Below are 144,179 nucleotides of genomic sequence, written 5' to 3' on the forward strand. Positions count from 1 at the left end.
GAAGCAATTGCTCTCTTTGCGAACCACTAGTTTCATCGAACCACACATCTACAGTTTCAACAACCTTGTTGTGATAGTTGTTGAAGACTCTGTAGGTGTGCGAGTCTTTTCCGTAACCGAGCATAAAACCCTCATGTGCTTTAGGTGCAAATTTTGAGCTATGGTGAGCATCTCTAATCTAGCATTTTGCACAGAAGACTTTGAAATAACTTACATTGGGTTTCTTGTCGGTGAGGAGTTCATATGAAGTTTTCTTGAGGAATTTGTGAAGATATACCCTGTTGATGATATCGAAAGCAGTGTTGATTGCTTCAGGCCAGAAACGACGAGGAGTCTGATATTCTTCAAGCATGGTTCGTGCCATCTCAACCAGAGTCCTATTCTTTCTTTCGGCGATGCCATTCTGTTGAGGAGTATAAGGAGCACACAATTCGTGAGTAATACCAAGTTCATCAAGATAATCATCAAGACTAGTGTTTTTGAATTTTGTCCCATTATCACTCCTGATGTGTTTGATCTCGATGTTGAAGTTCGTCGAGGCCCTTGAGGAAAATCATTTGAAGACTTCATGCACTTCAGTTTTATACAAGATGATATGCACCCAAGTGTATCTAGAATAGTCATCAACTATGACAAAGCCGTATAAAGATGTTGCATTTGTTAGAGTGGCATAATGAGTAGGTCCAAATAGATCCATGTGAAGCAATTCAAACGGTCGATTAGTAGTTATGATGGTCTTCGAGGGGTGTTTGGATCTGGTCATTTTTCCAGACTCACAAGCACGGCAGAGGTGGTCCTTGAGAAATTTGACTGATTCGATGCCAATGACATGTTTCTTCCTCACCAGTGTGTGAAAATTCCTCATACCTGCATGACCATGTCTTCGATTCCATAGCCATACTTCTGAGGTTTTTGCTAGTAGGCATGTGGCTGGTTGAGGACCTGTGAAAAAAATCAACAATGTACAAATCCCCTGTCCTAACACCTTCGAAGACTTTGGATCTGTCAGATTCCATGATGACAACACATCTATATTTTGCAAAGATAAGAACCATATCAAGATCACAAAGCATTGAGACTGACATGAGGTTAAACCCAAGGGATTCAACAAGCATCACTTTGTCCATGTGCCTGTCCTTGGAAATAGCCACTTTGCCTGCTTTTACCTTTGTCAGCATAGGTAATTTGCTTCAGTGGTGATGGAGTCACTGGCATATTCATCAGCAAGATTTTGTCACCAGTCATGTGGTGTGTGCAACCACTATCAAGAACCCACTTAGTACTCTTGGGTTTGTCATCCTGCAAATGAATTAGTACAACTTACCATCTCATATGCTTCAGACTTGAAGAATATGATATCAATTTCATTAGATAGGAATTTCATCATAAACATTAGATTTGAGGACGTGTGAAATGTTATCATTTCATCAATGTTTAGCTTGCGTCCAATCAATCATTATCCTCAGGTCTCCAGCAAATTCTTCAGATGATGATTTTCATCTGGAGACCTGACCTACAGAAGTGATTAGTTCAATTTCTTCACCACCCACATATGAAGGGGTGGTAAAGAGTTCATCATCCCGCGAGCCCCATATGAGAAAGGGGGAATTGAAGCTAATGCACTTCTCTTCACAGTAGGGGGGTTAGAGTACTCAAATTAATAGGCAAAGTAGTTCTTTGATGATTTATGAACATAGTGATTTGAGGAGTAATGCTCATATTCACATCCCTTGTAATTTCCCTGCATATCAGAAGCATTAGCACGAGTACGAGCATAGTTTTGACCAGTTGAAGATTTTGACCCTCTTGAAGACTTTGGTCCACTTGAGGAATTTGATCTCGGGTTCAGATTCTTCATGGGTGGTGTCATGAGGACATTCACCTGAAGATTTTCCAAATAGCTTTGGGGACCCATATTTTCCTCAGGGGTGGTCCATTCCTGCAGTTAGTTCCAACATATCGAGCAAATACTTCGCCAGATTGATTTTCGAATAGTTTATAGTTGGAGTTAAATGACTCATCTGAGGAATAGGATAATTCACAAGCAAAGCCTGTTAGATTGGATGGATCAACATGAGGTCCTTTAGCAGCAACCCATGAGGTTTTGGGATACTGCTCAAGTTTCCAGTATGATCCATCAGCAACTGTTTCCTTTCAAAAGCAATTCCTTCTTTCCTCGGGTTCGTGTTCAATATCTGCTTTTTGAGCACATCGCAAAGGGTTTGATGCCCTTTGAGACTTTTGTACATGCCTTTCACATACAATTCCTTTAGCCCTGCATTTTCGTCAGTAACGTTTGTGTTTCCTCAAGTGAGGAATTTGATACCACATGAGTAGTTGAAGAATTTGTAGAAATAGAAGCATTTGATGATTCTGGTGAAGAATTGGCAGTTTCACGTTCGATGCATTTAAGACATGGTGGAATGAATTCAACCTGAGCGACGCTGATCTGTTGAGCAAGTAATGAATCATTTTCCATTCGAAGATCATCATGAGACATCCTCAACTTCTCAAGATCAAGTTTCCTTTGCAGAAATTCATAGGAAAGTTTCTCATGATCAGCCAAGAGCGTGCCATGACGATCTTGAAGATTATCAAATATGGACTGGAGACTTTTCATATCTTCAGTGAGGATTTGGGTAAGATTCATTTCATCATTCAACATGTCATCACTTCTGTCTAGCTGTTTCTGAAGATTTTCAAGGGCAGTTTTATGTTTAGTTGCAATGTTGGCAAGTTTACTCTAACTAAGTTTTTTTTATAATCATCAGGTTCACAATCACTTGAATAAGAGGATGAAGTATCATTAGGTACCTTTGAACCTTTTGCCATGAAGCAATAGGTTGGAGCGAAGTCATCAACATAGTCATCAGTGTAGATGGCGTTGCCGTTTTCTTCAAGGTTGAAGATTGAATTTCTCACGTTTGTGGTAGCCACTGCAAGACTAGCCACACCAGACTCTGAGTCTTCTTCAGAACCTTCCTCTTCATCACATTCCTCATATTCTTCCTTAGAATCCATTTCCTTGCCAATAAGTGCCCGAGCCTTTGTGAAACTAGTGTTCTTGTGCGATGAATACTTTGAGGATGAGGATTTTGAAGATTTCTTCTTTTTCTTCGAGTCATCAGAACTTTCATCCTTGTATATCTTCTTCTTAGATTCCTTCACCCAACGAGGACAATCAACAATATAGTGACCTATTTCTTGCATTTGTGGTAGGTTCTTTTCTTGTAGTCCTCAGATGAAGATTCTGGTTTTCTTATATCTCTTCTTGAAGATTTACCAAAGTGGCCACGTCTTGTAAACTTCTGGAATTTCCTCACGAGCATTGCAAGCTCCTGTCCAAGTTCTTCAAGATCACCAATGCTGCAATCTGAGTCTTCTTCTTCGGATGAGGAAATTGCTTTGGCCTTCAGTGCACAAGGTCTAGAGAAGCTTGGTCCATACATATATCTCTTTTCTTCCTATTGGAATTTGTGAGTATTGAGTCTATCGAGTATATCAGCAGGATCAAACATCTTCTAGTCTGATCTTTCTTGAATCATCAGAACCAGTGTATCAAATGATGAATCCAAAGATCTTAGCAGTTTCTTCACAACTTCATGGTCAGTAATGTCTCGAGCTCCGAGTGCTTGCAGTTCATTTGAGATGTCAGTGAGGCGATGAAAGGTATCTTGGCAGCTTTCATAGTTAAGCCTCTTGAAGCGATTGAAGAGATTGCGAAGAACATCAACACGAGAATCACACTGAGTTGATATTCCTTCATTGACTTTGGATAGCCTATCCCAGATTTGTTTTGCTGAGCCCAAAGCACTCACTCTGCCATACTGACCTTTGCTTAGATGGCTACAGATGATATTCTTCACTTGAGAATCAAGTTGCTTGAATTTCTTCACATCAGCGGCAGAGACAGTAGCAGCGATGGATGGGACGCCATGTTCCATAGTATACTAGAGATCATTGTCAATAACTTGAAGATGCATCTGCATCTTCGTCTTCCAGTAGGGAAAGTCTTTTCCTTCGAAGGTAGGACATCATGCAGTAACCTTGATCATGCTTGCAGTCGACATAACTAAAACTCCAGGTGGTTAAACCAAAATCACACAAAACAAGGGAGTACCTTGCTCTGATACCAACTGAAAGTGCGTTATATCGACTAGAGGGGGGTGAATAGTTGATTTTTAGAATTTCATCGCTGAGGAATTACTTTTGAGGAAATTCCTCACTAATGAATAACTTGCAACGGAAACAGCAAAGGATTAGGAGTGCAAAGTATTACAACAGCAGTTTTCTCGATGAGGATTATGAAAAACAGTTTGCACATCTCACAGGCACAGAGTAAGCAGTTGAGGATTAAATAGTGTGAAGAATTTGAGGTTGAGTAAATTCAGAAAAGGTCTTCAACAGATTCTTCAAACAGAGACAATGAAAATCTTGAACATACAATATTGAGGAATTGAAAGAGTTGAAGAAACAGAACCCGTATCACAGTGAAGAAAGTTGTTGATGACCCAGTTTCAACTGTTGTGACAGTCGTACGTCTGGTTTGGAGCGACTTGGTATTGAAACCAAAAGACACATAGTCCCGGGACACACAGTCCCTACTGTATTCTCCTTGATCTAAGGACACACAGTCCTGGCCCAACACTCGTGGTAAGTCTTTAGGGAAGACTTCCAAACCCTCACAAACTTGATCACCTGGCGATCCACAATTTACTACTGGATTGCTCTAGACCATGACGCCTAATCATCTGGAGGATGCACAGTGCTCAAAGATAAAAGGCTTCAGTTCCACACAGGAACAAATTCTTTAGTGATGCTCAATCACTTGGTTTTTGGGTTGTGATTTGGTGTTTAGGGTATTTCCTCACTGATGATTTATTCTCGAAGACTCTGAGGAATTTGGGTTGCTCTAAATGACAAGTGTCAGTTTCTCACGGAGCAGCCTACCCGCTAATGGTTGTGGGGGCGGCTATTTATAGCCTGGGAGCATCCCGACATGATTTGACATAAATGCCATTAAATATCATGACCGTTGGTGTGGATAAGATCGGTGAGGTGGCACGAATCGCGGCAACGGTCGAGACTCTCAACTGTGAGAGTCCTCATGTCTCTCATGTTCCTCACTTGAGGCTTTTGTAGCATTAGGCTTGGGTTGAGCATCGTGAGGAAATTCATTCTATAGTGTTACGTTGACCCCCTTTAATAGTACGGTGTTCCTATGACTCAAGAGTGAAGAAAATGAAACAGAAAGAATAAATCTTCACGCTTCAAAGTCTTTGGATTGGTTTTCTTCAGGACACACCGAATTACTCATCTTCAATATCTTCATGAGGAATATCAATTTCATCGCAATATCTTCGTGATTAAAGTCTTCAGCATAAGACCAATTTCTTCAGCTGAAGATATACATTTTTAGGGGTCGATATTCATCGTATAACTCAAACTCCTCAGCGCCTTATAGATCATGTGTACACTTATAGACACATTAGATACTTAACCTATAAGTATTCAAACCACCAAAATCACTAAGGGCATTAGATGCACTTACAATCAGAAGGCTGGGTATGGCATCGACGTCTTGGTCATGCAGGCATGAGGAATTTTCACACACCCGCGGAGAAGAAGCATGTCATTGGCATCAAAACTGTCAAATTCCCCAAGGACCATCTCTGCGGTGCTTGTGAATCTGGAAAAATGACCAGATCCAGTCACCCCTCCAAGACTATCATGACTACTACTCGTCCGTTTTTATTGCTTCACATGGATCTCTTTGGACCTACTCATTATGCTACTCTAACCAATGCAGCATCTTTATATGGCTTTGTCATCGTTGATGACTATTCTCGTTATACTTGGATACACATCATATCTTACAAAAATGAAGTGCAGGATGTCTTCAAACAATTTTACTTAAGGGCCTCAACAAATTTTGACGTCAATATCAAACACATCAGGAGTGATAATGGGATAGAATTCAGAAATACTGATCTTGATGATTATCTTGATGAACTTGGTATTACTCATGAATTGTCTGCTCCAACAGAATGGCGTCCTTGAACGCAAGAACATGAGTCTAGTTGAAATGGCACGGACTAAGCTTGAAGAATATCAGACTCCTCGTCGCTTTTGGCCTCAAGCAATCAACATTGCTTGCCACATCATCAACACGGCATATCTTCACAAATTCCTCAAGAAAGCCTCATACGAACTCCTCACTGACAAGAAACTGAATGTAAGTTATTTCAAAGTCTTCGGTGCAAGATGCTGGATTAGAGATCCTCACCTTAGCTCAAAGTTTGCACCTAAAGCACATGAGGGTTTTATGCTTGGTTACAGAAAGGACTCGCACACCTACAAAGTCTTCAACACCTATCACAACAAGGTTGTTGAAACTGTAGATGTGTGGTTTGATAAAACTAATGGCTCGCAAAGAGAGCAACTGCCTCGTGTGCCAGATAAATTGACTCCCGAGGAAGCTATTAAGCACAAGGCTAATGAAGATATCATTCCTACTGAGTAACAACCCCTTGTTGAAGAAATCGTCCCCAACAATTATGAAATTCAAGAGGGTGCACTTGAGGAAAATGCTACACACCAAATTCCTCAGCGCAACCAAAGTCTTCAACCAGCTCATACAAGAATTGCAACTGAAGTGGAAATTTACAAAATCATCGATGACATCAATGCACAAGGTCCTCTCACTCGCCCAAAAGCTTAAAATTTAGTTAAATTTTGCGGACGTTCCTCTTTTGTATCTATCACAGAACCCTCAAAAGTTGTTGAAGCCTTCATGGAACCTGAATGGATTCGAGCCATGCAAGATGAGCTTCTTCAGTTCAAGCTATATGACGCGTGGGAACTCGTCAAAAGACCAGATCCTCGCAAGCACAATATCATCGACACCAAGTGGATCAACCCAAACAAGCAAGATGAGGATGGTGAGGTTGTGAGAAACAAGGCATGACTTGTAGCCCAAGGCTACACAAGGGTTCAAGGAATTGACTTTGATGAAACTTTTGCACGTGTTGTTAGACTTGAAGCTCTTCGAATATTGCTTGCTTATGCTAACCATCACAATATTATTCTATCTCAAATGGATGTGAAAAGTGCATTCCTCAATGGTAAGCTTGAGGAAGATGTATATGTTGCCCAGCCCCCAGGTTTTGAAGACCCGAAGCATCCACACAAAGTCTTCAGACTCAAAAAGGCACTATATGGCCTCAAGCAAGCCCCTCGGGCATGCTATGATACATTGAAGGAATTACTCATGAAGAAAGGCTTCAAACCCGGTTCACTTGACCCTACTCTTTTCACAAAATCCTGTGACAATGAACTATTCGTTTGCCAAATATATGTCGATGAAATTATTTTTGGCTATACTCACAAACATTACAGTGATGAATTTGCCTACATGATGGGTGAAGAATATCGAATGTACATGATGGGGAGCTGAATTTCTTCTTAGGTCTGCAAATTTTTCAGCAACGCAATGGCACCTTCATATCTCCACAGAAATACCTCAAGGATGCCATGAGGAAATTCGGCATGCATGAATGCAAAGGTGTCAAGATTCCTATGCCTACCAACGACACCTTATGCATGAACTCACGAAAATGGTATAGATTTCGATGAACAAGTATATCGCTCTATGATTGGCTCTTTATTGTACCTATGTGCATCTAGGCTAGCCATTATGCTTTGTGTTTGCATGTGTGCACGTTTCCAAGCAAAACCGAAGGAATCACACCATAAGGCTGTGAAACATATTCTTCGATATCTAGCTCACACACCAACGCTTGGATTATGGTACCCCAAGGCCTCAAATCTTCACCTCGTTGGATATTCTGATTCTAATTATGCTGGTGACCATGTGGATTGCAAGTCAACGCTAGACACATGTGATTTCCTTGGACGATCCTTTGTATGCTGGTCCTCAAAGAAGCAAAACTGCGTATGACTCTCCACTTCTAAAGTTGAATACATTGCTGCTGGATCTTGTTGTGCTCAACTACTATGGATGAAGAAAACCCTCAGAGATTACCGCATCAACATAAAGAATGTGCCCCTCTACTACGACAATGAGAGTGCAATCAAGATCTCCTACAACCCAGTACAACACTCGAATACCAAGCACATCCAGATTCATCATCATTTTGCTCGTGATCGTGTATTCAAGGGCAATATCATCATCGACCATGTGAAGACTGATAGCCGGCTAGCAGATATATTCACAAAGCCCTTGGATGAGAAAAGGTTTTGCAAGTTCCGGTGGGAGCTAAATATCCTAGAATCATTGAATGTTTTGTAAACATCCACACATCCTAGCACTTATGAAAATTGATGACTGCTACTGCAACAAAAGACCTTCCAACGATGCCAGAAACACGTGCTAACGGGAGACTGTTCTTGTCTTGATTCTCCTCAGCAACGGCACCAAGAATCCTTCTGCTACGGCTACGCATTTAGGGACTTCCTAGGCAAATATGCAAAGGATTTCCCCGCGGCCTTGGAGCCTTGCGTTGGTGTTCCCTCGAAGCGGAAAGGATGATGTAGCGCAGCGGTGGTAAGTATTTCCCTCAGTTTTGAGAACCAAGGTATCGATCCAGTGAAGGAGTATCACATGTGCCTGCACCAACACAAAGAACCTGCTCCCAACGCTATGAAGGGGTTGTCAATCCCTTATATATTGTTTGCAAAGTGAGAACTGAAAGCAACAAAGTAAGAAAGCAAAGTAAAATCAGAGGTGTAAACGATAGATGTGAATAGACCCAGGGGCCGTAGTGTTTACTAGTGGCTTCTCTCATGAAAGCAAGTAGACGGTGGGTGAACAAATTACTGTCGAGCAATTGTTAGAACCACGCAAAGTCGTGGCGTCATCTATGGCAATCATTATATCTATAGGCATCACGTCCAAAACAAGTAGACCGATACTTTCTGCATCTACTACTATTACTCCACATGTCGACCGCTATCCAGCATGCATCTAGTGTATTAAGTCCAAAAGAACAGAGTAACGCCTTAAGCAAGATGACATGATGTAGATGGACAATATCATATCAACGACTGAGCCCACCTTGTTACCCTTGATGGCAACCACTCAATGTGTGCCTTGCTACCCCTACTGTCACTGGGAAAGGTCACCACATGGTAAGAACCCAAAACCAAGCACTTCTCCCATTGCAAGAATCATAGATCTAGTAGGCCAAACAAAACCCAAGACTGGGAGAGACTTACAAGGATATCAAATCATGCATATAAGAAATCAGCAAAGACTCAAATATATATCATAGATAATCTGATCACAAATCCACAATTCATCGGATCTCGACAAACACATCGCCAAAGAAGATTACATCGGATAGATCTCCATGAATATCATGGAGAACTTTGTATTGAAGATCCAAGAGAGAGAAGAAGCCATCTAGTTACTAACTACGGACCCGTAGGTCTGAAGTGAACTACTCACGAGTCATTGGAGGGGCGATGATGATGATGAAGAAGCCCTCCAACTCCAAAGTCCCCTCCGGCAGGACACCGGGAAGGGTCTCCAGATGAGATCTCGCGGAAACGGAAGGTTGCGGCGGCGGAAAAGTATTTTCGAGGCTCCCTTGATTTGTTTTCTCATTTTTAAGGAATATATAGGCGCAAGATCTAGGTTATTGGGGCGCCAGGGAGGCCACAAGCCTCCCCACCGCCGCCTCTCCCTGGTAGCGGATTGGGGGCTTGTGGGCTCCGTGGAGCCCTCCTGGCTTGGCCCACAAGCCCCCTAATCTTCTTCCGTTCGGGAAAAAAATCATTTCGGAATTTTATTCCGTTTGGACTCCGTTCCAAAATCAGATCTGAAAAGAGCCAAAAATACAGAAAAAACAGGAACTCGCACTTGGCACTAAATTAATAAGTTAGTCCCAAAAAAGGTATAAAAGGTACATAAAACATCCAAAGATGACAAGATAACATCATGAAACCATCAAAAATTATAGATACGTTTGAGACGTATCAATGACTTAGATGCGCAACACACGAATTAACATTTTTCTTAAATCAATGAAGAATGACACTCTAAGTGTGAAGAAATTAATGAAGAATTTGATCCTCAGGGCCCTACGATAATTGTAAGCGGCCCCTGAAATCATCATTCTTATACGGTGGGTAACGCCACCACCAAATTTTGAAATTCTTCAAATTGGAAATTCTTCAAAGTTGAAATTCTTCAAATATGAGACTTTTCACAAATTCCTAAAAAAATTCAAAGTCTTTAAGTTTTTTCAATTTCTTCAAAATTTTCTATGATGATCTTCATTGACTATATATTATATAATGAGCTTTCAATGTTCTCGACATCATTCACTTATTGCTAAGTCTTCAAATTGGCATTTCTTCTAAGTGAATGTGATCGGACCCGTCTCCCCTCTATGCTAAGCTCAACCCAGTCTATTCTCAATTCTTCATATGCGTTCTATTTGACACTTCTTCAAAGTCCTCACTAAGTACTTGTCAGATGATGACTTTGCAACAAAATTCAAAAAATTCAGAAAACAAAATTATTGTTACTACTTTAACTGCACCCACTACTCACGATAGGATAACCACGATCTCCACTATCTCCACCGCTACGTACGTATGTGGCATGTGTCATGGAGAGACGAAAGGAACAGGGCCGTTTTGTCCGAAGAATTTGCTTCGGACCGTTTTCACCTGAGCTATAAATATCCCCTTACCACCCCCCCCCCCGTCTAGTGAAAAACTCTTCTCTCACTCCAGTATTCTCCGCTCGAGCTCAAAACCTAGCACCACCGCTAGTAATCTTCGTCGGCGATGAGAAACAACTTCACTGCCTCGACCTCGCCGTCGCCGAACTCACGTCGACTGCGGATCGTCTCCCTTCGCCGCGGTCATAGCTCTCTTGAGTCGCCAAGTTAGGGGCACTAAAGATCTGAACCAAAGAACTTCTATTTTTACTACCCCAGTTCATCGTGCTCTTCATACAGGGTAATGAAAGTCCTATTTTAGTGCCCATGTTGATCCATTTATTTTCTTTAAATTTGTGAAATCAGTTATTCCTCAGAAAATCTTTCAGTTGTGCACACCCATGTCTAAAACACTTGATGAATTTCACTAAGTCACAAAATTCTTCACGAGATTCCTCATCTGTGTTGTTAGGGCATATTTCTCCTAAGTGGTTTCAGTGGTTGATGAAAATAGCTATGCGGAATAATCATGTGCATTGAGCATTTCAGATTATTCATATCTATGCACAAGATGATTCGATGCCCCTCGGAGACTCTCGAAGACGGTCGCTTTCTACGTTTCTCTTTGGTGGGTTTGAGTCGTAGGAAAGCCGTTCTATTAAGAGGGGGTCCGTGTCGGAAAGGTTTGGCTGGAATCATCAAGTACACACTTGGTGCACCCACTTTCTTTTGGCTACAATGGAGCTCTTTACCCATATTTATTCTCTATGCAAAAGGGCTAGCGGTAGTACCTCTATCAAAGCGGTAGTAACTTTATACTACCGCTCCAAGAGCGGTACTACCGCCCTCAGTGCGGTAGTAATTTTTTTACTACCGCTCCGTTGGACTTTATCACATACTTTCCCACCCGTAGTAGTAGGCATGGTAGTATTTCAGTACTACCGTGGTCGGTGAGATGCAGAGCCGTAGTACCGCTCCCAGGAGCGGTAGTACCGCTTGTCTTTTATTGTGGTGGGTGGGTAACGGTTGGATTTGAGCCCCCCACTATATAAAGGTATCTTCTTCCTCAAGGAGCTTACCTTCGACCTCTCTAAGCTCCATTGTTGTTCCACAAGCTTACTTTCGCTCGATCTCTCTCCCTAGCCAATCAAACTTGTTGATTTTTTAGGGATTGCTTGAGAAGGCCTTGATCTACACCTCCACCAAAGGATATTTGATTCCCCCACTAATCACTTGTGGATCTTGTTACTCTTGGGTGTGTGAGAACCCTAGATGGTTGAGGTCACCTCAAACCCACATGCCATTGTGGTGAAGCTTCATGGTCTAGTTGGGAGCCTCCAAGCTTTGTGTGGAGATAGCCCCAACCTTGTATGTAAAGGTCCGGTCGCCGCCTTCAAGGGCACCAATAGTGGATTCACGACATCTCGCATTGTGTGAGGGCGTGAGGAGAATATAGTGGCCCTAGTGGCTTCTTGGGGAGCATTGTGCCTCCACACTGCTCCAAGGGAGACGTACTTTCTGTCAAAGGGAAGGAACTTCGGTAACACATCCTCGTCTCCACCGGTTCCACTTGCGGTTATCTCTTACCTTTACCTTGTACTTGTAATTGTTGTGGTGAATTCATTGCTTGCACTTGCTATCCTTGTGGTTAGCCTCATATAGGTTGCTCACCTAGTTGTTCACATAGAGAATCTTTTGTTGCTAATGCTAATTTGTTAATACAAGCTAAAAATTGGTAGTTTCCTATTCACCCCCTTTAGTCAAGCATATCGATCCTTTCAATTGGTATCAGAGCTACGTCTCTTTATTAAAGTTTTCACCACCCGAAGAGTATGGTTGACGATGGTGGGGTCAGGCCCGAAGGGCCCAAGGCCGTGGAGGTAGCTTCGACCACACGTGATGATTTGAATGAGGCCATGGCCTTACTCAAAACGTCTCTGACGATAAAAGTCAAATCCATGCTTAAATAATTACTTGATGGGATGAAGAATTCTCCCGACCCGTTGCTTGTGGTCAAACCCACCTCATCGGTGTCGGAGGCCAATTCTGACATGGAAACGGCTAAAGGTACTCGAACTTCCTCCCCTCATGATAAGAATGGGACGGGGATGTTTGCCTCGGTTCCTCCTCCCCCGGTCTATGGAGGACCGGTTCATACCCCGCATATTAATAACCTAGGACCTCCTCCTAAACTTGTTAAAGGTGATTTCGCTAATTGGGGTTTCTCCATCAAGTCTCATTTGAATCACAGCTCAACAAATATTTGAAGAATTATCAAGCAAGGTTATTACCCTCATGATCCAATGAACCTTACTCCAAGAGAAGAGGCGGACAACCAATACAATCATTCCGCATTGTTCATCCTTCAATCTTCAGTCCCACCAGAAGACCTTCCACATCTGTGTCCTTTCACTCGTACAAAGGATTGTTGGGAGCACATCATGGCTCTATACAAGGGAAGCTCAAGCATTCAACAATCTAACTTTGAAGTGGTCCTTGATCAGGCTGATGAGTTTGTAATGCTAGAAGGTGAGCATCCCCGTGATCTCTATCGAAGGGTCACTGCACTCACTGTTGCTCTCCAAGACCATGGAAGCAAAGATACGGATAACACATGGATCAAGCGCAAGTTTCTCAAGGCCATTATGCCTTTCAACAAAGCCATGTCTTCCGTCATTCGACAAAGACCAGATTTTCACTCCTTGTCCTCAGGCGAAGTGTTGGATGAATTCATTGCTATGGATATTATGAACAAGACCGCCGACAATGCACTTGCTCGTGTTCGGTCAAAAATAGCATCACCCAACCTTGCCTTGAAGACCAAGGCTATTGTTGATGAAGAAGAGGAGGAAGAAGATGGCTGCCCCGAAGACACGAAATACGCATACCATGAGCACATGGCCCTTGCTTCAAGGCAGTTTTGGGGAAACAAAAGGAACTCAAGAACCAAATTATCCAAGGACAACTCAAATGGGTCCAAGAACAAACAACGGGTACGGACATGCTACAACTACGGCAGTGTAAGTCACTTTGTTGCAGATTGTCCTTATGAGAAGAGGGAGGACAATGGGGGCAAGTTCATTCGCGAGGACAGGACCAAGTCCTTCCCTACCAAGAACACCTTCACCAAGAAGACTCATCCAAGGGGCTTGGTGGCCCATGAAGAGTTCACCTCCGATTATGATGAAGACGATAAAGGTCGTGAGGGGATGGCAACGACCACTGTTGCCATTGCAACTTCCTCCCCCAAAGTATCCCTCTACGGCGCCACCAACGAGAACCGTATCGCCAAGTGCCTCATGGCCAAAGGTATCAATAAGGTAACCCCTAGAATCAAGACCACTCTCACTACATCTCTTTCATTGTTAGACAGTGTTGATAATAGTGAGGTAGCGGTGAATTTGATAAATTCTTGTGTAAGATCAAGGGTGAAACCAAAAGACACTTTGTTGCTCTTTTGGAACAATTTGGTGAAGCCAATGATCTCATTGAGACTCATGAGATACTATCTCCATGATGCAAGAACATAGTCATGATTATGCACATGAGATAGCAGAACTATCTGTTGCCCTAGAAGAAGAGTGTGGTCTTCTTTTGGCCCTTGAGGAGTCACTCAATGTTGACCATGCTAAACTGCAAAAGGATCTTGATCATGCTAGTGTTCTTACTCGTGTGCTTAAAACTGAGAAAGTTGCACTTGGGGTTGGCCATGATAGATTCAAGAAAGATTTTGACATACTTGACGAGGCTCACAAGGCCTTAAAAAGTGCTCATTTCTCCCTTAAGGACTCTCATGATCAACTCCAAGAAAAACTAACCAAGGAGATTTCTACTTGTCCTCCTTTTGTTTTTATTGATAATGCTTGTGCCACTAACTCTTGTTGTGAGAATGTGCATCTTATGGAGGAAAACGTGAAGTTGCAATAACAACTTAAAAAGGTCCTTGTTACGTGCATCCAAGGTGAGAAAAATCTAAATGATCTTTTGAGTAATCAGAAGGAAGTTCGAGGAACGAAAGGACTTGGGTTTGCAACCAAGTCTAAGAAGAAAAAGAAAAACAATACCAAGCCATCACCCTCTCTCAAGGACATCTTTGTCCAAGAGGGTGAGAGTACTCATAAGAAGATGAAGAACAAGGAAGGGGTGACAATGTCAAGAAGGGCAAAACCACTCCCACCAACACCGCCGGCGATTTTAACATCTCCAGTATTTTATGTCGTGCTAGTGATGGGCATTTTTATGCCAAATTTGTTTGTTCTTATTATGAGTGCATTGAGTTGCTATTTGGGTTCCTAAGACCCTTGTTTCTAACATCAAAGGACCCAGTCAAAAATGGGTACCTAAATCCAAGCATTGATCTCGTGCAGGAGTTTGCTTCCGGTGGGGTGTCATGGTTGCTCGATAGTGGAGCGATAAATCATATGACCGGGAGCAAAGACTTGGTGGTGGATGTGCAACCAATTCCATCTATGACCACCCATGTCCAATTTGTTGATGCCTGGACATCCAAGGTAATGGGATTTGGTAAGGTGGTCATCTCTCAAGATTTATCTATAGAGAAGGTCATGCTTGTTGAGTCCCTTGCATACAATTTGCTTTCTGTTCGACAACTTGTAATTATGGGCTTTGCCACATTCTTTAATCTTGATACCATGGCCCTTTAGTGGAGCAAGACTCTTAAAGTAGCTTCTGTTGGATATGTCGAGAACGGTCTCTATGTAGTAAACTTTTCGGAGCGACCTACTAAGACTGCGACTTGTCTAATGGCTAAAGTTGATGTGGGTTGGCTATGGCATCGCCGACTAGCCCATGTCAATATGAGATCTTTGCAAAGTCTCCTCAATCGGGACCATGTTCGTGGACTAACAAATGTGAGTGTTGCCAGGGACCGTGCTTGCAGTGCTCGTATTGAAGGAAAGATTCATGAGACAGCTCACCGTCCCACAATTGTCATATACTCTAAAAGGCCTTTGGAGCTCCTTCACATGGATCTCTCAGGACCTCCCTCTTTTGATAGTCTTGGGGGAAGAAAGTACTGTTTGGTGATCGTGGATGACTACTCAAGATACACTTGGGTATATTTCTTCAAAAAGAAGAGTGAGACTCAGCAAACTGTCATCGACTTTGCTAATGAAGCTCAACGTCAACATGAAGCAAAGATTTTGATGATTAGAAGTGACAACGGCACCGAGTTCAAGAATTACACCCTAATTGAGTTTCTTAGTGATGAGGGGATCAAGCATCAATACTCGACACCCTATACCCTCAACAGAATGGTGTTGCGGAAAGAAAGAACCGGACTTTGATGGACACGGCAATAACCATGATGGCAGAATTCAAATCTCCATACAACTTCTGGGCTGAAGCCATTAGTACCGCGTGTCATGCATCCAATCGGCTCTACCCCCGCAAAGGGTTGAACAAGACTCCGTATGAGATCCTTACAGGGAGCAAGCCCAACCTCAAGTACTTCCTGGTGTTCGGTTTGTAAGTGTTTCATACTCAAGAAAAATGTTCGTTTTTCTAAATTTGAAGCTAGAGCTCAAGAGGGCATAATTGTTGGTTATGCTACAAACTCCCATGCTTACCGTGTTCTCAACAAGTCCACCAGACTCATTGAGGAGACGTGTAACGTGGAGTTTGATGAGAATAATGGCTCCCAAGTGGAGCAAAGTGGTCTTTGTGATGTAGGTGATAAAATTCCTCCTCAAGCCATAAGAAGAATGGGGATTGGTCTAATACTCCCCATTGAGGAACCCCTTGTGGCTGAAGGAGAAGGACAATGCTCTACTCAGGTGGAGCCATCACCCTCACTTGACCCACATGCTTTTGAAGAACAAAATGAAGACCCTCAGCCCGATGAACCTGATAAAGGACAAGATCAACCTCACGGAGATGGTGCCACACCAAATGATGTCCAAGATCATGCACCAGATTTCGAGCCAACCCAAGATCAAGTACAACCACAAGACCAAGGGCAATCTAGTGAGCAAGCTCAAAACGGTTCTCAAAGCATTCAAGAAGAATCGCCTACATTATCAGGTAGGGAAATTATGAAGCGCCGTGCTGCCAAGATAGCCAACAAACTCCGTGTTCGACAACACATCTTCAAGAATGTGCTTGGTAGCTTAATTAAGGGGGTAACCACTCGTCAACAATTATAAAACTTTTGTATGCATCACACGTTTGTTTCATGTATTTAACCCCTATAGGTAGATGATGCGCTTGATGATGAGGATTGGCTTGAAGCTATGCATGATGAACTTAACAACTTCGAGCGCAATCAAGTTCGGGAATTAGTGCCAAGACCAACAGCGGAACATAATGTCGTTGGAACCAAATGTATCTTCAAGAACAATCAGGATGCAAATGGTGTGGTCTTTCGAAACAAAGCAGGACAGGTGGCACAAGGCTACTCCCAAGTCGAGGGTATCGACTACGGTGAAACCTTTGCTCCTGTCGCTCGTCTGGAATCTATTCGCATGTTACTAGCTTTTGCTTCTCATCATGATTTTAAATTACAACAAATGGATGTGAAGAGTGCTTTTTTAAATAGTCCTTTAAATGAGTTGGTATATGTTAAACAACCCCCAGGATTCGAGGATCCCAAATTCCCCACTCATGTATACAAACTGAGAAAGGCACTCTACGGTCTTAAACAAGCCCCATGTGTGTGGTATGAGTACCTTACTGAGTTGTTGCAAGACCGTGGGTTTATTCATATGCCAAGTATATGTTGATGATATTATTTTTGGTTCTCGTAACAAATCTTTCAATGAAGAATTTGTTGCACTAATGACCAAGAAGTTTGAGATGTCAATGATGGGGAAGTTGAAGTTCTTTCTCGGTTTTGAAATCAAGCAAGGAAAAGAAGGAAATTTCATCAAACAAGCCAAGTACACACAGGACATGCTCAAGAGGTTCGAGCTCGAGGACGTCAAACCAGTCAAATTTCCCATGCCAACCAAATGCAAGCTCGACAGTGATCCCAATGGTAAAGCCGTGGATCAGAAGGTATATCGCTCCATGATTGGATCCTTGCTTTACTTTTGTGCATCTAGACCCGATATCATGCTGAGTGTAAGAATCTGTGCATGGTTTCAATCCGCACCAAAGGAAAGCCACTTTGTGGCAGTCAAACAAATCTTTCGATATTTGGCTCATACCCCAAACTTTGGCTTATGGTACTGATGGGGAACGTCGCATGGGAAACAAAAATTTTCCTACGCGCACGAAGAACTATCATGGTGATGTCCATCTACGAGAGGGGATTTCCAATCTACGTACCCTTGTAGATCGCACAGCAGAACCGTTAGTGAACGCGGTTGATGTAGTGGAACGTCCTCACGTCCCTCGATCCGCCACGTGAACAGTCCCGCGATCCGTCCCACGATCTAGTGCCGAACAGACATCACCTCCGCGTTCAGCACACGTACAGCTCGACGATGATCTCGGCCTTCTTGATCCAGCAAGAGAGACGGAGAGGTAGATGAGTTCTCCAGCAGCGTGACGGCGCTTCGGAGGTTGGTGATGATTTAATCTCGGCAGGGCTCCGCCCGAGCTCCGCAGAGACGCGATCTAGAGGTAAAACCGTGGAGGTATGTGGTCGGGCTGCCTTGAAAAAGTTGTCTCAAATCAGCCCTAATTGCTCCATATATATAGGAGGAGGAAGGGGAGGCTTGCCTTGAGGCTCAAGGAGCCCCAAGGGCTGAGCCACCAAGGGAGGAGGAGTCCTCCTCCAATCCTAGTCCAACTAGGATTGAAAGTGGAGTCCTTCTCTCCTTTCCCACCTCCTTTTTTTTCTTTCTCTTTGATTTTCTATCCTTGGCGCATAGTACCTTCTTGGGCTGTCCCACCAGCCCACCAAGGGCTGGTGCGCCACACCCAAGGCCTATGGGCTTCCCCGGGGTGGGTTGCCCCCCCCGGTGAACACCCGAAACCCATTCGTCATTCCCGGTAACTCCAAAAACCTTCCAGTAATCAAATAAGGTCATCCTATATATCAATCTTCGTTTCCAGACTATTCCGGAAACCCTCGTGACAACCGTTATCTCATCCGGGACTCCGAATAACATTCGGTAACCAACCATATAACTCAAATACGCATAAAACAACGTCGAACCTTAAGTGTGCAGACCCTGCGGGTTCGAGAACTATGTAGACATGACCCGAGTGACTCCTCGGTCAATCTCCAATAGCGGGACCTGGATGCCCATATTGGATCCCACATATTCTACGAAGATCTTATCGTTTGAACCTCAGTGCCAAGGATTCATATAATCCCGTATGTCATTCCCTTTGTCCTTCGGTATGTTACTTGCCCGAGATTCGATCGTCAGTATCCGCATACCTATTTCAATCTCGTTTACCGGCAAGTCTCTTTACTCGTTCCATAATACAAAATCCCGCAACTTACACTAAGTCACATCGCTTGCAAGGCTTGTGTGTGATGTTGTATTACCGAGTGGGCCCCGAGATACCTCTCCGTCACAAGGAGTGACAAATCCCAGTCTTGATCCATACTAACTCAACGAACACCTTCGGAGATACCTATAGAGCATCTTTATAGTCACCCAGTTACGTTGCGACGTTTGATACACACAAAGCATTCCTCCGGTGTCAGTGAGTTATATGATCTCATGGTCATAGGAAAAAATACTTGACACGCAGAAAACAGTAGCAACAAAATGACACGATCAACATGCTATGTATATTATTTTGGGTCTAGTCCATCACATGGTTCTCCTAATGATGTGATCCCGTTATCAAGTGACAACACTTGCCTATGGTCAGGAAACCTTGACCATCTTTGATCAACGAGCTAGTGAACTAGAGGCTTACTAGGGACAGTGTTTTGTCTATGTATCCACACATGCACTGTGTTTCCAATCAATACAATTATAGCATGGATAATAAACGATTATCATGAACAAAGAAATATAATAATAACTAATTTATTATTGCCTCTAGGGCATATTTCCAACAGTCTCCCACTTGCACTAGAGTCAATAATCTAGTTCACATCACCATGTGATTCGAACGAATCCAACACCCATATAGTTATGGGGTCTGATCACGTTTTGCTCGTGAGAGAGGTTTTAGTCAACGGTTCTGAAACTTTCAGATCCGTGTGTTCTTTACAAATCTTTATGTCATCTTATAGATGCTGCTACTATGTACTATTCGGAAATACTCCAAATATCTACTCTACTATACGAATCCGTTACACTACTCATAGTTATTCGGATTAGTGTCAAAGCTTGCATCGACGTAACCCTTTACGACGAACTCTTTAACCACCTCCATAATCGAGAAAAATTCCTTAGTCCATCAGTTACTAAGGATAAATTTTGACCGCTACTAGTGATTCAATCATGGATCACTCTCTGTACCTCTCAACAGACTTTGAGTCAAGGCACTCATCAGGTGCGGTACCCAGCATGGCATACTTCGGATTCTACGGCCAAGGCATAGAAGACGACCTTCGTTTATTCTCTTTATTCTGCCGGGGTCGGGTTTTGAGTCTTACTCAAATTCACACCTCACAACACAACCAAGAACTCCTTCTTTGCGGATCTATTTTGAACTCCTTCAAAACTTGTCAAGGCATGCATCTTGATGAAACTTCCATTAAGCTCTTTCGATCTATCTGCATAGATCTTTGATGCTCAACGTTCAAGTAGCGCAATCCAGGTACTCCTTTGAAAACTCCTTTCAAACAACCTTGTATGCTTTACAGAAATTCTACATTACTTCTGATCCACAATATGTCAACCACATATACTTATCAGAAATTCTATAGTGCTCCCACTCACTTCTTTGGAAATACAAGTTTCTCATAAACCTTGTACAAACCTAAAATCTTTGATCATCTCATCAAAGTGTATATTCCAACTCCGAGATGCTTGCACCAGTCCATTTAAGGATCGCTGGAGCTTGCATACTTGCTAGTATCTTTAGGATCGACAAAACCTCCTGGTTGTATCACATACAATGTTTGCTCAAGGAAACCGTCGAGGAAACAATGATTTGACATCCTATGTGCAATATTTCACAAATATTGCAGCAACTACTAACATAATTCTAACAGACTTTTAGCATCGCTATGAGTAAGGAAGTCTCATCATAGTCAACTGTTTGATCTTGTCGGAAACATCTTTGCGACAAGTCGAGCTTTTCATAATAGTGACTTATCACCATCATCGTCTGTCTTCCTTTTAAAGATCCATCTTTACTCAATAGTCCTATGACCATCAAGTAGTTCTTCCAAAGTCTACACTTTGGTTTCATACATGGATCCTCTCTCGGATTTCATGGCTTCCACCCATTTGTCGGAATCCGGGCCCACCATTGCTTTCTCCATAACTCGTAGGTTCACTGTTGCTCAACAACATGACCTCCAAGATAGGGTTACCGTACCACTCTGCAGTAGTACGCGACCTTGTCAACCTATGAGGTTTGTAGTAACTTGATCCGATGTTCGATGATCACCATCATCAGCTTCCACTTCAATTGGTGTAGGCGCCACAGGAATAACTTCCTGCGCCCTGCTACACACTGGTTGAAGTGATGGTTCAATAACCTTATTAAGTTCTACCACCCTCCCACTCAATTCTTTCGAGAGAAACCTTTCCTCGAGAAAGGATCCATTTCTAGAAACAAACACTTTGCTTTCGGATCTGAGATAGGAGATGTACCCAACTGTTTTGGATATCCTATGAAGATGCATTTATCCGCTTTGGGTTCGAGCTTATCAGAGTGAAACTTTTTCACATAAGTGTCGAAGCCCCAAACTTTGAAGAAACGACAGTTTAGATTTCTCTAAACCTCAGTCTATACTGTGTCATCTCAACGGAAATACGCGGTGCCCTATTTAAAGTGAACGCGGTTGTCTCTAATGCATAACCCATAAACGATAGTGCTAATTCGATAAGAGACATCATAGCATGCACCATACCAAATAGTGTGTGGCTATGACGTTCAGACACATCATCACACTATGATGTTCCAGGTGGCATGAACTGCGAAACAATTTCCACATTGTCTTAACTGCGTACCAAAACTCGTAACTCAGATATTCATTTCTATGATCATATCGTAGATCGTTTATCCTCTTGTTACGACGAACTTCACTCTGAAACAGAATTGAACTTTTCAATATTTCAGACTTGTGATTCATTAAGTAAATACTCTTGTATCTACTCAAATCGTCATTGAAGTAAGAACGTAATGATATCCACTGCTTGCCTCAGCACCCATTGGACTGCATACATCAAAGTGTATCACTTCCAACAAGTTACTATCTTGTTTCATCTCAATGAAAACAAGGCTTTGCTCATGTGGTATGATTTGCATGTCACTAGTGATTCAAAATCAAGTGAGTATAAAGATCCATCAGCATGGAGCCTCTTCATGCAATTTATACCAACATGACTCAAGCGGCAGTGCCACAAGTAAGTGGTACTATCATCATTACCTCGTATCTTTTGGCACCAATATCATGAACATGTGTAACACTACAATCGAGATTCAATAAACCATTGAAGGTGATTATTCAAGCAAATAGAGTAACCATTATTCTCTTTAAATGAATAATCGTATTGCAATAAACACGATCCAATCATGTTCATGCTTAACGCCAGCACCAAATAACAATTATTTAGGTTTAACACCAATCCCGATGGTTGAGGGAGCGTGCGACGTTTGATCATATCAACCATGGAAACACTTCCAACACGTATCGTCACCTCGCCTTTAGCTAGTCTCCGTTTATGCCGTAGCTTTCATTTCGTGTTACTAATCACTTAGCAACCGAACCGGTATCCAATACCCACGTGCTACTAGGAGTACTAGTAAAGTACACATCAACATCATGTATATCAAATATACTTCTTTCGACTTTTGTCAGCCTTCTTATCTACCAAGTATCTAGAGTTGCTCCACCTCAGTGACTGTTCCCCTCATTATAGAAGCACTTAGTCTCGGGTTTGGGTTTAATCTTGGGAATCTTCATTAGTGCAGCAATTGTTTTGCCGTTTCACGAAGTATCCCTTCTAGCCCTTGTCTTTCTTGAAACTTAGTGGTTTTACTAACCATCAACTATTGATGCTCCTTCTTGATTTCTACTTTCGCAGTGTCAAACATCGCGAATTTCTCAAGGATCATTGTATCTATCCTTGATATGTTATAGTTCATCACGAAGCTCTCACAACTTGGTGGCAGTGACTTTGGAGAACCATCACTATCTCATCTGGAAGATTAACTCCCACTTGATTCAAGCGATTGTCGTACTCAGATAATCTGAGCACACGCTCAACGATTGAGCTTTTCTCCCTTACTTTGTGGACAAAGAATCTTGTCAGAGGTCTCGTACCTCTTAACAAGGGCAGAAGCATGAAATCACAATTTCATCTCTTTAGAACATCTCTTATGTTCCGTGACGTTTCAAAATATATTCGGCGCCTTGCTTCTAAGCCATTAAGTATTTTGTACTGAACTATCGTGTAGTCATCAGAAACGTGTATGTCGGATGTTCACAGCATCCACAGACGACGCTCGAGGTGCAGCACACCCAGTGGTGCATTAAGGACATAAACCTTCTACGCAGCAACGAGGACAATCCTCGGTTTTACAGACTCAGTCTGCAAAGTTTGCTACTATCAACTTTCAACTAAATTTTCTCTAGGAACATATGAAAACAGTAGAGCTATAGAGCAAGCTACATCGTAATTCGCAAAGACCATTAGACTATGTTCATGACAATTAGTTCAATTAATCATATTACTTAAGAACTCCCACTCAAAAATTACATCTCTCTAGTCATTTGAGTGGTACATGATCCAAATCCACTATCTCAAGTCCGATCATCACGTGAGTCGAGAATAGTTTCAGTGGTAAGCATCTCTATGCTAATCATATCAACTATACGATTCATGCTCGACCTTTCGGTCTCATGTGTTCCGAGGCCATGTCTGCACATGCTAGGCTCGTCAAGCTTAACCCAAGTGTTCCGCGTGTGCAACTGTTTTGCACCCGTTGTATGTGAACGTTGAGTCTATCACACCCGATCATCACGTGGTGTCTCGAAACGAAGAACTGTCGCAACGGTGCACAGTCGGGGAGAACACAATTTCGTCTTGAAATTTTAGTGAGAGATCACCTCATAATGCTACCGTCATTCTAAGCAAGATAAGGTGCATAAAGGTTTAACATCACATGCAATTCATAAGTGACATGATATGGCCATCATCATGTGCTTCTTGATCTCCATCACCAAAGCACCGACACGATCTTCTTGTCACCGGCGTCACACCATGATCTCCATCATCATGATCTCCATCAACGTGTCGCCATCGGGGTTGTCGTGCTACTCATGCTATTACTACTAAAGCTACGTCCTAGCAATATAGTAAACGCATCTGCAAGCACAAATGTTAGTTTAAAGACAACCCTATGGTTCCTGCCGGTTGCCGTACCATCGACGTGCAAGTCGATATTAACTATTACAACATGATCACCTCATACATCCAATATATCACATCACATCGTTGGCCATATCACATCACAAGCATACCCTGCAAAAACAAGTTAGACGTCCTCTAATTGTTGTTGCATGTTTTACGTGGTGACCATGGGTATCTAGTAGGATCGCATCTTACTTACGCAAACACCACAACGAAGATGTATGAATTGCTATTTAACCTCATCCAAGGACCTCCTCGGTCAAATCCGATTCAACTAAAGTTGGAGAAACCGACACCCGCCAGTCATCTTTGAGCAACGGAGTTACTCGTAGCGATGAAACCAGTCTCTCGTAAGCGTACGAGTAATGTCGGTCCGAGCCGCTTCGATCCAACAATGTCGCGGAAATAAGAAAAGACTAAGGAGGGCAGCAAAACGCACATCACCGCCCACAAAAACTTTTGTGTTCTACTCGAGAAGACATCTCCGCATGAACCTAGCTCATGATGCCACTTATGGGGAACGTCGCATGGGAAACAAAAATTTTCCTACGCGCACGAAGACCTATCATGGTGATGTCCATCTACGAGAGGGGATTTCCGATCTACGTACCCTTGTAGATTGCACAGAAGAACCGTTAGTGAACGCGATTGATGTAGTGGAACGTCCTCATGTCCCATGATCCGCCCCGCGAACCGTCCCACGAACCGTCCCGCGATCCGTCCCACGATCTAGTGCCGAACGGACAGCACCTCCGCGTTCAGCACACGTACAGCTCGACGATGATCTCGGCCTTCTTGATCCAGCAAGAGAGACGGAGAGGTAGATGAGTTCTCCGGCAGCGTGACGGTGCTCCGGAGGTTGGTGATGATCTAATCTCGGCAGGGCTCCGCCCCAGCTCCGCAGAGACGCGATCTAGAGGTAAAACCGTGGAGGTATGTGGTCGGGCTGCCTTGAAAAAGTTGTCTCAAATCAGCCCTAATTGCTCCATATATATAGGAGGAGGGAGGGGAGGCTTGCTTTGAGGCTCAAGGAGCCCCAAGGGCTGCGCCACCAAGGGAGGAGAAGTCCTCCTCCAAGCCTAGTCCAACTAGGATTGGAAAGTGGAGTCCTTCTCTCCTTTCCCACCTCATTTTTTTTCTTTCTCTTTGATTTCCTATCCTTGGCGCATAGGACCTTCTTGGGCTATCCCACCAGCCCACCAAGGGCTGGTGCGCCACCCCCAAGGCCTATGGGCTTCCCCGGGGTGGGTTGCCCCCCCCCCCCCCCGGTGAACACCCGGAACCCATTCGTCATTCCCGGTACATTCTCGGTAACTCCGAAAACCTTCCGGTAATCAAATGAGGTCATCCTATATATCAATCTTCGTTTCCGGACTATTCCGGAAACCCTCATGACGTCTGTGATCTCATCCGGGACTCCGAACAACATTCTGTAACCGACCATATAACTCAAATACGCCTAAAACAACGTCGAACCTTAAGTGTGCAGACCCTGCGGGTTCGAGAACTATGTAGACATGACCCGAGTGACTCCTCGGTCAATATCCAATAGCGGGACCTGGATGCCCATATTGGATCCCACATATTCTACGAAGATCTTATCGTTTGAACCTTAGTGCCAAGGATTCATATAATCCCGTATGTCATTCCCTTTGTCCTTCGGTATGTTACTTGCCCGAGATTCGATTGTCAGTATCCGCATACCTATTTCAATCTCGTTTACCAGCAAGTCTCTTTACTCATTCCGTAATACAAAATCCTGCAACTTGCACTATGTCACATCGCTTGCAAGGCTTGTGTGTGATGTTGTATTACCGAGTGGGCCCCGAGATACCGCTCCGTCACACGGAGTGACAAATCCTAGTCTCGATCCATACTAACTCAACGAACACCTTCGGAGATACCTGTAGAGCATCTTTATAGTCACCCAGTTACGTTGCGACGTTTGATACACACAAAGCATTCCTCTGGTGTCAGTGAGTTATATGATCTCATGGTCATAGGAACAAATACTTGACACGCAGAAAACAGTAGCAACAAAATGACACGATCAACATGCTATGTATATTAGTTTGGGTCTAGTCCATCACATGATTCTCCTAATGATGTGATCCCGTTATCAAGTGACAACACTTGCCTATGGTCAGGAAACCTTGACCATCTTTGATCAACGAGCTAGTCAACTAGAGGCTTACTAGGGACAGTGTTTTGTCTATGTATCCACACATGCACTGTGTTTCCAATCAATACAATTATAGCATGGATAATAAACGATTATCATGAACAAAGAATTATAATAATAACTCATTTATTATTGCCTCTAGGGCATATTTCCAACAGGTACCCCAAAGGAGCAAGCTTCAGTTTAGTGGGTTACTGTGACTCAGATTGGGATGGATACTATGTTGGAAGGAAGTCAACCTCTAGAGGATGCCAATTCCTTGGTCGGTCCTTGGTAAGTTGGTCTTCGAAGAAGCAAAACTGTGTGTCACGTTCTTCCACTAAAGCTGAGTATGTGGCTGCTGCAAGTTGTTGTGCATAAATATTATGGATGAGGCAAACTTTAAAGGATTACGGGGTCATTTGTGACAACGTGCCTCTTCCGTGTGACAATGAGAGTGCCATCAAGATATCTCTCAATCCAATGCAACATAGCAAGACCAAGGATATTGATATACGTCATCATTTCATTCGAGATCATATCAAGCAAAGAGATATTGAGGTCCTCTTCATCAACACTCAAGGGCAACTTGCACATATTTTCACCAAACCTCTAGATGAAGCAAGGTTTCGTGAGTTAAGGCATGAGCTAAATATCATTGATTCAAGTAATGTAGATTGAAACTAGGCACACCACACCTCACTCATCATTATATTTGTCTATAGATGTAGGCATGGACATAGGGGAGTGTTGTTCTATCAATGAACCTCTCCTCCCCCTATTTATGCACAAATTGATCAAATCTTTCACATTAGTCATTGTTGATGGCACTTGTGCTTCAAAGACGAGCTATGGTCATGAACCCAAGGATAATTCTTCCCGTGTCATACCATTTTTCTCAAACATAGGTGGCTTCGGCCACCGCCCTCTCCATCAGGAGATTCGGTGTTGCTTCTTATTTATTTAGGTGTTCTTGTTCTCTTGACGGATTCACTAGCATTGTTCAAGATATTTCTATTACCATTGGGAGTAGAGCTATTTTAGGCTATTTTTATGGAAAAGTGCACAGTACTACCGCCCCCAGCACGATAGTAAAATTTTAATACCGCTGGGGGAGCGGTACTACCGCTGGCAGAGCGGTACTACCACCCCCAGCACAGTAGTAAATTTTTACTACCGCTGGGAGAGCGGTACTACCGCTTGCCAAGTGGTACTACCGCGATGACAGCGGTACTACTGCGCCGCCACGACCTCGGGGGTATTTAAAGGGCAGGGGATGCAGTTTTCTTTCCCCTCTGCCCATTCACCCCGAGTTCTTCCTCTTTTTTTGTCTCCTCTTTTTTCTGTCTCCTCTCTCCAAGAGCTGCCCAAGGGGATCGCCGGATCTCCATATCCGTCCATCTTTCTCCGATTCCGACTGGTGGGATTCTCTCCCACGTGCCGTGGACCTCGGTACTGCCCCTCCTCCCCTTTTTTTGCTTGTTTTGTGATTAAATCTAGGGTTAGGGGCATGTCATCGTTTCGTTTACTCATAGCACCGTTTCCTCGAGGGATTGGGAAGTTCTTGGTTAGTATGGTATCATGCAGTAGGAGTTCTTGTGTGTAGGGATGCTAAGGAGTTTCAGATCTGAGGTTTTATTTCATAGGATTCGAGGTTTTTGGGTTCATACACCTGTCAGATATGGGATTCTGCTTCCCGTGCGGTACTACCGCCCCTCGTGGAGCGGTTCTACCGCTGGGCAGCGGTACTACCGTTGTTACAGCGGCAGTAAAATTTTACTACCGCTACCTGAGCGGTAGTATATTTTTACTACCGTCCAACGGCCGTACTACCGCTCCCACTGTTGCACACACATTACTCTCTCTTTTTTTGGATCTTCCAGTCATTCTTGATCTTTGCCTTGACGTTTTTTGTCCTTCGTGTTGTGTTTGCTGTTTGCGTGTCATAGGTGGTGGTTCCAGGCATTCTAACCCTCCTCGACATGCCAGTTCCAAGCGTCCCTCCTCAGATCTTCCCGAAGGCTCTAATGCACTGTCACACCCAAGATGCGACCCTATCCTCAATTTGGCACGAGGGCCTCGTCAGGGATAGAAGCGCATCTCGTTGTGTCGCCAGAATGGATATCGTTACAAGTACATGTACTGAAAACATGAGATATATAAAGAGTTGGCTTACACTCGCCACAAGCTACATCAGAGTCACATCAGTACATTACATAATCATCAAGAGTAAGAGCAGGGTCCGACTACGGACGAAAACAAACGACAAAAGAAGAACGACATCCATCCTTGCTATCCCAGGCTGCCGGCCTGGAACCCACCCTAGATCGATGAAGAAGAAGAAGAAGAAGCAACTCCAAATGAACAATCAACGCGCTCGCGTCAAGTAACCTTTACCTGTACCTGCAACTGGTGTTGTGGTAATCCGTGAGCCACAGGGGACTCAGCAATCTCATTTCCAAAGGTATCAAGACTAGCAAAGCTTAATGGGTGAGGCATGGTTAAGTGGTGAGGTTGCAGCAGCGTCTAAGCATATATTTGGTGGCTAACTTACGAGTACAAGATATGAGAGGGGGAAGATCTACGCATAACGGACGTGAACTACTGATGATCAAATGAATGATCCTGAACACCTACCTACGTCAGACATAACCCCACCGTGTCCTCGATCGGAGAAGGAACTCACGAAAGAGACAGTCACGGTTACGCACACAGTTGGCATATTTTAATTAAGTTAACTTCAAGTTATCTAGAACCAGTGTTAAACAAAGCTTCCACGTTGCCACATAACCGTGGGCACGGCTTTCCGAAAGATTTAACCCTGCAGGGGTGCTCCAACTAGTCCATCACAAATTACCACAAGCCGCATAGAAATCCTCAATCACGAAGCTCGCGATCTCGTCGGATTCCCTAGTGGAAAACCTCAACTCTAAGATTACCCAAAGCATCACCAGAATCCCGATGCACAAGATATCTCGTCAAAGGTAAAACTAATCCAGCAAGGCCGCCCGACGTGTCGACAATCCCGATAAGATTCGCGTACCTCGTTCTCAGGACACGACGGATGAGCGATGGTTACCACGCCAAACGCCGAGTTGCCCCGGGTAGCGTTAATAAGCTGCTCTGTTTTGGACCAACACTCATGAGGAGCACTGGCCCGGGGTTGATTAAATTATCCTCGGGGCCCGGGAAGTCCCTGTGCAATTTTATTAGGTGATTAGGCAAATGTAGTACCAATGTTGGGCCTTGCCAGACCAGCTTTAATCTAAAACGAATTATCAAGGGGGTCCCCATAACGACCCCGATCGTGTTAGGAGCGCTCAATTATGTAACATAACACCGGTAGCCGGAAACTAAGGGGGCAAAGGTGGAACAAAACACCAGGCTAGAAAGGCCGAGCCTTCCACCTTTTACCAAGTATATAGGTGCATTAAATTAACTAGCATTTAAATATGGTGATATAACAAGGAACCCATGTTGCCACATGGAAGCAACTGCACCTGCAACTAGCAACGCTATCAACAGGGTTAAGCAAGCAGTAACATAGCCAATCAGTGGTTTGCTAGGTTGAACAAGTTGAAGGTTAACATGGCATTGTTGAGAGGCTGATATTTAACATGTGGTAGGCAACGATACATAATCGATAGAAGCGATAAAACTAGCATGGCAATGATAGTAATGGTATCTGGGGAAATGATCATCTTGCCTGAGATCCCGCTTGGAAGAAGAATGCCTCCGTGAAGCAGACGAACCGACGTAGTCGAACGGGTCCTCACATCCGACACGCTTGCGGAACTCTATCGATACGGAGGAAACGGAAACAAGCATCAACACATCAAATTCACCACACGATGCACAACACAAATGATGCATGAGCAGCTGAAAACATGCAAGTCACGGCATGACAAATCACACAATCAAACACTACACATTAAGTGAAGTTCAATATGCACGAGTTGCATATTGACGAAACTCCACGTTAATTATTTATTTCACTCCCGGTTATCTACACGACAATATTAATGTTGTCAAACATGCAATAGGTGAAGCGGAAATTAAACTACCTATCTAGGCATTTTAAATGAGGTCGGAAATGACATATAGCATCTCCGAAATGACCTCACATGTTAATTTACCATTCTGTCCAGATCTGAATTAACACATTTAATTAGTTGTTAAACAGCAAAACAAATAGTTTCACGTGATTCTACGCGTCATGGCAAGCAATCTACACATAAAAAACATCTCCAACGGAGCTACGGATCAAAAGTTACGAGCACCGCAAGATATGATGGCATGGATGCAAACTGTGTGCAACGACGTCTACGAGCACATCAAAACAACCAACCAGCAAGATAAAATGAAACTACACGAGATTCTAAGCAAGTTTCATGTAGGACACGATCAAAACGGAGTTACGGTTCGAAAACTACGAGCAAAACAAGAAAACGCTACAAACTGTCAAAATCAGCCACGTAGCAATTTCTACGCCCCACAACTTCGGCTACACAACTCCGATATGCCCAAGCAAAGCATGGCACGGAAGAGGGAAAGAAGCACTACCACGAACAGCTAACAACAACTAGCATGGCAGCAAGGAACACTAGGGAAAGAAGTCACAAAATGGCATCTCACACACTATTTCAGACTTAGTGAAAATAACACCCCGTGAAAGTGCAGTTTTCGATCTGAAGCAATATTGACAGAAGCAAAACCTATAGCTACAGGGCTCCAAATGGCATGAAGCTTAACAGCATGCTAGAGAAACACAAGGGGTACAACTAACTCCATTGGACCAACCTCAAAAGAGCTACAGATCTAAATATGCAAGCAAGACAAGACAGCAACAAAATATAACAGATCCCAGACTTAGAAATATTTCAGCTCCTCTAAGACAACACTATTTCTAGCAACTTGAGAGCAAGAAAAACACACCTAAACATGCATTTCTATTGCAACTAAAAATACCAGGGGCTAAACAAAACATCCAAGATCAACTCCCTAGTTGACAACTAATTCAAACGAGGCACGGAATAAATCCTACGAATTAATCAAAAGGGCAACATAGCAAATATCTCGCGAACTAACTTACTGAAAAGCTAAAACTAATTGCATAGAAAAATCCATGGGATTTTTCTACCCCGGAAACAGATAAAACACGTGGGGTTTGCAACACAAAATAAAGCCACAAATTAATGCGGGAAAATACCCTATATACGGGAAAATAAACTAACGGCAAATCCCTACACGCAAAAATATCAAAGACCGCTCTAAAATACGCGGATAAATAGTCCCTAAAACATGGACATTTATTCCACGGCATCCGGGCTATCCGAGCACGCGCGAAAAATAAATACCGGACACTAACAAATTGGGACAACAAGTTAATCTATGCATACGGCACACCAAACGACGTCGAATAAAAATGCAAGTATTATAATCCGGTTCTACGCGAGAAACTACACGTTTTACATATATAAAACGTTGCGAACCGACTAACGGTTGAAAAGATACACGCGTTTTAAAATACGTCTAAATCCTGTAAAAAAACTAAATTCGTAATAAAACCCAAAATACTATTGGGCCGACTTTATTAACAAGCCTAAACAGAGGGGCATGCGCGTATTAGCTATATGACACCATGGCGGAGGATAGAGATAGGGAGTGGGCTCACCAGCGTGGCCGCTTGGGCCGACGGGACTGGCGAGTTGGGCCGGCCGCGGGGCCCACTGGCGGGCGCTGGAGGTTGGAGCTGCTGCTCCTGTTGGGCCGAGGGCGAGGAGGTGGGCCGGCTCAGATCTGGGGCGCCCCTGGAGAGGCGCTGGGCCCGGCGAAGCTTGGGGCAGGCCGGGGCGCCTTGGGGGAGCGGGGCCGGCGGGGCCCACACGCGGGTCAACGGGGCGAGCCAGCCCCAGCTCCCGAACTGATCTGGCGCGGGAGGAAGGGAGCGCTGGCGGCGGAAGGCATCCACGGGGAGCCCGCAGGGAGGCCGGGACCGCCAGGTAGGCCGCCGGGACGGGATCCGACGAGGGAGCTCCGGGCGGCCGGCGTCGAGACCGCGACAACACGGCTAGCAGGCGAGGAGGCTGCTGCGGGATCTGCTGCGCGGCTTCCCGACGAGGGCTCCGGCCAGGCAGCTCGAGGAGGCGGCTTCCGGCGAGCAGCAGCCGGGGTTGGGTCATGGCGGTGGCCGGCAGTTGACGCGGGAGGCGGCGCTCGGCTGCGGGCAGGGGCGCGGGGCGCACAGGTGCACAGGAGGCGGCGGTTGGCGGCGGCGCGCCGAACGGGCTCGGCCGGGCCCGATCTGGGCCTGGCGGGCCGGCGGCGCAGGGGAGGAGAGAGTAGCGGTTTGGCCGCGCTAGGGTTTCGGGATAGGGCGCGGATCCCGAGGTGGCTAGGGTTAGCTGCCTAAAATTTAGGAGGGGGTCTATTTGTAACAAATAGGGGGCTAGGTTTAGCAGTTTTTCGCCCCGGTTTCAACCGCGCGGTCGGAATTAAACAATTCCGAACGCGGGACGTGCTAAGTGGTCGTGTTGTGTAAACATCCGGAGACGACAGGGGAACGGGCGGCGCGGCAACGAATTTTAAAACACCGAGAGACGTCCGACGAATAACCGAAGACGGTGCCGCTACGGTCGACCGTTCGGGTACCAGACGATCTCCGATCGCGACGAAATTCGACAGGCGGCCTGACTATATTAAAATAAGACCGCACGTCAAATCCCAACCCGATCAGAGAAAGTTTTAAACGCACTTTAAAAACAGGGTTTCGACGGTGTCGCGGGCGCGTGCGAGTGCGGTCGGACTCAGAACGGACAACGGCGAGAACCGGCAACTACTAACTAATGCAAGTTTTGAAAACTGGCGGCAACGGAGATGCCGATGCAATCCTGATGATGCGCATGATGCGATGATGATGCGGCAACTGAAAATACCCACATGACGAAAACGAAAAGAAAAGGGGAAGTTTCTGGAACGTCGGCATCGGGCTGTCATAACTCTCCTACACTACAAGAGGATCTCGCCCCGAGATCCAAGAATGAAAGGGGGAAGAGGATGAGGAAGAACAAGAGGTAAAAACTTAGTCGCTTCTTTGACAAACGAGTGAAACCAACGATCCTTGAAGGTTGCAAGGAGATGATGAATGACATGAGAAAGAAGCAAGAATTCACAGAAAATTTCGGCAGCACTTCGGTAGGAAAATGGGACAAAAAATTCGGAAAGGTGGAAGAAATAGACAATATACATAACAAACAACTAAGTAGAACAAGGGAACACCATGATCTTGACAGAACAAGACGATAGACCCCAAAGAGCAACATCACCATGCCTCCGGAACAAGAGAATAGGAACTAGCTCAAGCGGAAGGAGAGAATGAAGAAAAGAATGGCAACTATCAACTCCAATGAACATGACAAGCATCCTTGCAAGAAGAATTGAACGAAGTTGTTGGAAAAACAATAACGAAAAGAACAAGACAGTAGTGGCCTTATGGAAATCATCACAACATTTATGAGGTGACAACCCACCACTAAAAGAAACAAGGATTGATTGGGAGAAACAAGATATGAACAATTTCGTACACCAAGAGGAAACATTAAGAACTTGGATTAAGACAAGAACCATAATAGCAACAATCCATAGGAAAGGCTTTAGGTGAAATCAAAATCAAGATAGCTCAATGAACAACTCGTGGGTTGAAATAACTCCTGATCATAGAATTGGTGGGTTTAATTATCTCATTCTTGAGAGGAAAACTCTTCGAGGCTCCTACACTAACAAGAAGGCTATAATACACCTCAAAGGAAAAGGAATAACAAATGCACTTGGGAATGCAAGAGAGCGGGTACTTGAGGAAAGAATTGATATGATGATGAACCACCATGAAGGTTCCCCGTAAGAATGATGCAACGATACAATGGTAGAAAAGGATAAGATTATGACCTTGCCAAGATTTAGATGAGGCCTCACAGAGAGAAAACTTGATAGAACTTGGAACTTCGGAAAGAAATATAGGCACTTGAGAAAAGAATTTATATCATGAGTCCTCCGGAAGAAGAATTGAGATCTCTTGGAAGAAGGAAGGACAAGAATAAGAATTATGTTATGCTTATCCTTCATCAAGTTTAATTGATGACAAGCAACGGATTAAGCATACAACTTATTCTTCTTGAAATGATTAAGGAGAGATATGAGCACAACTAGAAGAAATCTTGAAAGAAGCACCGGTGAGAATTGAAATAAATGAGGCAACCAAGAATTAATGGAGATGCAAGAGAATGAAGAGACCACGAGCCACCTGAGAGAAAACTTGAACAAGGCACCGGATAATCGAGAGACGAACGAAGAGAGACAATGGAGAAGAATTGAGGATGACAGCTGAAAGCTCAGAACGAAGAATCTTCTAAAATGATGGCCTTCGGAGAATCGAGAATGAAACAATTCAGAAATGCGCCGGATAGAAAGAAAGGGATACTCATGATTGGAACAAATGAGAGGATACACGAAGCTGAGATGATGAATCTTCGAGATAATGAACCAAGATTCGAGAGAAACACTCCTTCAGACTGCAAGGTGAGGATGAAGATGAGGAACAACACCAAGAATAGCTGAGACACTCCGGAATAAAGAAGAATGAAAGGTTGAACCAATATGAGAATTAACTCAAATAGATCTTAAGAAGGAATATGACTGATGAAAATCATTCTTACGTCATAGATGGGAAGATTTAAAGATCTTCGAAAAAATACAGAGCTATATAAGACCCTGGGAAAAACCTGTGGGTTGTGGGTCCACTCAAAGAAACCACCGTTGAAAAGATTGCTAGAAAGAGGGATATTGCACCGGTACAAATGAAAACTAGATGAGGTTGAGAACCTCGAAATAATGAAAGAATTGAAAACAAGAAATCTGAGATAACTTCAACGCTCCGGATAGAATAGAGAGAAATGACAACAAGAAGATAGACTGATAAAAATTCCCAACATGGGAAAGAATTTAATGGTTGAAAAGGATATGATGACCACGGACAACAGAATTAAATTCATCGATAAGGCTGACAAGATTGAATAAAGATGAACACGAAGCTCCTGAGAATCTTCACGATGAATCACCGGGTAAGAGAGAAAAGGACACACAGCGAAAGCACAATGAAAAGGAAACTCTTGGATGAAAATTGAATCACTGAGAAAAAAGGGCGGGAGGTTGGGAAAAACAAAGACAACATGGGACAGATGAGATGAACTCCGGAATAAAGAGAGAATGATCTTGCAAAACTGGAGAGGATTGAATCCACTTGGAGAGAAACACACCGGTTGAATGGAATTGATACAATGATCTGATTGAGCAAAGAATTTGCATTCCCATAAAAATATGAGAACACAGATTAGGAAAGATCTGAAATCACCACTTGACATCGAAACAACTTGAATTACCATATTCAACAAAACAAAGGGTGCGGCTTATGAAACAAGCCAGAACAAACTCATGAGAAAGATTTCCGTTCGATATTTTCGTGGACAGGATCGCACGGGCTCGATTTTACAGTAGCCATCAAGTGCAAGGTAGTGCACCCGACATACGAAGCGTCCCCGAGTCGTAGCAAGCTACAAGAACTCTTTAAGACACAATGTGTACCGCTGTAAGTCGACCGTGAATAAACGAATCCACTAGATGTCGAACCCCAACCTAACATCAAGAATTTGTTGGAAGATTGTCCTATAAACAACTACTTGAATTCCCACCTATGAATTCCCGAAATATCTGGTCATGCAATCTGGTACACGGATACAAGGAGTAATATCACACAACTCCTATACTAAACCGTCACTTGTATCACATCCGTCATCACACGACCAGAACCTCGGACCTTCATCTACTACAGACCCTCATGATCACAACGATACAAAGTATGGCAGTACACCCGAACAATCTGCACCAGTACTGGGGACATCGGGGTTATCTCGCCACTACTAGTATTGAAGCAATTACGAACATCCTTCGTCCTGAGATATTAAGACATCTGAATGATAACGATGTGCTCGAGAATCCCCTGGAGCTCAACTCTCCGGAAGAAAATCAAGTCAGATAGGAGGCACCAAGACAGAACTCCGTCACATCAGCATCATATAGATTCCAACAATATCCGCGTGATCCTAAATTTTTTTTTGAGTGGGAAGAGGAGTAGAGTAAATTATTACGTCAAGATTCCTCACGAGAGCATAGAAGAGGAGAAAAAAGAATCCTACTCTCCGATATATAGCTAAGACTCAAATAGTTTTTTCACTAGACTCGACTCGGCCATGTTCGATCAAACAAGGGGCTCCTAGGTCGGTACTGCTCTGATACCAACTTGTCACGCCCAAGATGCGACCCTATCCTCAATTTGGCACGAGGGCCTCGTCAAGGATAAAAGCGCATCTCGTCGTGTCGCAAGAATGGATATCGTTACAAGTACATGTACTGAAAAGATGAGATATATAAAGAGTTGGCTTACACTCGCCACAAGCTACATCAGAGTCACATCAGTACATTACATAATCATCAAGAGTAATAGCAGGGTCCGACTACGGACGAAAACAAACGACAAAAGAAGAACGACATCCATCCTTGCTATCCCAGGCTGCCGGCCTGGAACCCACCCTAGATCGATGAAGAAGAAGAAGAAGAAGCAACTCCAAATGAACAATCAACGCGCTCGCGTCAAGTAACCTTTACCTGTACCTGCAACTGGTGTTGTAGTAATCTGTGAGCCACAGGGGACTCAGCAATCTCATTTCCAAAGGTATCAAGACTAGCAAAGCTTAATGGGTGAGGCATGGTTAAGTGGTGAGGTTGCAGCAGCGTCTAAGCATATATTTGGTGGCTAACTTACGAGTACAAGATATGAGAGGGGGAAGATCTACGCATAACGGACGTGAACTACTGATGATCAAATGAATGATCCTGAACACCTACCTGCATCAGACATAACCCCACCATGTCCTCGATCGGAGAAGGAACTCACGAAAGAGACAGTCATGGTTACGCACACAGTTGGCATATTTTAATTAAGTTAACTTCAAGTTATCTAGAACCAGTGTTAAACAAAGCTTCCACGTTGCCACATAACCGCGGGCACGGCTTTCCGAAAGATTTAACCCTGTAGGGGTGCTCCAACTAGTCCATCACAAATTACCACAAGCCGCATAGAAATCCTCAATCACGAAGCTCGGGATCTCGTCGGATTCCCTAGTGGAGAACCTCAACTCTGAGATTATCCAAAGCATCACCGGAATCCCGATGCACAAGATATCTCGTCAAAGGTAAAACTAATCCAGCAAGGCCGCCCGACGTGTCAACAATCCCGATAGGAGTGGCGTACCTCGTTCTCAGGACATGACGGATGAGCGATGGTTACCACGCCAAACGCCGAGTTGCCCCGGGTAGCGTTAATAAGCTGCTCTGTTTTGGACCAACACTCATGAGGAGCACTGGCCCGGGGTTGATTAAATTATCCTCGGGGCCCGGGAAGTCCCTATGCAATTTTATTAGGTGATTAGGCAAATGTAGTACCAATGTTGGGCCTTGCCAGACCAGCTTTAATCTAAAACGAATTATCAAGGGGGTCCCCATAACGACCCCGATCGTGTTAGGAGCGCTCAATTATGGAACATAACACCGGTAGTCGGAAACTAAGGGGGCAAAGGTGGAACAAAACACCAGGCTAGAAAGGCCGAGCCTTCCACCTTTTACCAAGTATATAGGTGCATTAAATTAACTAGGATTTATATATGGTGATATAACAAGGAACCCATGTTGCCACATGGAAGCAACTCCACCTGCAACTAGCAACGCTATCAACAGGGTTAAGCAAGCAGTAACATAGCCTATCAGTGGTTTGCTAGGTTGAACAGGTTGAAGGTTAACATGGCATTGTTGAGAGGCTGATATTTAACATGTGGTAGGCAACGAGACATAATCGATAGAAGCGATAAAACTAGCATGGCAATGATAGTAATGGTATCTGGGGAAATGATCATCTTGCCTGAGATCCCGCTTGGAAGAAGAATGCCTCCGTGAAGCAGACGAACCGACGTAGTCGAACGGGTCCTCACATCCGACATGCTTGCGGAACTCTATCGATACGGAGGAAACGGAAACAAGCATCAACACACGAAATTCACCACACGATGCACAACACAAATGATGCATGAGCAGCTGAAAACATGCAAGTCACGGCATGACAAATCACACAATCAAACACTACACATTAAGTGAAGTTCAATATGCACGAGTTGCATATTGACGAAACTCCACGTTAATTATTTAGTTCACTCCCGGTTATCTACACGGCAATATTAATGTTGTCAAACATGCAAGAGGTGAAGCGGAAATTAAACTACCTATCTAGGCATTTTAAATGAGGTCGGAAATGACATATAGCATCTCCGAAATGACCTCACATGTTAATTTACCATTCTGTCCAGATCTGAATTAACACATTTAGTTAGTTGTTAAACAGCAAAACAAACAGGTTCACGTGATTCTACGCGGCATGGCAAGCAATCTACACATAAAGAACATCTCCAACGGAGCTACGGATCAAAAGTTACGAGCACCACAAGATATGATGGCATGGATGCAAAATGTGTGCAACGACGTCTACGAGCACATCAAAACAACCAACCAGCAAGAGAAAATGAAACTACACGAGATTCTAAGCAAGTTTCATGTAGGACACGATCCAAACGGAGTTACGGTTCGAAAACTACGAGCAAAACAAGAAAACGCTACAAACTGTCAAAATCAGCCACATAGCAATTTCTACGCCCCACAACTTCGGCTACACAACTCCGATATGCCCAAGCAAAGCATGGCACGGAAGAGGGCAAGAAGCACTACCACGAACAGCTAACAACAACTAGCATGGCAACAAGGAACACTAGGGAAAGAAGTCACAAAATGGCATCTCACACACTATTTCAGACTTGGTGAAAATAACACCCCCTGAAAGTGCAGTTTTCGATCTGAAGCTATATTGACAGAAGCAAAACCTATAGCTACAGGGCTCCAAATGGCATGAAACTTAACAACATGCTAGAGAAACACAAGGGGTACAACTAACTCCATTGGACCAACCTCAAAAGTGCTACAGATCTAAATATGCAAGCAAGACAAGACAGCAACAAAATATAACAGATCCCAGACATAGAAATATTTCAGCTCCTCTAAAACAACACTATTTCTAGCAACTTGAGAGCAAGCAGAACACACCTAAACATGCATTTCTATTGCAACTAAAAATACCAGGGGCTAAACAAAACATCCAAGATCAACTCCCTAGTTGACAACTAATTCAAACGAGGCACGGAATAAATCCTACAAATTAATCAAAAGAGCAACATAGCAAAATATCTCGCAAACTAACTTACTCAAAAGCTAAAACTAATTGCACAGAAAAATCCATGGGATTTTTCTACCCCGGAAACAGATAAAATACGTGGGGTTTGCAACACAAAATAAAGCCACAAATTAATGCGGGAAAATACCCTATATACGGGAAAATAAACTAATGGCAAATCCCTACACGCCAAAATATCAAAGACCGCTCTAAAATACGCGGATAAATAGTCCCTAAAACATGGACATTTATTCCACGACATCCGGGCTATCCGAGCACGCGCGAAAAATAAATACCGGACACTAACAAATTGGGACAGCAAGTTAATCTATGCATACGGCACGCCAAATGACGTCGAATAAAAATGCAAGTCTTATAATCGGGTTCTATGCGAGAAACTACACATTTTACATATATAAAACGTTGCGAACCGACTAACGGTTGAAAAGATACACGCGTTTTAAAATACGTCTAAATCCTGAAGAAAAAAACTAAATTCGTAATAAAACCCAAAATACTATTGGGCCAACTTTATTAACAAGCCTAAACAGAGGGGCATGCGCGTATTAGCTATATGACGCCATGGCGGAGGATAGAGATAGGGAGTGGGCTCAACAGCGTGGCCGCTTGGGCCGACGGGACTGGTGAGTTGGGCCGGCCGCGGGGCCCACTGGCGGGCGCTGGAGGTTGGAGCTACTGCTCCTGTTGGGCCGAGGGCGAGGAGGTGGGCCGGCTCAGATCTGGGGCGCCCCTGGAGAGGCGCTGGGCCGGGCGAAGCTTGGGGCAGGCCGGGGCGCCTAGGGGAGCGGGGCCGGCAGGGCCCACGCGCGGGTCAACGGGGCGAGCCAGCCCCAGCTCCCGAACGGATCTGGCGCGGGAGGAAGGGAGCGCTGGCGGCGGAAGGCATCCACGGGGAGCCGGCGGGGAGGCCGGGACCGCCGGGTAGGCCGCCGGGACGGGATCCGACGAGGGAGCTCCGGGCGGCCGGCGTCGAGACCGCGGCAACACGGCTAGCAGGCGAGGAGGCTGCTGCGGGATCTCCTGCGCGGCTTCCCGATGAGGGCTCCGGCCAGGCAGCTCGAGGAGGCAGCTCTCCGGCGAGCAGCGGCCGGGGTTGGGTCATGGCGGCGGCCGGCAGTTGACGCGGGAGGCGGCGCTCGGCTGCGGGCAGGGGGCGCGGGGCGCACGGGTGCACAGGTGACGGCGGTTGGCGGCGGCGCGCCGAACGGGCTCGACCGGGCCCGATCTGGGCCTGGCGGGCCGGCGGCGCGGGGGAGGAGAGAGGAGCGGTTTGGCCGCGCTAGGGTTTCGGGATAGGGCGCGGATCCCGAGGTGGCTAGGGTTAGCTGCCTAAAATTTAGGAGGGGGTCTATTTATAACAAATGGGGGGCTAGGTTTAGCAGTTTTTCGCCCCGGTTTCAACCGCACGGTCGGAATTAAACAATTCCGAACGCGGGACGTGCTAAGTGGCCATGTTGTGTAGACATCTGGAGACGAGAGGGGAACGGGCGGCGCGGCAACGAATTTTAAAACACCGACAGACGTCCGACGAATAACCGAAGACGGTGCCGCTACGGTCGACCGTTCGGGTACCAGACGGTCTCCGATCGCGACGAAATTCGACAGGCGGCCTGACTATATTAAAATAAGACCGCACATCAAATCCCAACCTGATCAGAGAAAGGTTTAAATGCACTTTAAAAACAGGGTTTCGAAGGTGTCGCGGGCGCGTGCGAGTGCGGTCGGACTCAGAACGGACGACGACGAGAACCGGCAACTACTAACGAATGCAAGTTTCGAAAACTGGCGGCAACGGAGATGCCGATGCAATGCTGATGATGCGCATGATGCGATGATGATGCGACAACTGAAAATACCCACATGACGAAAACGGAAAGAAAAGGGGAAGCTTCTGGAACGTCGGCATCGGGCTGTCATATGCACTCAAGCGCAACTTCAAGAAGACTGCTCAGAAGCCCAAGAACATAGTTAACTGGAACACCATGCCACTTGCTGAGTTTCAACAGTGTTGTGGAATCACTCCCTACAACAACAATAGGGAACAGTTCCGTGGAGGTGAAATGTTCTGGAATAGTGACCAGTTTCTTATCTTTGAAGATGTCATCAAAACAAAGAAGAATATGTATGTTCCTATGTAGTGGATTGATTTCAATCATCTGAAGAGAGACCTTGCTTACTTTGGGAAGGCGCTATCTCTGGTGGACCAGCTTCACATTGAGGAGCTCATCACCTTTCAGCAAGACTTTGATTATGAGATAGTGGCTCACTTCTTCGCTACGCTTCACTTTCACACTGATGATGAATGCACCATGACCTGGCTGACAAATGGAGAACTGCTGACTACTACATGGAAGGATTTTATGGACCTACTGCATGTCCGGGATGAGGGGCTTCATCATCCTATTGGCTTGCGCCCACATGCCAAACCTCATGCTACTGCCAAGGAGAAGTTGCTCCGATATTACGTTGTGACGAACACTCCATCTGGTGAGGTCTCCTATGTTATGAACCACTTTATGTATGTGATGCACCGCATTTTTCGCAACACCCTATTTCCCAGAGTTGGCAACAAGGACCAGGTTCACTCATACCTACTAGATATGCTCCTCATGTGTCAGAAGGGGTAGACTCGCCCCTCTGAACCTCTTGATGTCTCTCATGTTCTATGGAGCGAGCTGTACTTCGCGGTCTTCCACCGTAAGGTCCCAATCTACGGTCCTTACCTGTTCTACTTGATCAAGATGACTTGGCCCAAGGCATTTCCAGGTGTTGAGTTTCTAGCTCCTAATTGGATTCGTCATGAGCCCATCAAACCGCGTCAGAAGGACAAATGGGTCAACACCTCCACTACACCTGCCGCCGCTAGGTATTCAGATGAGGATGTGGCTCTTGCTGAGGATGAGGCTGCTCTAGAGTCACGTATGCCTTCCTCTGTTGAGCCATCATGGGACAAAAGGCTCACCGACAGGATGAAGAAATTGTTCTGCATGCATGCCATGGGACAGTACAAGACCCATGTTGCTTAGAAGGAGAGTCACCAGCGTGACAAGATGATCATGAGGAAGCTTGATCTGCACATCTCTAGTGGTTCTGAGCGTGAGATCACCCCGGAGGCTGAGTGGATGGAGAAGCACCAGCTGCAGTGGGCTGCGTCTATGGAGGAAACCAACGATGACTCAGATGAGGAGTATGTTCAGGAGGAGACCGAAGACTGATGACCTTATTCTCTCCAGTTCGAGCTACCACCTATGTCATAGGGGTCCTCTCTGCCTTTTTGGTGTTCCGATGCCAAAGGGGGAGAGAGTGTAGGATTTGCTCGTTTTCTCGCTTTCATGGTTATTTGGTTTGTTGAACTTCAGTTGCTTTCATTGTTTGCCTTTGCTTTATGGGTGAGACTATGAGATGTCAGACTTTATCATATGGTGTGAGGCATATGCTATATCTTCCCTATCCTTTGTCTCGTTATTATCTATCTTATTAATAGCTTGTGAGTCATATTATCTTGTGCCTCTATCCTCATGCTCACATGCTATGCCTTGCTTCCATTTTTATTTGTCTACTCATTTATGTAGCAAGGATGGCTTAGTCTATAAAATCTAGGGGGAGTGCTCTCTCTTTGGTTGTGTGTTGGTATGAACATATCCAGGGGGAGCTAGTCTCTAGTTTATAGATTTTGGAGTTTTCATATGCCTTATCTATATCCTTATGTGCAAATCCTGCATTTTCATCAATCCACCAAAAAGGGGGAGATTGTTAGGGCACATTTTTCCTAAGTAGTTTTAGTGGTTGATGACAATAGTTGTGCAGACTAATCATGTGCATTAAGCATTTCAGATTATTCATATCTAGGCACAAGAAGATTCGATGCCCCTAGGAGTCTCTCGAAGACGGCCGCTTTCTATGTTTCTCTTTGGTGGTTTTGAGTCGTAGGAAAGCCATTCTATTAAGAGGGGGTCTGCGTCGGAAAGGCTTGGGTAGAATCATCACGTACACACTTAGTGCACCCACTTTCTTTTGGTTACAATGGAGCTCCTTACACATATTTATTCTCTATGCAAAAAGGCCAGCGGTAGTACCGCCCTCAGTGCGATAGCAATTTTTTTACTACCGCTCCAAGGGCGGTACTACCACCCTCAGTGCTGTAGTATTTTTTTACTACCGCTCCGTCGGACATTTTCGCATACTTTGCCACCCATAGTAGTAGGCACGGTAGTATTTCAGTACTACCGTGGTTGGTGAGATGTAGAGCGGTAGTACCGCTTGTCTTTTATTATGGTGGGTGGGTAACGGTTGGATCTGAGCTCCCCACTATATAAAGGCATCTCCTTCCTCAAGGAGCTTACCTTCAACCTCTCCAAGCTCCATTGTTGCTCCACAAGCTTACTTTCTCCCGATCTCTCTCCCTAGCCAATCAAACTTGTTGATTTTCTAGGGATTTCTTGAGAAGGCCTTAATCTACACTTCCACCAAAGGATATTTGATTCCCTCCACTAATCCCTTGCGGATCTTGTTACTCTTGGGTGTGTGAGCACCCTAGACGGTTGAGGTTACCACGAAGCCACCAGTAATTGTGGTGAAGCTTCCTAGTCTAGTTGGGGGCCTCCAAGCTTTGTGTGGAGATAGCCCCAATCTTGTATGTAAATGTCCGGTCGCAGCCTTCAAGGGCACCAATAGTGGATTCACGGCATCTCGCATTATGTGAGGGCGTGAGGAGAATATGGTGGCCCTAGTGGCTTCATGGGCAGCATTGTGCCTCCACACCGCTCCAAAGGAGAAGTACTTCCTGTCAAAGGGAAGGAACTTCGGTAACACATACTCGTCTCCACCGGTTCCACTTGCGGTTATCTCTTACCTTTACCTTGTACTTGCAATTGTTGTGGTTAATTCATTGCTTGTACTTGTTATCCTTGTGGCTAGCATCATATAGGTTGCTCACTTAGTTGTTCACATAGAGAACCTTTTGTTGCTAATGCTAATTTGTTAAGACAATCTAAAAATTGGTAGTTGCCTATTCACCCCCCTCTAGCCAACCATATCGATCCTTTCATGTGTAAATTTTCGAATCTACACAACTCTGGAACCCAAGATCAGTATGCTTAGTCAAATTCCTCAACACCGTATTGGTCAAATTCCTCAACTTGAGTCATTTTTAAATTTCCTCAAACCTGAGAATGCATATGACCTCTCCAAACTCTTCGCACCTATACTCTATTCACAGGTACAAAATGTGAGGTGATGAATCACTAGGTTCTCATCAACTTAACGTATTTGCAACATTTCTTGAAGAAACATTACCTGTGTCCTCAGATTCTTCAAGAATATCCTCAAGAATACAAATTCCTCAGCTAAAACCTCAGCTGAAAAAAATGAAGGAAGACATAAAACAGAAGGGTGGCAAGAAGCTAGAACAGAACACTGCTTTTGAAATCCTAGAGGAAATATATGTCGATTAGTGCACGCCGGATGAAGAAATTCATGGGAAAGAAACCACTACAAAAGGCAAGATGAGACTTCAAAGGATTGAACGCAGATGGGCAAAGGAGTGGAAAGAATAGAGGTATGTCACTCCAAAGTATGCCAAGAAGTTTTCCCTCAAAGCTCCTTGCAAAAGATTGCCTCAGGGAGACCAACAAACTGCACATCCCTCCAGTGTAGCCACACTTGAAGACTATCCTGATGAAAAGACAAGTATTTCTCCAAGGTGAGAAAAAAGGCAAACATTGTTGTAACAAAGTTCAACTAGGATTCTGATGTTGAACCTGCTTCTGCCTCCTCCTCTGCTCCTGAGGCTTCCGCTACAGAACAACCTCCCAAGAAGGCAGTGATGAAGAAATCATGTGTCAAGTCAAAACCCTCAACAACATTATCCAAAGAGAAAATTCCTCAGAAAGAAGCAACAACGGCTGCCAAATCCTCAACTACAGCACAATCTTCACTTCCTATGGAGCCACATCTCATGCAAAATCAAAGAGGGAATCCAAATTCCTCATTACCATCTGCCTCTGGCCCAACTCACAAATCTTCACCTGGCATACTGAAGACAAAGATGACTGTTGGGAGAGGAACCAGACCTAGCCCAAGCAAAGTTGTCCTCAATATTCCTTCTGCATCAGAGGGAAGTGAGGAATATGATGATGAAACTCTTCAAGTCATCATAAAAAAACAAACAAGAAAGTGTTGCACAAGCTACTGGCAAAACCATTCCCCTCGCACTAGATCCAAAAGTGGTGCTGAACTTCATCGATCTTTGGTATGAAGATCCAAACACACCCATTGATGATTTTAAACCTCCACCTGGACTCATCCACATGGTTACTTCATTCATAAATGAAGCAAAGTGGAAGCATCAGCAAGAAAACCAAGCTCGAGCTGCAAAGATTAAAAAGAAGAAGTACTTGAAGCAAAATCTTGTTAACCTGACGCCTGAGAAACTGGAGCTGAAAACTAGTCTTCACACGGACCGAAAGGGTGTCAAAGTGAGGTTTATCAAGGCCGCAATTGAAGCAATTGATGAATACAACAACAGGGTTGCAGCCCCAAAGCAACCAAAAAATCCTGAGTTCACCTACACTATACAACTGGCTGATGAAGATGAAGAACCTGCTGCTGATGAAACTACTCAGAATGTTACTGCTAAAGAATGTGCCAAGCCCGAAACTGCTTATGCAATGCCTCATGAAAATGCTCCTTTGCCAATGCCTTAAAAAGTGAAGAAAGTGAAACTTCTTTCTTCCTCAGACGTGAAGAAAACAAAAGCAGCTGAGAAAGAAGCCAAGAAGAGGAAGACATCAACATCTTCAAAGTCTTCAGAGTCAAAACGTCTAAAGACTCTGCCTACTACAACATCGGCTCCAGTTGATGCAACTCCTCTCAGTGTTGCATTGTCATACATGATTGTACCATTCGGTGAAGAGCATATCATTCCAGAATATGATAAGGAAATGGATGATAATCGCTCTCGTGCATCCACACCAATAGATGAGGAAATTCAAGCTGATCAATTTCCTCAAGTCTCACCACCTCCTCCTCAAAACCGAGAAACGACTGCTAAAGAAAAGGAGATTGGTGAGGACATTGGATGCACCACACCTACAATCCACGATGATTTATGGGAAAAGGATCATCCAAACTCGCCTATGACTTGACAAATTCCTTAAACTACTGCATCTGCTTCAGCCACAAAAATTTCGACTAGCTCTGAAGAAAAGAGCTCTCGAGTGAAATCAGCACGAGACCAAGAATCAGCTGCATCAGGTGATGAAAATGAAAATGAAACTGTTGTACGAGAAACTGCATATGCATCTACGACACAACAAATTCCTCAATCTTAAGAACAAGCCCCTGATGAAAATGCCTCAGCACAGGATAAAGATACAACTGATGAACCACTTGTTGCAAATCCTGAAACTGCACTTGTGATTGCCAAAAATCCTCAAGATGATGAAATTGAACATCAAAATCTTCAACCAAAGCCTCATCGGCCCTACTCAAAGAGGCCAAAGTTTCTGAAAGAATATTTCTATGATGAACATCATTTCTTCACGGGAGAAAATACATATGAAAAGCTTCATATCAAGCACAAGAAGTTCTGGACCAGAGCACAACTCAATTACTATGTTGCATTGCTTGTGGAGAAGAGGAAGATATTTCATCAAAGCACATTACTCATTGTGATATGGAGGAAATTCCTTGCTTTACCCCGGTTTCTGAGTTTCTTCACGACGTAGGGCTACTGCCATTATGCATAGATATGAGTGACTCGAATACATATATCATTCTTCAGTTATATGCCACACTGCATATCTCAGGTGACCCTAAAAACATCAACTCTTCCGTCTTGGACTGGATGACTCAGCATACTCACTTAACAGCTCAAGCCACATAATTGCTTTGAGCTTTACAAATCTCAATTCCTTCAGATGATGCAAGAAACTCATATGATGAAAGAGAGTTGCCAAATCATCTAATGGAGGCCCTCATGAAACCTTTAGCTCCGGGTCAACCTCCAAGGACTAGATTCCCAGTGGAGGAATTGAAGTATGTGCCCAGAACAGTCTACAGAATATTGGCCTATTACTTCGCACCTATCAAAGGGCATGATAATGAAGAAATTGTTGTTGGAATCATGAAGAACATCCTGTTCAACATCATTCATGGAATCAAAATGAACCATCACGACTTCTTCTTGAGGACTTTTGCTAACAATTACTTGTCTCCATTCGAGCTGAAGATTTATGCGCCTTGGATCATGAGATTCATCATAAAAATAGATCTGCAATCAACTATCAAGCAGACTATCAGAATCATCTTGGCTATTTGCCTCCTCTCAAAGTCATCAAGAAATCGTTTGAACCAGTTGAGGGCAAAGGAAAGTCTGTAATTGATGAAGGAGATCGTCCACTGGATGGTCAATTTCGTAAGGCTGCATCCTACTCCTCATATGATGACACTACTACACAAGAATCTGATGGCAGAGCAAAACCTCCAAGTCCAACCGCCCCACGGGGGATGACTAACACACAACTTCTCCTCAGTCTTCTTCAGAAAGTTGATGAAAACTATAAGTGGGTTAAACGTCAGTTTGGCTGTGCTACGGCAACAAAAGTCCTTTCCCAGCAATGGTGCCAGAAATCCTTTTGTCGTCTCTTTGAGCTTGCTTTGGTTTTTCCCTTGAAGAGGAAAGGGTGATGCAGCACAGGAGCAGTAAGTACTTCCCTCAGTTTGAGAACCAAGGTATCAATCCAGTAGGAGAATCTCATCAAATCTAGAGTACCTGCGTAAACACAAAAGAGCTTGCACCCAACGCTATAAAGGGGTTGTCAATCCCTTCAAGATTGATTGCAAAGTGAGATCTGAAGGCGGAAAGTGCAACGAAGTAAAAGTGTAAGGCTGAAAATATGGTGTGGAGTAGACCCGGGGGCCATAGTGTTCACTAGAGGCTTCTCTCAAAATAGCAAGTATTACGGTGGGTGAACAAATTACTGTCAAGCAATTGATAGAACCGCGCAAAGTCATGACGATATCTAAGGCAATGATCATACATATAGCCATCACGTCAGAGACAAGTAGACCGATACTTTCTGGATCTACTACTACTACTCCACACATCGACCACTATCCAGCATGCATCTAGTGTATTGAGTTCATGACGAACAGAGTAACGCCTTAAGCAAGATGACATGATGTAGAGGGATAATCTCAAACCAATGATGAAAACCCCATCCTTTTACCCTTGATGGCAACAACATGATGTGTGCCTTGCTACCCCTTCTGTCACTGGGTGAGGTCACCGCACGGTATGAACCCAAAACCAAGCACTTCTCCCATTGCAAGAATCATAGATCTAGTTGGCCGAACAAAACCCACAACTCGAAGAGAATTACAAGGATATGAAATCATGCATAAGAGAGATTAGAAGAAACTCAAATAAGATTCATAGATAATCTGGTCATAAATCCACAATTCATCGGATCTCGACAAACACACCGCAAAAGAAGATTACATCGGATAGGTCTCCATGAAGATCATGTAGAACTTTGTATTGAAGATCCAAGAGAGAGAAGAAGCCATCTAGCTACTAGATATGGACCCGTAGGTCTATGGTGAACTACTCACGCATCATCGGAGAAGTCATGGTGTTGATGAAGAAGCCCTCCGTGTCCGAATCCTCCCTCCAGCAGGGCACCAGAACGTGCCCCAGATGGGAACTTGCGGAGACAGAAGTTTGCGGCGGTGGAAAAGTATTTTCGATGATCTCCTGGTTTTTTCTGGAATTTTAGGGAATATATAGGCACAAAACCTAGGGTAAAGAAGGTCCAGGGGGCCCACAAGCCCGTGAGGCGTGGCCTCCCCCCTGGCCGGGGCTAAGGGGCTTGTGGGGTCCCTGGGGACCCCCTGCTTTGGTTCTCACGTCTCCCGATCTTCTTTTGTTTCGGAAAAAATCTTTTTGGGGATTTTATTCCCTTTAGACTCTGTTTCAAATCTTCATCTGAAAAGGGTCAAAAACACGGAAAAAACAGGAACTCGCACTTGCTACTGAGTTAATAAGTTAGTCCCAAAAAAGATATAAAAGGCATATAAAACATACAAAGTTTGACAAGATAATAGCATGAAACCATCAAAAATTATAGATACGTTGGAGATGTATCAGGCTCTAATGTGAAAACTGTGACAGCCCGATGCCGACGTTCCAGAAGGTTGCCCTTCTATTCCGTTTTCGTCGTGTGTCTATTTTCTTTTGTTGCTTCATCATCACATCATGCGCATCATCAGCATTGCATCGGCATCTCCGGTGCCGTCAGTTTTCAAAACTTGCATCCGTTGTTAGTTGCCGGTTCTCGCCGTTGTCCGTTCTGAGCCCGACCGCACACGCACGCGCCCGCGGCACCGTCGAAACCCTGTTTTAAAAGTGTGCGTCAAACTTTCTCTGATTGTGGTGAGATTTGACGTGCAATGTTATTTTAACATAGTTAGGCCGCTTGCCATATTTCGTCGCAATCGGAGTCCGTCTGGTACCCAAACGGTCGATCGTAGCGGCACCGTATTCGGTCTATTGTCGGACGTTTCGGTATTTTAAACACTGTCGCCGGGTTGCCCGTTTTCCCTCTCATCTCCGCCTAGCCTCTCTCCACAGTGCACCAACCTGCTCGTGGCCGAGTCCGAAAACCTCCCGGTACCCGGAACACACGGTCGTAACCGTTAGGTCCGGATCAACCCCGTTTTACTGCAAACCGTCTTCGGTTTGTCCATTGGACCCTAACCTATTTTATCGTGACCGTTCGATTATGATCGGAGGGCCCTAAGCTAGTTTCTTTTCTTATATGGACCAACCCTAGACCTAGATAGACAAACCTCCTAGTTTTCCTCCCACGCCGCCACCCTGTGTCTCCCACCTCGAGATCGTCCCGATCCAAAAATCCATGCCCAAGCCCCAATCCCCTCTGCTTCTCCAGCTTCGCCAGTGCCTCGCCTCTGCGACCTGGACGCATCCATCAACCTCAGCCGCCTCGTCCGTATGACCATAAGAGCAGAAGCTCCTGAGGCACGCATCGCCAGTAGCGGCCTCGTCCCTCATGCCAGGCGACCCAGGTCCTCTCTCCTCCATGGCGAGCACCTCCTCCTCTTGATTCCCTCTCTTCCCTGATCTCTTTTCTTATTTTTTTTGTCTTCCTTAGGATCTCCTCGCTGTGCCTGGGAACCAGCAGGTTCAGCAACACCGCAGGTGCAGTAGCTCTGCCAACAACAGTTGGATCTGGCCATGTGATGCATGAACCGCAACAGCCCTCCACCGCCGAAGCTCGATGCCATGGTCTTCCCCGTCGCCGTACGGCCAGCACGTCGAGAATTGCCGGAGCTCCTCCATGCCACGGCAACGGAAGCCAAGGCCTCGCGCCCGAGCCCCCTCGCTCTCCTCATAGGACCGGTAGCCGCCGGCAACCGAACCAGTTGTCCAGGACCCCGCGTTCCTTCGATCCCCTTCCCCTCGTTTCCCTCTCCACCTGCTCTCTCCCTCATCTCATCCCTCTCTCATGTGTTTTGATTCATGAATTCAGAACCGTATGCCACAACAATGGAGCCAGCCATGGGAGTACTTCGAGTTGCTAAACCTTGTCGCCTCCGACCAACAGCAGGTCAACCGCAGCCTCGCCCCGTGCTCCTCCATGTCCGCCATGACCCTGCTCCGGCCGGCCACCGGCGACCTCCAGGATGATCCCCTTGTCTCTGCGTCCTTTCTCTATGTAAGGAACAGAACGGAATCTCGCTGCACCCATGGAGCTCCCTCGTCTGGACCGCCACGAGCCCCGCTGTCACCGGGAATGGAGCAGGTGCTCCCGAATCTGCCCATCCCGCTGGCGCCCCGCTGAAGCTAGGAGCCAACCCATGGCCGCCCAGACCTGCATCCCAGATCTGGCACACAGATCATCCCTGTTTGTGTTACAGTTTTCTTAGATTCACGCCATGGTATGTTCATTTCTTCCTAAGCCCATGCTTTGTCATAAGTTGCTTGCTAGTGGAGCTGGTCATTCCCGTGTGCAATCCTCCGAGAGGTGCAGAGTTCGAATCCCAGGTCACCCATTATTTTGCATATGTTTTTGTTTTGCACTTCCTCAGCAGATTGGGCCTAATTCTGCGTGGGCTGCTGCTCTAAGTTGCAATCCAGCCGAGTTATTTTTTTTACTCGCTGCGATTTGTCTTTTATTCCAAGTTTTCTAATAATTTCACAAAAAGCATTGATTTTCAAAAGAGGGTAGTTTCTAAACCGTGCATCGGATCGGAGTGAGTTATATGTGGTTTTTGACTAGAATTTTGCGTAGAGTATTATTTTCCAACTCTCATGCATAATTAGGACTGTTTAGTGTGTTGTTTGCATCGGTTTGCATGCCGACGTGTTGGAAACGGTTTAGGACGTAACTATTTGTCTGTAGCTCCGTTGGAGTTGTGCCATATATGTAAATAGACCAGAACGACGAGTGGAATCACGTGAACCACTTAGTTTTGCTGTTTAACAAACCTAAAATGTGATTAGGACAAATCTGGACAGAATTAAGATTTAACACATGGGGTCATTTCGGAGATGCTATATGTCGTTTCCGGTCTCATTTAAAATGCCTAGCTAGGTAGATTAATTTGTGCTTCACCCTCGTGCCATGTTAACAACCTTTTAATATAGCCGTGTACCTGAACGGGAGTGAACAACATAATTCAACGTGGAGTTTCGTCGATATGCAACTCGTTGCATATCGAGCTTCACTTAATGTGTAGTGTTTGATTGTTGTGATTGGCATGCCTTGCATTAGACCGTTCATGCATCGTATGTGTCTTGCATCGTGTGGTGTATATTTATGTTGATGATTGTTTCCGGTTTCCTTCGTCTCGTTAGAGTTCCGCAAGCGCGTCGTAAAGTGAGGACCCGTTCGACTACGTCGGTTCGTCTGCTTCACGGAGGCATTCTTCTTCCAAGCGGGATCTCAGGCAAGATGATCATTTCCCTAGATACCATTACTATCATTGACATGCTAGTTCTACCGTTGCAATCATTTATGTCTCGTTGCCTACCACATGTTAAATATCAGCCTCTCACCAATGCCATGAAACCTTCAACCTGTTCAACCTAGCAAACCACTGATTGGCTATGTTACTGCTTGCTTAACCCTGTTGATAGCGTTGCTAGTTGCAGGTGCAGTTGCTTCCATGTGGAACATGGGTTCCCTGTTATAACACCATATTAAATGCTATTTTAATTTAACGCACCTATATACTTGGTAAAATGTGGAAGGCTCGGCCTTTCTAGCCTGGTGTTTTGTTCCACCTTTGCCCCCTTAGTTTTCGGCTACCGGTGTTATGTTCCATAAATGAGCGCTCCTAACACGATCGGGGTTGTTATGGGGACCCCCTTGATAATTCGTTTTAGATTAAAGCTGGTCTGGCAACGCCCAACTTTGGTACTTCATTTGCCTAATAACCAAATAATAATGCATAGGGACCCGTCGGCACCCGCGGACTATTTTAATCAACCCCCGGGCCAGTGCTCCTCATGAGTGTTGGTCCCACCCGAGCAATGTCCGGCGCCCCTCTGGTCACCCGGAGGTTTAGCGATCCTGACGTCTAGCTCATCCGTCGTGTCCTGAGAACGAGGTACGCGACTCCTATCAGGATTATCAACACGTCGGGCGGCCTTGCTGGATTAGTTTTACCTTTGACGAGATATCTTATGCATCGGGATTCCGGTGATGCTTTGGGTAATCTCAGAGTTGAGGTTTTCCACTAGGGAATCCGACGAGATCACGAGCTTCGTGATTGAGGATTTCTATGCGGCTTGTGGTAATTTGTGATGGACTAGTTGGAGCACCCCTGCAGGGTTAAATCTTTCGGAAAGCCGTGCCCGCGGTTATGTGGCAACGTGGAAACTTTGTTTAACACTGGTTCTAGATAACTTGAAGGTAACTTAATTAAAACAGACCAACTGTGTGCGTAACCGTGACTGTCTCTTTCGTGAGTTCTTTCTCCGATCGAGGACACGGTGGGGTTATGTCTGACGTAGGTAGGTGTTCAGGATAATTTATTTGATCAACAGTAGTTCACGTCCGTTATGCGTAGATCTTCCCTCTCTTACTTCTTGTACTCGTAAGTTAGCCACCATAAATATATGCTTAGCCGCTGCTGCAACCTCACCACTTAACCATGCCTCACCCATTAAGCTTTGCTAGTCTTGATACCTTTGGAAATGAGATTGTTGAGTCCCCTGTGGCTCACAGATTACTACAACACCAGTTGCAGGTACATGTATAGGATACTCGACGCGAGCGCGTTATTTGTTTATTTGGAGTTGCTTCTCCTTCTTCTTCTTCATCGATCTAGGATGGGTTCCAGGCCGGCAGCCTGGGATAGCAAGGATGGACGTCGTTCTTCTTTTGTCGTTTATTTTCGTCCGTAGTCGGACCCTGCTCTTACTCTTGATGATTATGTAATGTACTGATGTGACTCTGATGTAGCTTGTGGCAAGTGTAAGCCAACTCTTATATATATATCTCTTCTTTTCAGTACATGTACTTGTAACGATATCCATTCTTGCGACACGACGAGGTGCGCTTCTATCCCTGACGAGGCCTTCGTGCCAAATTGAGGATAGGGTCACATCTTGGGCATGACAAGTTGGTATCAGAGCCAGGTTCCGACCTAGGAGCCCCCTTGATTGATCGAACTTGGCCGAGTCGAGTCTAGTGAGAAAAATGCTTTGAGTCTAGTTATATATCGGAGAGTAGGATCCTTTTTTCTCCTCTTCTATGCTCTGGTGAGGAATCTTGACGTAATAATTTACTCTACTCTTCTTCCCACTCAATTTTTTTTAGCATCACGCGGATATTTTTGGAATCTATATGATGCCGATGTGACGGAGTTCTGTCTTGGTGCCTCCTGTCTGACTTGATTTTCTTCCGGGGAGTTGAGCTCCAGGGGATTCTTGAGCACATCGTTATCATTCAGATTTCTTAGTATCTCAGGATGAAGGATGTTCGTAATTGCTTCAATACTAGTAGTGGCGAGATAACCCCGATGTCCCCAGTACTGGTGCAGATTGTTCGGGAGTACTGCCATACTTTGTATCGTTGTGATCACGAGGGTCTGTTGTAGATGAAGGTCCGAGGTTCTGGTTGTGTGTTGACCGATGTGATACAGGTGACGGGTTAGTTTAGGAGTTGTGTGAAATACTCCTTGTATCCGTGTACCAGATTGCATGACCAGATATTTCGAGAATTCATAGGTGGGAATTCAAGTAGTTACTTATAGGACAAGCTTCCAACAAATGCATGATGTTAGGTTGGGGTTCTACAACTAGTGGATTCGTTTGTTCACGGTCGACTTACAGCGGTACATGTTGTGTCTTAAAGAGTCCTTGTAGCTTGCTACGACTCGGGGACGCTTCGTATGTCGGGTGCACTGCCTTGCACTTGATGGCTACTGTAAAATCGTGCCCGTGCGATCCTGTCCACGAAAATATCGGACGAAATCTTTCTCATGAGTTTGTTCTGGCTTGTTTTGTAAGCCACATCCTTTGTGTTGTTGATTATGGTAATTCAAGTTGCTTCGATGTCAAGTGGTGAATTCAGATCTTTCCTAATCTGTGTTCTCATATTTTTATGTGAATGCAAATTCTTTCCTCAATTAGTGGTCTTATCAATTCCTGTCAACCGAATTCATCGTATCAATTCTTTTCCAACCGGTGTGGTTCTCTTCAAGTGGATTCAATCCTCTCCTATTTTTGCAAGATCATTCTCTCATTTTATTCCGGAGTTCATCTCATCTGTCCCAAGTTATCTTTGTTTTTCCCGCCCTCCCACCCTTTTCTTCAGTTATTGGATTTGCATCCAAGAGTTTTCTTTTCATGGTGCTTCCGCTGTTTGTTTTTTTTCGCTCTTACCCGGTGATTCGTTGTGAAGATTCTCAGGAGCTTCGTGTTCATCTTTATTCATTCTTGTCATATTTTCCGGTGAATTTAATTCAGCTATCCGTGTTCATCATATCCTAATGATCCTTGTAATTCTCTTTCATGTTGGAGATTTCTTTCACCCTATCTTGGTTATTCATTCCTCTCTTTTAATCCGGTGCGTTGAAGATATCTCAGAGTTTCTTGTTTCCGATCTTTCATTATTTCGAGGTGCTAACCTCATCTAGTTCTCTTCATACCGATGCAATATCAATCTTTCCAGCAATTTTTTCTAACTGTGGTTTCTTTGAGTGGGCCCATAACCCACAGGTTCTTTCCCAGGATCTTACCTGGCTGTTTTAATCATCTCCGGAGATCTTTAAATCTTTTCAACTATGACGTAAGCATGATTTTCATTAGTCATATCCCTTCGTCAAGATCTATTTGATTTAATTCTCATATTTGGTTCAACCTTTCATTCTTCTTTATCCCGGAGTGCCTCATTAATTTTTGGTGGTGTTGTTTCTCGTCATCATTCTCAGTTTGCAAAATCTGAAGGAGTGTTTCTATCTAATCTGGTCCATTCTCTTGGAGATTCTTCATTTCAGCTTCGTGTTATCATCTTGAATTTGTTCCCAATCATGAGAATCCATTTCTCGCTTTCCGGTGGTTTTTTGAGTTGTTTTCTTTCTCGTTCCTTCGAAGGCCATCATTTTAGAAGATTCTTCGTTCTTAGCTTTCAGCTTTCATCCTCAATTCTTCTCAATTGTTGTCTCTTCGTTCGTCTCTCGTTTATCCGGTGCCTTATTCATGTTTTCTGTTAGGTGGATCATGATCTCTTCATTCTCATGTGTTTCCATGCATTCTTGGTATCCCCATTTAATTGTGAATTCTTACCGGTGCTTTCTTCAATCATGCCTCAAGTGATGCTTATCTCTCTCCTCAATCATTTCTAGAAGAACAAGTTGAATGCTAAATCCGTTGCTAGTCATCAATTAAACTTGATGAAGGATAAGCATAACATAATTCTTATTCTTGTTCTTCCTTCTTCCAAGAGATTTCAATTCTTCTTCCGGAATGGCTCGTGGGTTCAATTCTTTTCACGTGTGCTTATCTTTTTCCGGAGTTCCAAGTTCTTTTAAGTATCTCTTTGTGAGCTTCATCTAAATCTTGGCAAGCTCATAATCTTATTCCTGCTACCTTCATATCTTTTCATCATTCATTTGTATACGGTGGTCCTTCATGGTGGTTCATCAAGGTATCAATTCATTCTCAAAGTGTTCTTCAAGATTCTTGCTGGAGAACCTCAAGTATCCGTTCTCTTGCATTCCCAAGTGCATTTGTTCTTCCTTTATCCTTTGAGGTGGTATTATAGCCTTCTTGTTAGTGTAGGAGTTTCGAAGAGATTTTATTTCAAGAAGGAGATAATTAAACCCACCAATTCTTTGATCATGAAATATTTTCAACCCATGATTTCTTCATTTGAGCTATCTTGGTTTGGATTTCACCTAAAGCTTTTCCTATGGATTATGCTATCATGGTGCTTGTCATTAATCCAGGTTCTCAATGTATCCTCTTGGTGTAAGTTTGTTCATATCTTGTTTCTCCCAATCTATCCTTGTTTCTTTTAGTGGTTTGTTTGTCGCCTCATATTTGTTGAGATGATTTCCATAAGCCCACTACTATCTTGTTTTTTTCGTTGTTGGTTTTCTAACCACTACGTCAATTCTATGACCGGAAGCCCTTCAATTCTATTGCGATGATAGTTGTCATTCTTTTCTTCATTCTCTTCTTCTGCTTGAGCTAGTTCATATTCTCTTGTTCCAGAGGCATTGTGTTGTTGCTCTTTTGGGTCTATTATGTTGTTCTATCAAGATCATGGTGTTCTCTTGTTCTATTTAGTTGTTTGTAATGAATATTGTCTATTTCTTCCATCTCATCGAATTTTTTGTCCCATTTTCCTACCGAAGTGCTGCCGAAATTTTCCGTGAATTCTTGCTTGTTTCTCATATCAGTCCTCATTGCCTTGCAACCTTCAAGGATCATTGGTTTCACTCATTTGTCAAAGAAGCGACTAAGTTTTTACCTCTTGTTCTTTCTCATCCTCTCCCCCTTTCATTCTTGGATCTCGGGGCGAGATCCTCTTGTGGTGTAGGAGAGTTGTGACAGCCCGATGCCGATGTTCCATAAGATTCCCCTTCTATTCCGTTTTCACCGTCTGTCTATTTTCTTTTGTTGCTTCATCATCACATCATGCGCATCATTAGCATTGCATCGGCATCTCCGTTGCCGTCAGTTTTCAAAACTTGCATCCGTTGTTAGTTGCCGGTTCTCGCCGTTGTCCGTTCTGAGCCCGACCGCACACGCACGCGCCCGCGGCACCGTCGAAACCCTGTTTTAAAAGTGTGCATCACACTTTCTCTGATTGGGGTGAGATTTGATGTGCAGTGTTATTTTAACATAGTTAGGCCGCTCGCCATATTTCATTGCAATTGGACTCCGTCTGGTACCTGAACGGTCGATCGTAGCGGCACCGTATTCGGTCTATTGTCGGACGTTTCGGTATTTTAAACAGTGTCGCCGGGTTGCCCGTTTTCCCTCTCATCTCCGCCTAGCCTCTCCCCACAGTGCACCAACCTGCTCGTAACCGAGTCCGAAAACCTCCCGGTACCCGGAACACACGGTCGTAACCGTTAGGTCCGGATCAACCCCGTTTTACCGCAAACCGTCTTCGGTTTGTCCATTGGACCCTAACCTATTTTATCGTGACCGTTCGATTACGATCGGAGGGCCCTAAGCTAGTTTCTTTTCTTATATGGACCAACCCTAGCCCTAGACAGAAAAACCTCCTAGTTTTCCTCCCGCGCCGCCACCCTGTGTCTCCCACCTCGAGATCGTCCCGATCCAAAAATCCATGCCCAAGCCCCAATCCCCTCTGCTTCTCCAGCTTCTCCAGTGCCTCGCCTCTGCGACCTGGACGCATCCATCAACCTCAGCCGCCTCGTCCGCGTGACCATAAGAGTAGAAGCTCCTGCAGGCAGGCATCGCCAGAAGCGGCCTCGTCCCTCATGCCAGGCGACCCAGGTCCTCTCTCCTCTATGGCGAGCACCTCCTCCTCTTGATTCCCTCTCTTCCCTGATCTCTTTTCTTATTTTTTTGTCTTCCTTAGGATCTCCTCTCTGTGCCTGGGAACCAGCAGGTTCAGCAACACCGCAGGTGCAGTAGCTCTGCCAACAATAGTTGGATCTGGCCATGTGATGCATGAACCGCAATAGCCCTCCGCCGCCGAAGCTCGATGCCATGGTCTTCCCCGTCGCCGTACGGCCAGCACGTCGAGAATTGCCGGAGCTCCTCCATGCCACGGCAACGGCAGCCGAGGCCTCGTGCCTGAGCCCCCTCGCTCTCCTCATAGGACCGGCAGCCGCCGGCAACCGAACCAGCTGTCCAGGACCCCGCGTTCCTTCGATCCCCTTCCCCTCGTTTCCCTCTCCACCTGCTCTCTCCCTCATCTCATCCCTCTCTCATGTGTTTTGATTCAGGAATTCAGAACCGTATGCCACAACAATGGAGCCAGCCATGGGAGTACTTCGAGTTGCTAAACCTTGTCGCCTCCGACCAACAGCAGGTCAACCGCAGCCTCGCCCCGTGCTCCTCCATGTCCGCCATGACCTTGCTCCGGCCGGCCACCGGCGACCTCCAGGATGATCCCCTTGTCTCTGCGTCCTTTCTCTATGTCAGGAACAGAACGGAATCCCGCTGCACCCATGGAGCTCCCTCGTCTGGACCGCCACGAGCCCCGCTGTCACTGGGAATGGAGCAGGTGCTCCCGGATCTGCCCATCTCGTTGGCGCCCCGCTTAAGCTAGGAGCCAACCCATGGCCGCCCAGACATGCATCCCCGATCTGGCACACAGAGCATCCCTGTTTGTGTTATAGTTTTCTTAGATTCACGCCATGGTATGTTCATTTCTTCCTAAGCCCATGCTTTGTCATAAGTTGCTTGCTAGTGGAGCTGGTCATTCCCGTGTGCAATCCTCCGAGAGGTGCAGAGTTCGAATCCCAGGTCACCCATTATTTTGCATATGTTTTTGTTTTGCACTTCCTCAGCAGTTTGGGCCTAATTCTGCGTGGGCTGCTGCTCTAAGTTGCAATCTGGCCGAGTTATTTTTTTTACTCTCTGCGATTTGTCTTTTATTCCAAGTTTTCTAATAATTTCACAAAAAGCATTGATTTTCAAAAGAGGGTAGTTTCTAAACCGTGCATCGGATCGGAGTGAGTTATATGTGGTTTTTGACTAGAATTTTGCGTAGAGTATTATTTTCCAACTCTCATGCATAATTAGGACTGTTTAGTGTGTTGTTTGCATCGGTTTGTGTGCCGACATGTTGGAAACGGTTTAGGACGTAACTATTTGTCTGTAGCTCCTTTGGAGTTGTGCCATATATGTAAATGGACCAGAACAACGAGTAGAATCACGTGAACCACTTAGTTTTGCTGTTTAACAAACTTAAAATGTGATTAGGACAAATCTGGACAGAATTAAGATTTAACACGTGGGGTCATTTCGGGGATGCTATATGTCGTTTCCGGTCTCATTTAAAATGCCTAGCTAGGTAGATTAATTTGTGCTTCACCCTCGTGCCATGTTAACAACCTTTTAATATAGCCGTGTACCTGAACGGGAGTGGAAAAAATAATTCAACGTGGAGTTTCATCGATATGCAACTCGTTGCATATCGAGCTTCACTTAATGTGTAGTGTTTGATTGTTGTGATTGGCATGCCTTGCATTAGATTTATGTTGATGATTGTTTCTGGTTTCCTTTGTCTCGTTAGAGTTCCACAAGCGTGTCGGACAGTGAGGACCCGTTCGACTACGTCGGTTCGTCTGCTTCACGGAGGCATTCTTCTTCCAAGCGGGATCTCAGGCAAGATGATCATTTCCCCAGATACCATGACTATCATTGACATGCTAGTTCTACCGTTGCTATCGTTTATGTCTCGTTGCCTACCACATGTTAAATATCAGCCTCTCACCAATTCCATGAAACCTTCAACCTGTTCAACCTAGCAAACCACTGATTGGCTATGTTACTACTTGCTTAACCCTATTGATAGCGTTGCTAGTTGCAGGTGCAGTTGCTTCCATGTGGAACATGGGTTCCTTGTTATAACACCATATTAAATGCTATTTTAATTTAACGCACCTATATACTTGGTAAAAGGTGGAAGGCTCGGCCTTTCTAGCCTGGTGTTTTGTTCCACCTTTGCCCCCTTAGTTTTCGGCTATCGGTGTTATGTTCCATAAATGAGCGCTCCTAACACGATCGGGGTTGTTATGGGGACCCCCTTGATAATTCGTTTTAGATTAAAGCTGGTCTGGCAAGGCCCATCTTTGGTACTACATTTGCCTAATAACCTAATAATAATGCATAGGTACCCGCCGGCACCCGCGGACTATTTTAATCAACCCCCGGGCCAGTGCTCCTCATGAGTGTTGGTCCCACCCGAGCGATGTCCGGCGCCCCTCTGGTCACCCGGAGGTTTAGCGATCCCGACGTCTAGCTCATCCGTCGTGTCCTGAGAACGAGGTACGCGACTCCTATCGGGATTGTCGACACGTCGGGCGGCCTTGCTGGATTAGTTTTACCTTTGACGAGATATCTTGTGCATCGGGATTCCGGTGATGCTTTGGGTAATCTCAGAGTTGAGGTTTTCCACTAGGGAATCCGAAGAGATCGCGAGCTTCGTGATTGAGGATTTCTATGCGGCTTGTGGTAATTTGTGATGGACTAGTTGGAGCACCCCTGCAGGGTTAAATCTTTCGGAAAGCCGTGCCCGCGGTTATGTGGCAACGTGGAAACTTTTTTTAACACTGGTTCTAGATAACTTGAAGGTAACTTAATTAAAACATGCCAACTGTGTGCGTAACCGTGATTGTCTCTTTCGTGAGTTCTTTCTCCGATCGAGGACATAGTGGGGTTATGTCTGACGTAGGTAGGTGTTCAGGGTCATTTATTTGATCAACAGTAGTTCACGTCCGTTATGCGTAGATCTTCCCTCTCTTACTTCTTGTACTCGTAAGTTAGCCACCATAAATATATGCTTAGCCGCTGCTGCAACCTCACCACTTAACCATGCCTCACCCATTAAGCTTTGCTAGTCTTGATACCTTTGGAAATGAGATTGCTAAGTCCCATGTGGCTCACAGATTACTACAACACCAGTTGCAGGTACATGTATAGGTTACTCGACGCGAGCGCGTTATTTGTTCATTTGGAGTTGCTTCTCCTTCTTCTTCTTCATCGATCTAGGATGGGTTCCAGGCCGGCAGCCTGGGATATCAAGGATGGATGTCGTTCTTCTTTTGTCGTTTATTTTCGTCTGTAGTCGGACCCTGCTCTTACTCTTGATGATTATGTAATGTACTGATGTGACTCTGATGTAGCTTGTGGCGAGTGTAAGCCAACTCTGTATATATATCTCTTCTTTTCAGTACATGTACTTGTAACGATATCCATTCTTGCGACACGACGAGGTGCGCTTCTATCCCTGACGAGGCCTTCGTGCCAAATTGAGGATAGGGTTACATCTTGGGCGTGACAAAAACCCTCAATGATACTGAAAATGCAGTGAAGAAAAATCACTATTATCTTCATTAGGTATTTGATTGCACTTGGGCCATTTTGTCACATCTCAAGACTCCTCGTGAACTCAAAGAACTGGAATTCACTCAAGACCTTGATTGGTCATGGCCACCAAAGAAGAAATTCAAGAAGATCCCGGTTCCTGACCTGGTGGAAAACTCTTATTCCGCATTCCGCTTTGCTGATTCTGATGAAGAACCTGTTGATACTACAATAGGCCCAACCAGGAAGACAGACACGAAGAATGCACGCGCCTCTCCTCCACCAAAGAAGTGCAGTTCTTCATGGGCTTTAGTCCTCAGTTTCGTCCCTTTTCGTCAATTGATGAGAAAGGGGGAGAAATCTGAGAGTTAGTCTTCAAGCAGGTCAAATTTATGGGCTTATAAACTCTATTAAGTTACAAACTCTCGTTTCTTCTGAAGTGTTTCATGTAATGAGTTGTAACTTAAGCCCGATGGTGTTCTGACACTTATGAACGTTTTTACTCACATGCTTATTCCTCAAGTTAATTAATGCATGCATGCTAAAATTCGTCAGACACCATTTTTCATCATGCATTTCAAATTCCTCATACTATATGTAAAATGCATGCATGAATTACAAGATACAGGGGGAGATCTCCATGATATATACACTACTGGAATCAGAGAGTTTGCCATCAGCCAGTTCTTTGCCGTTTGCTGGCTGATGGAAAAGAGCCTCTTTGCCGTTAGCTAACAAAGAACAGACGACAAAGTAATGGCTGCTGGAAAAGATCCTATTTGCCACCAGCCAGCTCTTTGCCGTCAGCCAGTAGACAGCATAGAAGTTGCAGGCATACGACAAAGGCTTGGATGTTGGCAAAGAACCTATTTGCCATCAACCAGACCTTTACCGTCTGCCAGCGGACGGCAAATAAGGTGGAGGCAGATGGCAAAGGGGACGACCGGCGCCAACCCTAACGGCCGGCACCAAACCAGCCCCATCCCGCCCCCACCCAACCCTTTCTCTTCTGCCTCCGCACCTTTGTCGTCCGTGTGCAGACGACAAAGGGGACGACCCCCATAACGGTAAGCTCTCTCCCACTCTCTCTCACACACACTCTCCGCCCCAACCCACCCGCCTCTCCCCCACGCCACACCCCCCTCGCCACCGCAGCCACAACCGCGCACCGCAGCCACCACTGCGCACCCCCTCTCCTCAACCACCACCGCGACCCCTCCTCCACCACCATGCTGCCCCTCCTCCACCACCGTGGCGCCCCTCCCCGCACACCCCATCCTCCTCTACGCCCTGCGCCGGCGGCCCTGTCCCCTCCTCCACTACCGCCGTGACCCCCTCCTCCACCACCGCACCGCCCCTCCCCGCGCACCCCCTCCTCCTCTACGCCCTGTGTCAGCCCCCACCCCGCAGATCCCTCTCCCTGCGCCAGCACCCCTGCCGCAGCCGGCACCCTGCCCCCGCCTGACGCCCCTGCCGGCCCCACATAGAGAGGGCACACCGGCCAGGCCCCCACCGCCCCGACACCCACTGCCCCGGCCGCCCACTACCCTTGGAGATGAGTTTTTTCTTCCTTTTTTGCCTTATTTCCTTTTCATCAGTCTAGGTATATATTTGATAACAGTTTGCAGTATATATTTGATGTTCTTAGCAGTATATATTTGATGTTGTTTTCGGGTGACTTCTTTGCCGAAAGGATCAATTAGACGAATATTATTTTTGGAAAAATAATATTGTTTGTACAATTGTAAACACCATAGGGATTGTTGGCCAGGATGTTGGTCTTTCACCTTTTGAACTAGAAACACACCACTGTCCCTGTCTCGCATCCATGGCTATTTCGGCCTCACATCTCCTTAGTTTTGCAGCCTCCTTCTGCTGCTTAAGATAGGATCCCGCAAGCCCTAAGCTCCTGCGACGGGGGCCACTCCAGCACCACGTGAATGTCAACTAGCCTCGCTCCACCTATCGACGCCGCATCTGACCTGTCCCCGGTAGCGAGTCCCAGCGGCGTGCAACGTCATCCCGTACTTGCGTATGCACCTTTGAAGAGAACGGGGACAACAATTTCTTGCCTTTTTGTTCCATTACCTGTGAGGGAGCTCGTAATCGGATGACGTACTATGGAACACAATTAGTAGAGGCAGTGACCCTCGACCCCCGACGCCCGATGCCACTAACCCTCGACCCTTGACCCCCGACTCCACTGACCCCGGACGCCACTGACCCTCGAGCCCCGACCCCCGACCCACGACGCCCAACGTCCAACGCCCGACGACACTGACCCTTGACCCTCGATGCCACTGACCCTCGACACCACTGACCCTCGACCCCTGACCCCTAACCCCTGACGCCACTGACCCCCGACCCCTGGCCCCCGACCCCGACCCCCGACGCATGACGCCACCGACCCCCGACCCACGACGCCACTGACACCCGACCCCCGACGCCCGACGCCACTGACCCCCGACCCCCGACTCCCGACCCCCGACGCCACCGACCCTCGACCCTCGACGCCACTAACCCTTGACCCCCTACGCCACTGACCCTCGACCCCCTACCCCTACCCCCGACCACCGATGCCACTGACCCCCAACCCCCGACCCCAGACACCTCTTTGGCCTTTTGTAAATTATGAGTTAGGTCACATATTTTCCGATTATGTTAATTATAAAAACATCATATTTGTGTTGATCGGGTGAATTTCAATGTGCAGTTGTTCGACGACCTCCACGTGCGTTGGACGAGCTCCACCCCTGCGTTTATTGGTGAGCACAAATGACTTATCCTCCTACCCCCTTAATTTTCTCTGTTCCGGTCTTCGTGCCGATGAAACTTGCTAGCTATAGGTTTCTTCAATCATTAGTATGTGTGACTAGTATGCGTCTCCCGTTAGAAAGGGCGGCATCTATAAATATGCATGTCTTTGCATATTTATAACCGCCATCCTTTTGAATTGTCCAACGGTATCCATGGACAGCCCGAGTATGTCTAGATTGGGTTCGCTTTCCCATATGCTCTACTCCGAATCCGATGCGGAATTTTGTTAGTGCCTCCCTGTTGTTCTCCGAGTACACATCCTCTCTGATTATTGCCGAGACGTGTATCAGGAGAACAGCGGGGAGGTGCTGCCGAAATTCTGCGTCGGATCTGGAGCAGAGGATGGGAAAACGAACCCAATCTACACATACTCGGGTGGGATTAGGACCTATCTTTAACTATTAGCGTGTAGGTTGCATGGACATAATAAAACTGACAAACTAGATTAGCGGATGAATATAGATGATGAATTATATATTTATTTCTTGTGTGCCCATAAGTAGCTAGGAAAGATGAGTGATCGTGCTTGGATGTACACCGGTCACCCTAGTCAGAAAGACATGGCCCATGAATGGTTAACAAAAACCCGAGGGTTTGTGAGAGCCGCATTTGCAAATGACGAGGAAAAAACATGGTGCCCCTATCCCAACTGCGACAACTGGAAAAAGCAGACAGAGTTTAAAATGGGTAAACACCTGCAGAAATGGGGTTTTACACGTAATTATACGGTGTGGACATTTCATGGTGAGTCTGAACAACGTGCCAGAGCTGAGGTGATTCCTCGTCACACCGACGAGCATGGTACCAGGATCGAAGACATGGTGCAAGACTTTGATGATGCTCAGGATTCAGACGATGAGATGGAGGAATATGCAAAGGCCTTCTATGAAATGTTGGAGTCTTCAAAACATCCTCTCCACGAGCACACTGAGCTTTGTCAGTTGGATGCCATCGCGCAAGTAATGGCTCTAAAGGCTCCATTCAACCTAGGCAGAGAATGCTACGACGCGATGATGATGATATTTGGACGCTTTCTACCCAAAGGCCATGTACTGCCTGCAAACCTGTACCAGTCAGAGAAAATCCTCCGTGTACTTAAGATGCCCTATGAGAAGATACATGCCTGTGAGAATGGATGTGCCTTATTTAGGCTTGAGTATGCGGCCTTGAACTATTGCCCCATTTGCAATTCTTCCGGGTATATTGTGGTAGACAATGGTATGTGTTGGGGATATTACCTGCGGTGTAACCCGCCCTAATTGGGCCGGGTCACTGAAGGGTGACTCATACATGGTTAATGCAAGCCATAGAACAGGGGCCCATGAACCGGATGGCGGTTCAGGATTGATGCAGAAGATAAGCCGCCAAGGAGGTTTCCAGTCTTGCAAAGCACGACGACTTAGAGATATAGAAGACCGCGATCTGTAGCGTGGCTAGGACTTTTGTACACCCTAGGGCCTCAACCTGTATATAAAGGCGAGTCTCTGGGGTAGATAGATCAAGTTAGAAATCATCGAGAGCTAGGTCAGGCAAGTTATGCCCTCCTTGTAATCGAATCCATCATCAATCTACACAAAGCAGGACGTAGGCTTTTACCTTCACACGAGGGGCTGAACCTGGGTAAATCTGAGTCTCACTTTCGCTCACCCTCTTTGAGTTGCCACCAAGGTGTGATGGCTCCTTCACTAAGTTCTTTCACGAGGACATCTGTCGTGACAAAACCACGACAGTTGCCGCCCACCGTGGGGCTAGCGCACAATGGAGTTGAGTTCTCAAAGGCAGCCCTTCCACGGTTAGGAAGCTATGCGGTCGGCATCATGACAAAAAGCCGCCATGGAAAATACTACATCGACAACTCGCAGTGGGGGCCTGAAGCCGATTCGATCGAATCTGGTTACAGGGTCCCCTTCGGCAAGATCCACGTCTTCATCGGCAAGATTGGGGTGCCCGTACCTGAGTCGGACATCTTCACCGACTTCATCGAGCCGACCTGGTACGCCCGCCCCCTCACACGTCAGGGCAGGGGACGCCACGTTTTCGTCGGCTTTCCGCAGTGAGACAGCCTGCAGGACAAGCCGGTGGTCCCGGAGATCACCCTCGTCAACTCGGACAATGAGTCATCTATGGGCGACACAGATTCAATCCACCCTATCTACGAGGGACAGCTCGGAGGGTTGCCACTGATACGTCTCAAACGTATCTATAATTTTTGATGGTTTCATGTTGTTATCTTGTCATCTTTGGATGTTTTATGTACCTTTTATATCTTTTTTGGGACTAACTTATTAATTCAGTGCCAAGTGCCAGTTCCTGTTTTTCTGTGTTATTGGCTCATTTCAGATATGATTTTGGAACGGAGTCCAAACGTAATAAAATCCCCGAAATAAATTTTTCCCGAACGAAAGAAGATCACGGGGCTTGAGGGCCAAGCCTGGAGGTCTAGAGGGGGCCCACAAGCCCCCTATCCGCCACTAGGGGGCGGCAGATGGCAGGCTTGTGGCCTCCCGGGCGCCCCCCTGACCTGGCTCCTTCGCTTATATATTCCCTAAAATACAGAAAAAAATCAAGGGATCCACAAAAATACTTTTCCGCCGCCGCAAGCTTCCGTTTCTGCGAGATCTCATCTGGAGACCCTTCCCGGTGCCCTGTCAGAGGGGACTTTGGAGTTGGAGGGCTTCTACATCAACATCATCGCCCCTCCAATGACTCGTGAGTAGTTCACTTCAGACCTACGGGTCCGTAGTTAGTAGCTAGATGGCTTCTTCTCTCTCTTGGATCTTCAATACAAAGTTCTCCATGATCTTCATGGAGATCTATCCGATGTAATCCTCTTCGGCGGTGTGTTTGTCGAGATCCAATGAATTGCGGATTTGTGATCAGATTATCTATGATATATATTTGAGTCTTTGCTGATTTCTTATATGCATGATTTTATATCCTTGTAAGTCTCTCCAAGTCTTGGGTTTTCTTTGGCCAACTATATCTATGATTCTTGCAATGGGAGAAGTGCTTGGTTTTGGGTTCTTACCGTGTGGTGACCTTTCCTAGTGACAGTAAGGGCAGCAAGGCACACATCGTGTAATTTCCATCAAGGGTAACAAGGTGGGCTTTGTCATAGATATGAGATTGTCCATCTACATCATGTCATCTTGCTTAAGGTGTTACTGTGTTCTTTTGGACTTAATACACTAGATGCATGCTGGATAGCGATCGACGTGTGGAGTAATAGTAGTAGATGCAGAAAGTATCGGTCTACTTGTTTTGGACGTGATGCCTATAGATATAATCATTGCCATAGATGACGTCACGACTTTGCACGGTTCTATCAATTGCTCGACAGTAATTTGTTCACCCACCGTCTACTTCTTTCATGAGAGAAGCCACTAGTAAACACTACGGCCCCCGGGTCTGTTCACACCTATCGTTTCCACTTTCGCTTTTACTTTGCTTTGTCACTTTATTGCTTTCAGTTCTCACTTGGCGAACAATCTATAAGGGATTGACAACCCCTTCATAGCGTTGGGAGCAAGATTTTTGTGTTTGTGCAGGCACTTGAGATACTCCTTCACTGGATCGATACCTTGGTTCTCAAACTGAGGGAAATACTTACCACCGCTGTGCTACATCACCCTTTCCGTTTCGAGGGAACACCAACGCAAGGCTCCAAGGCCACGGGATAAATCCTTTGCATATTTGCCTAGGAAGTCCCTTAAGGCGTAGCCGTAGCAGAAGGATTCCTGGTGCCATTGCTAAGGAGTACCAAGACAAGAACAGTCTCCCGTCAACACGCCTATTTCTGGCACCGTTGGAAGGTCTTTTGTTGCTGTAGCAGAAGTATTTCTGGCGCCGTTGCCGGGGAAGGAGAGATCTATCCAAGTAGGTCTCACAAACTCATCTCTTGCATTTACTTTTTTGCCAATTGCCTCTCGTCTTCCTCTCCCCCACTTCACATTTGTCGTTTTCATTTGCCTTTCTCCTTTGACGTTTTCTTTTGCCTTTTGCCTTTTGTCGTTTTCTTTGCCGGTTTTCTTGCTTGCTTGTGTGCTTGTTTGTTTTTGAAGTCATCATGGCTGAAAAAACCAAACTTTGCAACTTCTCGAGTACCAATAATAATGATTTTATTAGTACTCCGATTGCTCCCGCCACTAGTGCGGCATCGTATGAAATCGACACAGCTTTGCTGAATCTTCTTATGAAAGAGCAATTCTCTGGCCTTCCTAGTGAAGATGCCGCATCCCATCTCAATACCTTCATTGAGCTTTGTGATATACAAAAGAAAAGAGATGTGGAAAATGACGTGATTAAGTTGAAACTTTTTCCTTTCTCGTTGCGAGATCACGCAAAAACTTGGTTTTCTTCTTTGCCTAAAAATAGTATCGATTCTTGGGATAAGTGCAAAGATGCTTACATATCCAAGTATTTTCCACCGGCTAAGATCAAATCCTTACATAACGATATCATGAATTTCAAGCAACTTGATCATGAACACGTTGCACAATCTTGGGAGAGGATGAAGCTTATGATTAGAAATTGTCCCGCTCATGGCTTGAGTTTGTGGATGATTATACAAATCTTTTACGCTGGCTTGAATTTCGCTTCTCGCAATATCTTGGACTCTGCCTCAGGTGGAACGTTCATGGAAATCACGTTAGGGGATGCTACAAAACTCCTAGACAATATCATGACCAACTACTCTCTGTGGCACACTGAAAGGTCGCCTGCTAGCAAAAAGGTACACGCTATATAAGAAATTAACTCGCTTAGTTCTAAGATGGACGAGTTGATGAATTTGGTTGCTAGTAAAAACGCTACTGTAGATCCTAATGACATGCCTCTATCTTCTTTGATTGAGAGTAGCAACGCTAGTTTGGACGTGAATTTTGTTGCTAGGAACAATTTTGGCAACAACAATGCTTTTTGAGGAAACTATGTTCCTAGGCCTTTTCGTAGTAACTCCTCTAACAATTATGGCAATTCCTACAACAACACTTATGGAAATCACAACAAATTACCCTCTAACTTAGAGAGTAATATCAAAGAGTTCATCAACTCTCAAAAGATTTTCAATGCGTCCATAGACGAAAAACTACTCAAAATAGACGATTTGGCTAAGAGCGTTGATAGGATGTCTTGTGATATTGATGCTTTGAAAGTTAGATGCGCTCCTCCCAAGGTCAACTTGGATGAAACTTTAAAAGCTAAGCGTGTCTGCATGAATGAGATAAAAGAAAGAACCGCCCAAATTCGCACTAGACATGAATGGTTTAAAAGGGTGCGTTCTAGTGATGAAAATCACGAAGATCTTAAAGTGCTTTGTGTGTCTCCTCTTGAATATTTGTTTTCGCATGTCAAACCTATTGATACAGGGGCTGGATAAGAATCCACTTTGGTTGAAAAACGCCCCAATGATTCGGAGTCCACCTATCTTGATGATAAAGGTGTGGAGAGTGGAGTAGAAGAAATCAAAATTTTGGGTAGTAATGAAACTCCCACTTTGGATTTCAAGGAATTCAATTATGATAATTTCTCCTTGTTTGAATGCATTTCTTTGATGCCATCCATTGCAAACTCTCCACACGCTTATAGCCAAAGCAAAGCCTTTACCGCACATATCGTAGATGCTATGATGAAATCTCTTGAAGAGAAGCTCGAATTAGAAGTCTCCCATCAACACCAACGCAAGGCTCCAAGGCCACGGGGGAAATCCTTTGCATATTTTCCTAGGAAGTCCCTTAAGGTGTAGCCGTAGCAGAAGGATTCCTGGTGCCGTTGCTGAGGAGTACCAAGACAAGAACAGTCTCCCATCAACACGCCTATTTCTGGCGCCGTTGGAAGGTCTTTTTTTGCAGTGGCAGCCACCGGCGGCAAACTCAGAGGACCTTGTGGGATCCCATCGACAAGTCGCCATCTACATGGCGGGAACGGCGCCACCTCGGCCAAACCCGGCGGGCAACAATGAGACTCGCGGGTCGTCGAAAGCTCCGACTCAGGTCATAGCGGACTTGGGGCCAAGACAGCCAAGCTCATGGCGGTCGTTGTAACGACGGAGAATCAGGAAGAGATCAATGCTGAATTGGCGAAACTGTAGGAAGAGATGGCCAAGGCTTAGTGGGATGTGGAAGCGGAAGCCGCCAGGATGGCGACACAGGAGGCCCAACTTACGGCGGAGACAGAATGGCTGAACACCGAAGGATGGCGGCTCGAGCGACAACAGTGTGCGTCCGATGCTATCCACCAGAGGAGACATCATGGTTGCCTCCCGGCCGATCTAAACCCGACTCGCCTCTTCGACAGCCCACACACCCTCGGGATGGGACCCGATCGGCCTTGGCAGGCCGCTCCAGGGGATGGTCCGGCTCAGCCGCCACCTAACCCGCCACCACCTCAGCCAACAGAGACCCCCGCGCCCCGCTTCCAGACACCGCGGGGCCACTTCTCGAATCCGATAGATAACATGCTGGCGGCAACCCGCCACTTGGAGTCTCTCCCAATTTACGGAAACTCCCCGGCCGAAGTGGAGGCGAGGAACGCCATCGAGATGCTGAAAATGGCGGTGGTCCAACACGCACAATATTCGCATAGTCGAGATCGGCTACATTCCACACCCCAGGCGAGTCACACCAGGAGTCCCCATGATGATCCGCCCGCGGTGACCAGTGAGCAACGACGTCTGCCGCACACCAACCCGCCTGGGATGAACGATACCCGAGCCCGAGCCGCCCACCTGATGGAGACGGTTGCCGCGGCGGGTCAAGGTTATCCGGCTTACGCCCAGTCCCCACCCGCATCTACCGATACAGGGGGCAGGCACGTTGGGGTGCCCTGTCTCATGCCCGCTCTCCGCAAGGAGCGTATGCCAAAGGATTTCAAATGACCAAGAAAGGTACCCAATTACACACCAGATCTAGAGCCAGGGTCATGGATCGAGAGTTACGAGCTTGCAATGGATATGCTCGATGTGAATGAGGCGGTCTGCGCCAAGTATTTTACCATGATGCTCGAGGGCACGGCGCGCACATGGTTGAAAAACCTACCACCCAACTCCATCAACACTTGGGCAGAGTTGAAGGAACGTTTCATCAAGAATTTCTGAGGGACTTGCAAATGCCCGATGACCATTGTTGACTTACAGCACTGCGTTCAACGGCCGGACGAGTCGGCCCATCATTGGACGCGGCGAGTTGCGGAGGTCATTCATTCATCAGATGGCATCTGGGCGGCTCAGACAGTGTTAATTATGGAGAAAAATTGTCATTACGAGCCGTTAGTGTTGAATCTTGGGCGACTCAAGCGTAAGGTGCAGGACATGGGCGAGTTGATGGACACCCTGACCAGGTATGCCGAGTCTGATGACACTAAGGATCCTGGGGAGGACGATGACAAGATTAGCACCGCCAGGAGAGGCGAGTCATCAAAAGGTCACTCCCAATTTGAGGGGCGGGGCAACCACAACCACGCCGGGAAAAGTAAGAGGAGACAACAAGAAGGTCCCACATACTTTGTCGCCAATATGAATGCCGGCAACTGGAACCAACGCTAGAAGAAACGGGGCTTCAGCGGGAAGAAGCCTCGGAACTATCACGAGATGCTCAAAGGCCCTTGCCCATAGCACGCCACTGCCGAAGGACCGGCTACCCACTCTTGGGAGGATTGCTACGTGATGCAGGAGTTCCGAGCTGAGGCGCTCAAGAAAGGTCAAGGAGGTAACCAGGGTGGGCGATAGGAACAGTTGGGTACACCCGGGTCACACCAAAGCCCGTTCAGTGGATTCCCTAACCCAGGTCCGCAGGGCGGATCACAGTCTAATGCCGAACAATACCAGGTCCACAATCAACAGCGGTACAACCCGTAGGGCGTGTTTCAGCAACCACGCCCGCAGGGAGATCCCAGCGGCAGGACGACAATGGCGGCTTTCAGAATAATCTTAAGCAGTTCAACAGTGGGCAGTATCACGTGTTCACCACCAGCACTTGCAAATGGGACTAGAAGGTGAAACATAGAACTTTTAGCGTGGTTGAGCCGGCACTCCCCAAGTACCTCAATTGGTCCGAGCAGTCCATTACCTGGAGTAGGGAAGATCACCCGCCCCGGGTCGATAACCCTGGCGACTTAGCTTTGGTCGTGGCTCTCCAAGTCGGAGGATACACCCTTTCCAAAGTGCTTATGGATGGTGGCAGCAGCATAAACATCTTATACTTCGATACCTTTCGAAGGATGGCCTTCTCATAGAAAGACTTGATGCCATCATCCACGGTTTTCCACGACATTGTTCTAGGTAAGTCGGCATACCCAATTGGGTGAATCAAACTTAACGTGGCTTTTTCCACAAAGTCTAATTACAGGAGCGAGTCACTCTTGTTTGAGGTGGTAAAAATCAAGAGTCCTTACCATGCGTTGTTTGGAAGGCCGTCTTACGCTCGATTCATGGCTCGCCCATGTTATGTTTATCTCAAGCTCAAAATGCCTGGTCCTAGGGGGACTATCACAATCAACGGAGACAGGAAAATAGCCCAAGAATGCGAGGAAGGGGACGCAGCTTACGTCGAGACGGCTTGCGCGGCCGAGGAACTCAAGTTTCACCAAGCCAATGTTGAACCAACAGAGATGACGCCCCTCAAGAGACCTACGATCGACTCAGAGCCGCCCCTCAAGTTTAAACCAATGGATGACACGAAAGTGATAGACATCACGCCTGGCGACTCAACCAAGCAGTTCACCATTGGGACGGGTCTGGATCCCAAATAGGAAAGCGCTGTCATCGAATTCATCCATGAGAATCGGGACATCTTTGCATGGAAACCTTCAGACATGCCAGGTGTACCGAGAGAATGTGCTGAGCACCATCTTAATATTGACCCCAAGGTGAAGCCAGTTCGGCAGTATCTTCGTTGGTTTAACGAGCAACGGCGCAAGGCAATTGGAGAGGAAGTCGCCCGGCTTTTTGTGGCCGGGTTCATCATTGAAGTTTTCCATTCTGAATGGTTGGCTAACCCGGTCCTGGTGCTCAAGAAGAATGGCACCTTCCGCATGTGCATTGACTATACCAACCTCAACAGGGCCTGTCCAAAGGATCCCTTCGCCCTTCCCCGCATTGATCAAATTATTGACTCTACGGCGGGTTGTGAGCGGTTGTGTTTTTTGGATGCTTACTCAGGATACCACCAAATCAAGATGGTTGTGGCGGACCAGGAGAAAACGTCCTTCATAACCCCCTTCGGAGCTTTCTGTTACGTGTCTATGCCGTTCGGGCTCAAGAGTGCGGGGGCGACATATCACCGTTGCATCCAGAATTGCTTGCATAGCCAGATCGGATGCAATGTTCACGCCTATGTTGACGACATCGTAGTCAGGTACCAGAAGAAGGAGTCACTTTTGGGGGATCTCAAGGAAGCTTTTGACAATTTGCGCGTATACCAGATGAGTCTTAACCCTACCAAGTGTGTTTTTGGTGTTCCCGCAGGAAAGTTATTGGGTTTTCTGGTGTTAGAGCGAGGCATTGAAGCTAACCCACATAAAATTGAAGCAATCACTTCGCTAGGCAAGCCGGCCAATATCAATCAAGTTCAGCGCATGGCGGGTCGCATCGCGGCTCTAAGTCGCTTTATAAGTCGCCTTGGGGAGAAACCATCCCTCTTTATCAGTTACTCAAGAAAACCGGTCGTTTTGTTTGGACGGATGAAGCCAACGAAGCCTTTGAAGCCCTGAAACAACAACTAGCTAAGCCACCTGTATTGGCCGCTCCAACGGACAAGGAGCCTATGCTCTTATACATTGCGGCTAATTCTAAGGCAGTGAGCGTGGGAGTGGTCGTCGAGCGAAAAGAAGAAGGAAAGGAATATTCGGTTCAGTGACGAGTATATTTTATCAGCGAAGTCCTCACCCCCTCCAAACAATGCTACCCGGATTGGCAGAAGCTGGTCTTTGGGGTGTTTATGTTGAGCCGGAAGCTGAAACACTACTTTCAAGAGCATCCCATCACGGTGGTCAGTTCTGCCCCCCTTGGGGATATTATACAAAATCGAGAAGCGACTGGACGGATTGCTAAGTGGGACATCGAGTTAGGACCTCACCATGTGCGATATACCCCTCGTACGGCCATTAAGTCTCAAGAACTAGTGGATTTCATCAACGACTGGACCGAGTTGCAGATTCCAGAAGACAGGCCTGATCACACATACTGGACCATCCATTTCTACGGGTCTAGGCAGTTGGAAGGCTCGGGGGCTGGCGTGGTGTTAACTTCGCCTCAAGGTGACAAATTCTGCTATGTCCTCCGACTCATGTTTCCATGTACCAACAATGCAGCAGAATATGAAGGTCTGCTCCATGGGTTGCGACTCGCCAAAGAGATGAATCTCACCTGAGTCACATGTTTGGGCGACTCATATCTAGCGGCACAGCAGGTTTCTGGCACTTGGGATTCCAGAGATCACTTGATGGCGGCTTACAGGCGAGCTGTGTCGGATGTGGCGGGTCATTTTCATGGTTATCAGGTGGATCACATCGATCGGCGACTTAATGAAGTGGTAGATGCCCTTTCACGCCTCGGTTCACAACGTAAGCCGGTCCCCCCAATGTCTTTCTGGATGTGTTACACAACCCGTCGGTAAGACTGCCTTTAGAGGAAGATCTGGCGGTGCCAGATCCCGAGTCCCAACTTATGGCGGCTCTTCGTGCTACCCCAGATTGGGTGGTTCCCAACATGATGTATCTCACACGAGGTGAGTTACCCACTGATGAGCTGTTGGCTCGCCAAATCGTCCATCGATGGAAGTCAATGGTCATACATAACGGCGAGTTGCATAAGCGAAGCACTTCAGGAGTATTTCAAAGGTGTGTCTCTTCCGAGGAAGGATGTAAGATTCTTAATTAATTTCATGCAGGCGAGTGTGGTCATCATGCCGGGTCACGCTCCTTGGTTTCCAAAGCTTTTAGGCATGGGTTTTATTGGTTGACGGGTCATGCCGATGTTGAAGATATAGTTCGCCGATGTGATGGTTGCCAAAAACTTGGCATCAGATGCACGTACCGGCTCAGGAATTACGGATGATTCCAATTACTTGGTCGTTTACGGTTTGGGGGTTGGACATGGTTGGTCCTTTCAAAATGTCATCCAACAAAAAGACTCACCTATTGGTGGCAGTTGACAAATTTACCAAGTGGGTCGAAGCAAAACCAATTAGTAGCTGCGATGTAGACACGGCTGTCAAATTCTTGAAAAACTTGATCTTCCGCTTCGGATATCCTCATAGTATCATTACTGATAATGGTACTAATTTATCAAAGGGCGCAATGCAAGAGTTCTACGGAAGGGAGCATATCCGGCTTGACATTTCTGCAATCGCGCACCCCTAGTCTAATGGAGAGGCAGAGAGGGTGAATCAAGAAATATTGCGAGGAATAAAGCCCCGGCTTATGGTACCTCTAGAGCGTACCCCAGGGTGTTGGGTTGAAGAATTGCCCTCAGTTTTATGGAGCATCAGGACCACCCCAAATCGCTCTATGGGTTTTACTCCATTTTTTCTGGTCTACGGGGCGGAGGCAGTATTGCCAAGTGACATCAGACACGATTCACCACGAGTCGCCGCTTATGTGGAACAGGACAACGAGTTAGCACGTCAAGACTCGTTGGATGCTTTGGAGGAAGAGAAAGACTGAGCTGCATCACGATCGACGATCTATCAACAAGACTTGTGAAGCTATCGTTGTCGCCGCGTCAAGAGTTGGACTTTTCAAGAGGGAGACTTAGTTCTCCGGTTGATTCAAGACCACACTGGTATGCATAAGTTATCACCGCCATGGGAAGGACCGTTTGTCATGAGCAAGAATCTTCGGAACGGTTCATACTACTTGATGGATCTTCGGCCTGATAGGCTAATGAAAGAGGTTGAGACAACTCGCCCCTGGAATATCGCCCACTTGCGGCCTTACTACACGTAGAGCCTTGGGCTCCTTCTTTGTTTTTTACAAGTCTCAAATTTGTAATATTTTATTTATAAAGCAATAAAGCCAGCACCCACGAGCTTTGGGGTCCTTTGCCGTTTCAGCTTCTTGAAAGCATGAGTCTTTACTGTTCCATAAGTTGTCCAAGCATGGACGCTATTAGTATAAAAGCGCATAAGTCGCCATGCTGCACTTATTTCAAAACTGGATACTGGTAAGCCAAAGAGGACCAAAATTGCCACGTGCATGGTTCAAACATGGGAGCCTTATATGATTTTGAGAACTAAGCCAGCTTACTTGGGGGCTACTAGCTCCCAAGTTGTTTTGCAGTAAGAGCGGCTACGCTTCTGCAATCCTATGTCTGGTTTTTTCCCTAATCATAGGTCACTTGGGGGCTTCCACTCACTGAGTTCAGCCTGAATACCCTCTTAGCTAGCGATAAATTACCGCATTACAAATGGTTATACTGGACTATCGCCCTATGGACCCATGTACTCTTGGCGAGTAAATCCGTTTTTGGACCCTGAACTCGCCTTGATTAAAACATGAAAGGTACCGGCCAGAGCCACAAATGGAAAATAGATAAACCATTGGTTCACTGAACCTGCTTCACTGAAGCTTGACTCGCGCCTGATCAACCAGTCTAAGATAACTTGGGCTGTTGCAAAAGCCTTCTTGGGGGTAGCACTAGAGTTTTGCAAACTCGTCCTATCCTGTCGTAACTCATCGAGCCGACAAATTTTTATGACTATCTTCGTGGCACTGCCGCAAGGTTTCGTAAAACATTTTTATGACTCACCGCGACTCATTGAGCCGGCTCCTTGTTTATAACTCACCATGACCCACTGGGCTGGTTTATCTCTTGTCGCGACTCATTGAGTCAGCTTATGATGATTTCCCTGGTAAACAGGTTGAAGAATTTTTTTGTCAAACTATGGCACTTCCAAACTATCAACCATAAGGATTGGAAAAGGCGATTCATGATTCGCAAAAACGATGACAATTCAGAACTGTCAAGCATAAGGCATGGATGGAAGATTGTTTCCCTGAAACCTAAAGACTGTTGCATGGCTCACTCGGCCATACCGGGCATCATTTCCCGGTCAGAAAAAGATCAAATTGTTTTTGAAGAATCAATTACATGCAGAGTAAGCTCAAACTGCCTTCGGGTCACCCTTCTTCGAGCTTTCTTCATCTACAATATGTAAGTCGCCCAACTTCCTATTGCACTTGGACAAGGGGACAAACTCATCTTCATCGCTCACGAAGGCAGATAGATCGGCCTCAAAGTCAAAGGGGTTCTTACGTCGTCGGGGAGTCAGGCTGGTAGCTTCAAATGAAGGAGGAGTCACCCTTTTATTGCTGTCATCATACGCCGCCTGGTATTTGTTCAAGTCTAGGCTGGCCGCTAGCTGAGTCGCCGCGGAGCGAGACTCTTTCACACACCGGTGATAATCCTCTTTGGTGAAATCTGATTCGTCATCCTTTAATTCTGGGAAACCAGCAGCTACCTCCTCTGGTTTAAGCTTGGGAGCATAAGCCAGGCACCGTCTTAGGGTGGTGAGTGCTCCCTTGCAGGCGGCTGATCTTTTCAGTTCTTCTACTTGAGGGGGTAATGTCGACAGGCAACCCAGCATATGCTTGATGGATTTTATTGGCTCCTTGTTGCCCATCACTGCCTTCATCGTCATCATGCCTCCCGTATACAACTGCTCTGTAAAGGTGTAAATCGCCTTCAGCTTCAGAATGCAGTCATTTTGGAGATTGGCGGCTCGCGGACCTACAAAGGACGACATGTGAGAGTTAGTCTTTGCAAAATGTTTTGTGGCGATTTGCACATGAAGGGAATTGACCCTTACCAAAGATAGCTTGGGTCATGTTGGCGATATGCTTTTTTAAGCCGGAGAGTTCTTGCAGGGCGGCTTCTAGCTTCTCCTCGACTTGTTCCGCCCGCTTCATGATGGTGGCTTGATCAGCATGGGCTTTCTTATCAAATTTTTGATGATCAACCTTCATTTTCTCCATCTCAGCAAGGGCCAACTGATATTTTTCTTCAGATTTAGCCCGAGCATCCTGCTGTTCGGCTCAATTCTTCTTCAAATCAGCTAAGGATGACTCGGCCCGGGCCAAGGATTCCTGCAAACAAATTTTGGGAGGCAAGTTTCACAACTGTTGCAAGAAACATCCCTGACACTTGGGGGATAATGTATGAATCTTTTCAAAGTCATACAAAATTCAAGACCCGGCTCATGTTTCAAAAGATAACCCAGCCCTCGGGGGCTACAGGTTGAAGTTTTTTATCTAGTTCAAGACCCTGCCCATCTTTCAAAAGATGACCCGGCCCTTGGGGGCTACAGGTTCAAGTTTTTATCTAGTTCAAGACCCGGCTCATCTTTCAAAAGATGACCCAGCCCTTGGGGGCTACAGGTTGAAGTTTTTATATCATTCAAGACCCTACTCATCTTTCAAAAGATGACCCATCCCTTGGGGCTACAGGTTGAAGTTTTTATCTAATTCAAGACCCGGCTCATCTTTCAAAAGATGACCCGACCCTTGGGGGCTACAGGTTGAAGTTTTTATCTCATTCAAGACCCGGCTCATCTTTCAAAAGATGACCCGGCCCTTGGGGGCTACAGGTTGAAGTTTTTATCTCATTCAAGACCTAGCTCATCTTTCAAAAGATGACCCGGCCCTTGGGGGCTACCGGAAGATATGGCCTTCCATATAATGCAACAAACCCAATTCAACAAAGAAAACTAGTCTTCTGGAAGGCTAATGGGTGGAAATACAAATAACAAAGGGTGTACCTCATGTTTGATCCGCATCATGTTGTCCAAGCTCTTCTCCATTTCATAGCTTGTTTCCAGGCGACTTACGAAGCCAGAGTACAGTTGGTCAAATTTAAGCTTCTCATAATTGGGAAGCTTCGGCTTGGTGATGTCTTGCTCTGCAGATGAGTGGGCTTCTTTGGATGCATGTTTTGTTAACACCGTTGTTGCAGGCTTAGAGTAGCCAGTACCGGTAACAACTACGGTATCTGGGTCTTCAGCCGCCTTGGAAGAGCTTGGCGGGTTAACATTTTCAGTGACCTCCTTCAGAGGGCTTGGAGGGTCAGTCCGGACATCAGGATAATTATCTGCTGGGTCTTCATGAGTCGCCAATGGGTCTTCTTCAAGTTCTGGGACAGAGGTGCTCATACCAAACACCTGAGCTGCTTTAGGAGCAGATGACAAGTCGCCAGTTTTCCTTTTCTTCGCATGTGCTCCAAGATGAAAAGACACCAAAGTTAGACCAGGTATCACTATTGGGATGGAAAAAGGTTAGTAAAAGAGCTTACCCCTATACACGAATCATTGGGGGAGAGCCGACATTACTGAGTTGCCGGATGAAGGAGGAGAAACCTAATGAACAAAAAAGTAGTGAACGAACTGCGACCAACATTTTCCCACGAGAAGGGAAAGGTGTTAACAGGATTATACCTCACTTTGCCGTTTCCGACGAGTTGTTTTTTCTGGTGACCCAAAAACTAAGTCGCCGGAATGGCTTCGGGTATGACGTTTGGGGGTATAACTCGCCTTCTTCACAAGGAAATCAGGGTCCACACGAGCATTTGGGTGAGACATGGGAACTTTTCCACAGATCCGCCTGGCCGGCCTACGAACAAAGGTAACGGGGCATAAGCATAAGTCAGGTCATAGTGATAACAAACAAAAGGGTAAATTTTTACCTCTGATTTTTCTTCACCGACTCGTGACTCGCTAACAACAGATGACTCCTTGGCGGCGGTTTTGCCCTTGCTGTTCTTTTTCTTCTTAGGAGGCGGCTTGGTTGTTTTCTGGACAGTCACCTTGGGCCTTCGAGACCAAAATGATGATCCTTTCTGATTGATATAATAACAGTTCAGATCAGGAACATGGGCAAACGTATTGAAAAAATAAAAGGAGGCGACTTAGATTGTTACCGCTGGAGCCGGGTTGGAGAGACAGAAAGGCGTTGGCCCAATCTTGGCGCAGTTCTCCAAGGGCTCGCTAGTTAACTTCTTGACCATTTCAACAATGTCTTCTTCAGTAAGTCTTGTATGGAAGAAACATTGGGGGTGGTTCAAGCTACCATCATACTCACACATCAGGCCATCCTGGCGACTCAAAGGCAAAATCCTCCACTCCACCCAACAGCGGATTAGGTCAATCCTAGTAAGCCCATTGTTGGTCAAAGACCTTAGCTGGGAGAAAACAGGGATAAAGGTTGATTCTTCCTCTTCGGTAAGTTTCTCTAGGAGCTTGCAATCCGTGGGCAAGCGATCGTCTCTGTAACCCGGAAGTGGGTTCTCGTCGGGAGGAGATGTGTCACGACAATAAAACCAAGACTCGGCCCAGCCTTTGGGATGGTTGCGTAGAATGATAGGTAGCAACCCAGATTTTCAACGTCGCTGGATGTTAACCCCCCCAAGTTCCAAGCAAGGCCCACTGGTGAATTTGGTCTGGCGATTCAGGTAGAAGAAATTTCTGAATAGTAACACTGTCGGTTCTATCTGCAAATAGGCCTCACAAAACACCTGGAATTGGAAGAGGTTGCTGATGGAGTTTGGACCCAAGTCTTGAGGTGAACATTGAGGAAGTGCAAAACATCTCTGAAAAACTTTGATCCGGGAGGCTTGAAGCCTCATTCAAGGTGATCAACGAAAACGACTACCTCCCCCTCGTCACGGTGGGGAGTCGCCTCGCGTGGGGCGGTCCGCCAGCCAAGGACTTCTTTAGGATCAAGATAACCCACCAAAACATATTTCTCAAGATAGGCGTCGTTGATCTTGGTTGGTAACCAATTGCATTTCGAGATATTGCCCATGACTACAAAAGGAAGGAACAAGGCGGCTTATGAAGGACCACGAAAGTGGCAACTCGCTAGTTGGGTGATCTCGAGTACATCTACAGGGACATTATGACTCGTCATTCAGTAATCAAAGGCGTGGCTATGGGGATGTTCTAACTCGGCATGATGGAAGGAGGCGAGTAGTAATTCTACAAGGGTTTTTTCCTTAGGAATATTCTCGTAAGGAGGATAAACATGTTTCTAAAACCAAGCAATAATTTACGGATCTACAGGTGGACCAAATTAAAGAAATAATGCCTGTCAAAATTACGAAAGCTATGAACTCAAGAATGCGACAGGGATGCCATATGGATCTATGAAGTAAACATCAAATGGCCGGGAGATGCGGTGAAACTACCGTGATTTACTAATACGAAGAATCTACCATAAGCATGTTAGCCGGATCCAAGATAGAAGGGAGATGTTCATCGCTTCCGAGGCTGACCTAGAAGAACATAGGGTTCGAGGTTTAATCCTAATGGAGGAAATGTGTTTACCTGAGAGAGGAGGACGATGCCCGTAGATGGATGCATAAGATCCGCGACGGAGACCATGCCTTCGACTGGCCTGGGGACGCCCGAACTGCGGTGGCCGACGACGGAGCTTCAGGAATGGCGAGAAGGCCAAAGCGCAGGTGTGGGGAAGACGAAGCTGACGAGGAGATGAAGTGGGGGTAGGTGACGGCGCCCTCACTCCCCCCTGCGGTTATTTAAAGGACTGGCGCCGGAAACGAAACGGCAGGCGCGGCAATAGAGGCGACAGATGGAAGACCAGCAATGATGGCGCCTGGATTTTCGGGATAACAAGGTGACGATAAAAAAGATCCGTTGGGCAATTACGTCGACGAATCTAGAAAATGAAGGGAAAAGGTGATGTCATCGATAACTACTTGGTGGCTCGGACAATTTATGAGGGATGGCTGCTTATCATTTGTCAAAAGATGGAAGTAATGCGAGTCGCCCAGAGTGAGCGTGGAATTTCATTGGCATGAATAAATTCAAGTCAATCTGGGGACTAATGTTGGGGATATTACCTGCGGTGTAACCCGCCTAATTGGGCCGGGTCACTGAAGGGGCAACTCATACATGGTTAATGCAAGCCTTAGCCCATGGGCCCATGAACCAGATGGCGGTTCAGGATTGATGCAGAAGATAAGCCGCCAAGGAGGTTTCCAGTCTTGGAAAGCATGGTGACTTAGATATATAGAAGACCACGATCTGTAGCGTGGCTAGGACTTTTGTAAACCCTAGGGCCTCGACATGTATATAAAGGCGAGTCTCTAGGGCAGATAGATCAAGTTAGAAATCATTGAGAGCTAGGTCAGGCGAGTTACACCCTCCTTGTAATCGAATCCATCATCAATCTACACAAAGCAGGACATAGGCTTTTACCTCCACATGAGGGGCCGAACCTGGGTAAATCTGAGTCTCGCTTTCGCTCACCCCCTTTGAGTCGCCACCAAGGTGCGATGGCTCCTTCACTAAGTCTTTTCACAAGGACATCTGCCGTGACAAAACCACGATAGTATGGGTGAGAAAACTCAGACCAAAATCCCCATTAATGTTCTCTGGTATCTCCCAATCGTACCAAGACTTCAACGTATTTTCATGGTTGAAGAGACGGCCAGATGAATGGCACAAATTGGGCAAAAGAACCGAACTAGATGCGGATGGGAACAAGATGGTGGTACACACTTCAGATGCTTTTGCGTGGAAGCACTTCGATGCAGTACATAAGGATAAATCAGAAGATCCAAGGCATCCTCGAGTTGCCATTAGCACGGATGGCTTCAATGTGTATGGTATGACGGCAGTACAATACATTTGTTGGCCTGTATTTGTCATTCCACTCAATCTCCCACCCGGAGAGATTATGAAAAGAAAGAACATTTTCCTAACGTTGATAATTCCAGGGCCCAACTATCCCGGGAAGAATATGAATGTGTACATGCAGCCGCTTTAGGATGAGTTGCAAGAAGCCTGGGATAGTGGGATCAAGATATACAACCCTTCTACAGTGGAGCCTTCTCCAGGTGAAACAAGACAGAGCCACCGTGCTTCACCGTCGTGATGACGAAAATGTTATGTTTTTTCTAGTGTTTTTATTAACAACCGCATAATGATCTTTGCTTACCTTACCTTAGCTCCTAAATGACATATTTTACCCAAGATAGCTCTAGCATGACCTATACTTAGCTTGGCTTCCACCTAAATGACAGAATTAGCTTAGTTAGCTCCAAAATGGCCTATTTAATAAAAAATGACCTATACTTAGCTAAGTTCTCTCCTAAATGACATAATAAGGCTTACGTAGCTCCAAGATGACCTATTCCCCCTAACTTAGCTATTAAATGGCCTATAATTAGCTTAGCTAGCTACAAAATGGCTTAATAAGCATAGTTAGCTCCAAAATGACATATTTTGCCCAAGTTAGCTCTAGAATGACCTATACTTAGCTTGGCTTCCACCTAAATGACATAATTAGCTTAGTTTGCTCCAAAATGGTCTATTTAATAAAAAAATGACCTATACTTAGCTAAGTTCTCTCATGAATGACATAATAAGCTTAGGTAGCTCCAAGATGACCTATTCCCCCTAACTTAGCTATTAAATGGCCTATAATTAGCTTAGATAGCTCCAAAATGGCTTAATAAGCATAGTTAGCTCCAAAATGACATATTTTACCCAAGTTAGCTCTAGAATGACCTATACATAGCTTGGCTTCCACCTAAATGACATAATTAGCTTAGTTAGTTCCAAAATGGCCTATTTAAGTAAAAATGACCTATACTTAGCTAAGTTCTCCCCTAAATGACATAATAAGGCTTATGTAGCTCCAAGATGACCTATTTCCCCTAACTTAGCTATTAAATGACCTATAATTAGCTTAGCTAGCTCCAAAATGGCTTAATAAGCATAGTTAGCTCCAAAATGGACTATTTAATAAAAAAATACCTATACTTAGCTAAGTTATCTCCTAAATGACATAATAAGGCTTACGTGGCTCCAAGATGACCTATCCCCCCTAACTTAGTTATTAAATGGTCTATAATTAGCTTAGCTACCTACAAAATGGCTTAATAAGCATAGTTAGCTCCAAAATAACATATTTTCCCAAGTTAGCTCTAGAATGACCTATACTTAGCTTGGCTTCCACCTGAATGACATAATTAGCTTAGTTAGATCCGAAATGGTCTATTTAAAAAAAATGACCTATACTTAGCTAGGTTCTCTCCTAATTAAATGAAACTTATTTTAATATGGTTATCACTATGGCAACAACATTATTTCTGTCAAATATATTGATATATCCCTGATTTGTGTGACAATTGTTGGATATAATAAAAAATTAAAATAAACAGGGGCAGTTTGGAGCCTTTATCGTCTGCCCACCGATGGCAAAGGGGTTGCAGCAGACGGCAAAGGGTCTAAAGCCCTCGGCTGCAGCAGACTGGGTGCCCCCTTTGCCATCAGCCCACACACATGGCAGATGGCAAAGGGGGGCAGGGCAGACGGCAAAGGGGGCAATGGCCTGGGCTGTAGCAGATTGGGTGCCCCCTTTTCCGTCAGCCCACAAGCATGGCAGACGAGAAAGGGGGGCAGGGCAGACGGCCAAGGGTCTGTGGGCCCAACAGGCTGCCGTTAACACTTGACGGAGCTGCCTCTTGGATCTGTCATCCCATTGTCTTTGTCGTATGCCCCCCATGACAAAGGTTCTTTGTCGTCAGCAGGCCCAATGTAGACGATAAAGAGGCCCTTTACCGGATTTTTGTTTGCCATCCAGTTTTCCGTCTGGACACGGACGGCAAAGGCATTTGCCGTCCAGGGTGTCCCCCTTTGCCGTCTGCCATAACAGACGGCAAAGTCTCAGATTCCTGTAGTTATATCATCAATGTGCATTTGCTGAACAACGCAAATTACTCAAAACATGCACATCTTCAGAGGAAGTTTCTCTGTATCTTGCCTTCAAATTCCTCAAACTCAGTACTTACATTTCATAATATTATCCCCGTTGAAAACTTAACCTATTTGTCATCAACCACCAAAAAGGGGGAGATTGTAAGTGCATCTAGTGCCCCTTAGTGATTTTGGTGGTTTGAAGACTTATAGGTTAAGAGACTGATATGTTTGTAAGTGTACACAGACTCTATAAGTCGCTGAGGAGTTTGAGTTATCCGATGAATATCGACCCCTAAAAATGTATGTCTTCGGGTGAGGACTTTGTTCGTTCCTTGAAGACTTTGATCGCGCAGAAATTGATATTCCTCATGAAGATATTAAAGATGAGGAATTCGGTGTGTCCCGAAGAAAATACTCTGAAGACTTTGAAGGTTGAAGATTTACTCTTTCTGTTTCATTTTATTTATACTTGAGTCATAGGAGCACCGTACTGTTAAAGGAGGTCGATGTAAAATTATGGAAAGAATTTCCTCATGATGCTCAACCCAAACCTACACCTATCAAGTCCTCAAAGTTAGGAACATGAGAGACATGAGGACTTACACAGTTGAAAGTTCCAACCGTTGCCGTGCCACGCGGCACCTGTTCCAAATCTGATCTACCAAACGGTCATATCATTCAGGGAATTTATGTAAAATCATGTCGAGATGCTCCCAGGCTATAAATAGCCGCCCCCACAACCACTAGCTGGTTGGCTGCTCCGAGAGAAACTAACACTAGTCATTTAGAGCAACCCAAATTCCTCACAGTCTATCAGTAAAAATCATCAAATGAGGAAATACCCCCAAACACCCAAACCAAAACCAAAACCTAAGTGATTGAGCATCACTGAAGAAGTTATTCCTATGTGAACCGACGCTTGTTACCTTTGAGGACTGTGCATCCTCTAGACGGCTAGGCGTCATAGTCTAGATCATCCAGCAGTCAATTGTGAGGGTTTAGAAGTTTGCCTTAAAGACTTACCACGAGTGTTGGGCGAGGACTGTGTGTCCTTAGCTCAAGGAGAATACGTAGGGACTGTGTGTCCCAGGATTGTGTGTCATTTGGTTGCAATACCAAGCCGCTCCAAACCAGATGTACAACTGTCACAACTCTTGGAACTGGGTCATCAACAACTGTCTTCATTGAGCTACTAGTTCTATTTCTTCAACACCTTTCATTTCCTCAATTGCATGTTGAAGACTTTCATCTCTACTGTTTGAAGAATTTGACTAAACACTTTCTCTAAATTCCTCACCTCAAATTCTTCACCTGAGTTATTCTTCACCTGCTTATCCTGTATTCATGACATGTGCAAACCGATTCTCCTAATCCGCGATGTGTACTTTGATGTATATGTTTTTGCACATCTGATGAAGTACTATTTCCGTTGCACTCTCTTCATGACTCAGTATTTTCCTCACTAGGATTTTCCTCACTGATGAAATTGTAAAAATCGCCTATTCACCCCTCCTCTAGTCGATAGAACACACTTTCACAAGCAGGGATTTATAGAGGTATCAGAGATCATTGTTTTTAAAATGTAGATGAATATGTAGTTTTGGGTGGTGTCCCCTTCATGTCAAAGTCACAACAGAGTTTTGAATATCTTCCATGCTAATCATATTATTCGTTGTTCTCAAACAGAATTGAAATTTTACTCCCGCTCCACCATTCAAACACATTCCATGGCTAGCCGTATACACGGCTATCCTCCAAACAATCAAATTTCTAGGGGTAGTTCTTGATTATTTATTTTTGTATTATGCAGAACTGGGCATTCTTTTTTACTAGCCTCTCCCATGCAACGAAAAGTGAATAAACACTCATCTTGAGAATAACCTCCTTAGGATGGAAGATAATGACCGCCCCATCGCTCCATCGGCGGTATGAGCACAAAAGCAGATGTTTATTTGAAGGTTTTAGAGGTGGCACATGCAAATTTACTTGGAATGACAGTGAAATACCATATATAGGTAGGTATGGTGGACTCTCGTGGAAGAAACTTGGCTCAAGGATTTGGATGCACACGTAGTATCTCTACTTAGTACATAGTTTTGTCTAGCAAAAGGTTCTAAACAAGCACCACATGTTGGAAGATCCATAACAATATAACTTCTATGCTAATATACCCGAACATAACCATTATGTTGTCGTTCTTGTCCAACTTCAACTATTTGATCAATGTTGAAAATAATTAATGGGTCTTCACAATAATAGAAGAAGTCTTCCTTATACTAATCATTCATGAATTGCTTATATGACCAAGACTGTGAATGTCAAACTTGAATAGTTTTAACTTTTTAAACCAAATGTGAAACTACTACTAAGTATATAACGCATTTATAATTTCATATTTATGATATCTAATTCATTCACAATTTAATTTTAGGATAAACGTGAAGCACAAGAGTAAACATCAAACTACTCTCAAAAGATATAAGTCGAGAATAATGAGTAGTCAAACAATTAAGTACCTATGTGAGGACTTTCTCTGAATGAAGATTTTAATATCTGGGAATTTTACCCAAACAACAAACAAAACAAAAATGTACTCCAAGAATAGCACATATAATGTGCACAAACATAAACTTAGGATCAACATAGGCTAACCGATATTTGTTGACAAATAGAGGTGGGATGTGTAGCATCCCCAATTGTAGATGATTGATACTTCTTGCAATATTTACTTTGTATGACTTGGGAATACACAAGCTTGAGCTTTGGTATCTTCTTCAATCCTCTCGTATACGAGTTTCACCTAAGTCTCAAAAACTTCATCCACACAAAACTTGAAAATAACTCGTGAGATAGCTAGGTTAGTACACATAAGAAGAAATCAACACTTCAAGTAATGCCAAGACAAGTTGCATGATAGTTTTAAAACATTAGGTACTGTATACTATCATTTCCACAATTTATATCTACCAATATAAGCCATGAAAACTCTAGGATAAGTACATAACAAAACTATGACAACAATCTGTCCAAACAGAATAGTCTGTAGCAATCTATTAAAACAGTGTACTAATGTTACTCCAAAATTTATGATAATTTAGGACATTATAATTTTTTTTATGGAATAACTGTGTAAAAGTTTAAGAAACTTTCCATGTTCTAGTAAAATGTTACAATTCAAATACTATATCAAAAGTTTATGTTTTTGTACAGCACGCATCACACATGCAATTCAAGCATTCTAAAGGCAAATCTTGGAAATTTTTATTGAAAAACAAGATTATAAGTAACACATAATAGAGAACAACAAAATAAAATGATGCTCCATGCAAAACACATATCATGTGACGAATAAAAATATAGCTCCAAGTAAGATATACCAATAATGTTGGAGACGAAAGAAGGGATGCCTTCAGGGGCATCCCCAAGCTTAAATGCGTGAGTATTCCTTGGATATTACCTTGGGGTTACTTGGGCATACCCAAGTGTTGGTTCTCTCTGCTCCTTATTCACCTCATATTGGTATGGTAGAGGCTAGGGTTCTACCAGGTCTCGGACGTAGGTTGTAGGGGTGGAAGTGCGGGCTGCGATGTTGGGGACGCCGGCGCCAGCGGTTGGGCGCCGTCGCGGCTAGGGTTTGGGGCTCTCTTCTCCTGAGGGAGACGACAACAGAATATACTGTTTATTGTGTGCTTAATATCGAAGGGGTACATGTGTTTATATAGGAGGACAGCCTCCACTAAACCCTATATAACTTGGACTCTAACTTGGACTCTAATATAACTTGGACTCTAAGATAGGTAAGATAACTTGGGCTAAGCCCGTAATTAACCCTGCCCATTGGGCCTCCTCTGTTGGTCCGCCTTCTCAAACAGCTCGTCCTCGAGCTGAACATCTGGAAACTGCTGGCGGAAATCTTCAAGCTTCTCCCAAGTCCCTTCCTCCTCTGGCAGGCCGGTCCACTGTACCAAGACAAGCCAGACGCCGCGACGCTGCTGCGCCTACATCACCTTCGCCACCTGTGCGGAAGCTGGAAGGAGGCGGCCATCAGAAGTAGGAGGAAGGGCCGGTGTCGCTGCAGGAGGGTCCTCGCGGGAGGCCTTCAGTAGGCCGACATGGAAGGTGCCATGGAGGCGAGAACCAGCTGGCAGCTCCAAGCGGTATGCGAGTGTACCGACACGCTCCAGCACACGAAAGGGACCGGCGTAGCGAGGTCCCAATTTGCGCTTGGAGCGCGGGTCCAGAGACTGCGTGGTCATGTGGAGGAGGCGCATCCACACCCAATCGCCCACCGCGAACTCCGCCTCGCGATGGTGAGCATTGTAGTACTTCCGAGCCAGCTGCTGTGCTTGGAGAAGACGCTGGCGTGCCTCAGCCAGAATGTCGTCGCGGGTGTGGAGTAAGTCGCCCGCCGTCTCGGACCGAGCCGTCCCAAGCTCGTAAGGGAGCATCACCGGAGGTGGGCGCCCGTAGACCACCTTGAAAGGCGTGGTGCGCAGGGCGGAGTGATAGGAGGTGTTGTAGCAGTACTCCGCCCACGCCAACCAGTCCACCCAAGCTCGTGGACGATCACCAGTAACACAACGCAGGTACATGGCGATCACCTTGTTGACCACCTCGGATTGGCCGTCTGTCTGAGGGTGGAACGCCGTGCTCATGCAGAGCTTCACCCCGCCAGTCGAAAGAGATCCCGCCAGACATGTCCCGTGAACACGGGATCACGATCGCTGACAATGGACGATGGAAAACCGTGGAGGCGGACGATGCCGTCGAAGAAGGCCCGCGCCACGGAGGCGGTTGTACATGGATGACCCAGGGCGATGAAGTGCGCGTACTTGGAGAAGCGGTCAACCACCGTGAGGATGACGGACTTGCCGCCCACCTTGGGAAGGCCCTCGATGAAGTCCATGGAAATATCCGCCCACACCTGGGAGGGTACGTCCAGCGGCTGTAGTAGACCCGCAGGTCGTAGTGTCTCCGTCTTGTTCCGCTGGCACGTCACGCACGACCGCACCCAGTCGCGGACCATCGCGCCATCACCGGGGATGTAAAAATCAGCACGAAGACGATGGAGAGTCTTCTGCACGCCCTCGTGCCCTGCAGAGTGCGCCAAGGTCAGGATCTGGTGGCGCAGGTCGCCATGGTCGGGCACGAAGATGCGGCGGCCATGTAGGAGCAGCCCCTCGTCCAAGTGCCACGGCGCGTCCAGCTCGCCGGCGTCAAGGCGCTGGCGCAGGCCCTGGGCGTCCACGGTCGTCGAAGTTGCCCGGCGAATGTCGTCGATGAAGGCGAAAGATGGCCCGGAGCGAATGCACATGATAGTGCCAGCGATGGCGACGTCGTCCGCGACATCCTCGGTGTCGCGTCGGGACAAGGCGTCGGCGACCGTGTTGAGACGGCCTGGGCGGTACTCAACGGTGAAGTCAAAGTCAAAGAGCTTGCTGTTCCACTAGTGTTGCGGAACTGTGGAGAGGCGCTGGTCTAGCAAGAACTTGAGGCTGTAGTGGTCCGTGCGCACATGGAATGACCGGCCCCAAAGATAAGGCCGCTAGTGGCGTACCGCCTAAACCAGCCCAATAAGCTCGCGCTCGTAGGCCGTGAGCTTGTGATGGTGAGCGGCGAAGGGGCGGCTGAAGAAGGCGAGCGGTCCCTCGCCCTGGTGGAGGACGGCGCCGAAGCCGATGCCAGAGGCGTCGCAGTCAACCATGAACGGCATATCATAGTCCGGCATCTGGAGGATAGGTCCCGTCGTGAGCGCCCGCTGGAGAGCATCGATTGCTGTAGTCACCTCCTCGTCCTAGGAGAAGGCGTCGCGTCGAAGGAGACGCGTAAGTGGCGCGGCAATGAGGCCGAAGTCCCGGATGTACTTCCGGTAGTAGCCTGTGAGGCCCAAGAAGCCGCAGAGCGCCCGTGGTGACCGCGGGATCGGCCACGCGACGACGGCGGCGACCTTGTCCGCGTCCATTGCTACCCCGTCCGCCGAGATGACGTGCCCCGGGTACGCGACAGAGGTCGTGCCGAACGAGCACTTCGAGCGCTTGAGGTGAAGACGATGCGCTCGAAGCTCGTTGAAGATGATGGCCGCGCGTTGTAGGTGCTCCGCCCAAGATGCACTGTAGATGAGAATGTGATCAAAGAAAACAAGCACAAAGCGGCGCAAGTATGGGTTGAGCACGTCGTTCATCAGGGCCTGGAAGGTCGCCGGCGCGTTGGAGAGGCCGAACGACATCACCAGGAACTCGAAGTGGCCATGGTGAGTGCGGAACGCCGTCTTCTCGATGTCGTCAGGGTGCTTGCGCACCTGATGGTAGCCCGAGCGAAGGTCGAGCTTGGTGAATAAGCGCGCTACGTGTAGCTCGTCCAACAGCTCATCCACGACGGGGATGGGGAACTTGTCCTTGGACGTCAGGGCGTTGAGGGCGCGGTAGTCGATGCAGAAGCACCATGTGCCGTCGGGCTTGCGCACAAGGAGCACCGGGGCGGAGAACGGCGATGTCGAAATCCGGATGATGCCCTGCGCGAGCATGACCGCCACCTGACGCTGGAGCTCGTCTTTCTGCAGCTGAGAGTACCGGTACAGACGCACGGCTACAGGTGCTCTGTCCGGCAGCAGGTGGATGTGGTGGTCACAGGGCCGCACGGGAGGGAGGCCCTGTGGCTCGTCGAAGATGTCGCTGTGCTGTTGAGGAGGTCGGCCAGGAGGGGATGCGCCTCATCCAGTGCGGCCGCCATCAACTGGAGCTATGGAGTCACGGTGCCAGAGCCACCGATGCCTGTCCACTGAACGCGATGGCCGCCCTTGCGCCAGAAGATGAGGGACATCACATCGAGGTCCCAAAGGATGGGGCCGAGAGTGGACAGGAAGTCGATGCCGAGGATGAAATCGTAGCAGCCCAGGTCGATGTCGACGCAGTCGATGGAGAACGGCTCGTCACCAATGAGAACGGGAACCTGCCGCGCCACCCCGTGGCAAGCAAGGCGGTCCCCGTTGGCGACGGTGACGCTGAACTTCTCCTAGCCTGCCAGTTGGAGTGCGAGGCGGCACATGGCGTCTCCGGACATGAAGTTGTGCGTCGAACCCGTGTCCACGATCGCGGTGAGACGCTCCCCGTTGATCGTCACCGGAAGCAGGATCGTCTTTGTCGTCTTGATGCCATCCATGGCACGAAGGGAGACGGCGAAGGCGGTCGCGTTGACTGGCCTGTAGGTCGTGACGCCGGCCTCGGAGAGTGTGGTGGCGTCGAGCTCCGCGGTGAGGGCCTCCACCTCCGCGTCGTCGACGGTCTCCAAGTAGAACAGGCGGGTGCACGTATGGCTCGGCGCATACGGGTCGTCGCAGTTGAAGCACAGGCCCTTGCGGCGCCGCTCGAGCTGCTCGGCCGACGTCAAGCGCCGGAAGGTGCGCGTCGGCGCGGGGCATGTCGGTGTGGCGGCCGCCAGGGCGGGGCAGGTCGGGGGACACGTGCCGCGGCCCGGGAACGCCTGTTGCAGGGCGTTGGCGCGCTGCTTATATGCGTGTGCGTTATACATGGCCGTCTACAGGTCCTGGGGGTCGCGCATCTCGACGTCGATGCAGATGTAGTCGGGAAGGCCGCCGACGAAGAGCTCGGCGCATTGGCGAGCCGTGACGTCAGGCGCATGGCAGGCCAACGTCTGGAAGCGGTCGGCGAATTCCTGCACCGAGGTGGTGAAGGGAAGGCGACCGAGCTCGGCCAAGAGGCTCCCACGTATGGGGGCCGAACTGGAGGAGACACAGGTCGCGAAAGCGCTCCCATGGAGGCATCCCGCCCTCGTCCTGCTCGAGGGCGTAGTACCAAGTCTGGGCGGTGCCACGGAGGTGGTAGGAGGCGATCCACGTGCGGTCGGACGCCATGGTCCGCTGCCCCCTGAAAAACTGGTCGCACTGATTGAGCCAGTTCAGGGGGTCGACGATGCCGTCGTAGGTGGCGAACTCCAGCTTGGTGAAGCGAGGTGGCTGCTGCACGTGTGGTGAGGCCGCGTAGGTGCCCTCGTGACGACCCAGCGCGGCAGAAGGAGAGTGCAGCGGCACCACGGAGCTCCCGCCGTACGGATCAGTGTACCCGCCGAACCCCCTGAAGGTGGGGGCGGGTGGCTGCAACACCGTCGGCTGTAGTGACGCCGTCGTGTAGGTTGGCGTGTCAATCCACGTCTGTAGCGGGTACGGCGACGGCGGCCATCGGACCTGGGTGATCGACAGGCCCTAGGGCGCGACAATGGTCGGGGGCGGGGGCGCGAAGGGCGCCGCCGGTGGAGGCGGTGGTGGCGGGGTTGCGTACGGAGCCTGGAGGAAAGTCCGGAGGTTCGAGACCGCCAGGTTGAGGTCGCGGATCGCCGAGGACATCTCCGCCAGGGAGAGGACGGGGGCGGGTTCGGCCTCCAGGGCCGTAGGACCGGAGGCGGCCGGACCTGAGGTTGCCGGCGGCGGCGAGTGGTGCGGCGGCGGCAGCTGCTGCGAGGTGGCGGGGAAGGTGGTGGTGGGGGTGGCGGTGGTGGTGGGAAGGTCCGACAAACTCATCGAACCCAAGCTACCTGATACCAAATTGGTAGAGGCTAGGGTTCTACCAGGTCTCGGACGTAGGTTGTAGGGGTGGAAGTGCGGGCTGCGAGGTTGGGGATGCCGGCGCCGGTGGTTGGGCGCCGTCACGGCGTGAGAGAGAGAGAGAGGCCGCTAGGGTTTGGGGCTCTCGTCTCCTGAGGGAGACGACAACAGAATATACTGTTAATTGTATGCTTAATATCAAAGGGGTACATGTGTTTATATAGGAGGACAGCCTCCACTAAACCCTAGATAACTTGGACTCTAACTTGGACTCTAATATAACTTGGACTCTAAGATAGGTAAGATAACTTGGGCTAACCCCGTAATTAACCCTGCCCATTGGGCCTCCTCCGTTGGTACGTTGTACCGGTCATAACATGGTATCTCACCCAAAAGTTGAAAACTGTCATTATCTTAACGGAACTTCGTGAGACGGGTTAGTGTAATAAAGATAGATCATTATCTTAGGTACTGTTAAGACAAGATTCATAATTGTTGTCAGATTATACCTATTGTATTATATCATTTCCATAATTAATATCACTAAATATAAGCTATGGAAACACTAAAACAGGCAAACTATGCATGCAAAATAGAATGTGTCAAAAATAGAATAGTCTGTGAAGGTCTCGGTGATCACCATACTTCCCTGACTCTAAAAATTCTGGAAAAGAAAACTTAATAGAATTTCCATGAAAATATTGTGTACAAATTTCAGATATTTTTGACTCAAGAGCAAAATCACATTATTCATATACTGGACGCAAAAGTTTCTGTTTTTACATAGAATCAAACAAACAAGTATATGCACTACACCAAAGGCTTTACTTGGCACATTATTGAAATAAAAGCTATAAAACATGATTACTACAATAGCTTAAACATGTCAACACTCTAAACCAATAGCGTTCTTATTTAATGTTTTTAGCTAGGTATGATCATTTCAATGATGCTCACATGAGAAGTAGTAATTGAAACATGCAAGAGAGCTTCATGAATCTCATGACAAACACATTTAAGTCTAACCCACTTCCTATGCATAGGTATTGTTAAATAAACCAATTTAGTGTAGCAAGAATCAACTTGCATAGGAAGGCAAGACAAATGCAACTTCAAAACTTTGAACACATAGAGAGGAAACTTGATATTGTTGCAATTCCTACAAGCATATGTTCCTCTCTCATAATACTTTTCAGTAGCATCATGAAGGAATTCAAGAATATAACATAAAGCATTATTTTCATGATGCACAAGCATAGAATTTTTATTACTACCCACACAAACAAAATTCTTCTCATTCAAAGTAGTGGGAGAAAACTCAACAAAATAACTTTCATGAGATACTTGATTGATGTAATCCAAATGAAAATAAAAATCATGATGAAAAGTTTCATGGTTATCATTATTCTTTATAGCATACATTTCATCAAAATAATCATCATAGATAGCAACTTTGTTGTCATAGTCAATTCAAACATCTTCCAAAATAGTGGACTCATCACTAAATAAAGTCACGACCTCTCCAAACCCACTTTTATCGTAAAGATTCATCACCCTCCAAAATAGTGGAATCACGAGTAACTAGAGTTTACACTCTTTTGAACCCAACTTCATAAATATAATCAACATGCATACGAGTCACGCTATCATCATAGTAGATATCATCATCAGAATTAGGGGTGCTAAAAAGATCATCATTATCAAACATAGCATCCCCAAGCTTGTGGTTTTGCATAGCATTAACGCCATGGATATTCAGAGAATTCATACTAGCAACATTACAATAATGCTCATCATTCAAGGAATCCTTGTTAAGTATTTTCATAAATTATTCCTCTACCAATTGAGCACAATTTTTTGAATCCCTATTTTCACGAAAGACCTTATAAAGACGAAACAATTGAGGCAACCTAAACTACATTTTTTATAGTTTTTTATAAGCCAAACAAGTGATAAAAAAGAAACTAAAATATCTAATTGCAACATCCAAAGATACACCTTCAAGCACTCATCTCCTCGGCAACGGTGCCAGAAAAGAGCTTGATGTCTACTACGCAACTTTATTCTTGTAGACGCTGTTTGGCCTGAAAGTGTAGATTTATGTAGGACAAGAACCAATTTCCTTCAAGTGGATGACCTAAGGTTTATCAATATGTGGGCGGTGTAGGATGAATATGGTCTCTCACAAACAACCATGCGATCAAATACAAGAATTCTCTTGTGTCCCCACACACCCAATACAATGGAAAATTGTATAGGTGCACTGTTTTGGCAAAGAGATGGTGATACAAGTGTAGTATGATAGTAGATATATGTTTTGTAATATGAAAATATAAAAACATCAATGCAATAAGTGATAAACGGCGAGCTAAAAAGTATAGGATTGCTTGGAAATAAGGCGTGGGGTACATACTTTCACTAGTGAAATCTCTCAACAATGCTAACATAGTAGAATCATATGATCATCCCTCAACGTGGAACAAAGAATCACTCCAAAGTTCATAAGTAGCGGAGAACGTACGATGAAATTGGTGTAGGTACTAGAACCACCTCAAAGTTATTCTTTTCGATCAATATTTTGAGCTATTCCTATAAGTGTCGCAAACAGCCCTAGAGTTCGTACTATAGCAACACCCAGGATACATATCAATCAACCCCAATGTCACCTAGATACTCCAATGTCACCTCAAATATCCGTGGGTTAATTATAGGACATGCATCAAACAATCTCAGATTCATCGTATTCAGTCCAACACAAAGAACTTCAAAGAGTACCCTAGGATTTCTGTTAAAGAACGTAGTGTGAAAACATGCAATCAACCCCTATGCATATACCCCCAAGGTCACCGGAATCCGCAAGTTGAAGACATAACACATATCAAGTGAGTCAATAGAATACCCCATTGACACCAGGGGTGTCCACGTCCAAGACATAGATAAAGTGTTCTCAAATCCAATATTCAATCTATAATCACGAGATCTCAAAGGGAAAGATTCAATTCATCACAACAAGATATCAAGGGAAGAACACCATATGGTTAAACACATAGCTACGGGTACATATCAGGGCATCTCAAGAACACGAGGGAGAGAGAGAGATTAAACACATAGCTACTAGTACATACCCTCAGCCCCGAGGGTGAACTACTCCCTCCTTATCATGGCCTCCATCGGGATGATGAAGATAACCATCGAAGGTGATTTCTCCCTCCGGCATGGTACTGGAAAGGCTCCTGATGGATACAGAGAGTGCAACCGCCGAGCGAAATTTCTATCTTTATTTCTAAGGGTTTCAGTATATATAGGAATTTTTGGCATTGGAATCACGCTAAATGGAGAAATGTGGGCCCCACAAGCTGTCAGGGCAAGGCCAGGGTGTGGTCGTGCCCTCTTGGCTTGTGTCCCACAGGTGGCTCCCCTTCAGTGGCTCATATGTTCTGGAAAAAATCAACAAAAAGTTTTGGGCGATTCCGGGAACTTTCATTTTGTGCACAAAAAACAACAACACGGTAATTCTGCTGAAAACATCGTCAGTCTAGGTTAGTTCTAAATAAATCATAAAAAATTGTATCAAAACCATATAAAAGTATTATAAACATAGGTGAATATGGCATGAATACTTCATAAAGTATCGACATGTTGGAGACGTATCACAGATCACCTCCAAAATCTAATTGTTGTCCATCATATGTTCATGAATAAAATTCGTGACCATGGAGTGGTTAGCATCGAGTCCACGCTCCACCATCCCCTCTGACTTGAAGATCTCCTGTTCTGCCATTGCAAACCCGGCCTTCTTGCTTCCCTCCTTATTTGGTCCGTGAATGCACCAGATGTGAAGCACCCCCTCATGAATCTCAATGTCCTGACGGCGTTTCATCACCTCCGGTAGTTAAGGGCTGATAACCTTCTTGTAGAACTTGTCCTTGGAGGAGCTTGATGGAGACATGGCGACCTATATTTGATAGAAAAACAACCCGAAACAAGAACAGAGGACAAAACTTGTGATGCGGCAATGAATACATACGGTTGTAGATATAATTATTTTTACTCTTGTGAAATATGTATTCTATAAGAAAACGGAGTCAGGAAGGCACACGAGGGGCCCACAAGGCAACCCGGCACACCTATGGGGGTAGGGCGTGCGCTGTTGCCTTGTGACCTCCTCGTGGTTCCCCTTGGCTGGTTCTTATTTTTATAAAAAATATTCCAAAATGGACAGAAATAATTAGTATGGAATTTTTGGAGCAAGTTTACTTACCATATCACCTACCTACTTCTTTTCGGGATTCTAGAGTGTTCTGGAAGATCTCTTCTATATTTTCTTCCGCTGTGATCACTTGAATAATATTAGTTTCAACATTAATGGGCATACCTAATATATAGTGTGTAATTCTTTGTCCATTCACCACTCTCGGATTGGTGCCTTCGGCATTGTTGATCTTAATAGTTCCTGAGCGATAAACTTCTTCGACGATATATGGTCCTTCCCATTTAGAGTGAAGCTTTCCTGCAAAGAATCTGGAATGAGAATTGTACAAAAGAACATGATCACCCACTTTAAATTCTAATTTTCGATTCTTTTGCCGTTCCATCTTTTAACTTTTTCTTTAAACAACTTGGCATTTTCATAAGCTTGTGCCCTCCATTCATCTAAAGAGCTAATATCAAATAACCTCTTTTAATCGGCAAGTTTGAAATCATAATTAAGTTCCAATTATGAGGGTACCCATTTGAGGAAGGTAAAGCTCCAATATAATCAAAGCCACAAACATCAAATGGTTGGATAACAAAATAATAATTCGTAGGAATTTCCTGACGTCTACCAATATTACCAATTATTTGACATTCATCACAAGAAAGGACAACCTAACGTGCATCCTTGAAGAGAGTAGGCCAATAAAAAACAGGCCGTAATACCTTATATGTAGTTCTGTCTCAAGTGTGGTGACCTCCGTATGCCTCAGAATGACACTTCCGTATGATTTGTTCCTATTCATGCTCAGGTACACATTGTCTAATAACACCATCTACTCCTTCTTTATATAGATGGGGGTAACCCCAAAAGTGATGACTTAAATCAAAGAAGAACTTTTCTTTTGTTGGTATGTGAAATTAGGTGGTATATATTTAGCAACAATGTAATTAGCATAGTCTGCATACCAAGGAGAATCTGATGTCTACTACATAACTTGTTCTTGTAGACTCGTGTTGGGCCTCCAAGCGCAGAGTTTTCTAGGACAATAGCAAATTTCCCTCAAGTGGATGACCTAAGGTTTGTCAATCCGTGGGAGGCGTAGGATGAAGATGGTCTCTCTCAAACGAGCCTGCAACCACATAACAAAAAGTATCTTGTGTCCCCAACACACCAAATACAATGGTAAATTATATAGGTCCACTAGTTCGGTGAAGAGATGGAGATACAAGTGTAGTAATGATAGTAGATATTGATTTTTGTAATAGGAACAATAAAAAACAGCAAGGTAGCAAGTAACAAAAGTGAGCCTAAACTGTATTGCAATGTTTCAAAATAAGGCCTAGGGTCCGTTCTTTCGCTAGTGCAATCTCTTAACAATGCTAATATAATTGGACCGCATAAAAATCTGTCAACGTGCGATGAAGAATCACTCCAAAGTTCCTATCTAGCGGAGAACATAAGAAGAAAATGTTTGTAGGGTACGAAACCACCTCAAATTATTCTTTCTAATCAATCTTTCCAAGGGTTTATACTAAGATAACAAGTTATCCTTTCCGATCGATCTATCAAGAGTTCATACTAAAATAACACCATTGATACATATCAATCAACACTAATGTCACCTAGATACTCCATATTCAATCCATCACACAAAACTTTAAGGAGCACCCCAAGATTTCTATCGGAGAACATAGTATGAAAACGTGCAATCAACCCCTATGCCTAGATTACCCAATCTCACTTCGGGAATCCGTGAGTTGATGCCACAACATACATCAAGTGACTTTAATACTCCAATGTCACTATGGGTATCCGCATGCAAGACATATATATTGTGCTCTCAGACCTGAATATTCAATCCAATATAACTAGATCTTAAAGTGAAAGACAATTCATCACAACAATAGCATGGGACAATCCAACTATATTAAGAAGGCCCATAATATATCAACATCATGACATCTCAAGAACACGAGAGAGAGAGAAAGATTAAACACATAGCTATTGGTAAAAACCCTCAGCCTCGAGGGATGACTACTCCCTCCTCGTCACGGCGTCCACCGGGATCATGAAGATAGCCACCGGAGATGATCTTCAAGGTGCCGGAACGGGCTCCAATTGGTTTTTCGTGGCTACAGATGCTTGCGGCGATGGAACTTCTCCTCTAGGGTTATTTCTGGAGGTTTGTCTATTTATAGGATTTTTGGGCGTTGGAATCACACCAAGATGGACCACGAGGTACCCACTAGATACCAGGCCACGCCAGGGGGTTGCCTCGCCTTGGTGTCTAGTGGGCACCAGGGGGGCCCTCTGGTGGTTCTTTGCTCCATTATTTCTCTTTTCTTCGAAAAAAATCGTCAAAAAGTTTCATCCAATTCCGAGAACTTTTATATCTGCACAAAAAACAACACCACGGTAGGTCTGCTGAAAACAACATCAGTCCGGGTTAGTTCTAAATAAATCATATAAAGTGCACCATAACCATATAAAAGTATTGTAAACATAAGCAAACATGGCATGAATACTTCATAAATTATCGATTCGTTGGATACGTATCAGCATCCCCAAGCTTAATCCCTACTTGTCCTCGAGTAGGTAAATGATAAAAGAAATAATTTATGAAGTGTGAATTCTAGCATAGTGAATACGTTTGATCAATGATAATTTCAATCACTTTTCCTAGCATCATAACAACAAATCTTTGTTATAAAACTCATCATGATAGAGTGGCAATTGAAAACAGAATTTTTGATGTGGAATTCTACCTATCATATCCAACATATTCTTTTGTTTGTAGCATGGACATGTAGACTTGTAGATGATTCAAATATATATTCTATAATTTGAAATGAAAAATTTAGACTCAAGCATATTAGCAGGCAACCAAGCCTTTCAAAATATCAACGCTAAAGAACGCTATCCCTAGCCCATCATGATCAATGAGTGACCCATTCATGCAACATACCCAAATATTAGCTACATCTAATGCTCAAGTATAATAATAATGTTCCATAGTTGGTGCTTTCTAAAAGAAGATGAAGACTCAATAAAAAAAATTGCATAAAGTAAATAGATAGGCTCTTCGGAGAAGGAAACATGGATTTGTTGAGGTGCCGGAGCTCAGAGTGAAAAATTAAGACATACAATATTTTGGGTGGCATGCTTTTCCTGTCAAAGAAAATGACTAAGAGTTTCCAATATCTCCCATGCTAAACAAATCATATGCGGTTCCCAAATAGAAAATAAAGTTTTATTCCCTTTTCCACCATTCTTTCACATTCCACGGCTAGCCGCGACCACGGGTACCGTCCATACCAACACTTTCCAAGGAATTTATTATGTGACAACATAAAACAAATTTATCTGCATTTTGGGACTGGGCACCCCTAGTACGGCCATACTCTCATGCAGTGGTAAGTGAATAAACACTCATCTTGAGAATAACCTATTTAACATGGAAGATACCGGCCACCGATGTCTGCTTCATGAGCGGTACATGTACACAAAATAGAAGTTTATTTTGAATATTAGAGTTGGGACATACAAGTGTACTAAGAACGGCATTCAAATATGGCATATAGGTTGGTATGATGGACTCGTTTGGCACAACTTTGGGTTTAGTATTTGGATGCACAAGCAGCATTCCCGCTTAGTACAAGTGGAGGCTAGCAAATAGATTGAGAAGCGCCCAACCAAGGAACGAGAACCATCATAAGCGAACATTAAACATAACTAACACCAAATAATGCAACACAAGTAGGATGTAATTTCATAGCATAACTATTGACTTAATGTGCATGCATAGGGAATGACAAACCTTAACACGAAAATTCTTACTAAACTATAAATACTCATCAACACAACTCACATATCACCATCTTCATATTGCAAAACTAGTGCAAATTATCAAGTTTAACATCCAATGATCTTCATGAAAGTTTTTATTATATCTCCCCTCGATATCTATCACTTTGGGACCATTTTCATTTAAAGCAAATTGTCATTGCTAATAACAAGCTCTTAAACAAATATAAGTGAAGAACGAGAGCACAAGTTTCTTCAAAATTTTCAACTCTCAAAATAATATAAGTGAAGCAAGATAGGATTTCTTAAAAGTTTTTACTAACTCTGAAAATAATCTAAGTGAAGCCTTAGAGCATATTTCTTCAAAATAACAGCACCACCGTGATTAAAAATATATAAGTGAAGTACTAGAGCAATTCAATCAAACTACTCTCAAAAGATATAAGTGAAGATCAATGAGTAGTCAAACAATTAAGTAGCTATGTGAGGACTCTCTCTCAAAAAAGATTTTTCATATCCTATATTTTATTTCAAACAAAAAAAACAAAATACACTCCAAGAATAGCACATATCATGTGGAAGAATAAAAATTTAGGCTCAACATAGGCTAACCGATAGTTGTTGATGAAGAAAGGTGGGATGCATAGCATCCCCAAGCTTAGATGCTTGAGACTTATTGGATTATTTACTTGGGTTTCCTTTGGCATCCCGAATCTTGAGCTTTTGTATCTCATTCAATCCTCTCATATCCTGTTTTCACCTAAGTCTCAAAAACTTCATCCACACAATACTTGAAAAGAACTCGTGAGATAGGTTAGTGCACATAAGCATAAATCAACTCCTTATGTACTTCCAATACAAGTTTCATACTAATTTTAAAACATTAGGTATTGTATACTATCATTTTAAAAATTTATATCTACCAATATAAGCTACGTAAAGTATAGGATAAGTAGATAACAAAACTATGACAACAATCTGTGCAAACAGAATAGTCTGCAGAAATCTGTTTAAAAATTGTACTTATCTATCTCCAAAAATTCCGAAACTTTAGTACATGATAAATCATTTGTATTACACTATTGTGTAGATATTTCAGAAACTTTCCACATTCCAGTAAAATCTTATGATTCAAGTACTATAGGAAAACATTTTGTTTTTGCACAGCGCACGTCACACATGCAATTCAAGCATTCAAAAGGCCATTCTTGGAACTAATAGAGAACAACAAAATAAAATGACACTCTAAGAAAAACACATATCATGTGATGAACAAAAATATACCTCCAAGTAAGATATACCGATAATGTTGGAGATGAAAGAGGAGATGCCTACCGGGGCATCCCCAAGCTTAGATGCTTGATTATTTCTTGGTTATAACCTTGAGGGTGCCTTGGGAATCCCCAAGCTTAGTTTTATTATGCTCCTTATTTTCTCATGTTGGCATCTCATCCAAAATTTGAAAACTTCAATCACACAAAACTTAACGGAACTCAATGAGATGGGTTAGTATGATAAATATCGATTATTCACTTAGGTTCTGTCAAGACAAGATTCATAGTTGTTCTCACATTATGCGTACTTTATTATATCATTCCCATAATTTATACACTCAATATAAGCTATGGAAACACTAAAACAAGAAAACTCTTCACACAAAAAGAGAATCTGTCAAAAAATGAACATTATGTGAAGATCTGCATTAAAACCATACTTACCTGACTCTAAAAATTCTGAACAATTAGAACAACGTAGAGAATTTGCACACCAAAACTGTATAAAAATTGCAAAAAAAATTTAGTGCCCCAGTAAAATTGGAGAAATTATACAGTGGACGTAAAAGTTTCTGTTTTTGCAGAGAACCAAACAAGCAAGTATCCACAATATCCCAAAGGCTTTACTTGGCACTTTATTGAAATAAAAGCTAGAAAACATGATTAATATAGTAGCTTAATCATGTTAACACTTAAAAACATTAAGTATAATTATTGGGTTGTCTCCCAACAAGCGCTTTTCTTTAATGCCTTTTAGCTAGGCATGATGATTTCAACGATGCTCGCATAAAAAGTAGTAACTGAAACATGAAAGAGAGCATCATGAAGCACATGGCAAGCACATTTAAGTCTAACCTTGTTCCTACCCATAGGGGATTTTCAAGAAAACAATTTATTGTAGCAATAGCAAACTTGCATAGGAAGGCAAAACAAGCATGGGTTCAAAACTTTGAACGCATAGGGAGGAAACTTGATATTATTGCAATTCCCATACGCATATTTTCCTCCCTCATAATAATGTTCAGTAGCATCATGAAAGAATTCAAAAATATAACTATAACATTAAGCATTATTTTCATGATGCACAAACATATAATTTTTATTATACTACCCACACAAGCAAAATTCTTATCATTCATAGTAGTGGGAGCAAACTCAACAAAATAACTAACATGAGTTACCTGACTGATATAATCCATGTGAAAATTAAAACCATGATGACAAGTTTCATTATTATACTTATTATTTATAGCATAAATGTCATCACAATAATCATCATAGATAGGAGCTATGGTTTCTTCATAATAGATTTGCTCATCAAAACATGGGGGACACAAAATAGCATCTTCGTCAAACATAACATCCCCAACCTTGTGGCTTTGCATATCATTAGAATCATGGATATTCATAGAATTCATACCAACAATATTGCTATGATGCTCATCATTCAAGGACTTTATGCCAAACATTTTATTGAGTTCTTCTTATATCAATTGAGCACAATTTTCCTTTCCATGATTTTCAAGAAATACATTATAAAGATGAACAATATGATACCACCTCAATTCCATTTTTTTTGTAATTTTCCTTTCATTAACCAAATTAGTGACAAACAAGAAAATTAAAGATTTAATTGCAAGATCAAAATATATACCTTCAAGCACTCACCTCCCCGGCAACGGCGCCCGAAAAGAGCTTGATGGCTACTACACAACTTGTTCTTGTAGACTCGTGTTGGGCCTCCAAGCGCATAGTTTTGTAGGACAGTAGTAAAATTCCCTCAAGTGGATGACCTAAGGTTTATCATGACGTGGGAGGCGTAGGATGAAGATACAATGGTAAATTGTATGTGTGCACTAGTTCGGCGAAGTGATGGTGATACAAGTGTAGTAATGAGAGTAGATATTGATTTTCGTAATAGGAACAATAAAAAGCGGCAAGGTAACAAGGAAAAAAACATAAACGGTATTGCAATGCTTGAAAATGAGGCCTAGGGTCCATACTTTCGCTATTTCAATCTCTCAACAATGCTAATATAATTGGATCACATAAGAATTCCTCGGCGTGCAATGAAGAATCACTCCAAAGTTCCTATCTAGCGGAGAACATAATAAGAAATTGTTTGTAGGGTACAAAACCACTTCAAAGTTATTATTTCCAATCAAACTTTTCAAGAGTTTGTACTAAGATAACAAGTTATCCTTTCCAAGAGTTTGTACTAAGATAACAAGTTATCAATCAACCCTAATGTCACCTAGATACTCCAATGTCACCTCAAGTATCTGTAGGCTAATTATATGACATGCATCAAACAATTTCAGATTCTTCATAGTCAATCCAACACAAAGAACTTTAAGGAGCACCCCAAGATTTCTATCGGAGAACATAGTATGAAAATCTGCAATAAACCCCTATGCCTAGATTACCCCAATGTCAATTCAGGAACCCGCGAGTTGATGCCACAACATATATCACGTGAATCACTTGAATACCCCAATATCATGTGCTCTCAAACCTGAATATTCAATCCAACATAACAAGATCTTAAACTGAAATACTCAATTCATCACAACAATAGCATGGATACAAACACCATATGATCCAGCTATATTAACAAGGCATGTGATATATCAAGACTATGGAATATAAGGAACATGAGATATATATATATATATATATATATTAAACACATAGCTACTGGTACCAGCCCTCATCCTTGAGGGTGGACTACTCCCTCCTTCTCATGGCCTCCGTCGGGATGATGAAGATGGCCACCAGAGATGATCTCCCCCTCCGGCAGGGCGTCGAAATGGGCTCCTGATTAGTTTTTGTGGCTACATAGGTTTGCGGTGGTGTAACTTCTCCTCTAGGGTTATTTCTGGAGGTTTTTCAATTTATAGGATTTTTGGGCGTTGGAATCATGCCAAGATGGGGCATGGGGTGCCCACTAGATACCAGGCCGCATTAGGGGGACTGGCGCGCCCTAATGTCTAGTGGGCACTAGGGGGGCCCTCTGGTGGTTATTTTCTCCAGTGTTTCTCTTTTCTTCCAAAAAATTGTCAAAAAGTGTCGTTCAATTCCGAGATCTTCCATTTCTTCACAAAAAACAACACCACAGTAGTTCTGCTGAAAATGGCGTCAGTCCGGGTTTGTTCTAAATAAATCATATAAAGTGCAGCAAAACCATATATAAGCATTGTAATCATAGGAAAACATGGCACAACTACTTCATAAATTATCGATATGTTGGAGACGTATCAGTATCACGGGAAGAATTTATAGCAGCTAATTGCTCATGAGGAAAACTATCATCAATAGGCAGTGGGTCAGCAAGAACATTTCCCATTCTAGATAAATTATTTGCTACACGATTCTCATCTCCCTTTCTATCAATAATATGCAAGTCATATCCTTTAACTAAAAGAACCCACCAAATTAGTCTAGTTTAGCATCTTTCGTTTCCATAAGGTATTTAATAGCAGCATGATCAGTGTGAATAGTAACTTTAGAATCAACAACATAAGGTCTACACTTATCACATGAAAACACAATTGCTAAAAATTATTTCTCAATAATAGCATAATTTTTTTGAATATTGTCTAGAGTCTTACTAACATAACGAATAACATTCAGTTACTTATCAACTCTTTTCCCTAGAACAACACCAATAGAAAAACACTAGCATCACACATAACTTTATATGGTAAGTTCCAAGCAGGTGATTAAACAATAGGTGCAAAAATTAAGGCTTTCATAAGTATTTCAAAGGCTTCTACACAATCATCATAAAAAACCAATGGAACATCTTTTTGAAGGAGATTAGTTAGTGTCCTAGAAATATTTAATGAATCTCCAATAGGAACTAGCATGACCAAGGAAACTTCTTATACATTTTATATCTTTTGTACATGGCATTTTCTCGATTGCATCAACTTTAGATTTATCTACCTCAATACCTCGTTCCGAAATTTTATGCCCAAGTACTATACCTTAATTCACCATAAAGTGGCACTTCTCCCAATTCAAGACAAGATTAGTTTCTATATATCTCTGCAAAATTCTATCAAGGTTGCTTAAGTAATCATCAAACAAATCTTGTCAATGGAAAAATCATCCATGAATACCTCAACAATCTTTTAAATATAATCAGAGAACTAATAGTGATATGTATTTGAAAGGTAGCAAGTGCATTACATACCCAAAAGGCAATAGTCTATAAGAATAAGTTCCAAAAGGACAAGTAAAACTAGTTTTCTCTTGATCTTCTTTTGACACATATTTTTGAGAAAAAACTGAATATCCATCAAGAAAGCAAAAATGTGTATGCTTAGACAATCATTCTAACATTTGATCAATAAAAGGCAAGGGTAATGATATTTTCTAGTAGCTTTGTTTAATTACCTGAAATCAATTACCATCTTATAACTAGTTACAATTCTGTGTGGGATAAGTTCATTTTTTTTATTAGAAAAAAGAGTTATACCTCCTTTCTTAGGAACAAAATTGTTAGGGCATATTTCTCCCAAAGTGGTATTAGTGATTGATGTCAATGCTTGTGCGGACTAATCGTGTGCATTGAGCATTTCAGATAATTCATATCTAGGCACAAGATGATTCGATGCCCCTCAGAATCTCTCGAAGACAATTGCTTTCTACATTTCTATTTGGTGGTTTTGAGTCATAGGAAAGTCATACTATTAAGAGGGGGTCTGCGTCGGAAAGGTTTGGGTGGAATCATCACATACACGTAGTGCACCACCTTTTCTTTAGCTACAGTGGAGCTCCATACCAGTATTTATTGTCTATGCAAAAGGGCCAGCGGTAGTATCTCTGGTGTCAGCGGTAGTACCGCTCTCACAGCAGTTCTACCGCCCTCAGTGCGGTAGTGGTTTTTTTACAACCGCTCCAAGGGCGGTCCTACCGCCCTTAGTGCGGTAGTATTTATTACTACCATGGTTGGTGAGGTGCAGAGCGTTAGTACCGCTCATAGCAGCGGTAGTACCGCTTCGAGAGTGGTAGTACAGCTTAACTATTTCTGTGGTGGGTGGGTAACGGTTGGATTTGAGCTGTACTACCACTCTCGAAGCGGTACTAATTCAAGCGCTAACGTCCCCGGCAACGGCGCCAGAAAAGAGCTTCGTTGACGGGATGTTAGTGCCGCTTACCTAGCCTCCCCGGCAACGGCGCCAGAAAAGAGCTTGATGTCTACTACGCAACCTTCTCCTTGTAGACGTTGTTGGGCCTCCAAGTGCAGAGGTTTGTAGGACAATAGCAATTTTCCCTCAAGTGGGTGACCTAACTTTATCAATCCGCGGGAGGCGTAGGATGAAGATGGTCTCTCTCAAACAACACTGCCACCAAATAACAAAGAGTCTCTTGTGTCCCCAACACAACCAATACAATGGTAAGTTGTATAGGTGCACTAGTTCGGCAAAGAGATGGTGATACAAGTGCAATAAGGATGGTAGATATAGGTTTTTTGTAATCTGAAATTACAAAAACAGCAAGGTAACTAGTAACAAAAGTGAGCACGAACGGTATTCCAATGCGTAGTTCACATATTCTATGCCAAGCATTCTATGTAATTCTTCTTTCAGCACTTGAGCACAATTTTCCTTCCCATCATGCTCACGAAAGACATTGAAAAGATGGAGCATATGAGGCATCCTCAATTCCATTTTTTTGTAATTTTCAGCGAAAGAACAAGAAACAAAAAGATTCGATTGCAAGATTTAAAGATATACCTTCAAGCGCTAACGTCCCCGGCAACGTCGCCAGAAAAGAGCTTCGTTGACGAGATGTTAGTGTCGCTTACCTAGCCTCCCCGGCAACGATGCTAGAAAAGAGCTTGATGTCTACTACGCAACCTTCTCCTTGTAGACATTGTTGGGCCTCCAAGTGCAGAGGTTTGTAGGACAGTAGCAATTTTCCCTCAAGTGGGTGACCTAAGGTTTATCAATCCGCGGGCGGCGTAGGATGAAGATGGTCTCTCTCAAGCAACCCTGCAACCAAATAACAAAGAGTATCTTGTGTCCCCAACACACCCAATACAATGGTAAGTTGTATAGGTGCACTAGTTCGGCGAAGAGATGGTGATACAAGTGCAATAAGGATGGTAGATATAGGTTTTTGTAATCTGAAATTACAAAAACAGCAAGGTAACTAGTAACAAAAGTGAGCACGAACGGTATTGCAATGCGTGTAAACAAGGCCTAGGGTTCATACTTTAACTAGTGAAGTTCTCTCAACAATGATAACATAATTGGATCATATAACTAGCCCTCAACAGGCAACAAAGAGTCACTCCAAAGTCACTAATAGCGGGGAACAAACGAAGAGATTATTGTCGGGTACGAAACCACCACAAAGTTATTCTTTCTGATCGATCTATCATAGAGTTAATACTAAAATAACACCTTAAGATACATATAAACCAAGACCCTAATGTCACCTAGATACTCCATTGTCACCTCAAGTATCCGTGGGCATGACATAATCTCAGAATCATCTATTCAACCAACACATAGAACTTCAAAGAGTGCCCCAAAGTTTCTACCGGAGAGTAAAAACGTGTGCCAACCCCACTATGCATAGGTTCCCAATTGTCACAAACCCGCAAGTTGATCACAACAGATAGACACGTGCAAGAAATACATCAAGTGTTCTCAAAGACTCAATCCGATAAGATAACTCCAAAGGGGAAACTCAATTCATTACAAGAGGGAGAGGGGGAAGAACATCATAAGATCCAACTATAGTAGCAAAGCCCATGGTACATCGAGATCAAGACATCTCAAGAACACGAGAGAGAGAGATCAAACACATAGCTACTGGTACATACCCTCAGCCCCATGGAAGAACTACTCCCTCCTCGTCATGGAGATCGCCGGGATGATGAAGATGGCCACCGGAGATGGATTCCCCCTCCGGCAGGGTGCCGGATCGGGCTCCAGATTGATTTTCGGTGGCTACAGAGGCTTGCGGTGGCGGAACTCCCGATCTAGGTTTCTTTCTGGGGGTTTCTGAATTTATAGGAATTTATGGCGGTGGAATTGCGTCAGTTGGGCCCACGAGGAGGTCACAAGCCTGCGCGCCACCACCGGGGGGGGTGGAGGCGTGAGGGCTTGTGACTCCCTCGTGGCCCATCTGGCCTTCTCCCAAAGCTTCGGGGGTCTCTTTTGGTCCAAAAAAAATCATCGTGAAGTTTCATTCCATTTGGACTCCGTTTGAAAATGGGCCAAAAACACGGAAAAAACAGAAACTGGCACTTGGCACTGAGTTAATAGGTTAGTCCCAAAAAAGATATAAAATAGCATATTCATGCATATAAAACATCCAAAGTTGAAAATATAATAGGATGGAACCATCAAAAATTATAGATACGTTGGAGACGTATCAAGCATCCCCAAGCTTAACTCATGCTCGTCCTTGAGTAGGGAAGTGATAAAGAATGAATTTTTGATGCTTTCATGCTACCTAGCATAGATGTCCTTTGTACCTCCTCTTATGTGACATGAATGTTCAGATCCGTTAGATTCAAAACAATAGTTTGCTACTGATGTGGAGACAATAATACTTCAAGCAAACTAGAAAGGTAATCATGAACTTTCAAAATAATAAGGCCAAAATAAAGCTATCCCTACAAAATCATATAGTCTGGCTATGCTCTATCATCATTGCACAACAAATTTAAATCATGCACAACCCCGGTATTGGCCAAGTAATTGTTTTCACACCTTTACTTTCTCAATCTTTTTCGACTCTCACGCAATACATGAGCGTGAGCCATGGTTTTAGCACTATTAATGGTGTGGAGTGTGGTGGAGGTTGCAAGACAAAAAGGAGAAGATAGTCACATTAACTAGGCATATCAATGAGCTGTGGAGATGCTCATCAATAGATATCAATGTGAATCAGTAGGGATTGCCATACAAATGACGCACTAGAGCTACGAGTATGTGAAAGCTCTTAAAGAAAACTAGTGGGTGTGCACCCAACTTGCTTGCTGACGATGACCTAAGGCAATTTTGAGGAAGCCTGTCATTGGAATATACAAGCCAAGTTATATAATGAAAATTTCCCACTAGCTATATGGTGGTGACAAAACGAGAGACTCTCAATCATGAAGATCATGGTGCTTAATATGCACAAGTGTGGAAAAGTGGTAACATTGTCCCTTATCTCTTTTTCTCTCATTTTTTTGGTGGGCTCTTTGGCCTCTTTTTTTTTGGTGGGCATCTTTGGCCTCTTTTTGTAAATGGGCTTCACTGGCCTCTTTTATTTCCTCACATGGGACAATGCTCCATCAATGATGATCATCACACTTACAACTCAAAACTTAGAGCAATGATGACTCTATCTGAAATGCCTTTGGTAGTGTACCGTGACAATGATCTAGCATGGCATAGACATTAATGGAAACATCATGCTAGCTATCTTACGATCATGCAATGGCAATGTAGACGTGGCGGCACATGTCATGGTGGTAGTTTCATGGAAATATATCTCGGAATGACTTTGAAAAAGCCATAGTAGGTAGGTTTGGTGGCTGTCTTGAGGGAGGCTAATGGTGGGTTTCGTGCACCGGCGAAAGTTGCACAGCACTAAGAAGATAGTGATGGTGGAAGGTGAAAGTGCATATAAACCATGGACTCAACATTAGTCATGAAGAACTCATATACTTGTTGCAAAAGTTTTATTAGTAATCGAAACAAAGCATTCAACGCATACTCCTAGGGGAAGGGTTGGTAGGTATAAACCATCGCGCGATCCCGACCGCCACGCAAAGGATGACAATCAATAGACCAATCATGCTCAAATTTCATCACATAGAGGTTCACCATACGTGCATGCTACGGGAATCACTAACTTCATCACAGGTATTTCTGGATCCACAACACCTTACTAGCATGACTTCAATATTACCAAAACCACAACTCAGAACTAATTGAGATGAATCAAACTTCTCTAACTATTCAATGCACATGAAGGTGGAAGTTTTCGTATCCCTTTGGATAACTACCCCTTTTTAGACTACTTTCAAAGCATAGATCAACTACCAAGCCATGCACCGCTGCGCTCTAAAATATATAAGTCAAGCACATAGAGCAAAAGTATCTAGCTCAAAAGATATAAGTGAAGCACATGTGAGCTGAATTGTCTACCAAAGGATATAAGTGAAGCTCAACAAAATCACGGTGAGTGCATGTCTCTATATATAGGTGTGCAGCAAGGATGATTGTGACACAAGAAAATAAAATAAAAGTCTCCTACGATACAAGATGCTCCAAGCAAAAACACATAACATGTGGTGAATACAAATATAGCCCCAAGTAACGTTACCGATGGATTGAAGACGATAGAGGGGGTGCCTTCCCGGGGCATACCCAAGATTAGGCTTTTACGGCATCCTTGAATCTCTTGGGGTGCCTTGGGAACCCCCAAGCTTGAGCTCTTTCCACTCTTTATCTCTTTGTCCATAAGAACTTCACCCAAAACTTGAAAACTTCACAACACGAAACTTAAACAGAAACTCATGATAACATTAGTGTGAGAAAGCAAACCACCAATTCCTTAGATACAGTAGCAAACTTAAATTATACTTATGCTGATGTTGGGTTACTGTATTTTCAATTTTCCATGGCTAATAACGCCCGATACTATCCATAGTTTCATCAAAATAAACAATCAATACAACAAAATCAGAATCTGTTAACAGCAGACCAGTCTGTAGCAATATGTATATTTAGTATACCTCTTGTACTTCAAAAAATCTAAAACATTACGACAGTGTGAAGAAATTGCATAGAAATTATCAGCAACAAGAATCAACTCAAAAGCTCTTACAGAATAACAATGAAAATTCTTTTCGTGAGCAGTAAGTTTCTGTCTTTTTCCAGCATGATCAAACAATCATCACCAAGACTAATCATAACGGTTTTGCTTGGCACAAACACAAAAAAGTAACACAAAAAACACAATCATAACAGAATTATGAAAGTGTGGAAAACACAAGACATAAAGCAAAAAGCAAATAAAAATTTATTCATTGTGTTGCCTCCCAACAAGCGCTATCGTTTAACGCCCTTAGCTAGGCATTGATTTCAATGACGCTCACATAAAAGGTAAGGATTGAAACACAAGAGAGCATCATGGAGCAAATGGATATCACACTTGAGTCTAACCCACTTCCTATGCATAGGGATTTTGTGATCAAACAATTTATTGGAGCAAGAATCAACTCACATAGGAAGGCAAAACAAGCATAGCTTCAAGAATTTCAACATATGGAGAGGAAGCATATGATCCTCTCTCATAGTAATTTTCAGTAGCATCATGAATGAATTCAACAATATAACCAGCACCTAAAGCATTCTTTTGATGATCTACAAGCATAGAAATTTTACTACTCTCCACATAAATAAATCTATTCTCAAGAATAGTAGTGGGAGTATCGTAAAAGACTTGAGCATTACAAATTGTGTCCACAATGAAAAAGCAAGGTTTAGCAAAGGGGTTCTCGAGAGTATGACAAGTTTTATCATCCCTCTTCTTTAAAGCATAAGTATCCTCACAATAATCATCATAGATAGGGGGCATGCTTTCATAAATATAATTTTGATCATTCAAAGTGGAAGAACTAAAAAGATCATCATTATCAAATATAGCATCCCCAAGCTTGTGGCTTTGCATATCATTAGCATCATGGGTATTCAAAGAATTCATGCTAATAACATTGCAATCATGCTCATCATTCACATATTCTATGCCAAGCATTCTATGTAATTCTTCTTTCAGCACTTGAGCACAATTTTCCTTCCCATCATGCTCACGAAAGACATTGAAAAGATGGAGCATACGAGGCATCCTCAATTCCATTTTTTTGTAATTTTCAGCGAAAGAACAAGAAACAAAAAGATTCGATTGCAAGATTTAAAGATATACCTTCAAGCGCTAACGTCCCCGGCAACGTCGCCAGAAAAGAGCTTCGTTGACGGGATGTTAGTGCCGCCTACCTAGCCTCCCCGGCAATGATGCTAGAAAAGAGCTTGATGTCTACTACGCAACCTTCTCCTTGTAGACGTTGTTGGGCCTCCAAGTGCAGAGGTTTGTAGGACAGTAGCAATTTTCCCTCAAGTGGGTGACCTAAGGTTTATCAATCCGCGGGAGGCGTAGGATGAAGATGGTCTCTCTCAAGCAACCCTGCAACCAAATAACAAAGAGTCTCTTGTGTCCCCAACACACCCAATACAATGGCAAGTTGTATAGCTGCACTAGTTCGGCGAAGAGATGGTGATACAAGTGCAATAAGGATGGTAGATATAGGTTTTTGTAATCTGAAATTACAAAAACAGCAAGGTAACTAGTAACAAAAGTGAGCACGAACGGTATTGCAATGCGTGTAAACAAGGCCTAGGGTTCATACTTTAACTAGTGAAGTTCTCTCAACAATGATAACATAATTGAATCATATAACTAGCCCTCAACATGCAACAAAGAGTCACTCCAAAGTCACTAATAGCGGGGAACAAACAAAGAGATTATTGTCGGGTACGAAACCACCACAAAGTTATTCTTTCTGATCGATCTATCATAGAGTTCGTACTAAAATAACACCTTAAGATACATATCAACCAAGACCCTAATGTCACCTAGATACTCCATTGTCACCTCAAGTATCCGTGGACATGATTATACGATATGCATCACATAATCTCAGAATCATCTATTCAACCAACCAAAACGTGTGCCAACCCCTATGCATAGGTTCCCAATGTCACGAACCCGCAAGTTGATCACCAAAATATACATCAAGTACTCACATGAATCCATGTGTGCCAACCCATATGCATAGGTTCCCAATTGTCACAAACCCGCAAGTTGATCACAGGAGATAGACACATGCAAGACATACATCAAGTGTTCTCAAAGACTCAATCCGATAAGATAACTCCAAAGGGGAAACTCAATTCATTACAAGAGGGAGAGGGGGAAGAACATCATAAGATCCAACTATAGTAGCAAAGTCCATGGTACATCGAGATCAAGACATCTCAAGAACACGAGAGAGAGAGAGAGATCAAACACATAGCTACTGGTACATACCCTCAGCCCCGAGGAAGAACTACTCCCTCCTCGTCATGGAGATCGTCGGGATGATGAAGATGGCCACTGGAGATGGATTCCCCCTCCGGCAGGGTGCCGGAACGGGCTCCAGATTGGTTTTTGGTGGCTACAGAGGCTTGCGGCGGCGGAACTCCCGATCTAGGTATCTTTTTGGGGGTTTATGAATTTATAGTAATTTATGGCAGTGGAATTGCGTTAGTTGGGCCCATGAGGAGGTCACAAGCCTGCGCGCCACCACCGGGGGGTGGTGGAGGCGTGAGGGCTTGTGACTCCCTCGTGGCCCATCTGGCCTTCTGCCAAAGCTTCGGGGTCTCTTTTGGTCCAAAAACAATCATCGTAAAGTTTCATTCCATTTGGACTCCGTCTGAAAATGGGCCAAAAACACGGAAAAAACAGAAACTGGCACTTGGCACTGAGTTAATAGGTTAGTCCCAGAAAATATATAAAATAGCATATTCATGCATATAAAACATCCAAAGTTGACAAGATAATAGCATGGAACGATCAAAAATTATAGATACGTTGGAGACGTATCAGATCTCAAGAGGGCATATTTCTTGGTTATGCTACAAACTCCCGTGCTTACCGTGTTCTCAACAAGTCCACCGGACTCATTGAGGAGAAGTGTAACATGGATTTTGATGAGAATAATGGCTCCCAAGTGGAGCAAAGTGGTCTTTGTGATGTAGGTGATGAAATTCCTCCTCAAGCCATAAGAAGAATGTGGATTGGTCAAATACTGCCCATTGACGAACCCCTTGTGACTGAAGGAGAAGGACAATGCTCTACTCAAGTGGAGCCGTCACCCTCGCCAGACCCACACGCTTCCGAAGAACAAAGTGAAGACCCTCAACCCGATGAACCTGATCAAGGACAAGATCAACCTCATGGAGATGGTGTCACACGAAATTATGTCCAAGATCATGCTCCAGGTTCCAAGCTAGCTCAAGATCTAGTGCAACCACAAGATAAATGGCAATCTAGTGAGCAAGCTCAAGACAGTTCTCAAAGCGTTCAAGAAGAAACCCCTACATTATCAAGTAGGTAAATTATGAAGTGTCGTGCTGCCAAGATAGCCAACAGACTCCGAGTTCGACAACACATCTTCAAGGTTGTGCTTGGTAGGTTCAATAAAGGGGTAACCACTCGTCAACAATTATCAAACTTTGTATGCATCACGTGTTTGTTTTGTGTGTTGAACCCCAAAAGATAGATGATGTGCTTGGTGATGAGGATTGGCTTGAAGCTATGCATGATGGACTTAACAACTTCGAGCGCAATCAAGTTTGGGAATTAGTGCCAAGACCAATGGAGGAACATAATGTTGTTGGAACCAAATAGATCTTCAAGAACAAGCAGGATGCAAATGGTGTGATCATTCGAAACAAAGCAAGACTTATGGCGCAAGGCTACTCCCAAGTCGAGGGTATCGACTACGGTGAAACCTTTGCTCCTGTCGCTCATCTTGAATCTATTCACATGTTACTTGATTTTGCTTCTCATCATGACTTTAAATTGCAACAATTGGATGTGAAGAGTTCTTTTCTAAATGGTTCTTTAAATGACTTGGTATATGTCAAAAAACCCCCACGATTTGAGGATCCCAAGTTCCCCACTCATGTATACAAACTCATGAAGGCACTCTATGGTCTTAAACAAGTCCCACGTGCGTGGTATGAGTACCTTACCGAGTTGTTGCAAGACCGTGGGTTTGAGATTGGGAAAATTGATCCCAATCTTTCTACCAGGAAGGTCAAAGGGGAGTTTCTCATACGCCAACTATATGTTGATGGTTCTCCTAACAAATCTTTCAATGAAGAATTTGCTGCTCTAATGACCGAGAAGTTTGAGATGTCGATGATGGGAGAGTTGAGGTTCTTTCTTGGGTTTGAAATCAAATGAGGAAGAGAAGGAACATTCATCAAACAAGCCAAGTACACTCAAGACATGCTCAAGAGGTTCGAGCTCGAGGACGTCAAGCCAGTCTAATTTACCATGCCAACCAAATGCGACCGAGAAGTTTGAGATGTCGATGATGGGAGAGTTGAAGTTCTTTCTTGGGTTTGAAATAAAACAAGGAAGAGAAGCAACATTCATCAAACAATCCAAGTACACTCAAGACATGCTCAAGAGGTTCGAGCTCGAGGAAGTCAAGCCAGTCTAATTGCCCATGCCAACCAAATGCAAGCTCGACAGTGATCCCAATGGTAAAGCCGTGGTTTCAAAGGTATATCGCTCCATCATTGGATCCCTGCTTTACCTTTGTGCATCTAGACCCGATATCATGCTGAGTGTGAGAATCTGTGCATGGTTTCAATCCGCACCAAAGGAAAGCCACTATGCGGCAGTCAAACGAATCTTTCGATATTTGGCTCATACCCCAAACTTTGGCTTATGGTACCTCAAAGGAGCAAATTTCAGTTTAATAGGTTACTCTGACTCAGATTGGGCTGGAGGCTATGTTTGAAGGAAATCAACCTCTGGAGGATCCCAGTTCCTTGGTCGTTCCTTGGTAAGTTGGTCTTCGAAGAAGCAAAACTGTGTGTCACTTTCTTCCACCGAAGCTGAGTATGTAGTTGCTGCAAGTTGTTGTGCTCAAATACTATGGATGAGGCAAACTTTAAGGGATTACGGTGTCACTTGTGACAAAGTGCCTCTTCTGTGTGACAATGAGAGTGCTATCAAGATATCCCTTAATCCAGTGCAACATAGCAAGACCAAGCATATTCATATACGTCATCATTTCATTCGAGATCATATCAAGCAAGGAGATATTGAGGTCCTCTTCATCAACACTCAAGAGCAACTTGCAGATATTTTCACCAAACCTCTAGATGAAGCAAGGTTTCACAAGTTAAGGCATGAGCTAAATATCATTGATTCAAGTAATGTAGATTGAAACTAGGCACACCACACCTCACTCATCATTATATTTATCTCTAGATGTAGGCATGGACATAGGGGGGTGTTGTTCTATCAATGAACTACCGTTGGGTCAGTGGTACTACCGATGGCCAAGTGGTACTACCACAATGACAACGGTACTACCGTGCCGCCACGACCTCGGGGGTATTTAAAGGACAGGGGAAGCAGTTTCCCCCCTTATCCATTCATCCCGAGTTCCTCCTCTTTTTCTCTCTTTCCTCTCTCAAAGTGCTGCCTAATAGACTCACCGGATCTCCATCTCCGGCCACTCTTCTCCGATTCCGATTGGTGGGATCCTCTCCCACGTGCCATGGACCTCGGTACTGCCCCTCTTTCCCTTCGTTTTTGCTTAGTTTTTGTTAAATCTAGGGTTAGGGTAATGTGTATGTTCTTCTCTTCATGGCACCCTATCCTCTTCCTAGAGGGATTGGGGAGTTCTTGGGTAGTATATTCTTACTGCAGTAGGGTGTCTTGTGTGTAGGGATGCCTAGTAGTTCCAGATCTAACGTTTTTGTTTCGAAGGAATAGAGATTTTTGGTTTCATGGAACTATCAGATCTGGCACTCTGCCTCTCGTGCGGTACTAGCGCTCGAGCAACGGTACTACCGCTGCCAGGGCAGTAGTAAATTTTTACTACTGCTCGAATAGCTGTACTACTACTCCCAGAGTGTTACTACCACTGCTAGAGCGGTAGTAAAATTTTACTACCGCTCCAGCGGCGGTACTATCGCCCTTCCTTTTACACACACATTTTACACTCTCCTTTTTGGGCCTTTTCTATTGATTTTTGATCTTTGCCTTGACGTCTTGTGTCCTTTGTGTTGTGTTTGCTTTTTGCATATCATAGGTGGTGGTTCCAGGCACTCTAACCCACCATGGGATGCCAGCTTTAAGCGTCCCCGCTCCTCAGATGTTCCCGAAGGTTCTAAAGCACCCAAGCGCAACTTCAAGAATACTGCTGAGAAGCCCAGGAACACTATTGACAGGAATACCATGCCACTTCCAGAGTTTCAGCTGTGCCGCAAGGTCAACCCCTACAACAGCCATAGGGAACAGTTCCCTGGAGGTGAAATGTTCTGGAATAAAGATTAGTTTCTTATTTTTGAAGACGTCATCAAAACAAAGAAGAATATGTATGTTCCTGTGCAATGGATTGATCTCAACCATGTTAAGAAAGACATGGCATACTTTGGAGAGGCTCTATCAATAGTGGAACAACTGTAGATTGAGGAACTCATCACGTTTTAGCAAGATTTTGATTACGAGATAGTGGCACACTTCTTCGCTTCTGTTCACTTTCACACTAATGATGATCGTACCATCACCTGGCTGACAAATGGGGAAATGATGTGTGCTTCGTGGAAGGACTTCATGGATCTTTTGCATGTCCAGGATGAGGGGCTTCGCCATCCAGTTGGCTTGCACCCACATGCCAACCCTACTTCTATTGCCAAGGAGAATTTGCTACCATTCTATATTGTGAAGCAAACCAAAGCTGGTGAGGTCTCCTATGTTATGAACCCTTTTCTGGATGTGATGCACCGCATTTTTCGCAACACCCTATTTTATAGAGTTGGCAACAAGGACCAGGTCCACTCATACCTAGTAGATATGCTTATGATGTGTCAGAAGGGGCGGACTCGCCCCTCTGGACAACTGGATGTCTCTCATGTTATGTGGAACGAGCTATACTCCGTTGTCTTCCACTGTAAGATCCCAATCTATGGTCTGTATCTATTTTTCTTCATCAAGATGACTTGGGCTAAGGAATTTCCAGTTGTTGAGCTTCTTGCTCCTAATTGTCTTTGACATGAGCCCATCAAACTGCGCCAGAAGGACAAATGGGCAAACACCTCCACTTCACCTGCTGCCCCAAGGGATTCTGATGAGGATGTGGCTGCTGTTGAGGATGAGACCATTCCAGAGTCACGTATGCCTTCCTCTGCCGAGCCGTCATGGGCCAAAAAGCTCACCGACAGGATGAAGACCTTGTTCTACATGCAGGCCAAGGGACAATACAGGACCCATGTCCCTCAGAAGGAGAGTCGTCAGCGTGACAAGATGATCATGAGGAAGCTTGACATGCACATCTCTAGTGGATCTGAGCGAGAGATCACCCCGGAGGCTGAGTGGATGCAGAACAACCAGCTGCAATGGGCTGCGTCTGGCCATGGCGCTGAGGAGGAGACCGATGATGACTCTGATGAGGAGTATGTTTAGGAGGAGATCGAAGACTGGTGACTATATTCTCTCTAGTTCGAGCTACCACCCATGCCATAGGTGTCCTCTCTGCCTTTTTGGTGTCCCGATGCCAAAGGAGGAGAGAGTTTAGGATTTTCTCGTTATCTTGTTTTTGTGGTTATTTGGTTTGTTGAACTTTACTTGCTTTCGCTGGTTGTCTTTGCTTTATGGGTGAAACTATTATACATAAGACATTATCATATGGTGTGAGACATATGCTATATCTTCCTATCCTTTGTCTCATTATTATCTATTGTATTAATAGCTTGTGAGTCTTATTATCTTGTGCCTTATCTTCATGCTCACATGCTATGCCTTGCTTCCATTTAGAAATATCTACTCTTTTATGTAGCAAGGATTGCTTAGTCTATAAAATCTAGGGCGAGTGCTTTTTTCCTTGGTTGTGTGTTGGTATGCACACACCCAGGGGGAGCTTGTCCCTAGTTTGTAGATTTTGGGGTTTGCATATGCCTTCTCTATGTCCTTTATGTGCAAATCCTGTATTGTCATCAATCCACCAAAAAGGGGGAGATTGTTAGGCAAATTTCTTCCTAAGTGGTTTCAGTGATTGATCACAATGCCTGTGCGGACTAATCGTGTGCATTGAGCATTTTAGATAATTCATATCTAGGCACAAGACGATTCGATGCCCCTTAGAATCTCTCGAAGATGGTTTCTTTGTATGTTTCTCTTTGGTGGTTTTGAGTCTTAGGAAAGCCGTACTATTAAGAGGGGGTCCGCGTCGGAAAGGTTTGTGTGGATTCATCACGTACACTTAGTGCACCACCTTTTCTTTAGCTACAATGGATCTCCATACCCATATTTATTGTCTATGCAAAAGGGCCAGCGGAAGTACCGCTAGTGTCAGTGATAGTACCGCTGGCACAATGGTAGTACCGCTCTGAGAGCGTAGTAATTTTTTACTACCGCCCTTAGTGCGGTAGTAATTTTTTACTACCGCTTCGACGAACTTTTTCGCATACTCCCCCCCCCCCCCGCAGTAGTAGGCACGGTAGTAATTTATTACTACTGTGGTTGGTGAGGTACAGAGCGGTAGTACCACTCTTAGGAGCGGTAGTACCGCTCATAGCAGCGGTAGTACCGCTTGACTATTGCTGTGGTGGGTGGGTAACGGTTGGATCTGAGCCCCCACTATATAAAGGTATCTTCTTCTTCGAGGAGCTGACCTTCAACTCTCCAAGCTCCAATGTTGCTCCATAAGCATACTTTAACTCGATCTCTCTCCCTAGCCAATCAAACTTGTTGATTTTCTAGGGATTTCTTGAGAGGGCCTTGATCTACACTTCCACCACGAGATATTTGATCCCCCCACTAATCCCTTGCGGATCTTGTTATCCTTGGGTGTTTGAGCACCCTAGATGGTTGAGGTCACCTCGGAGCCACATGCCATTGTGGTGAAGCTTCGTGGTCTAGTTGGGAGCCTTCAAGCTTTTTGTGGAGATAGTCCCAACCTTGTTTGTAAAGGTCCGGCCGCCGCCTTCATGGGCACCAATAGTGGAATCACGGTACCTCGCATTGTGCGAGGGCGTGAGGAGAATACGGTGGCCCTAGTGGCTTGTTGGGGAGCATTGTGCCTCCACACCGGTCCAACGGGGACGTACTTCCTGTCAAAGGGAAGGAACTTCGGTAACACATCCTCGTCTCCACAGGTTCCACTTGCAGTTATCTCTTACCTTTACTTTGTAATTGTTGTTGTTATGGTGTATTCTTTGCTTTCTCCTATTATGCTTGTAGTTAGCATCATATAGGTTGCTCACCTAGTTGCTCATATAGATAACCTTTCGTTGCTAATGTTAATTTGTTAAGACAAGCTAAAAATTGGTAGTTGCCTATTCACCCCCCCCCCTCTAGTCAACCATATCGATCCTTTCAAAAATGAACATGACTTATCTATCTACTATCAACTATGGGATACATTATATATGCCTCCGAAAGCTTTAATATTTTATTCCTTACCACTTCCTTCATCTTAGGATTCAGACGGTGTTGATGATCAACGACAGCTTTAGCATTTGGTTCCATGTTAGTCTTGTGTTGACATAGAGTGGGACTATTGCCCTTAAGATCATCAAGATTATATCCAATAGCAGCTCGGTGCTTCTTTAGAGTTTTGAGTAATGTCTTTTATTCATGTTCTGAAAGGTTCGCACTAATAATAACATGATATATCTTATTTTCATCAAGATAAGCACATTTGAGTGTATCAGGTAATTTCTTTAATTCAATCACGGGATCACTCTGAGAATTTCAACTAACAAATTGTGTTTAATGATAGGTGCTTGTTTACATAATATCTCATCTATTTCATTTCTTTCATTCATATGCACATCATTTTCATGATCTAGCAAATATTGTTCTAGCGGGTCACTAGGAGGCATGAAAATAGAAGCAAGACCAATAATTTCATGTTTTCTAGATAATTCTTTCTCATGTGGTTGTCTATGAAACTTACAAAACTTAAACTCATGAGATACATCACCAAAATTGACTTTAACCTTTTGTTTAACATGATCAATCTCAACATTAATGGTATCCAAGAAATGCCTACCAAATATAATGGGACAAAAATTATCTTGTAGTGAACCAAGTATTAAGAAATCAGTAGGGTATTTGATTTTTCCACACAAGACTTCAACATCTTAACAATTCGAAGTGGTGAAATAGCATCTCTATTTGCAAGTTTAATGGTAACATCAATATCTTCAATCTTAGAAGGTGCTATATCATTCATAATTTCTTGATACAAAGTAAAAGAGATAGCACTCACACTAGCACCCATATCACACTATCCATTATAGCAATGATCTCCAATTTTAACAGAAAAAACAAGCATGCCAACCACTGGTTTATTTTTACTTAACACATCATTTTCATTTCTAATAGCTTGCAATGCTAGCAATCTCATCATAGAAGTAAATAACATGCACATCAATAGTATCAACCAAGAGATCCTTAACCATAGCAATATTAGGTTTTATATTTATCTGTTCATAGGGTTTAGGTTTTCTAATATTACTTTTATTAACCATAGTTGCACTCTTCGCATGTTCCTTAATCATAAGAGGAAAAGGTAGTTTCTAAATGTAAGTAGTGGGCAAAAACAAGACCTACATTATAGAGAATTGTTCCATCTTTAACTATAACAGGTTCCTCTAACAAATCTTCAATAGTTGGATGAAATTTAAACCACATATCCTTAGGGATATAAACATGAGTAGCACATAATTCACAAAATGAAGCTACTATCTCATAGTCAAGTCCATATTTAGTAGTAAGCTTATGAAAATCATTGGTTTGCACAAAAGGTTTAACACAATCAAACTCAAACTTTATACGAAACTATTTACCTTTGTCGAGTTTGCAATATTAATAGTTTTGTTTAGTTCTTTCAAGAATATCCCATTTGAATTCAATAATTTTCTTCCTAGAGGAACTAGTAGAAGAAGAATCAAGCATCGATTGATTATCATGACAAAGCCGAGCATAAAAGTTTTGTATAATTATTTCTCTTGAGAGATCATGACTAGGGCATGTGTGCATCATAGAATTAAGCCTCCCCAAGCTTGAGCTATAATTTATCCTTCATGAAGCCAAAAATTATATATATATGTATAATTTCGATCATGATGAACGAAATGCATATGATAAAATTTGTGGTGAAATTCCAGTTTCAATCAATTCCAATCCCATGTTCCAACATGATACAATAGTCTATACCAAATCAATGCTTTTACCTCCAAAGATAAAGGGAATACCTTCTTCTTAACTCCATCTTCGGATAAATCTACAAGCATGTGCAAATCAGGATGAGTTATTTCATCTCGTGCATAAGGTTTAGCTACCAGTTTCTCTAACATGCCCGAAGGAATTTCAAAATAAATATTTTTAGTAGGTTCAACAGGTTTAGGAGCATACTTTTCCACTTCTGGCTGAGGTGAAGATACCTCAATCAGGCCCCTCAAAGGACTTTCCTCCATAGTAACAAGCAATAGTAAATTTCAGCATGTAGTAAAAATGTTTCCTTACCAAATTCCACTTAATAAACGAGCTTCACTCCCCGACAGCGGCGCCAGAAAGGACTCTTGATCACCGACAAGTATAGCAGATCAATCATAGTCCTTTCAATAAGTAAGAGTGTCAAACCCAACGAGGAGCAGAAGGAAATGGCAAGCGGTTTTAAACAAGGCATTCTTTGCAAGTGTTGTAAGTAATAGTGATTTATTGTTTTGTAAAAACATAATTCGTAACAAGTAAGTAACAGTAGTAGCCAAGGTGCAGCAAGACGGCCAATCCTTTTTATAGCAAAGGACAGGCTGGAAAGTTCTCTTATATAATGCAAAGTGCTCTCGAGGACACATGGGAATTTCCATCTAGTCACGTTCATCATCTTTAGTTGATTCACGTTTGTTACTTTGATAATTTGATATGTGGATGGACCAGTGCTTGAGTGTTTGTCTTACTTGAACAAGAAACCCACTTATGATTACCCGCTCTCGCAAGCATGCACAACTATGAAAGAAGAGTTAAGATAAATCTAACCATAGCATGAAACATATGGATCCAAATCAGCCCCTTACAACATAATGCATAAACTAGGGTTTAAGCTTCTATCACTATAGCAACCCATCATCTACTAATTACTCCATAATGCCTTCCCTTAGGCCAAAGTATGGTGAAGTTTCATGTAATCCACATTCACATGACACCACTAAAGGAGGCAACAACATACACATCATCAAAATATCGAATATCAACTTCACATGATTACTTATAACAAGAGTTCTCCCATGTCCTCAAGAACAAAAGTAACAACGCACAAAGCATGTTCATGTTCAAGATCAGAGGAGTATTGAATATCATTTAGGATCTAAACATATAATCTTCTACCAAATAAACCAACTAGCATCAACTACAAGATGTAATCAACACTACTAGCAACTCACATGTACCAGTCTAAGGTTTTGAGACAAAGATTGAATACAAGAGATGAACTAGAGTTTGACATGAGCTGGTTCTAGTGAATATGTTGATGAAGATTTGTCCTCGCACGAAAGAGGAAGCGTTGGTGATGATGATGGCTTCGATTTCCCCCTCCCGAAGGGAAGTTTCCCTCGCAGAATCCCTCTGTTGGAGAGAAAAAGTGCTCATGTCCATGTTCTCCCTCGAGACGGCGGCACTTCATCACGAAAGTCCCCCCACTCTCTTATTTTTTATAGGTTAAGATCCTTCATATAGCAGAAGATGGGCACCAGAGGCCGCGTGTGGGATCCACAAGGCATTAGGACGCGCCCAATGTGGGGTGGCCGCGTCATGTTGCCTTGTGGGCAGGTGGTGGGCCCCCTCTGGTACTTCTTCGTTCCAATATTTCTTATATATTCAATCGAAGTTCTCCGTGAAGTTTTAGAACATTTGGAGTCTAGAAAATTTCCAACTTTTCCATATCCTTTTCAGGTCGAGAATTCAAGTTGCTAGTAATTCCCCTCTTTGTATAAACCTTGTAAAATAAGGGAGAAAAGGAATAAGGATTGCATCATAAAGTGAAATAATGCCTCCAAACATTACAAATAAAAATATGGAATCATGATGAAAAATGGACGTATTACTCGGTCATGTTCTCAATTGAAATGTGCAAGGTGGTCCACCTCTGGATATACTCCCGCAAGGTTTCGTTGTTCTTCTGTACACAATGTTTTAACTCGTCCAGTTTGCTTGGTTGTTTGTAGATCCCTTCAAAGGTCTTGACAAATTGTTTGGAGAGATCTACCTAGTCGATTATGTTATTGGGCATCAATTGGTTTAGTTAGGCCAGAGAAAATCCTTGTAACATCAAAGGAAGATGTTTCATTGCAACATCGTCGTCACCACATCCAAGCTCAATATCCACTCGATAATATTCCAGCCATGTCCGTGGCTTTGTTTTATCGGTGAATTTTTTTATCTCTGCTGCCAATTGGAAGTTTGCAGGAATTACCGCTAACAGATGTACCTACTAAAACAAGTTGGTGAGAGGATTTTGATCCACTCGGGTAATCTTTGTTGCCATTGTCCCAGTTATCTCAACATCTATCCACCATGTTTTGGGCTAGGATCGAGCGTGCATTGTAGTAGGGATCGTGGTAATTAACATCATCGCGACCGTGGAGTCGGTATATGTCCGAGTGTCATCAAGGGCTGGCCCTCCGATCATCATAGTATTGATACATGTCCCCTAGAGGGTTTAATCGGTCATGATAACGGTCTTCCCGCTGCCTGGGTTGGTGAATTGATTGCGATTCCGATCCCCACTATGTCGATTGAGCACTCTCTCCCTGGGAGGAGGAGAGTCCCTGCATCACCAGGGTGCTTCATGACTGTGAGTCGACTACGTGGTGTATGCTCGGACTGATCTGCCGTGGATGCAATTTTGTGATTGAGATACTACGACATTCTGAACCATGGCCTTTAACAACACCTGAATCTTCCTAAGTCCTTATGTTGTGGACCTAGATGGCTGGATCTAGTCCGCAATCGCCATCGCCATGACCAAGTTTTGTACATGGGTACACAACACTTGGTATTTTTGTGTTGTTGTTCGGGAAAAGTCTTCCTTCTATTCCGACTGCCACCGGATAATTCTCGGAGCGAGTGCTCTCAAACTACTCCAAGTGCATGGATTCGACCAGAGTGGCCAAGCACGCTGACTCAAGAGCAAGTGCCTTGGGGGTCATTCTTGTGTTCTGTGTGCGTAGAGTCTACTAGGTGGCTCTAATGATCTTGTTGGCATGTCCTTGAATAAGGGGTTGCCTTGAGCGATCCACTCGAGCATCTCCGCCAAGATTTTCATCTACTGCTATTTCAACCCTTCGGTCATCATCGTCGTGCGGCTCAGTATAACCAGGAGGGTTGTTGTTGGTCTCTGTCGTACATACCTCGACAACGACGTCCATGTTGTCGCAGATTCCCTCTTCTTCTTCATCTTCATGTAAGGAAGTGAACATATCGTGGAATAGCTCAACACGCTCCAACGTGGCCCCTTGCTCGATTGTCGCTTGGGGGCATATACGTCTCCAACGTATCTATAATTTTTTATTGGTCCATGCTATAATATTATCATTCTAGAATACTTTTTGGGTAATTATTTACTGATTTATATTATTTTGAGCTCTAATCTATTAACCCAGTGCCAAGTGCTAGTTGTTATTTTCTATGTGTTTTTAGCTTTTCAGGTTTGAAGTAACAAACCAAGTCTTATTGCCATGAATATTTTTGGTGATTTTTTCTGGACCAAAAGAAGACCTGGAAGCTTAGGGAGGAGACCGGAGGCTGCGCAATGGAGGCGGCACACAACAAGGCGTGTCTAGGGGGTGGTCGCACCCTTATGTGTGCTGGCCCCACCTAGCGCCTCCTGATGTTCATCTATGTCCTATAAATTTTAATGAATCCCCAAAACCCTAAGAGCCTCCCGAAACAATTCTTCTACCGCCACAACTCCTTGTTCCGACGTGTACCCATCTGAAGTCATGTTCCGGTGCCCTGCTGGAGGGGGGATCGATCACTGAGGGCCTCTACATAATCCTTGCTACTCCCATGGTGATGTGTGAGTAGTTCACCACCGACCTATGGGTCCATAGTTAGTGCCGAGCTGGCACTCTCTCTCTCTCTCTCTCACACACACACACTCACTTGTTCTTCAATACAATGATCATCGCATCTTCGCTTTAATCTATTCGATGTAATCACTTTGTGCGGTGCGTTTGTTGGGATTAGATGAATTGTGGGTTTATGTTTAGATTTTTCATCATATTATATTGAATTCATTGATGTACTTTCTTTACATATGCATGGTTATATGATAGCTTCATAATTCTCTCTGATCTATTGAAATAGTTTGGCCAACTAGATTAATATTTCTTCAGTGGGAGGATGTAGCGACCCGACTCAACGAGTCAAGCCTCTGGTGTTTCCGTACCATCCCAAGATCATGCTGGTACACACACAGTACATAATGTATATATTCAAGAGTGCAATCACACAGCTTTATTAATCAAAATCTCATAAAGAGTACTTTATTACAATAAAGGAGTACAATAAAGTGGCTGAAGGCCATCTCATGAGATTATCTAACGAAGACTAAGCGGAAGCATCAGGTAGACGAGTCCATCCGACTCCAAGGGCATGTCGCTGAGCGTAGAATCGTAGCCTCACTCCTGGTCCGAAAAGTACTCTGCAACATGATACGTTGTAGCCGTGTAGGTCAGCATATTGAATATGCCGGCAAATCATCAAGAGAGGGAGTAAAATAATAATCAACTATCTCTACATGCATATTTGGCTGGTGGAGCTAGTTTTGCATAAAGCCAGTTTTATCCTACAACAAAAGGGGTTGAAAGCAAAATATTACTACAGTGTTTGTTGTTAACGAGATGGTTCCGCCAACCAGTTCTCGTACCCGAATAGTTGTTAACACCCACATCATTATTAAGTTGTGTCGAGAGTTCAGGGGAAATTCAATGCCTTCGGCTCAAGTTGTCCATGACCGTGGACACGGCTAATCGATTAGGTTGGGTACTCTGCAGAGTTTTGCACACGTTCCCCACAAGATTTGATCGCCTCCGGGTTTGTCCTCGCACTTCAGGGTGTTTGAAGACCGGATGATCAAAACATGGTCTTTCAACGGGTCCCTCTGAATCCCTGTCGGTGCCCATCCATTCCTACCGTTCGTCTACATCTGCTAGCACCGCCTGTCCAGAGTCGCCGCGTTGTCCAACCAAGCCAGAGCCCATAATGACTTGTGGCTGTGCAGGTAAGCCTTGGGTCTTGAAAATATCCGTCCGTCCCTTTGAGCCTGGGTGAAGCTTTCCGCAGGATGACATGGCCTCTCCACCATCCCGGGCATCCACTGGGTTTTCCAGGGAGCCGATCAACCGTCCTTCACCCAGTGTTGCATTGCGTCCGAGGTCTTGAAAATCTTGTCTTAGTCCGGTCTTGATTATTATATCAACCTCGCATTCACTCGTGGTATACACTCAACCGATAACCCGTCTACTTAAGCATAGCAAATATAGCATTGTTGTCCCGGGGCCAAGTGTCGGGGTTGATGTGTTCCTACCACATGATACTACAACTTAAGCTAAAGTTTCCAAGTACCTAGGCAGCATGCAAATTGGGCAAAGAAGGTGATCTACTATGCATCGAAAACATAGGTAAAATAACATGATCAAAGATGACTTGCCTTGATGATAGTTGTCCTGCTCGAGCGTCTCTAAGTAACACGCTTCGCACTCCGGATGATCTACCGATACAAACACAAAGCACACCATAAGCAATTCAATCATGCCACAAGTAAAAATAACATCACATGCAATGATTTGCAAAAGACTACGCAAAAGAATTTATCGCGCGACGGTAAGGCAGAAACTTGTTTCTGTTGAAAACACCAGTAAAAAATACTTTAAAAATTCTGAAACTTCTACCACAGTAAGATTTTATCACCAGAAAACAGTATCAAAAAGAATCAGCTCAATATCATTTTTCAAACTCCTGGAATAGGCAAAACAGTGTTTAAACTAAATCTGCTCTAACTTATATTTACAAATTTCAAACATAGACAAATTATATGTTTTTAAAAACTAAAGGAAATTTGTGAGCTACTGGAAAAAGAATCAATGTCATTGGACATAGGGATAAAAATTTGTGGCCAAAAAAAAACAGAAAGTTTCTGTTTTTGAAATCTGGACAGAAAGTTACAAAACTGCTAGTGCTAATGAGAGGCACACGTGGCAAGTTTATACTGGCTGCAGTGGCGTTTGTTGAATAGCTTCGGGCAAACGGCCGAAGACTAGCAAGTCTGCCGGTTAAATCATAAGTGGCAAGAAAAACCTACTGGTTTTCTGAGATAAACCGAAGGGGTACCAGTGTTTTAATCCTAGCCATTGCATGGGATTGCATGGGATCTAAGGGCTAGGAGGGGTTGCATGCAATATAGAGAGAGAGAGGGAGGTAGCTACCTGCTGCAGAAGCTTGCACCGGCGAGGGACGTCGCTGCCGGCGAGGGAGGAGCTCCGGGGCGGGGTTGGAGGCTTCGGGGAGGCGGCGGCGGGGTGCTCCTCCGAGGGGGAGGCGGCGGTGGAGTGAAGGGGGGTCGGGGGAGGCTCTCCCAGGCGAGGCCCAGAGGTGGCGCAGCCTGCACCGGCGAGGCTCGTGGCGGTGGCGGCTTCGGGCGACGGCGGCTCGGGCGGCGGTGGCGGCGACTAGGGTTGGGAACGGGGTCGGCTAGGGGTGGGGAGTATTTATAGGCTAGGAGGAGGGGGTAGAAAGGAAGGGAGAGGGAGTACTCGGGGAAGAAATCCCGAGTTTCTCGGTGCAGCTCGGTCTCGGGCTGGGTATGGTAGGAGAGGGAGGTGGTGAAGGAAGGTGAGGAGGAGCTGGCTCGGGTAGAGAGAAGGAAAGTGACGGCGGCTCGGGTGAGAGAGGAGGGAGGAGGGAGAGACAAGGAAGGAGAAGAGAGAGACAAGAGAGGAGACGTGGGGAGGGAGAAGAGGGAGGCGCTGGGGCTTGGGCATGCTGGAAACGATGCATGCATGCCTCGACGTGGGGCTCGGCCTGGCTCTAGGGGCTGGCTGGGTTAGAGCCTGGCTCGGCCTGGCCAGTTCCCTCCTTTTTTTTGAAAACAAAGAACAAACAGCAGCAAAAAGAAAAATAAAAAAACAATAAAAAATATTTCCTAGCTAACAAATACTAGAAAAAAAGTATGTACTAATATATATATATACACTAGAATACTTAGGAGAAAACAAAACAGAAATATATACAACTAATATATATATGATATATATAGGAACCCTAGTTCCACCTAATGAAAAACTTTCGAAAAAAAAGTTTTATGCAATAGGTCAGACAACTCGATTGAAAAACTCAACAAAAAAAATACTTCGAAGTTTAGAAAATTTGCAAAACCAAAATGGTGACTTTAACTCACACGGGAGAAGTCATATTATCTCCACTCCAATAAATTGCCCGTAGTGACATAACGATTAGAATTTTCAGAAGAACAAAAATATGCATAAAATATGAGATGCATATGAATGATCTAGTAACATCCGAATTTAAGAAAATTGGGATGTTACAAACCTACCCACCTTAAGATGAATCTCGCCCTGGAGATTCGGGTTGGCTAGAAAATAGGTGCGGGTGGTCTCGACGAAGATCCTCTTCTCGTTCCCAGGTGGCTTCTTCCTCGGTGTGGTGGCTCCACAACACCTTGCAGAACTTGATGATCTTGCTGCGGGTAGCGCTGTTGGCAGTCTCGAGAATCCTGACGGGTTTCTCTTCATACGTCAGATCACTCTCAAGCTGTATGGCCTCTAGGGGCACTGTATCTCTCAACGGAACATCAGCCATCTCAGCATGGCATTTCTTCAACTGGGAAACATGGAAGACATCATGAACTCCGGACAATCCTTCCGGCAGTTCCAGTTTGTATGCAACTTCGCCTCTACGTTCAAGAATTTTGTAGGGGCCAATAAATCGTGGTGCTAATTTTCCTTTCACACCGAATCTCTTGATTCCTCGAAGTGGAGACACCCGAAGATATGCTCGATCTCCCACTTCGTACCTTACTTCCTTGCATTTGTTGTCCGCATAACTCTTCTGCCTGGACTGAGCTATCTTGAGTCGGTCACGAATAAGCTTGACCTTCTCTTCAGAATCTCGGATGAGGTCGGGACCAAAAAGTTGTCGGTCTCCAACTCCATCCCACATCAACGGTGTTCTGCACCTCCTTCCGTATAGAGCTTCGAAAGGGGCCATCTTCAGACTGGTTTGGTAGCTGTTGTTGTATGAGAACTCGGCATACGGTAAATTGTCATCCCAACTAGACCCATAGTCTAGTGCGCAAGCTCTCAACATGTCCTCCAGAATCTGATTGACTCTCTCGGTCTGTCCATATGTCTGCGGGTGAAATGCTGTACTGAACTCCAGTCTTGTTCCCAAGGTTTCATGCAGTTGGTGCCAAAATTTCGATGTGAACTGAGTCCCTCTATCGGACACAATGCTCTTCGGTACTCCGTGCAGACATACGATCCTCGTCATATAAATCTTGGCCAGCTTGGCACTCGTGTAGGTAGACTTCACCGGAATGAAGTGACCTACCTTGGTCAAATGATCGACCAAACCCAAATAGAATCATAGCCAGAACGGGTCCTGGGTAATCCTGTGATGAAGTCCATACCAAGCTTTTCCCATTTCCATTCGGGTATCGGCAGAGGTTGGAGCAAACCTGCTGGCTTCTGATGCTCGGCTTTTACTCGCTGACAAACATCGCATATAGCCACGTATTCGACAATGTCTTTCTTCAATCCTGTCCACCAGAAACTTTCTTTCAGATCCAGATACATCTTGGTGTTACCGGGGTGTATCGAGTACGGGGAATCATGAGCTTCCTGAAGTATCAACTTCCTGAGTTCGGGATCATTGGGCACATAGATGCGATCCTCAAACCATAAAGTTCCATGTTCATCCTCACGAAAACCTTTAGCTTTCCCGTCTTCCATTTTCTGCTTAATCTCGGCTATCTCCTTGTCAGCTTTCTGTGCTTCACGGATCTTTTCCGTCAAATTAGACTGAATTTCCAGTGTGGCAACAAACCCTCTTGGAACTATCTCCAATTTGAGCTCTCGGAGGTCATCGACTAACTCCTGGGATAATCCTCCCGCTGTGAGCGTGTTCACATAACTCTTGCGGCTCAACGCATCGGCTACAACATTCGCCTTGCCTAGGTGATAGTGCAATCTCATGTCATAGTCCTTGATCAACTCTAGCCATCGCCTCTGTCTGAGGTTCAACTCCTTCTGCGTGAAGATATACTTCAGGCTCTTGTGATCAGTGTAAACATCACAACTATTTTCGATCAGGAAATGTCTCCAGGTCTTGAGAGCGTGCACTACGGCTTCTAGTTCCAAGTCATGTGTGGCATAATTCAACTCATGAGGTCTGAGCTGTCTGGATGCATAGGCTACAACTTTGCCTTCTTGCATGAGCACTCCTCCGAGTCCTTGACGAGAAGCGTCACAGTAAACCTGGAAATCCTTCCGAATGTTCGGCAATATCAGCACCGGGGCTGTAACAAGACGTTTCTTCAGCTCTTGAAAACAGGTTTCACATTCCTCAGTCCAAATATACTTGGATTCCTTCTTCAATAACTCTGTCATGGGCTTGGCAATCTTTGAGAAATTCTCAATGAACCTCCGGTAATATCCGGCAAGTCCGAGGAAACTACGGATCTCCTTGACTGAAGTGGGTGCTACCCATTCGGTGACTGCTGCGACCTTGGCAGGGTCCACTGCTATTCCTTCTCCTCGGATGACGTGTCTGAGAAATCCGACTTCCTTCAACCAAAACTCACATTTGCTGAACTTTGCATATAGTTTATGCTCTCGAAGCTTCTCCAGAACTAGACGCAGATGTTCCTTGTGTTCCTCTTCGTTCTTGGAGAATATCAGTATGTCATCGATGAACACCACGACAAACTTGTCCAAGTATTCCATAAATACCTTGTTCATCAGATTCATAAAATATGCCGGAGCATTAGTCAGTCCAAATGACATGACCGTGTACTCATACAAGCCGTACCGAGTGGTAAAGGTTGTCTTGGGTATATCCTGTTCACGAATCTTCAACTGATGATACCCGGATCGAAGATCGATCTTTGAGAAAACGCGAGCTCCAACTAACTGATCGAACAGATTGTTGATCATCGGCAAGGGGTACTTGTTCTTGATGGTCACATCGTTCAATGCACGATAATCGACAACCATTCTCAAGGACTTGTCCTTCTTTTCAACCAAGAGCACTTGGGCTCCACAAGGTGAAGAACTTGGGCGAATATACCCTTTGTCCAACAACTCCTTAATTTGCTTCCTGATTTCTATCAAGTCATTTGCGGGCATCCGATAAGGTCTCTTGGATATCGGGGCTGTTCCGGGTAATAGCTCAATCAAGAACTCAATCTCTCTATCGGGTGGCATGCCCGGCAATTCCTCCGGAAATACATCTGGATACTCATGTATGATTGGTACCTCCTCCTGGACTACTCCTGTGAGAGAGTTTACTCGCTTACTCAGTGTCGGGCGCTGTGACACGTACTTAATCCGCTTCTGCTCGGGGGTGGTGAGCAAAATAGACTTAAGGGCACAATCGATATTCCCTTCATACTTGGCCAACCAATCCATGCCTAGGATTACATCCAATCCCTGGGACTCTAATACGATGAGGTCGGTGGGGAAATTATGGTTCCCGATGTTGAGACTCAAAGCATGGCATCCTATCCCGGCTGTCATCATGCCTCCTGGGGAACTGACCTTAATAGGTTGGCTGAGGGTTCTAGTTGGCAAACTGTACTTTTCCACAACTACCCTTGATATGAATGAATGCGTTGCACCAGAATCAAAAAGTACCAATACTGGATGTGAATTTAGCAAAAACTTACCAACCACAGTATCGGGGTGATCATAGACCTCTTCCACATCAATGTGGTTCACCTGAGCTCGAGGAAAAGGATTGGGCTTCTTTGCTGCAGAGTTGCCGTTGCCGTTGCCGTTTCCATTTCCTTGCTTGTTTTGGGGACAATCAGTGGCATAGTGTCCCTTCTTCTGGCACTTGAAGCAAGTGATGTGAGTCAGATCCTTCTGAGCTGGAGCTGACTGCTGCTGAGTGCCAGTACCGCCATTCTTGAAGTTGTTGTTGTTGCGATGATTCCCATTTCCTCCATGGTTGTGGCCTCCATGGTTGTGCACGGGGTGGTTATGCTGAACGTGTCCTCCAAACTTACCGGATCCAGTCCCGGTATTCCCTGAATAAGGGGTGTAGCGAGGCTTCTGCTGAGTGCCGGAGTTGAACTTTCCAACCCCATATTTTCGCTTGCGGTTCTCCATCTGCTGATGTTTCCCCTCCAAGATGAGGGCCTTATCAACCAGCTCCTGATAGTTGTTGAAGGTGTCTACCGTCAACTGAATGCTCAGCTCATCATTCAGTCCTTCCAAGAACTTTTCCTGCTTGGCCGCATCATCGGCCACGTCTCCAGGTGCATAACGGGCGAGCATGCTGAAGTCATCAACGTACTGGCCACAGTGCGATTCCCCTGGCGTAAGTTGCGAAACTCACGCTTCTTCAGACTCATTGCACCAGCTGAGACATGCGCGGTGCGGAAGGCTTGCTTGAATTGCTCCCAAGTGACTCCAGCAATGGGATAAGTGGTGGTGTAGTTCTCCCACCAAGCAGCTGCAGGGCCTTCAAGTTGGTGCGTGGCAAAACGCACCTTCTCAGCTTCAGTAAAACCAGCAGTGATAAGTTCACGCTCCATCTTGCGGATCCAATCATCTGCCACAATGGGCTCAATGCTGCTGGAGAAAGTTGGAGGGTTCAACCTCAAGAAACGGGTGAGGTTATCAGTCTGGGGTGGGGGACGGTTGTTGTTATTGTTCTGGTTCTGGATGATCAGCTGCATCAGGGTGTTTTGTCGCTGGATCAACTGGGTGAGTTCCGGCGGAAAGTTGGACTCAGGGGCGCGTCTTGGAGGCATCTGATGTTTGTAGAGGGGTGAGATTAGCATAGAACAATGGTCTAGGAGTAATTACACTACCCATATGAATGCAACACACAAGTATCACACCACACATTTTATTCAATCATCACAAAGGTTCACACGGGGATACAAAATTCGATAATCCTAAACATCGGCCTAAAACGTAAAACGATAAAGTAAATTTGGTGGTCTAGTCTAAGTGTCCTCCTCAGAATAGCATGGTGTCGGGTCCTTCGGTGGAGCTTTCTTCATAGTCCTCGTCGTTGTTGATCACGGGGGCTACGTCTCCTTCGGGATGAAGGTTCTCGCCCATGTCCAGTTCCTCCTCAAGGTATGCAACTCGAGTCTTCAGCTTCTCGATCCGCTCCAGAAAGTCCTTCACTTCCAGCTCATGCTCATAGTGGGCTTCCCGGGCTGCATCTTCAAGTTCAAGCTCGCGGAGTGACAGTTGCTTGATCTTCCTGGCGTCCTTGATCGCGTGATACTCCAGAGTTCCGCTGTGCTTCTCCAAGGTCTGGGCATAAGACAAGAGAGCGTCATTGGTCTTGCTTGAGGTGATGTCTCCGTCTTCATTTCTCCGGGATACAGCGAATAGGTCTTGAGAAATAGGGCAGCCTTTGTATTCATCCTTGATACGTCCGAGTGCACAATGGATCGCCATGTCCCTTCCGAGAATCCAGATGGGTGCGATGAACTTGAAATCCATCGGCTCAGTGCGCGGCTGGAATGTCCTTCCGGGAATATGCACCTCGATCCTGTAGCGTGAATCCTCCAGGTAAGACGAAGTTGGCTTCCCTGTGATAGACGGGAGTGGAGTCCCAATAAACACCAACGGCAAGTTGAGTGTAGACCGTAACCCTGAATCGTACTCTTACTCGTCGAAGAAAATATCTGCAACGTCTTATGTTGCAGATATTTTCTTCGACGAGTAAGAGTACGATTCAGGGTTACGGTCTACACTCAACTTGCCGTTGGTGTTTATTGGGACTCCACTCCCTTGACTGCTTCCGCTGAAATATTTAAGGTATATATCAGTTTTACGCTATTTACATGTGATTGCACTTTGATATATACATTGATGTACTGTGTGCGCCAGCATACTGATCCAGGGATGGCACAGAAACACAGAGGCTTGACTCGTCTTGAGTCGGGTCGCTACAGAGGAGTGCGTTGTAGTGGGTTCAATCTAGCAGTGCTCTATATCCTAGTGACATAGTAGGGGACAAGACACATCTTTGTATTGCTTCCACTAAGGGTAAAACGATGGGGTTTATTCATATTGATGGAATCTACTTTGTCTACATCAATGTTCTCCGAGCATTACCCTGTTTTACTTAATACTCTAGATGCATGCTAGATAGTGCTCGATGGTTGGAGTAATAGTAGTAGATGCAGGTAGGAGTCGGTCTACTTGCTTACGGACGTGATGCTTATATGTAATGATCATTGCCATGGACAAATATCGCATAACTATGCCATTTTCTATCAATTGCCCAACAGTAATCTGTTTACCCATTGTATGCTTTATCTTTGAGAGAGATGCCACTAGGGAAAGCTATGTCCCCGAGTCTATCCGGAAATATATTTACAAAAACTACTATTACCTTTCTACCATTTATTTGTTTTGTACTTATATTGCAATCTACTATCATCTACACACTTCATTTGCTTGCAAATAATGAGTCGTGAGGGATTGACAACCCTCTTTTCCGCATTGGGTGCAAGTGTTTGTTTCTTTTTGTGGAGTTGCTGAAGACGGGGGTTGTGTGTTACTCCTATTGGTTTGATAACCTTGATTCTCACTCAGGGAAATACTTACCTATATTGTGTTGCATCACCCGTTCCTCTTCGCGGAAAGCCCAACGCAAATCACAAGTATGAGGCCAGAATATAATTAAGCCATCTCTAGAGACTCAAGTGCATGGAACGCTTGCGACGACGCGCAGCAAGTAGGTGTGGAACTGATGACTATCGAAGAAGAACCCCACAAGAGCTTGCTCAGAAGTGTGCCATGCCACGGGTCGGCAGCGACTCCACATCCAACGGGCCTGAAGCCAAGCGGAATCCTTTGCAATGAAGCAAAGAGCGCCTAAACAAATCTCACTGTCGGACACCATCTGAACACCGGAGAATATGACGGATGATAATTCCACCCACGTTGTTATTTCTAGATGCGCAACCCACGATGAGCGCCAATTGTCATGGGGATTAATATGTCAGTGAGCACTAGGGGTACAAACAAGTGTTGATCCTAGCTACGACACATGTGTGACACTGGGGTATTATGTGTTAGGGCCCCTCTCGGAAGAGGTAACTGCTACTACAACAAAAGACCTTCCAATGGCGCCAGAAATAGGCGTGTTGACGGCACAAGGAATCCTTCTGCTACGGCTAAAGAGGATTACATCGGATAGATCTCCATGAAGATCATGGAGAACTTTGTATTGAAGATCCAAGAGAGAGAAGAAGCCATCTAGCTACTAACTACGGACCCGTAGGTCTAAAGTGAACTACTCACGAGTCATTGGACGGGCGATGATGTTGATGTAGAAGCCCTCCAATTCCAAAGTCCCCTCCGGCAAGGCACCAGGAAGGGTCTCCAGATGAGATCTCGCGGAAACGGAAGCTTGCGGCGGCGGAAAAGTATTTTCGTGGATCCCTTGATTTTTTCTGTATTTTAGGGAATATATAGGCGAAGGAGCTAGGTCAGGGGGCACCAGGGAGGCCACAAGCCTGCCATGCGCCACCCCCTGGTGGCGGGTAGGGGGCTTGTGGGCTCCCTGTAGGCCTCCTGGCTTGGCCCACAAGCCCCCTGATCTTCTTCCGTTCGGGAAAAAATTATTTCGGGAATTTTATTCCGTTTGGACTCCATTCCAAAATCAGATCTGAAAAGAGCCAAAAACACAGAAAAAACAGGAACTCGCACTTGGCACTGAATTAATAAGTTAGTCCCAAAAAGATATAGAAGGTACATAAAACATCCAAAGATGACAAGATAACAGCATGAAACCATCAAAAATTATAGATACGTTTGAGACGTATCAAGCATCCCCAAGCTTAACTCATGCTCGTCCTCGAGTAGGGAAGTGATAAAGAATGAATTTTTTATGCTTTCATGCTACCTAGCATAGATGTCCTTTGTAACTCCTCTTATATGATGTGAATGTTCAGGTCCATTAGATTGAAAACAATAGTTTGCTATTGACGTGGAAACAATAATAATTCAAGCAAACTAGCAAGGTAATCATGAACTTTGAAAATAACAAAGCCAAAAGAAAGTTATCCCTACAAAAGCATATAGTCTGGCTATGCTCTATCATCATTGCACAACGAATTTAAATCATGCACAACCCCGGTATTGGCCAAGTAATTGTTTCACACCTTTACTTTCTCAAACCTTTTCAACTCTCACGCAATACATGAGTGTGAGCCATGGTTTTAGCACTATAAGTGGTGTGGAGTGTGGTGGAGGTTGCAAGACAAAATAAGGAGAAGATGATCACATTAACTAGGCATATCAATGAGCTGTGGAGATTCTCATCAATAGATATCAATGTGAATGAGTAGGGATTGCCATACAAATGATGCACTAGAGCTAAGAGTATGTGAAAGCTCTTAAAGAAAACTAGTGGGTGTGCATCCAACTTGCTTGCTCACGAAGACCTAAGGCAATTTTGAGGAAGCCTATCATTGGAATATACTAGCTATATGGTGGTGACAAAACGAGAGACTCTCAATCATGAAGATCATGGTGCTTAATATGCACAAGTGTGGAAAGGTGGTAGCATTGTCCCTTCTCTCTTTTTCTCTCATTTTTTTGGGTGGGCTCTTTGGCCTCTTTTTATTTATTTAATTTTATTTTGGTGGGCTTCTTTGGCCTCTTTTATTTCCTCACATGGGACAATGCTCCATCAATGATGATCATCACATTTTCAACTCAAAACTTAGAGCAACGATGACTCTATATGGAATGCCTTCGGTAGTGTACCGTGACAACGATCTAGCATGGCATAGACATTAATGGAAACATCATGCTAGCTATCTTACGATCATGCAATTGGAATGTAGACGTGGTGGCACATGTCATGGTGGTAGTTGCATGGCAATATATCTCGAAATGACTTTGAAAAAGCCATAGTAGGTAGGTATGCTGGCTGTTTTGAGGGAGGCTAATGGTGGGTTTTGTGCACGGGCGAAAGTTGCACGGCACTAAGAAGACAGTGATGGTGGAAGGTGAAAGTGCATCTAAACCATGGACTCAACATTAGTCATGAAGAACTCATATACTTGTTGTAATTTTTTTATTAGTAATCGAAGCAAAGCATTCAACGCATACTCCTAGGGGAAGGGTTGGTAGGTATAAACCATCGCGCGATCCCGACCGCCACACAAAGGATGACAATCAATAGACTAATCATGCTCAGACTTCATCACATAGCGGTTCACCATACGTGCATGCTACGGGAATTACTAACTTCAACACAAGTATTTCTAGATCCACAACACCTTACTAGCATGACTTCAGTATTACCAAAACCACAACTCAAAACTAATTGAGATGAATCAAACTTCTCTAATTATTCAATGCACATGAAGGTGGAAGTTTTCGTATCCCTTTGGATAACTACCCATTTTGAGACTACTTTCAAAGCATAGATCAATTACCAAGCCACACACCGCTGTGCTCTAAAAGATATAAGTGAAGCACATAGAGCAAAAGTATCTAGCTTAAAAGATATAAGTGAAGCACATGTGAACTGAATTGTCTACCAAAAGATATAAGTGAAGCTCGACAAAATCACGGTGAGTGCATGTCTCTCTCTCTGGGTGTGCAGAAAGGATGATTGTGACACAACAAAAATAAAAGACTCCTACGATACAAGACGCTCCAAGAAAAAACACATAACATGTGGTGAATAAAAATATAGCCCCAAGTAACGTTACCGATGGATTGAAGACGAGCGAGGGGATGCCTTCCCGGGGCATCCCCAAGCATAGGCTTTTACGGCATCCTTGAATATCTTGGGGTGCCTTGGGCATCCCCAAGCTTGAGCTCTTGCCACTCTTTATCTCTTTGTCCATAAGAACTTCACCCAAAACTTGAAAACTTCACAACATGAAACTTAAACAGAAACTCGTGATAACATTAGTATGAGAAAGCAAACCACCACTTCCTTCGGTACTGTAGAAAACTTAAATTCTACTTACGTTGATATTGGGTTACTGTATCTTCAATCTTCCATGGCTAATACCCCCCGATATTATCCATAGTTTCATCAAAATAAGCAACCAACACAACAAAAACAGAATATGTTAACAGCAGACCAGTCTGTAGTAATCTGTATATTTCGTATACTTGTGGTACTTCAAAAATTCTGAAAAATTACGACAGTCTGACGAATTTTCTTAGCAATTAACAGAAAAAATAATCAACTCAAAATCTCTTCCAGAATAAAAATGAAAATTCGTTTCGTGAGCAGAAAGTTTCTGTCTTTTCTAGCATGACCAAACGATCATCCCCAAGACTAATCATAATGGTTTTGCTTGGCACAAATGCAAAAATGAAACACAAAAAACACAATCATAACAGAATTATGAAAGTGTGGAAAACACAAAACAGAAAGAAAAAGGATAGATTCGTTGGGTTGCCTCCCAACAAGCGCTTTTGTTTAACGCCCTTAGCTAGCCATTGAATGATGCTCTCGCAAAAGACAAGAATTGAAGTACAACGAGAGCATCATAAAGCATGTGAAAATCACATCTAAGTCTAACATACTTCCTATGCATAGGCATTTTATAGGAAAACATATTGTCAAGACAACCAATAGTTGCCATATGCAAGGAAGAAGAAAGAGACAATAGCAATCTCAACATAACGAGAGGTGATTTAGTGATATGAAAGTTTCTACCAAAAATATTTTCCTCTCTCATAGCAATTACATGTGGGATCATATTCGAATTCAACAATGTAACTATCACATAGGATATTCTTTTCATGATCCACATGCATGCAAAGTTTACGCTCTTCAAAAATAGTGGGATTATCATCAACTAAAGTCATGACTTCTCCAAACACACTTTCAATATTATTGCAAATATCATATTCATCATGAGGTTTAAACAAATTTTCAAGATCATAAGAAAGACCATCACCCCAATCATGATTATTGCAACAAGTAGTGGACACAGCAAAACTAGCATCCCCAAGCTTAGGGTTTTGCATAATTTTAGCATGATTGTCACTAATAGAATTTATAGTGAAACCATTGCAATCATGCTTTTCATCAAAGGAGCCCTCGTGAATCAGTTCATAAGTTTCTTCATCACAATTTTTAGATTCATGCATCTTAAGCAAAACTCCATAAAAATAGTCAAGTGCCCTCAACTTACTAGCAATTGGATCAACATAATTGGATCTCGTAAAGAGATTAGCAAGTGGGTGAGGATCCATATCACTAGATTTTCAGCAAGCGAAGATGCAAGCATAATGAAGGCACATGGCACACAAGCGAACAGAAAGCAAGCGAGAAAAAAGGGAAAACGAAAAAGGCAAAGGAGAAAGGCAAATGAAAATGGCAAATGTAAAGTGGGGGAGAGGAAAACGAGAGGAAACTGGCAAAAAAGTAAATGCACGAGATGAGTTTGTGAGACCTACTTGGATAGATCTCTCCTTCCCCGGCAACGGCACCAGAAATACTTCTGCTACTGCAACAAAAGACCTTCCAATGGCGCCAGAAATAGGCGTGTTGACGGCACCAGGAATCCTTCTGATACAGCTACGCCTTAAGGGACTTCCTAGGCAAATATGCAAAGGATTTCCCCCGTGGCCTTGTAGCCTTGCGTTGGTGTTCCCTCGAAGCAGAAAGGGTGATGTAGCGCAGCGGTGGTAAGTATTTCCCTCAGTTTGAGAACCAAGGTATCGATCCAGTGAAGGAGTATCTCAAGTGCCTGCACAAACACAAAAAGCTTGCTCCCAGCGCTATAAAGGGGTTGTCAATACCTTATAGATTGTTTGCCAAGTGAGAACTGAAAGTAACAAAGTAACAAAGCAAAGTAAAAGCGAAAGTGGAAACGATGGGTGTGAATAGACCCGGGGGCCATTGTGTTTACTAGTGGCTTCTCTCATGAAAGCAAGTAGATGGTGGGTGAACAAATTACTGTCGAGCAATTGATAGAACCGCGCAAAGTCGTAACGTCATCTATGGCAATGATTATATCTATAGGCATCACGTCCAAAACAAGTAGACCGATACTTTCTGCATCTACTACTATTACTCCACACGTCGACCGCTATCCAGCATGCATCTAGTGTATTAAGTCCAAAAGAACAGAGTAACGCCTTAAGCAAGATCACATGATGTAGATGGACAATCTCATATCTACGACAAAGCCCACCTTGTTACCCTTGATGGCAACTACATGATGTGTGCCTTGTTGCCCCTACTGTCACTGGGAAAGGTCACCACACGGTAAGAACCCAAAACCAAGCACTTCTCCTATTGCAAGAATCATAGATCTAGTTGGCCAAACAAAACCCAAGACTCGGAGAGACTTACAAGGATATCAAATCATGCATATAAGAAATCAGCAAAGACTCAAATATATATCATAGATAATCTGATCACAAATCCACAATTCATCGGATCTCGACAAACACACCGCCAAAGAGGATTACAACGG

Source organism: Hordeum vulgare, chromosome 5H (genome assembly GCF_904849725.1).
Source record: "Hordeum vulgare subsp. vulgare chromosome 5H, MorexV3_pseudomolecules_assembly, whole genome shotgun sequence".
NCBI classification, from domain to species: domain Eukaryota; kingdom Viridiplantae; phylum Streptophyta; class Magnoliopsida; order Poales; family Poaceae; genus Hordeum; species Hordeum vulgare.